At 46.0% G+C, this 114,963-nt stretch overlaps 3 protein-coding genes and 2 long non-coding RNA genes across 8 annotated transcripts; 3 read left to right on the forward strand and 2 right to left on the reverse strand.

Annotated features, from left to right (window-relative positions):
- Positions 1-1,735: 1,735 nt before the first annotated feature.
- Positions 1,736-5,931, reverse strand: CD164L2 (CD164 molecule like 2). Of its 2 annotated transcripts, XM_043574182.1 has the most exons (6): positions 5,781-5,931; positions 5,149-5,316; positions 4,977-5,048; positions 4,326-4,370; positions 2,607-2,751; positions 1,736-2,064 (listed from the first exon to the last, which is right to left on the reverse strand). In XM_043574182.1, the coding sequence occupies exons 1-6, from the start codon at positions 5,866-5,868 to the stop codon at positions 2,058-2,060; spliced, it is 525 nt and encodes a 174-aa protein (XP_043430117.1). In that variant the 5' UTR covers positions 5,869-5,931; the 3' UTR covers positions 1,736-2,057. The 2 variants fall into 2 exon arrangements, with proteins under 2 accessions (XP_043430117.1, XP_043430118.1); XM_043574183.1 differs by lacking the exon at positions 1,736-2,064 and having other exon boundaries at positions 2,603-2,751.
- A 2,602-nt stretch (positions 5,932-8,533) lies between these two features.
- LOC122480154 lies at positions 8,534-9,300 on the forward strand. Its single transcript, XR_006296519.1, has 2 exons — positions 8,534-8,646; positions 9,149-9,300. It is a non-coding gene; the product is annotated as an uncharacterized LOC122480154 (long non-coding RNA).
- A 3,607-nt stretch (positions 9,301-12,907) lies between these two features.
- Positions 12,908-15,769, forward strand: GPR3 (G protein-coupled receptor 3). Its single transcript, XM_043574187.1, has one exon. The coding sequence runs from the start codon at positions 13,643-13,645 to the stop codon at positions 14,726-14,728; it is 1,086 nt and encodes a 361-aa protein (XP_043430122.1). The 5' UTR covers positions 12,908-13,642; the 3' UTR covers positions 14,729-15,769.
- A 7,416-nt stretch (positions 15,770-23,185) lies between these two features.
- On the reverse strand, positions 23,186-96,568 carry WASF2 (WASP family member 2). 3 transcript variants are annotated; one of them, XM_043574184.1, is made up of 9 exons: positions 96,343-96,568; positions 44,792-44,964; positions 37,452-37,586; positions 36,780-36,933; positions 34,485-34,602; positions 33,331-33,461; positions 31,085-31,240; positions 28,722-29,236; positions 23,186-27,298 (listed from the first exon to the last, which is right to left on the reverse strand). In XM_043574184.1, the coding sequence occupies exons 2-9, from the start codon at positions 44,919-44,921 to the stop codon at positions 27,141-27,143; spliced, it is 1,497 nt and encodes a 498-aa protein (XP_043430119.1). In that variant the 5' UTR covers positions 44,922-44,964; positions 96,343-96,568; the 3' UTR covers positions 23,186-27,140. The 3 variants fall into 3 exon arrangements, with proteins under 3 accessions (XP_043430119.1, XP_043430120.1, XP_043430121.1); XM_043574185.1 differs by lacking the exon at positions 96,343-96,568 and adding an exon at positions 96,036-96,257; XM_043574186.1 differs by lacking the exon at positions 96,343-96,568 and adding an exon at positions 46,140-46,254.
- On the forward strand, positions 53,933-72,506 carry LOC122480157. The gene is made up of 2 exons (XR_006296520.1): positions 53,933-54,045; positions 71,278-72,506. It is a non-coding gene; the product is annotated as an uncharacterized LOC122480157 (long non-coding RNA).
- Positions 96,569-114,963: the final 18,395 nt, after the last annotated feature.

Here is a 114,963-nt window from a genome sequence, read left to right on the forward strand (position 1 = left end):
CCCGACTCAGGGCTCAAACTCAGGAACCATGAGACAGCGACCTGAGCCAAAACCGAGAGCTGGACGCTTGACTGACTGAGCCACCCAGGTTACCCCTGAAATGTGCTGTTAAGCATAATTATTTCTGGGGAGTGGGACCAGGGGGAAAGGATTTCTCACTCTTTCTATAAAAAAAATCTGTATCGTCCTTTTGTTCCTTACGGGCATTTACTACTTTGGAAAAAGCAAACATCCGAAAGAAATTTCCTTAACTGATGGTAAAATCAGAAGGAGGTGGGGGCATTTCCTCCCTCAGCTCTGGAAAGGATGGGCATTATCCCTGCCAGCACTAAGTGCTGGGTGGAGAAGCCAAGGGAGGGCGATCCAGGCAGGAGAAACTTCGTGTATAAAGGCTTGGAGAAGAGAGAAAGCCAGACAGGCTGGGAGCAAGAAGTAGATCCGAGTGTTGAGAAAGGGGCGCTCAAAGGGGAGGCTGATGTCGGAGACGGGGGCTTTGGTGGAAGTGTGGAAGGGGAGGGGCGAGGAGGTGACTGTTAGGCATGTCGATGGTGGCACGAATGGGCAGGTGAGCGCTCTGTGAGGCCGAGGAGGAGCCAGAACTGCTGCGGGCCCCAGGGTCCCTCAGTGCCCTTCCAGATGGAGTGCAGGGAGGCCGGGCCCAGGGGCAGGAAGTGGCGTGAACGCTGTAGGGTGATGGCGTCTGGAATGCGGATTGAGCTTGTGCGTCCGCTCTGAATCTTCCCCAGAGCCCACGGAGACAGACACTGCTGTTACCCCACTTTACAGATGGGGAAGCACGGCCAGGGCTGGGAAATAACTTCCTCCAGTTCACACAGAGCAGTCAGGCTCCACCCGCTGACCTCGCCACGTCACCCTCTATGGCCTCTCCACTCCACTTCCTGGGACAATCATGGGATGAAATCAGATAACACCGTCAGACTCTTAGCCACATGCCCTGTTTCCAGCAAGTGCCCCAGCAGTGGGAGATGTTATCGGTCAGGGAAGACTTCTGGGCAGGGGTGGGGTGAAGTGGGGTGGGAGAGAAGCGGAGGAGGTGGGCATGGGAGGGCAGGGGCTTTCCAAGAGGGCCTGAGTGAGGAAGGCCACGAGTACAGAAATGGCTGTTGAGTCCTAGGGGCATCTCCACCTTGGCATTGGGGCAGAGACCTAACTTTAGGAGCCCAGAGAGCCTGAAGATGCCTCTGTGGGGGAATGCCTCTGAACTTCTGTTCAGATGCCTCTGAACTTCTGCTTATTCTGGAGTCAGAAAAACCTGGATTCAAATCCCAGCTCTCCCCTGTCCTACTGCATGATCTTGAGCAAGTGTATCTACCTTTCTGAGCCTCCACAGACCATCTATAAAGGGCGGGGGAAGAGGGTTAAACACGTATAACAAATGAACATATTTAAAAAAAATTTTTTTTAATGTTTATTTTTGAGACCGAGAGAGACAGGGCATGAGCAGGGGAGGGATAGAGAGAGAGGGAGACACAGAATCCGAAGCAGGCTCCAGGCTCTGAGCTGTCAGCACAGAGCCTGATGTGGGGCTTGAACTCACGAGCAGTGAGATCATGACCTGAGTTGAAGTCAGACGCTCAACTGACTGAGCCACCCAGGCACCCTTGAAAATGTTTGAAAAAGCGACAGTAACAGTCCAAGGTTGAATTCTCATTAAGGAGAGGACAACAGCTGTACCCCAACCCCAACAAATCCACACAGCCCAAGACACAGGATGTGAAGCACAGTGCTGGAAAGAGTTCCTTTATTTGGGGGCAGTGCCAGGTGGGTGGGAAGAGGCAGGCACAGACCCCGTGCCAGGCAGGGGGCCCACAGGGATAATGGATAAGATGCGAGGTGGGTGGAGGATGCTCTCAGCTGCAGGTACCAGGCCCGGGACAGGCGGGGATGTCAGCTGCCAGGCTCTGAGCCTGCTTAATGCCCACAGGGGCCAGAAATCGGTGGCCAAAGTTTTTCCCACCCCGGCACCTACAAGGGGGCCGAGAGGGCAGCCTCTTCGTCCTCCTTCCCCTCAGTGTGGAATCCAGGCCTGAAGGGGGTCAGATTCTGCAGAGGCCAGACAGAGAGGGCACTCAGGGCAGTGGCCCTGCCTCAGCCGGGCTGAGGACCCCCACCCCCAGGAAGCAGGCAGTGGCTGGAAGAGCACACTTGAATGGAGGCTGCAGCAACCCGCCCCACCACACACACACGGCACACGGGGGCCTCAGAGCAGCCCCCCTTCTTAGAGGAAACCCAAACCGCACACACATCCCAGGCTCCTGCCTGCGGCCCCAGAGCTGCAGAACGAAGGCTTGCCTGGGTTACGTCACCTACTGGTTCTCCTCTCTGCTGGCAGCATGAGGGACAAAGACAGATGGGCTCAGTCGGGCTCTCAGACACAGGGTCCAGGCTGAGTCCTGGCCCCAGCCAGCAAGGGGCAGAGAGAACCCCACATGTTGAGAAGCGTGGCTCCCATGGGTGATGATGTGGGGAACACGCTGCCCTGCCCTTAGTGCTGCCCCATTGAGAAGACAGTGCACTGGCACTTAAAGGGCAAGAGTCAGGTGGGGGAAGTGAGCTGAGACCCTACTGGCAGGCCAGGTACTCACAGTGTCTGGTAGGTGCTGTCCTTGGCCTTGAGGAAGCGCAAGACGAAGAAGGCCGCTGCCTGCAGGCTCAGCACGAGCACGACGCCCCCAATGAAGCTGGCCCCATCAAAGCCAGGGCCGTGGGCTTCAGGGACTGGGGGGCTCCCTGCAGGGTGCAGGTCATAGCAGGCCACTGTGGACCAGGATCCTAGCCCTACCCCAATAACCAGCCCAGGGCACCTGGAGGCCCCAGTCCTCAAAATGGGAGCCTTGAACAGCAGGCTCAGAAGTTCAGCCCAATCCTGTGGGCAGTTGGGAAGCGCCTGCTGGGAGGGGCAGTGTCTGGGGCAGGGGAGGGTGAGGCCTTGGCTCCAGCCCTGGCTCTGCTCCCAGTTGCTCTGTGGCTTGAGGTCTTTCACGTCCTCTCTGGGCCTCAGGATCACATGGTCCTGATAGCAGTGAGCTCCCTTCCAGCCCCCCTATCCCACGCTGGCCCGGCAGGGTGAGGATAGACCCAGAAGTTAAGCGTCTAGAGCCCTTCAGCTGAGAGTTTCTTTTGGCCTCGGGTCTCAGGGTTCAAAGCCCAGATACAGAGGATATTGTCCCTTTTCAGGACTCCTAAGTCCCCGGACCCTGGAGTCACCCAACATCCGAGCCCTTAGAGAAGGAAGAAGGGGAGGCCCAAGTGGGTCCCTCCAAGGGTAGGGACCCTACCAAGTGGGTCCATGGAGACTAGACGATGTATGTCAGAAGGAGAAGCTGGGTTCTGAGGGTGAGATCTGTCCAGTCACCTCACAGTTAAGACAGAGCCAGTCTCACAGCATCCCCTGACCCTTTCCCCTGCCCTGTCTTAGGGCCCACGGTTGCCAGGCTGTCTGGGTGGCTCCCAGCTGTGCCATGTTAGCCATCAACTCCCACCGCGGATTCGATTTCAGGCCCTAGGCCAGGTGCCAGGGCAGGGCAGGACTGGAGGTAGAAGATCATTCTGGGGCACTGGAGAGGGGCCCAGCTAGGAGCTGGGTCCTCCTCCTGGAGGGTATAACTTGTGTAAGGGGGCCTGAGAATAGGAAGGGCAAAGGGGGTCCCAGCTACAAGCTCAGGGAGCCCCAGAGAAGGACACTGGGGGAGGAGGAGAGGGAAGAAATGGGCTGCCCAAGACCGATCTGGGGCTCAGCCGGAGGGAGCTGGGCCATCAATAATTCAGCCTCCAAGATCAAGTTTCTGGCTTTAATTAACCAAAAGCCTCTGCAGCCATCCCTACCAAGTCTGGTGACCTCCAGGCCCTGAGGGGCAGTGGGAACCAAGGGGCAGAGTTCTTGCTTCCGCTCTGCCAGGAACCTGCTTTGTGACCCTCTCTGGACCCGGGGGCTGCAGTGGGCAGGTAGTCACTGCGCTGCACCTCGTTGGCAACCTGAGCCACACACCCTTCAGCACCAAGGGCAGGTTCTGAGAGTCAGCCCGAGCTCCCAGAACTGCTGGTGTTGGGGAGAAGGGATGGCAACCATCATTTCCCGACTGTTTCTATGTGTCAGACATTGAACTAGGCGCCGTACACCTGCTCATAAAATTCTCGCAGCAACTCTGTGAGGGATTACCCAACCCATTTTACAGATGTGGAAACTTCTTCTCAGCAGAAGTCACAGGGCTGAGGTCACAGAGCACGTAGTGCCTGAGCCCGGCTCTGTCTTTGCTGGCAACTCTAGTCCTCCCACCGCTACCGTTCTCCCAGGTAGCACCTACCTGTTGTGACTGTCTTTGGTTCATAGGTGGGGTGGTGGTGGGCAGCTGGAAAGACAAGGGAATCCATACGAAGCCAGCCCTCCCATTCTCTGGCCCCCACCGAGACCCCAGCCCAGGCTAACGGCCGGACTTCTGACTCAGATCAGGCTCCCTGGTCCGGGTCCAGGTCCACCTGACATACTTTCAAGCCTTAGTTCACACAGCTCTTCCACCAGAAGTGGCCTCTCTCCATCTCTACCTTTAAGGGTCATCTCTGATGCCACCCCCTCCAACAAGCCCTCCCTCCCCATTCCCTTCTGAACTTCTGATTCTGAAGTCCTGTGTTTTAAGTTAGGCAAGATAACTCCTCCATCCCCTCTACACATCTGTCCCGGACCCTCTGGCTGTGCCAATTTTCAGATGGGAAAACAGGCCAGAAAGGGGAAGGGATTTCTCAGTGAGCTAAAGGCAGAAACGCAAGTGGACCCCACTTCGTGGGCAGTCTGCTCCCAGATACAGACGATATAGTCCCTTTTCAGGACTCCTAAGCCCCCAGAGCCTGGAGTCACTGGAGACCCTGGAAAGAGGCCGATTCCTTCCTGAAGGGCAGGCTCTAGCTTGGGGACACCGTAGTCCCCTCTCTCCAACTTAGGCCAGCGGGAGTCCTCTTACCTGGACACGACTCTGAGCGGTTGTAGACAGAGCAACCTTCCTTGACCACCTCAGCTCGGGCCACACAGTGTCCTGGTGGGAGAAGGTGTAAGGGCGGGATCTGGGGAGAGCGGCCAAGGCTCTGAGGTGCAGAACTGGGGACACTTGACTTGGGGAGGGCCCAACTCCATACCTGGCTCCTCTGGCTGACACTGCTCCCACACGCAGCCAGAGAGGTTGTGTGCTTTGTGCCCCTCCACACAATGCTCACAGAGCTTGAACTGTTTGCAGGCCCCCGGGACAGCTGGCCAGATGTTCATGCGGAGCAGGGCTCCCCGCCCAAAGCCTCGAGCTCCTTTACCTGGGAGTGGGAGCAACTCCTTGAAACTGAGCTGCAGCCGCTTCCCCACTACCGTGGCTCTCCCCGGTTTGCACACATACACTCACCTGGATCCGCTAAGCCCCACTACACACCTGGAGTTTCCACAAACACATGGCTACACACACCCACAACCTCCCCCACATTCATCCAGAGTCCCCTTCCTTTGCATACACCTGGGGTTCCCTGATCCGTGCAGAACTGCTGCCCCCAGACACACCTGAAGCCCCTAATCCCCCAACCCCTGGAGCCTATTACATACTCCTAGCTCCACACAGGGCTAGAACCCCCTTCAACTACCCCTAGAGCCCCGAACTCGTCTGGAAAGTCCCCTCCTGCCCCCCACCCCCAGGCCAGACTGCTCCAGAAGACGCGGCTGGATGAAGGGCACGCTCCCCCTGCCCCAGCCCGGGCTGGGCCCTCAACCAGATCCTGGTCCGCGTTACCAGCCACAGCGAGCTGGGCACACAGGAGGAGGCAGCAGCAGCCGCCACAGAGCGCGGCCCGTAAGGCGCGGGGTCCCGGCGCGGCCATGGGCGGGGCGGGGGTTGGGGGTCGGCGGAGAGAGCTGGTGTGATGCGTCCCTCCCGGACTCGGCTCCGCTGGGGTGTGGGGAGCGAGACCCGGGCAACCTGGGCGTGGCCAGATGGGCGTGGTCACTCTGGGGCGGAGCCATTGGCGCGGCCGGGGTGGGGCCAGGTCGTCGGGGGCGGGGCCAGGTAGGGGCGTGGTTGATGGGTGTGGCCTGGTGGAACACGGTTGGGCGATCTGGGGCGGGGCTCGGGCAAAAGGGGGCGGGATCCAACGCTAGCCTCACACCTGGTCCTGGGAGGCCCCACCAACGGCTTCACGAAAACTCTGCTCGGTAGAGAGTTATTGTCCCTACTTCACAGATGAGGAAACTAAGGCTCAGGAAAGGTGAGTGGGTAGGCGGAGGTCACAGTGGCAAAATCTGGATTCCACGCGAGGTTACATCCTCGCAGGCCGGGCCTTGTCGAGTGAACCCCACCAACCAGGCTCCACGACTGGGGGACTGGCTTCAGCGGGCCCCTAGGTTCTGGCTGCCCGCCTTGCTTCACCCCTTGCGTCGTACTCTCTTCTGCCCCTCAGCCTCCCACGTCTGCCTCCAACCCACCACACTCTCTGGTCTCATTATTAGTAGGACAGTTGGGACTTTACACAGCCTCCCCTTCAGCCTCAACTCCTGCCCTGGCACCGGCCTCTTCTGGTTCTTCCCCCTCTGCGGCTACTTCCCAGGTTCCTCGGAGGGCACCTCCTCTCTCTCTTTCCCCCCTCCTCTTTCACGTCCACTCTCCTGCCCCTTCTCTGCTGCTCCTCCTTTTCCTCTTTCCCCCTCTTCTTCCCCGGTGGCCCGGTTCCTTCCTGAGCCCTAGTCCACCTCTCCTGGGGCCATTTTGGCCATCCCACCGCCATTAGTTCCCATCTGAAAGCCATCAGGTCTCATAGCGCCATCTCCAGCCCCCTCCCCAGCTGCCACCTGTAACTAATACATACTTCACACTCTTGACCTCTTACTATTAGCAGAATATACATTCCACTAAGAGCTTTTACCTGCAGCTTCTCATCTAATGTCCACAACTGCCCTCTAGGCATGGGTTTTGTTATCCCCAATCTGTGGGCTTTGGAGGTAAAATCAGGGGCACCTGGCTGGCTCAGGCAGGAGAGCACGCGGCTCTTGATCTCGGGGTCGTGAGTTCAAGCCCCACGATGGGTGTAGCGATTACTAAAAATAAGCAAATAAACTAAAAAAAGTAAAAATCACCTGCTCAGGGGCACATAGTTGCAAAGAGGGGGGCCAGGATGTAAGCCCAGGATCCAGTGGGCCCATCTGCTTCACGGGCACCTCCACCTGAGTATGCCTCAGGTCTCTGAAACTGCCCTCTTTCTCTTCCCCACTCAGGGAAGCTCCTGAATGGAAACCAAGATCTCGTCTGCATCCCCTCTCTCTGTCTCAGCCACATCAGCTCTTTCCCTCTTCAGAGACTTCGTACTGGTGTGCCTTCTCCTTGAAACTCTTCTTTTCTTGGGGCGCCTGGGTGGCGCAGTCGGTTAAGCGTCCGACTTCAGCCAGGTCACGATCTCGCGGTCCGTGAGTTCGAGCCCCGCGTCAGGCTCTGGGCTGATGGCTCAGAGCCTGGAGCCTGTTTCCGATTCTGTGTCTCCCTCTCTCTCTGCCCCTCCCCTGTTCATGCTCTGTCTCTCTCTGTCCCAAAAATAAATAAACGTTAAAAAAAAAAAATTAAAAAAAAAAAAAAAAAGAAAGAAACTCTTCCTTTCTCTCTTCAATGGCTTGTTCCATGACCTCCCTGCTTCAAAGAGGGCCCCTGGTTATTCTCCATGCTACTTCCTTTTTCCTTCAGAATATGTATCATATGTATAACGAATTACTCTTTTGTTTCCTAGGCTATAATTCCTATGAAGGGAGGAACCCTGTTTATCTTCTTCTGTAGTTAACTCCCTATACACTTAAGGGCTAAATAGGTGTTTATTTGGTGGGGGGGGGGGTTCTTTTTTTTCTTTAATATGAAAGTTATTGTCAAATTGGTTTCCATACATCAGCCAGTGCTCATCCCAACAAAGTAGGTGTTTATTAAGTAACCATATTGTATCGTGTTGTGACTGTGTACATGTTAGTCTGTCCTTCTGGTCTGTGAGACCCTCAAGGACCCCCTAGTTAATATCATGTTAAGTGTCTACTTATAGATGGTGCATCTTTCCCCCATCAGAATGGAAGCTCTGTGAAGAAGCCAAGGATTTTTGTTCATTGCTGTATCCCCTGGGCCTAGAACCATGCCTGGAAAATAGCACAATGCTCAATAACTATTTGTTGCATGTTGAAAATGCAGGGATGTGGGGGTGCCGGTTTGGCTCAGGTGGTAGAGGATGTGTTGATGATCTCAGTGTTGTGAGTTTGAGCCCCATGTGTGGCATGGAGTTTACTTACAAAATAATTTTTTTTTTTTTTACAGAGAGAGAAATAACATGCAGGGATGTGGCCAGATCATCTCTCTGTCCATAGCACCCACTCGAAGCCCAGGGAATTTTCAGTGAATACTGGCTGAATGAACAAATGGGTCTGTGCTAAGAATGTGTGCGCTGATGATGCCCAGATTCTTGGGGCTTGGACACGGAGCTTGTGTGAATATTATCTGTGCCTCCGCCACACACCCACCGCCAATGAGAGCCTAGGCCCATGGGATTCCCCTGATTGGGGAGAGAATGGTAAAGGAAGAAGTCTTACCTGGAGGCGAGCGCTCACGGCCATCTGGTGGTCACCTGGGGGAACTGCAGGTATTGTCAGCCCTGGTTAAATTTCACTCCCCGCTGCTTCAGGGGAGACGGTGATGTTTAGGATAGAATGGAAGGCACAGTGGATTTGGCTACGCATACACTGGCTTCAGATCCCAGCTCTGCCATCTACTCTGTGATTTGGGGCAAGTCCTTCAGCTTCTTTAGACTTCAACTGTGAAATGGGGATGCAGGGTTGTTGTAAGCCCTTCGATCTAGTCTGGCACCTGGTAGCTGGGAAGGACTGGACAGGGTATCAGCGGTGGGAAGGAAGCAAGGAGGTATGGCAGAGGGCATAAGGAGGAAAGAAGAGGAGGGGACGCACGGTAGCCCTTTAGAGTAGAGAGACCCAGTTGGCAGTGTTGGCCTCCATCGTGCCATTGATATAGGGCAGTTTGGAGCGTGGAGAGAGTGCCCATGTGAAAATCCATAACTTTGCTTGAGTCTCTGGGGTTTCTCATGACTAGAAATATCACTGCCCTCTTCTCTTTCCTGGCTGCCTGAGGACCGACTTCCATCTTGAACGACACTGTAACTCTATGGATCAGGGCGTTCTAACCAACCAGCTACTTCAGTGGAAGCATGGTCACTGATGTTCTTTGCCCTGAGAAGGCAACAGTACCTAAGACAGAACTTTGAGAAAAACTAGCCAAACTGTACAAGACCACACCAGCTGTCATCTTTATATTTTGAGTCAGAACCCACTTTGGTGGTGGCACAACTGGCTTGGGCCTGATTTACAATTCCCTGGATTATGCAAAGAAAAATGAACCCAAAGAGAGCCTTGCAGAACGTGGGCCGCATGAGAAGAAAAAGACCTCAAGAAAAGAGCGAATGGCACAGGAGAACAGAATGAAGAAAGTCAGGTCTCCACACAGGCCAATGTTGGTGTAGACAAACAGAAGAAGTAAAGATTCTGCCATGACTATCTGTGGTGATTGTGCAAACTTTTCATGAGAGGATTAATAAGCTATGAACATTTTTTTTGTTTTGTTTTTTTAAATGTTTATCTTGAGAGAGCGCATGCACAAGTTGGGGAGGGGCAGGGAGGGAGGGGAGACAGAGAATCTGAGGCAGGTCCCACACTGTCAGTGCACAGCCTGATGTGGGTGGGGCTCGAACCCACAAAACGTGAGATCATGACCGGAGCCGAAATCAAGAGTTGGATGCTTAACCGACTGAGCCACCTAGGCACCTCTACTTATTGAGAGAGAGAGAGAGAGAGAGAGAGAGAGAGAGAGAGAGAGAGAGAGAATGCGTTCACGTGAGCAGGGAGGAGCAGAGAGAAAGAGGGAGAGAGAGAATCCCAAGCAGACTCTGCGATGTCAGCGCAGAGCCCAAAGCTCCATCTCATGAACCCATGAGATCATGACCTGAATCGAAATCAAGAGTTGGAAGCATAACTGACTGAGGTACCCAGCCGCCCCGTCTTTTTTTAATGTTTATTTATGAAAAAAAATTTTAATAAAGAACCATAACTGCTACTGAGAATGACAGAAGACAGTCCCTCATGCCACTCTTTCCTGCCTACCTCCCAGCCACCTTTACGCATCCCTGAGACCAGCTGGGTGGTTGTTGGGACCCAGCTCTGACGGGGGAGAGAGCAGATACCTGAGGTCTGGGGGACTGATGGCCCTGAATTCTCTCTCGATGGCGACCCCACTCTCTTGACAGTGTGCCTATCATTATTCTCCTCTCTCTCTAGATGCTGCTTTTTACTTTAACCATCCAATCAACAAGTGTTTGTTGAACGCCTACTATATAGCCAGGTTCTGTTCTCAGCCCAGAACAGAACAAAGTCTCTACCTTCATGAAGCTTACATTCTGGTGGGGGTGACCCGTAGTAAAAAAGAAGCTACGTGCATAAACAGATAATGTGAGGAGGGGTTAGTGCTCTGAAAAATAAGAAATCAAGGAAAGTGGGGGGGAGAGTGATGGGGGGAGGGGTAATCGAGGACGGATGTCAGGGAAGCCTGCTTCAGAAGAAGTGACCTGAAGGCAAAGTCCTGAAGGAAGTGAAGGGGTTCTAGGGAGAGGGAGGAAATTGGCAAGGACACACTCATCCACAGTCTGTGCCCTCAGCGGCCATGTTCCCTGGGGCTTTTTTCCTCACTCTCCGCTCCCTCCCCTGCGTGGTATCATCTACCCCTAGAACCTCAATTATTACCTGCACATCTGTGCCTCCCAGGCGTCCTCCTCCTGCCAGGTATACAATTGGCAGCCCACACAGCCAGTGCCGATATAGCACCAGGCCCTCCCAACAATCCTGAGGTAGACACTAACATTATCCCCATCTCACAGATGACAAAACAGGCACAATGGGCCTAGGAAGCTCACCCAAAGTCACACAGGAAATGGAAGAATTGGGATTTGACCATCTCCACCCCCAACTCGCCACACCCAACCTGAACCGCCTCATCTTCCCCAACTCCTACCGTCTCCTCTTCCCTCTACCCTGCCACTGGCCTGTCACCCCCTCCCCCAACAACTACAGGGGTGTCGCGTTGAGGGAAGAAGTCGGTGGGGCCTGGGATCTGAACCCCTCTCGATTCCTTAACCCCTAACCTGATCCCTGCCCTCCACCCCCACCCCACAGGCCCGGATGGTTGCACTGAGGACCAAAGCTAGAGACAGAGGAAGGAGAAGCGGCCAGTTTCTCTCCCCCTGGGCACATCTGGCACATCTGGAAAAGTCAGCTGGGGGGAGTGTATGTCCCCGGGACAAAGGACAGGCAGGGGCGGGGAAGACGGAGCCCCTTCTCCATACCCCCCCCCCCCCACCCTGCCAGGATGCCTAAGGTGGGAGGTCAAGAGGGGCCTGCTCAGGGGACTGAGCTGCCCGGTTTTCTGCTTCCAAGTTCTTCCCGGCTCCCCTTCTCCTGCTGCTTCGGGGAAGTGCCCCCCACCCCCCACCCCTGCTGGCTTTCCAGATCCCTGAATAAATAATTCAGGGTTTGAAATCTTGCCAGGCCCACCTCTCCCGTGCTGGGAGGGCGCTATTGGACTGACATGAGTGACGTCACCCAACTCCTTATCCCAGCCCCAGCATCACGAGGACCTGCCCTGAGAGCAACTCACTTGCCTGGTCACTGTCCGCCTAGACCGAGTACCCTGTCCCTCTCACCCTGGGGCTCATTCACCACAGTCACCTGGTATCTTCATTCCAGGACCTTACAACCCTCTTCTCGTTGTTTGGTCACCTCAGTACCTCAACACTTGTGACAGGGTCATGGTGACCCCAAGTCCTATCATCTGGACATTGCCCTCACCACCGCCTCTGACACCCTGGGATCCCTGAGCCCCATCATGTCAGTCACCTGACCCTGCTCTGGTTGCCCTGGGGGCTTCCCTTTCTATGGCACCGTGGCCCCATGGCCACCATCCCCAAGATCCTGTCACCATGCTCATACTGTCACCGCCACCCACTTCCCTGCTCCCTCGCGCTGCTGTCACCATCACCTCAGGGCCCCATCATCTTGGCAACCCCCGTCATCCTCGCCGAGGACGCTCATTCAGCCTCATCCCTCGGTCTCCGTCACCCGAATCCCGTCCGTCTCTACCACCTGAGGGTCCCATCACCCCACAGCCTTTCCGGGGCCCCTTTCTGCTTTTCCTACATATTCCCCGCAGCCTCCCTGCGACTGCTCCGAGGCTCTCCCACCAGCGCCCCCCGAAACCCCGGCCCGCAGAGGGCGCCGCGTCAAGGACAGCGCGGGCCGATTGGGGAGGGGGGCGGGGCCGCGGCCACGGTCGCTTTTTATGAATGGGGGAGCGGGCGGTGCGAGGCCTCATTACTATGCCGCGCGACGCGCGCTGCGCCCCAGCGCGACGCACCCATTGGCCGGCTGGGCCACTTACGTCACCGAACCGGTGGCCGGGGGCGGGTCGGGGCGGGGTGACTCACGCCGCTTCTCCCGCGGCCGCGGGGGCTTCTCCGGGTCCGCGCACACCCTGCGCCGCCCGGACCCGAGCAGAGCTTCCCCGCGGCCCGGCCACGCCGAGTCCCGAGAGGTGAGTAGGGGGTCCCGCGCGGGCACCAGGCGTCCGGAAGGGCACGCAGGATGCTGGGGCACTGGGTCCGCGGACAGGCTCCCAGCGGCTGGCCGAGGTCGGAGGTCGAGACCCGGCGCCCAGAATCTGGGGTAGCAGGCGGGGACCCAGCGTCCGGGTGCTGAGAGCCGTCAGCTGGGTGACCCCGCGCGGGGTGCGCACTCCTCCAAGGCCCCGAGGCCCTTGAAGGGACTGCTGGTCCTATGAGATTGGGCCGGTGGGACCGGCAGGAGGCATCTGGGGCAGGCACCCAGGCGTCCGAGCAGGAGGAGGTGCCTGACTTAGGGATCCAGACTTACGGACAGGATGTGGAGTCAGGTCCAAGATCCAGGTGTCCGGGCAGAAGGAGGGGTCTGACTCAGGGATCCAGGCCTCCAGCAGAGGGTGTCTGTTCCAAAGATCCTGAGATTCAGGAAGAAATAGAGGTCTGGCGGGGACAGAAGTCTGGGCCGGTGTATGTCGGAGGTGGGGCTGAGTTCCTAGGTGGTAATACCCCAGGAGTGGAGAGTGGGGGCTGGCAGGAGCTTCACGGCGCATTCCCTGGGGGCGGAGCCTGGGACTGGCAGTCCAGAGAATCGTGAGGGGTCTGGTGAGCCTCAGAAACTGAGCGTCATCCTGATCCGGAGGAAGTAGAGCTCCCCTCAGTCTAGAGATGTTTCCCTTCCCCAGTCCTGGGCCTACCTCGCATCTTCTGGATCCTATGGGCCCCCATCCACTAATGGTAGTCCTTCATCTGGTTCTTCTCTGGTCGCACACGTGGGAGAAAGAGGCCTGCAGGACCCAGGGGTTTGGAAGGGAGAGTGAAAAGACCCAGGCCTGGGGTCTGCTGGAGACCTGCTGGCCTGGGGGTGTGTATGTGGGGGAGACAAAGGTATCCTGGAAGGAGCCCTGGGGCATGACTGGGGGACAAGGCACTGGGACCCAGCCAGGTATTCTGAGATACTCTTACAATGTATCCTGAGTGGCACCTCATCCCCTCCAGACCCCTTCACCCAGCACCCGGTCCAGCCAACTTCTCACAGGGCCTTTCTCCTACAGGTACCATGATGTGGGGTGCAGGCAGCCCCCTGGCCTGGCTCTCTGCTGGCTCAGGAAATGTGAATGTGAGCAGCGTGGGCTCAGCAGAGGGGCCCACAGGCCCAGGCACACCGCTACCCTCACCCAAGGCCTGGGATGTGGTGCTGTGCATCTCAGGCACCCTGGTGTCCTGTGAGAATGCGCTGGTGGTGGCCATCATTGTGGGCACTCCCACCTTCCGCGCCCCCATGTTCCTGCTGGTGGGCAGCCTGGCTGTGGCCGACCTGCTGGCAGGCCTGGGCCTGGTCCTGCACTTTGCTGCTGTGTTCTGCATTGGCTCTGCGGAGATGAGCCTGGTGCTGGTTGGCGTGCTGGCGATGGCCTTCACCGCCAGTGTCGGCGGCCTACTCGCCATCACCGTCGATCGCTACCTTTCTCTGTACAATGCCCTCACCTACTATTCAGAGACAACGGTGACTCGGACTTATGTGATGCTGGCCCTAGTGTGGGGGGGCGCCCTGGGTCTGGGGCTGCTGCCTGTGCTGGCCTGGAACTGTCTGGATGCCCGGGCCACCTGTGGCGTGGTATATCCACTCTCCAAGAACCATCTGGTGGTCCTGGCCATTGCCTTCTTCATGGTGTTTGGCATCATGTTGCAGCTCTATGCCCAGATCTGCCGCATCGTCTGCCGCCATGCCCAGCAGATTGCCCTCCAGCGGCATCTGCTGCCCGCCTCCCACTACGTGGCCACCCGAAAAGGCATCGCCACACTGGCCGTGGTGCTTGGCGCCTTTGCTGCCTGTTGGCTGCCCTTCACTGTCTACTGCCTGCTGGGCGATGCCCATTCCCCACCCCTTTACACCTATCTCACCCTGCTCCCTGCGACCTATAACTCCATGATCAACCCCATCATCTACGCCTTCCGCAACCAGGACGTGCAGAAGGTGCTGTGGGCCATCTGCTGCTGTTGTTCCTCTTCCAAGATCCCCTTCCGATCCCGTTCCCCCAGTGATGTCTAGTCATATCTTGGTGACCCTTCAGCCCTGATCACTACAGAATTCCAGAATGTTAGGTCCTCCAGGGCTTTGTTCCAACCCCCCCCCCCCCCCAGCTCCACACCCCGAAGACCCAGCTGGTTCTGGAGTTCTAGGACATTGGGTGTTTCACAGGATTCTGTTCAGATCCCTACAGGGCCCAGCTGGCTCCATGGTTCTCGAATGTTCAGGTGGCCAGGGTTCCACTCAGAAACAGCCCAGCTGGCTTGGAGTTCCAGGATGCTGCTGGGGGTTTTACAGCGCCACTCCAAGTCCCTGATCTTCCCCCTCCCTTGACCTTAATCATGTCACTTTACTTTTGAATTTCTGAGCTAAAGAGTCAGAGAGGTTAGTCACTCAGTTGCCTAGATAGGAGAAAGAAAGATGTATCTCTATATACGTGCACATACAAAAAGAGTATCTATTTATAATTTATTTATTTACTTATTTATTTATGAATTTATTTATGGGTGGTAAGGGGAAAACAAGAGACCTACACCTTGAAATCCAGGCCATACCAGGGTATCCCCAGTCCCCAGACCCCCATTGCTGACCTCAGTTCCTAGAGGGGGAAAAGGGAGAAAGAGAAACCACGTATTTTGTTATTATTTTTGCTTATTTTTTATCAAAGAGATCATAGAAACCAGAGCCTTCTCCCCAGGCCCGCCCCTCTCGGGTTTGCTGGGAGAACACACCAGCCTCTGGTTTTTTATTTTTTTAAGAAGCCATCACCTGAGCAACCGAGAAGTCCTCTGCGCTGGGGGCCGGCTGCCCTCTGGTGGCCGTTTGGGGGAAACTGCAGCCCGGCCAGGCTGCCCGGACCGGACCGCGCGACCCCACCTCCACTCCAGCCTGGCGTCCAGCGCCACAGCCAGGACCTGGGGGCCAAGCCCCACCCTGCGGTGCCCTAGAGGAGGCAGGGTGTGAGCCAACACCTGATTCCTCTGCCAACCGGGGTATGGCCTCCAGTGCTTCCCTAATGCCATCCCTGACCCATCCCTCAATAAAGAATGATTTTGTGATAAATGTTTCTGTCTGTATGTGTGAAGAGGGTGGAGTGGGGCTGATGTGGGGTGAGCCCCGAATGGGAGGGTTAGGCCAAGCCTGGGAGCCTGTTGAGGGATCTGGGGAGCTGGAGACCCAGAGCGGCGTGTGGCTCTCAGGTGACATCCCCACCCCTTTAGAGGATCTGATGGGCCTCACTCCTCTGCTCAGACCAGGGCATTGCCAAGCAAAGACGCCCATCTTATCCTGGGGACAGGAACCAGGGTGCTAGACCCTTCCTGGGTCGAGGATGCCCAGGTTAGCTTTTGTTTGGAGCTTTAGCATGAAGTAGATGCTCAAAGCATGTCCATTTCCTTAATAACAGCTCCGAATTGTGGGTGTTTACTGTGTGCTAGGCACGGTGCCAGCACACTACATATGTTACCACATTTACGCCAAACAAGCATCCCGTGGCACAGGTAATCCCTTCTCCATTTTACAGATGAGAAAACCGAGGCTGAGGGAGGGCTGCTGACTGGCCCAAGGGAACATCCATTTCCACAATCTGTGTGCTCTATTGGCCAACAGCCTCTCATCTCCTTCCTTCCCGAGCCTGGTTTGTATTGGGGTTCATTCTCGGGGCCAGAGGCCACATTTGGGAGGAGGTTGGATGGAATACGGTCATTCTGGAGCTGAAAGAGCTTCTTTCCTTTTTTTTTTTTTTTTTTTTAATTTTTTTTTTCAACGTTTGTTTATTTTTGGGGGGACAGAGAGAGACAGAGCATGAACGGGGGAGGGGCAGAGAGAGAGGGAGACACAGAATCAGAAACAGGCTCCAGGCTCTGAGCCATCAGCCCAGAGCCTGACACGGGGCTCGAACTCACAGACCGCGAGATCGTGACCTGGCTGAAGTCGGACACCCAACCGACTGCGCCACCCAGGCGCCCCAAGAGCTTCTTTCCTATCCAAAGGAGAGTGATGGTAAATGTGCGCATGTACCCTTGTGTGCATTTGACGACCTAAGTGTGCAGGACCCTGAGCGTGGGTGTTTGGGAACCAGAAAGAGTATGTTCACCAGGCAAGGGCAGGAGCAAGTTTTTGGGAGTGTGGCTAAAGAGGAAGCTCTTGACTGGTGAAGCTTCTCAGCCTCCCAGGCCTCACAGGTAGGCAAAGCCTAGAGATGGGACCCTCGGAGCACACCCCTCCATTGTACAGATGGGGAGACTGAGGCCTGGAGAAGAACAACCACTTGCTCAAACCCACACAGCTGCTCCAGGCTAGGACTCAGGTCTTTCTCCATTTCTCTGGCCAGAGCTCTCTCGCCAAGTATTCAAGGCTCCTTCCCCATAGTGGCCACAGGACTCCAAGGGGAGTGGACATGCCAACAGGGGCTGGGTCAGAGCTGGTGGAGGGCAGACCCAGCTCCAGTGCAAATACAAAGCAGGGAGGTCCCGTCAGGTCAGGTGGAGTCTTTCCTTCCCCACCTTCCTGGAAGGTCCCCGGAAAAAGACCCCCACTGAGCAAACACCTCCCCCATGCCAAGCTTTGGTGCAAACATTTCACACATCACCATGGCCTTTTCGGTGATGGCTCTCTTCCCATCTTACAAAAGAGGTAGTTGAGGCTCCGAGAGTAGAGGCTCTCATTCGTTCACTGCTGTCCTTATGGACAACTTGAATTTCAGCTCGGGGAGATAGTAATAAGGAGACAAATTTAAGATTTGGCAATGTCAGAGAGTGAATAATCCGCCGAGAAAAATAAAGTAGGAAAGGGGGCCACAGGGAGTACAGGTACTCTGTAAACAAGGGCTCCCAAAAAAGGCCTCACTGAAGGGGACATTTGATCTGCTCAAAGTCACATAGTAAAGAGTTGAACTGGGATTTGAACCCAGGTCCATTTGACTCCAAATCTGTTTGTTTTCCTGGGTAAGGGAGTGAGTTTCAAGAGCAACTCAGAAAGGGCAAGCAAAGAAACTGCGGCAGGGAATCCTTTCCCCAGGCTGAGGAGAAGTTGGGGGTCCCCAGACTCCCCCCAGACCTCTGGAGTGGGCAATGTGTAGAAGGGCCTCCTTACTGCCTCTCCCATGTCCAAGGAGCCCCGCCAGGGGAGACCAGAAGGAGACCAGGTGCCCATACTATTCTGGGCAGACTCGGCCTTTGGCCTCCCCTTCCCAGCTTCGGTATCCGGGGCTCAGCAGAGCCTAAGCCTTTTTGTCTGGGAGGGCCTGGGGGTGCCCCGTGCCGGGGGTCCTCCTCGGTTTATCCGGGTGTGGTTGTGTGGTGGATCTGAGGCATTTCTGGGCGCCTGCAGCTGGGGTGTCTCTGCCTTGGGCTCTGGGCCCACCCTGAGGGATATCTGAATCTGCCCCTTGGGTTGCAGCCTGTGTGTGAGGTGGAACTGGCTGGCTTCTCCTTCTTCCAGGGATTCTGTAGATACAGCTGAGGTCCTCCCTGTACCTCCACCCTGTGCTTCCTCCCAGGAAGCCTCCTTGGCTAAGTCCTCCTATGGCCGTGAAGATGTGCTTTATGCAACATACCTTGCCACACTTCTCGAGTAAACATTATAGAGCTTGACCTCTTGTCAGCATGGGGGCCCCCCGAAGGCAGGGCTGTGTGTCCCCTTACAACTGAGGGTCCCTGAGAGAAGGGACATGCCTGTCCTCTCAGAATGAAGCCTTCTATGTCTCTTCCAGCCTCAATTCATCTGGTACTCAGCCTGGAGCTGCTCAGCACTGCATGCCTGGCTGTATGTGTGTATGTGTGTACCTGTTTGTTTTTTGGGGGTGTCTCCAAGCCCCTGACACTTTTCCAACCTGGTGCCTGATCCCACCCTACCACAGAGGCTTGGGAGGGTGACCTAGGCAGCAGAAGGGGGAGTCCCCAGGATTGGGGGGAGGTAAGGGCTGGGGTCTAGGGCCCTGCCTTCCTGCTTGGATAGGCCCTAAGGCCCATCTCTCCTCCTCTTCTTCCCAGGTCCTGTGTGGGGGAGGGGAGGAGCCCTGAGTGCTGAGCCCCCGCTGGGGCCATGACCGCCTCTCCCTGCAATAAGTGAGGAGACAGCAGCTATTAATATAAGATGAGTTCACGGGCTCACAGCTTCCGCGGGCTGGAAAACAGGCTCCCGGGGCTGGGGGCTGCGGCAAGTCTCATCGTCTGTCAGATTCTCTCCTGGAGCCCGGAGCCCGGAGCCCGCCAGCCTCACGTTCCCTAGCTTCCTACATGCTGAGGCCTGTTATACATGCAGACCTATGAGTACACACACATGGGCACACACAGGCACACATGGGGGGGTCCAGGCCCCTGGCCAAACACACATATGCACATACATCCAGACATGCGTGTACACCCAGATGTATTTGCACACTGGTACATACACAGTGTGCACACAGATATATCACTGCACACATGCTAATCGACTTCACGTGCACATTTGCAGGCAGATATACCTACTTCAGTGTATGTACATGCCTTCACACAGAGTATACACACAGACTTACCCCTGTATACACATGTGCACGAGGGTCCAGACATGCTTGCATACCCATCTGCACACCACTGCACACCCACATATATACAGACACAAAACTGCACATGTATATACAGATGGTATCTGGTCAGGTACACACATTTGCATATAGGACCACATTCAAGGACTTGAATGCATGCATATATGTCCTTTTGCACACAGTGTCACACAGGCTCCCCGCTGCTATCGGTGCTCAGCAATCATGAATTCACAGGCAGACCCTCAGTTTCCAGCCAGTAGGCTGGCTCTGCCTCCTCTCCTTATCTCTCCCCTCCCCCACCCCCATGACAGGCAGCAAGTGCTCCTGCCAACCCCAATGCCTGCCTTCAGCTTCCCGCCCCCCGGGGGTCCCCAGATCCCTGATTAACCCCCTCGCTAATTGGCCACCAGCCCCTTGACTTTGCTGCAGGCCTTCTCGGGAGCTGGGAGCGAGAGGCTGCAAATTGGCCAAGCAGGATGGGTCTGGGGAATAGAGTGCGGGGGTGGGGTGGGGGTGCTATGAGCCCAGTGCCTGGCTGGAGCCAGAGCTTAGGTGAACACTGACATCATATTCCCTTGGGAGGGCACCCCTATGATTCATGTGTACACAGTCACATGAAACCTTCCCTGCACACACATTTACATACACTCCCCAGTCATGTGAATGGATAGAATTCACTCTGCTTTTTTACACAAATGCATGTATTTGCATATACCCAAGTACATTCATGAACAAACCCAGTACGTGTGCAAACATGTTACACGTATATAAATGTACCTGCCAGATACACAGAAACCACTTACACATGTACATCCAAACACACCTCACCTAAGCACACAAATATAGTCACATGTATACAGACTTGCAAACATGTACACTTACATGTTACACATGCCTATTTGTAGGCATATATGAACATACGTCTACATGTGAGTGCACGCCTGTGGAGCCTAGGCACGCATGCACACCACTCACGTGTGTGTACATACCTTAGCGAATATAGCCTCCTCCAGCTCTGCAGAAGAAGCCTGAGGTTTGCAGTCTGCTGGTAGGGTGGGGGGTGGCAGAACCCACCCAGGGTGCAAGTTGCTGTTTCCCAGTCTCCATCTCAACGCCTAACTCTGGAACGTCCGCTGGGTTCCCCTCAGCCTTCAGGACTCCAGACAGAAGTGCAGAGCTTCTGGGACACCTCGCTGGCTCAGTGGAGCACGTGACTCCTTGATCTTGGGGTTGTGAGTTCAAGCCCCACATTGGGTGGAGATTACTAAAAAAATAAACTTAAAAAAAAAAAAAAAAGCAGAGCTTCTGGCTTAGTCTCTGTTGTTCCTATCTCCTGGACTCTGGGTCTGCGCCCCCAGGGTGTTCTACTCTCTTGTAGGCAGCTTGGGGCCTATAAGAAGAGGATTCTATTTCCATGCCCGCTGCCAACTTGCTGTGTGACTTTGGACAAGTTGCTGTGTCTCTCTGCGCTTTGTTTCCTCAACTGTAAAACAGCACTAAAAGGTTTTGTGTTGGTAATCCTCCCAGGACTGGCCTAAAGAATCCATGGGGTCGTGTTTATGGATGTAATGTACTCGGGCACATATGTTTGGGAGAGGTGTTATTTCCAGACATGGTGAGATGTCAGGATGGAGAGGTTTGCATATATCATGGTCAACTTAACTCTTCACTAAATAGGTGAGGAAGCTGAGGCCCAGAGAGGGAGCAGCAAGGTGGGAGCTAAAAGACCTGACCTCTGACTTCTCAGCCATGAAGTCTGCTCCTCTTTAAATATGTATCCAGCGTGAGCAGGTGTGTGCACAGTTCGCAAGGTTAAGGGCAGAGTGGCTGACTGCTGAGGTGGGAAGGGGTATCCACGCAGGACTCCTGCCACCAAGGTACTGAGAAGTCGACCATGAGGGATTCCTGAGGGTGTGAAAGCCTCTTTTTTGGTCCTCCAGCTTCAGACCTCTCTCTAGACACCTTCATCTCCTGGGGCTGAGGGGCAGTCTACGCAGAGCACCTGAAACTGCTCCCAGCCTCATTATCAAGAAGGGAACTAGCTGACAACCACCTCAGAGCAGAAGTCACAGGAAATAGTGCCAGGTTGCCCTGGTCACTGGGCGGCCAGGAGGGGGCAGTGAGGAACTGGCGGAGGCAGCGCGAAGGGAGGGGTGGCTCCTGAGGACCGTGTGAGGTTTGCTTGCCATTACGTGTTCCTGTAACCGTGTGCTGATCTGTGTCCTTGTTTGCACAAGGGCAGGGCTCTGTGTACGGCGTGCGCACGTGACCCTGGGCCTGGGTTCTCAAGTGTGCCCACTCACGTGGATACGTGTCGTCTTGTGTGTGTGTACGTCTTTGTGCAGAAATGTGTGCACCTTCGCGGGTGTGCGTGCGTGTACTGAGCGGTGTCTGTGGGAAGCCCCAGGCCACACCTAGGGAACCCACTTTGTTCCCGGGCAGCTGAGGGGGAAGGTATTTTCAACTCTTATGATCTGGGACAGTTGGGCCCTCGGCCCAGCCCACTTGATTCCAAAGAACAAAAATAGCCAACACCTGTAAAACTGGGCACCAGAGGGTGGGGCAGACCCGAACAGAAAACCTTAACGTGCCCCCAACGACACCAAAGACCACGATTCTAGATGCAGAGGTTCTGAAAGCTGCTTAGAGTTGCGTGGTGGACAGAGCACGAGCTCTGGCTTAAGAGAGACCCGTGCTTGAACTGTGACTCTGCTCCTGGCCAGCTACACGGTCTTAGGCAACTCAACCTCTGGACTTGTTTTCCTCACGTGGACAACGAGGGACCGACCCTTCCCTTATAAGGCTGAAATAAAGCGTGCGCAGTCCTGAGCAGGTAGTAGGCACTTAGCAAATGCTCGTTCTTCTCAGGATTAGCCCCAAGAGGTGAAGCATGGGGTCACAGCTCCCAAGTTGAGGAGCCGGAATTTAAGCTGGGGCCGCCCGCTTCCCAGAACCACATTCCTCCCTTCCAATTCCCCAGCAAGGGCGGCTCCCGACACCACCATTTTGTCTTCTCCCAGGGCGGGCGTCTGGCCGCCTGTCAGTCACCGGTCTCGGGAAGCCAAGTGCTGACTAAACACAGGCCTGAGCAGGAGGGTGGAGCGAGGGGCTCCGCCGGGGCGAGCTGGCTCCCGCGCCCCCTCCCCTGCACCCCCACCTCCAGCGATGAGCTCAGAGCGGCTGGCGCAGCAGTTGCTGACAATTCAAAACTTCTGCCCCCTCTCCTGGGACGCCAGTGGGTGACTCTCTCTGAACAGCAGGCGTGACCAGCAGTCACCAACCTTGCTCCCACCCCTCTCCCAGGGCCACCCCACTGCAGTCTGCGGGGCCCGGGACTGGGACTGGGTGTCTGCCCATAAATTACCTCCAGGGACAGTCACCCGCAGCAGCTGTGCTCGGAACAACCGTTGCTTCCTGGGTAGGTCATTTTTTTGGGTCAGAATATAAACCCAGCCCCTTCGCCTTCCCAGGCGGGAGAAGGGGCGTGCGGCAGCCGAAACTTTTTATCAGATTCCACTGAAAATCATTCTATTTAAGGTAAGTTGCTTGGGTCTGAGAGGCAGACAAGATGCCGGCCAGATGTTGGGAAGCAGTATCAGCATTCAGCCAGTGCTCTTCTCCTGCCTGATGAAATGGCCAACAGCCGGTCTCCCCCCCTGGCCCCACACACGCACCGCAGCCAGCTAGGAGGGCCTGGGGATCCGGCCTTCTGGGTCCCCCAACCTGGTCTCCTTCTAAACCAGAATGGTTTTCCGCCCTTCATCTCCACCTCCCACACAGGGTATACCATCCAGAACCAGAGGCCTCCTGCTCCTGGAGCCCACCCACACTAGACTTCCCTCCAGAGCTCTGGTCACCACCTGTGGCATTCAATGTTGTCCCCTTCCAATCACTTTTCCCATTAGAAACAGAGAGATGTGCACATAGACAGACACACGCACACACACCAAAGGTGGCTGAGTAGCTACAAAGGCTTTATCAAATTACTTAAAATGTCGGCATTTACATATTCGCATGTATATATAAAATTGTTACATGGAATCCTCAGGTCATAGGGGTGCTAATGTGGTCCACACATGAGCCTGGCAGGGAAACAAATGAGGCCAGGCTTGGAGCCACGGGGCTTTAAAAAAAACAGGACATCCTCCTAAGGGCCTAAGAGGAGGAGTACAGCGAAGAGGAAAGGGTCACCTCAGGGGTTTGGTTTAACCTCACCCTCACAGATCTCTAACTGAATCTCCTTTCCCACCCTCAGGGGAAAGGGACCCATTTCCAGACCATTTCCCTACAATGTTATAGGCCCATTCCCTAAAAATCGATGTGGCAAACATACCCAAGAATCCACTGGAATAGGTCCTTATAAATATATTTATATCAGAGAAAACAAGGCACTTTGGGAGCTTTACAGCTCACTCTCCTACATGTACATCATTCTAGACAGAAAGTAAAAATTGGTTAGTTTCTCAAGTGAGTTAACTGAGTTAAGTTAATACAATAACAGAATTGTTCCCTAGCCCTCACTGAGACACAATATGAGGCACAATCTCCTAGTGAAACCTGGTCCCAGGTATGCAGGACCCCAGTAGAGCTCAAAGCCTGATGCCCCCAGGGAGCCTGACACTTCTCTGGAGCAAAAGCCCCTTGCCCTGGGGCACTGGTCCCCTCCCCAGGCCCTGAGGTCAGGTGAGGGGGGCTGCAGAGGGAGGCAGGCAGAGAGCCGAGCTGGGACACGCTGGGACACGGTGGGAATGCTTAAGCAGGGTCACCAAAGCCACAGAGACCTCAATCTGTCCAAGCTGGCGCTGCAGAGCCGGAGGATCGGCGCCACGGGAAGAGATTTCACATTAGCCCTGACAACACCGCCTCGGCTCTGTGGTGACATTGGCCAGGGTCGTTTCTGAGGGCGCTTGAGCTTCCGTTGGAGGCGAGCTGGAGCTTGGGCCAGCTGCTCTGAGCCCTCCAAGGGACTGCAGAGCCTACCCCCTCCCGGTAGCTGCTCCTTTGGAATGTAGTCATCTCACAAGCATGGCAAAGCCACAAGTCACTTCTGACACTGCCGAATGGAAGCTGGGTCCCTGGGCCACAGGAATGGGGGCAGGTCCCCTGGGCTGGGCAGGCCAGGGAAGGGAGGTGGCTCCTTGGCTTCAGAGCTTAAGAGTCCTTATGAGCCATTGCTCCATACTCCTACCAGCCTTGGCCCAGTTTAAATAATCACTAAACTTTGCATTCTACAATCACAGGATTCCAAAGACACACAATTACCTGCACAGGGTCCTTTATCATCTTAAAGGGCTCTGGGTTTAAAGAAGTTGGGTTTTTTTGGGGGTGGGGGGGGGGTGGGAGGGTGCGCATATGCATAAATAGAGCCCAGAGGGCCTCTCGGCTGACTGGGTCCCCAGCCCCCAGAGCTGAGGAGGCTTCGCAAGGCCGGCTGCTACAAAGCACAGAGCTTGGCTGCATAGATTTTAATGAGAGCGTCAGGCAGAGCTGTGCTGTTGCTCTCCGGGACTTGCAGATCATTACCAAACCAGCTGTAGGATGAGAACACAGCACATCGAAACCCTAGGAGGTCACTGAGCTAATGATCTAATCCTACCTTCCGCAGGCAGTGCCCCCCCAACCCCCCCACCCCCCGCTCCTGCCCCCAGCCCTTTCCAGGGCGGATTGTGTCCATTCCAGAAGCCAGGCCAACACCGCCCCCTTCAAGGTCAGAGCAGAATGATAGCAAGTGGCGCTGGCTCCCCCTTTTCCGGAAAGGAGGGGGATGGGGGTAATTTAGTCAAAGCCATTAGGCCCAAACCCTGGCCTGGCCAGGCCCCAGGACTCCTATTTGGGAGAACCACTGCCCTCCACCTGCCTCTCCAGCCACTGCTGGGCTGCAGCCAGGGGCACCTTCAACAGCCATTTTAGGGTTCTGAAGAAAGCACCTTCAGCTTCCAAAGTGCAAGGAGGGAAGCAAGGCGGGGGCACACACAGCTTGGTATGCTCAGCACTGTAGCAGGGTACCAGACCTGTGCCGCAGACACCTGATCTGGGGAGGGCGAGGAGGGTATATTCTGGAGCGGCCCCAGCAGGAGGGCATGCTGGTCCCTACTGGCTCAGTCACCACGCCAGAGTTCAAGGAAAGAAGGCAGAGGGGGAGCATCCAGCCAGGGCACAGCGGTAGTACCCGTGATTACACACTCTCCTCAAGCCGGAGGGGTTTATGAGGGCTTTGGCAATTACTACAACCATTTGCTGTGCTGGGTAGAGACAGATCCTGTTTCTCTTTGTTTCAGGGCTCTGAAAGCTGGAGAAGCCAGGAGAAGCCGGTTTCAGCATAAGAGGCTACACAATAGTTAGGGCAGAAGAGAAGAAACCTCACTGTTGGCCAAAGCTGACCAGTTTTTTTCTGAATAATAGCACCTGTGTATTAGCTCTGGAAAGAGGGGGAGCGAGGGAGGGAACATCACTGCACGCAGTGAGGAGGGAGCTGGAAACAAGACCCAGAGCCCCTCTGCCTTTCAGCCCTCCTCACGGCTGCCAGGCCCCCCTAGGCAGCTACCTGCGGCAGCCGCCAGCCTGAGGGACTGAAGTTTCTACAGCTGGCAGAACCTATGCTTAAATTGGGGAAATAAAAAGGGGACGAGTTGCAGAGGAATTGAAAACAGCACCTGTCAAAGCTGCCTACCCCCTTCCTTCTCTCACTACCTCTGGTCCCCCAGAAGGATGGCTCCCAAGGCCATGTGGTTCTATGGTGATAGTAAAGGGGAAGCAAAGAATTGTAAGACAGGCTATAAGGGTCTGAGCAGCACTGACAGGCCTGGCACTGGCTCTGAGCCCTCCTACTGGGACCCCCACCTATGGGGTAAGGTCTGGAGTAGCACAGAGCCAAGACTGCTCTGCCTAGACTCCAGCAAGTACCCCCTACTTGGTTCCAGAAGACACAGGTGACTTGGAATGAGGAACTCTGGGCTCCAGTTCTGTCACCAATCATCTGTGTGACCTGGAGCGAGTCATTTCCCGTGTCCAGATTTCAGCATCATCAAGAGGGCAGGATTCAAGGAGTTTACCATCCTTTCAGTCCTGCAGCTCTGAGTCTCGAAGCTTGATTCCTGACAGCTAGCAGAGAGGTCCACACACCAGTGTGTTGGGGCTAGTTTGGTCATGGATATTAGAGGTCTGAGCTGGGCTGTGGTGCCTAACGCACCTGGTAGTGAGGGAGGGACATTTAAGGGACACCTGGACACCACACTCTGGAGAGGGAGCCTGGGAGGGAGGCGACAACTTCAGCCTTTAGAAAGGCACAATTTCTGGGCAGATGGGGAGATGCTCCTTAGGGCCTGATGGCTCCTAGCATAAAGGGCATCCAGACATAGAGATAACTTAGCAAAAGGTAGCTCACCCTGCTCACCAGGGCAAAAAGGTGTGGCAGGCAGTCTGGCTGCTAGGACGTGTGGCCTGCTCTGCCCTCTCAGTGCATGGGAAAAGGGGCTGGCCATGTCCATGCAGGCATTAGGACCAGAAGATGGCTCGTATTATTCAAAGGGTAAGGGTAAGGATTCTGGAAGAAGACCACAGTTGAAAATGGCTCCTAGGGGAAGGCACCAACTCCAATCTAAGCCCAATCAAAGGGATCTGCTCTGGAGTTTTTCCTTCTCTTCAATATGCAACAGTCACTTGAAGGGAAGAGGGAACATCTCAGCTACTGAACCTCAGGAGCCCCACGGGGCCTGACTATGGGGAGACGGGGAAATATATGTTGATTTGGAGGAAGCACTTGGATATATCTTTGGTTGCTTCAGAAAAGGCTTTGGCCCCTTGAAATTGTTTTTTCCTCCCTCTTTCCCCCCATTGGACTGTTGGGATAGGCATCAAAGAAGGCAGCAGCAGGAAAGAAAAAGGAGGTGGGAGAGCAGGCAGAAAGAGTTAATCCGACCAGTCGTCCTCATCAAACTCAGAGGAATCATCTTCTGAGTCACTGTACTCCACAGCAATTCGACGTGACAAGATGGTGGCCACATCGTTGCCCACAACATCCCGCTTCTCTTGTTCCTGCTGCTCCTCAACCTTTCGCAGCTGAAAGCCTGGTGAGAGAGAGAGAGAGAAAGAAGGAGAGAAAGAAGGGTTCAGAAGGTGAGTAGGTCTCAGAATCCACACAGGACTGAGGAAGGGGGAGTGGCTACTGGTGGGTGAAGTATGGGGAAAGGGGAAAGAAAAAAAATCCTCTGGAAGAGCAAAGAGAGAAAGGGGGAAGCAAGAAAAGACAATGAGGGTTTATACAATTCTGGCCCTAGTGCTGTAGGCATGTTGGGGAGGAAGGCTGCCATCCTTTCCAGTTTCCATGCTGTCAGGCTGGTGAGGACGGTACTTCTCAAGAGGCTCTGAGTGGGGAGTGGCCACCATACCGCACCAAGTGGGCACTCAGTCTGCTCAGTTCATCGATTATCACGGAGCTCAGCTGCCCCAACTTGTCTTCTCCAGACAACCCTTCAGTTCCAGGAGGCTCACACACAGAAGAAACCACTCTAACCCCTAGGGACTAGACCTGACCTCTGACAGAAAGAGAATAAATCTGACAAGGGTCAGATGATGATGAGGGAGCACAGAAAGGTGGGGAAGGAGACAAAGAGGGAGGGGATAGGAGAAAAAGGGGAGAAGGACAGGGTGAGAAAGGGGGAAAGAGAGAAGGAAAGAAGGATGTGAAAGGCACAAAAGTGGAGGAGAGGGCCATGGTGGAGTCTGGCCAGAGAAGTACCTTCTAGGGAGTAGTGATGCTTGTTTTTTTCCGGGGCACAAAATGAATGCAAACACATGCAAAGCATGTATTTTCAAGGAGTTCAAAGACCCCAAGTTAAGAACACATTACTTATTTTCACAACCCCGATATATCAAGAGTCACATGCTCTTCTAAGTCAGTCTAGGAACCCTAAGAATCCTTTAGTTTTTAATTAAAAAAAAAAAATTTTTAACGTTTATTTATTTTTGAGACAGAGAGAGAGCATGAACAGGGGAGGGGCAGAGAGAGAGAGGGAGACACAGAATCTGAAACAGGCTCCAGGCTCTGAGCTGTCAGCACAGAGCCCGATGCGGGGCTCGAACTCACGGACCGTGAGATCATGACCTGAGCCGAAGTCGGACGCTTAACCAACTAAGCCACCCAGGCGCCCCTAGTTTTTAATTTTTTAATAGGCTCCACACCCAACGTGGACTCAAACTCAACGACCCTGGGAACAAGAGTCGGATGCTCTACTGACTTGGGTAGAGTACCAGGTGCCCCAAGAGTCCTTTACTTCACACCAAGGCGGAAAGAAATCTAAATCTCTGCTACTTTCAGAGCGAAGCCTTTCTTTAGGCTGATCTAAAGCCTGAGGTCCCTCCCAATCCCTCCCCACCTAATGAAAGCTATTTCCTGGGAAGGGCACAGAACCCCTAGCCCACCCTCCAATCAGTCATCCCGGCTGCAGAAAGACAAGACTTCATGGCCCCGGACCCAGCACTGGGAATTACCTTGACGTATGGCTGAAAGTAAGTCACTGCGGGCATCGCTCACAGGAGGCAAGGAGGACTTAGGCTTGGTGGCATCGGCAAGTGGTGGGGGTGCAACAGGCTGGTCATCCACACCACTGAAAGGGAGAGGAGGGGGCCCCGGAGGAGGGGGAGGAGGGGGAGGAGGAGGTGCGCCTATCACTGGTTGGGACAAGGGAGGTGGTGGCAGAGTCGGGTAGTCAGCTGCGGGCGGTGGGGGAGGAGGCGGAGGGGCAGCAAAATTGGGGTGAGGTGGGAAAGATGGGGGTGAAGGTGGTGGTGGGGTCCCCGGAGACCCAAATCCTCCAGGCGGTGGTGGGGGTGGAACGCCCATCACTGGAGGTGGAGGTGGAGGAGCAGGTGGTGGAGCAAACCCGGGTTTGGAGCCTGGAGGAGAGCCCAGAGGAGGCGCTGGTGGTGGATGGCTTGGGCTGACCACACTGGATCTTTTGGGTCCAGCTAAACCGGACCCTCTTTGGTTGCTGTCTGCGGGGCAGCTAAAAGGACACAGAAAGAGACCCATCATCACTCTGAGCATGTGAACATCCACCTTTAATTAAGCTTATATACGAGCCTAGGTTCATTTCAGTTGACTATTATTTCATTTTAGCTCAAATAGAAAGAAAAACCTGAGAATGGTCAGAACAAACCAACACTGCAATGGGGCAGCCTGGTAATGTAATGAGCTTTCATCAACAGAGGAATATAAGCAGAAATTGAGAATAACTATTTGAAAGAAGTAGACTAGGATTCCTCTACCAGGTAAGGGTTAGCCAAGGTCATCTCTTAGGTCCTCCTCAAACCTTTCAGCTTTCCAAGGGAAGGCACCCTCCTGAACCCTCCTCTAGGAGGAAGAGTCTGTTTAATCCTAGAGCTGGGGACCAAGAAGGCATGCAAAAGAAATCTAAAACAACACCCACTCACTGGGCTCTATTCCTCAGAATACTGTCATTCACCAGATCTTGCGAGGGCAGGAAACCCAAGCCAAGCTGACCAATCTGAGCAGGGTACAGATTTAGGCAAATGTACCTCCAGCGTTCATGTGGAAAAACCTGACAGGGATGAGGATCTGAGGGTCAGCAGAGATGGGAAATGAATGTGCCACTCATTTAACTCACACTGAATTGAAGCTAAGTAAAAAAGTAAAAGATAAGTTGGTGATCTCTATCTGTTCCAGTATAGCTAAACAGTTAAGAATATAGGCTCTGCAGTCAGAATGACCTGCTTTCCAATCATGGCTCTGCTGTGCAACCTTAGGTAAGTTCACTGACCTCTTTGTGCCTTACCATTCACTCATCTGTAAAATGGGTACCTAGCTCAGGATGATTGTTGTGAGGATTAGGCAACATAGAAGGTGTTTGGCATAACGCCTGGCACCTAACAAACACTTAAAAAAATGTTAATCATTTCTATTATCTAGACAGACTTCACTGAAGTTATTTTACTGGTCCTGGCCTGGATTTGGAACACACATTTTGTACTTAAAAAAAAGAAAAGAAAAAAGTTTATTTATTCTGAGAGAGCGAGCGAGCACACATGAGCAAGAGAGGGAGGGGCAAAGAAAGAGGAGAGAAAGAATCCCAAGCAGACTCTATGCTGTCTGCACAGAGCCCAACGTGGCACTTGATCTCACAAACCGTGAGATTATGACCTAACCCGAAACCAAGAGTCAGATACTTAACTGACTGAGCCACCTAGGCATCCCTCGTCGTCTTTTTTTTTTTTTTAAGATTTTATTATTTTTTTTTCTTAAAAAAACTTTTTTTTTAACATTTATTATTATTTTTTTAATTTTTTTTAACTTTTATTTATTTTTGAGACAGAGAGAGACAGAGCATGAACGGGGGAGGGGCAGAGAGAGAGGGAGACACAGAATCGGAAACAGGCTCCAGGCTCTGAGCCATCAGCCCAGAGCCCGACGCGGGGCTCGAACTCACGGACCGTGAGATCGTGACCTGAGCTGAAGTCGGACGCTTAACCGACTGAGCCACCCAGGCGCCCCTATTTTTGAGAGACAGAGAGAGACAGAGCATGAGCACGGGAGGGGAAGAGAGAGGGGAGACACAGACTCTTAGCACAGAGTCTGACGTAGAGCTCAAACTCACAAACCATGAGATCGTGACCTGAGCCGAAGTCAGACGCTTAACTGACAGAGCTACCCGGGTGCCCCAAGATTTTATTTTTTAAAGTAATCTCTATACCCAAGATGGGGCTCGAATTCACAACCCCAAGATCAAGAGTTGCATGCTCTACAGACTGAGCCTATTCAGGCACCCTAAAGAACACATATTTTGTTCTTGAGTATGTAACCACTCAAAGTAGACAGAAGAGATAGCATCATTTACCTGAATTCTACGGGTGGGGGAGGCAAGCTGTCCTCAGAGAAGGAAGGAGAAGGTGGAGAAGTGGAATCTGACTGCGGTGGTGGTGGGTAGCTGCTTCCATCCATATTTTCAACAGAGCCAATACTGCCATTCTGGTACACCAAGGTGGGCGGATACCTGACAACGAACCCAATGCCGAAACAGCCATTTAAAAAGTGTGAGTGATACGCTCATGCTTTTTTAAGCGACTCCACCAAAATGCATTTGATACAAAAGCTATTAGGAAGAAAGAAAGAGTAAAATTCCACATAAAATTCTGAAATTTAATTTTAGGACTAAATTCTGGATTAAAATTTAGGACTAAATTCTATTGTTAAATGTCTCCCAACCCAGATAATCAAAACCATGCCGTTCCTTTCCCAGTGCTGGTTGGCTTTGGCAAACCCAGCAGTTGTTTTAAATTCTCTCCCAAATGTTAAGAGCAGCCTATACCCAAATCCCAAAGTCTGTCTTGTGGCAAAGGGCAAAGCCAAGCCCCAAGGCTAGTGAGCTATAAACACGTGACTGGCACACAGCCTCATTTGGAGGTCAGCAAGCCTCTGGAGTACTCAAAGGCCAAGGAGGCATTTGATTGCAAAACCAAGCTGAGGACAAATGCAAGTTGCTGTGTGGTAGCTAGACTCGGTCTCCCTGCCAGGTCTCTTATCCAACACAACGAGCTGCCAATTTAAGTAAGGTGCTAGGGCCTGCGCCTCATGAAAACCTGTCCCCCAGAGCACTGGGCCTTGGGTGAACAACAAACCTCCAAATGAGCATAAATACACCAACTAGCAGCTAGCAAAATATGGTTGGTTCCGCTCCACCTCCCCCTTTACTCCACCACTGTTGGGTTCTAAAGAACTCATTGCAAACAGACTCCAGGAGAAGAGAGTTGAAGAGAACTAACAAATCAAATGATGCTCTGATGCAAAAAATCCCCAAAGCCCAGACCCCTGTAGGCTTGGCACATCTCTTTATAGGTTCCCCAACAAGCATATCCAGGTAGGCCAGCCATGTGGCCTGATCCCAAACTTCTTAGACAAGAGGAAAATGGGAGGCAAAGTCCTTGTTTTCACCAGCCCCATTCCACACCCACAAAAACAACAAAAAACAAACACGTAATCGTTGGCATTCTGAACGTGCAAGATTCTGGCCTTAGAGTCCCAGAACCTGAGACAAGGCCTGACTGAACAAGATGGGACCACGGAACAAAATGGCCCCTTTTACTTGGAGTTGAAGGTAAGAAAGGTGCCCTCAGGGCTGATCTCCCTGTAGAAAGGTTCATTTTTTCCCTCACCACCTTCATCACTCTTTAAAACAAATCTCTTAATCCAGGAAGAACAAGTGTCAGAAGTGTCAAGATTTTCAAAAGTCAAGATTTTCATGGTAGAGTTATTCCTAAAAGCAAGAACAACTCAACTCTTTCCTTTTATCATTCCTAGACACCCGGCATGGGCTGGCATCGTTCTCCGACAGCCAGGATGCAATGTATTTAGAGGAAAAACCAGGGCAACATTCATGCCAAGCAGTCGTGGTAACTTGGCTTTGAATGTCACACAGGTCGGACATCAGGATAAGCATCAAACCAAGCTCTAAAACCATTTTTTTCCTTTTAAACCTCCAGTGTGATTTGGTATTGGGAAATGGGTCAGACTGACATCTACTATTTCCCCATGGAGATATATAGCCTCAATACTGGCCAAGCGACCTTTCCCACACTGTCTCTGAGGTCTGCTTTCAGTCCCTTGGCCAGCCTCTCTCCCGAGACTGACAAAGGCTGACTGAAAAGTTGCTTTGGTGATGTGCACAAATCCTCTGCCTGGCCCTCTCCGCTCCTGTGAAATGCCCAGCCCTTAGGCACGACCTTCAAATCAAAGCTGTGGAGGCAAAGGGCTCCCAAGACCACTTTTCTTCTCTTTCCAGTCTTTTCTTTGAGGCCCACAGACATACTAGTGTCTGGCAGAGCAAGGGCACTAGAAGCCATGGGCTTTCTTTTCCAGACTACTACAGTCACTTCATTTAAACTGCTGCATCTCTTGTTTATTTAGCAAATTTTAATCACCAGATGGATGCGCTTTAAGGTAGCTGATTAACAGTGGTATTGATCTATGCCACACGGCCAGACTTCAGAGGGGTGTGAAAGGTGTCACACCAGAGCTGTTAGGCTGTTGCCCCCAGGTCCCAGGCCCTTCAAAGAATGCTACCAATAGTACGAAAGCATCACATACCCAGAAGGCCCCAGCTTTTCTTTGGATTCCACAAATTCTTGTCCCATCTTCATTTTCTCCCACTCTTCCTTACGTGTCTTGATTTTACGTGGATTTACATTCCCTCGATTTGGATTATCTTTCTTTTCTTTCTATAAGGATAAGAAACAGAAAAGCCTTTGTAAAACATTTTCCAAAGTTCATTAAAATTCCACCAGGTTTCATGGATGCAAAGAGATGATTTGCCTGGACAACACACGGTAACTAGAGAATTTATAGAATTACTCGTTTGGGAATGACCTAGAGTCATCTAGTCCAAACCACCTCCCAAAGTCAAACACATTCACTCAATCCCACACTCAGACACCTCTACAGATAGGAAACTCACTACCTCTTTGGGTAGCTCATTGATGTTTCTGAGCAGCTCTAATTGTTAGGAGGTTAGTAAAAAAGCTATTTGTTACTCGCTCTGCCACAAAGGTCAGTCAACAGAGATGAGGAGTAATAACAGCCGTAAATATCTGGGACAGATATAAGGAAATAGTTAACAAAACAAAATAAAACAACCAAGGCAGAATTCCTCAGCCCGTGCAGCTGCACTAGCCCCTGGCACTCTCTTGGGCCTCCCGGCAGACATGCTAATGGGATTGTGAGGTTGCCACCGGTAGGTCATATGCTTACACGCATCACTGGAGGTCTAGGGGAAGGGAGCACCTCCCAAAACTAAGTCTATGCCTTCACCCCGCCCTACCGAACCAGTAGTGAAGGTGTTAAACTGTTCCTGTTTGTAAATCAAACACTGTAGGGCCCTGTGCTGATCTCTGAGAAATGAGCTGCAAAACTGGCGGGGAAGGGACTAGCCTAGCTTGAGTGTCCAGCAGAGTCAGGTGCAAATTGCAAGAGAAATAAATGGTGAATAGAAAAGTCAATTTCTAAAACTCAGCCTGAATATACTCAATTGTTAATAGCGCTAGGGGGAACAAACACATTTTTGGTGTGATTTATACTTTCATCTTGGTTGTGCTTGGAGTGGACACATTTTTTAAAGAGTTTCACCTGGCATCCAAGCAAGCAGCCACTTGGAATGATTACTTCATATAAGACTGGCTTCCTTTTTATCCCCCCTCCACAATCGTGCCTACTGATGTGTAGAACAGAGGCCCCTTTCCCCTCACCCTATGCTTTCTCTTCTCTTTCATGATATCCTTGGTGTCCTGCAGCATCTTCTCCTTCCAAAGATCAAAGAAGTACGAAGGGTCTGTGTAGAATTTGAGTGCCTCTTTCCCATCGTCCCTGGGATAGAAATGAAGACAAGTAGCTGTCAGTAGACAGATGAGCTCCCAACCAAATCCAATATTCCAAATACCTACCAGTTAGCAGTTTTTACACTGAGGAATCAAGAAGTCATTCAAATCGACTGCATATTTCCTCTTCCACACCAGCATTCCAATGCCCCCTGAATGGCGCCTCTTTATTTATCTGGCTTTTTAAGAAACTTAGCCTTACTTTCAATTCCTGATAGAGGAATTTGCATGGTCAGGGCAAGAATGGGCTAGAGCAGCAGGGATCCTGATTATTTCTAATGATCTGCATGGCTACAGACATCCCCCTGAGGACATCCTGATATCCTGGCACACCAGAGGGGATTTCTGCCATTGGTTCCCCTTCCCCCACCAATTCCCCAGCACTCTCTAGGAAGCATTAGTGGCTTCCCACCCACATGAAACCTATGCACATATGTGCAGGTTCACGTGTGTACATTATGTATACATATATATATATATATATATATATATATATATATACATGAAAGCATTTATGTGTGCAGCTGTTATTCCTCTGTAAAAACAGGTAACCACAGCAATCCACCTTCTTGCTCCCTTCTAGAATAGCTCAGCACCCCCCACCCAACCCCCCAACCACAAGGGGGCCCCAGTGAAAACACATGGCCAGCTGTTTTATAGGATTGAATTACCATCTTTTAGTGGCTGTGACAGAAGTAGAGAGAGAGCTACTGAGTGTCCACGTAAGGGTTACCTGCCAGACTTGATGTTCCTGGTTGGAATCCTGCACTTTGGCATGACTAAGTCTCTCTCACTTTCTAAAAAGTTATGTGCTAGGTAGGGGTGGACATTTATTTTAGCACTATTCTGAACTAAAAAGAATTAGAAAGGCAATTCCATTCCCTGGCCTCCAATCCTGTCACAACACACAGAAAGCATTTCCAAACCAAACACTAATGATTTTTATATTAAATCTTATTCTGAGTTAGCTACACCATTGCTCATTTCTGTTAGGTCAAATCTAGATAATCGAGAGGAGAATGATAACTAAGAAAATACCATTAACTGGAAAATAAACTTGTCTTAATATCATTTGTTTACCCTATCCTATCACACAAGCCCTTTGTCGTATGTCATACTCCCTTCAATATCAGCTGTACACTCCCTTCTTGCCCTGAAACCCCTCTGCCCAAATCCAACTTGATAAATGATGGAGGCTACAGAGTCAAATCTCTGCCCTGCTCTGCCAGCTAGCCCCTTTGAAAGCCAAGGTGCAAAGATAATTTTACGCAGTAATAATGCAGGATAGATGCTATGTACTTTTATCCTGTGTGAATAGCTACCATGCTCCTATTCCAGGCTCCCTGGATCAGGTGGGTGTCCTTGAGTTTCACACACACATTCTACTTTGCAGTATACCCATGTCTCACAGAAGACATCTGCCTCCAGCTATCTGTAATTACTTTTTACCTGTTCCAAAGATATTTATGGATACAAGCAAGATAAATATTCGCTTTCTGCCCTGCTCAGTGGTTTTTTGCAGGATGATCACACTACAGACCACTGGAGGGGGGAAGGGCTTTAAGCTGTCTATAAGGCTACCTTCTTTCTCAAGTTTAGCTGCAGCAGCATAGGTCTTTGCAGAGGGGAGTGTCGAAAGGATGTTCTAAACAAAGTAAAGACACTCATTTGGAAGGATGCCAATTATTCCTTAAGCTCTGAAGGACCCTCAGGGCCCAGAGCAGCCAGTCCACAAAGCTAGCCCCACTAACACACCCAAACATCTGGTAATCTAGTGGTTTCTGAGTAAGTGGGAGCCTTGCTAGAATGCTGCCCCTGGGACGCATGCTCTAGGACTGCCTTGTAACAAAGTCCTTTTGGTTCTATAATAACTAAATTCCTTGGACAGAATCCAAGGTGGACCTGGCTTACACCAAATTAAACTCTGCAGCATGCAATGTTATGGCAAACTTTCAATACATATTATATTTACTATGAATTTCAGAAACCAAACAATAATAAGTGACAAGTGTTTATATGGTAAATATTAGCTTCTGCTGCCACAAACAACTCTGGGGTAGGTAGTAAGCTTTTTGATACAATCCTCTGATGTAAACATCTTTAAATAAAAAAACACTCTAGTGCTGTTAACCACAGGTTGAAAAAGGGAGGAACTAGCCAGGTTACCTGTAAGGGGTAAGATTGTTGAGAGGTGGAGGAGTATCACAGGTGTTATATGTTTCTAAGACAGGTACTGGGAGAGAGTTTCTGTCGAAAAGCTTCTGGTCTTGAATGGTAGAGCTTCTGAAGGCCTTTCGGGTGTTGATTCCTTGCAGTGACACTGAGAGAAGATGGAAGGCGTTAGAAAATGGACGACAGGCTATTTGAGCAAACACTGAGTCACACCAGTCTGAGAGGCCTCAGCTGCTGCGTTTCTTGGCTGCGGCTGTCTGCAGCCAGGTTTTTTTTCCTCCCCCTCTGGGGAAGCCCCACAAGGCTGTCAGCAGCCCAGCCATTTCACGACTGAACAAAATGAGGCAACACAAAGGTTTACTATGTGGCCAGATCTAGCAGGCCTCTCCTTGGGAGGAATGAATCTTCCAAGTACTTTTATGGTAACAAAATACGACTGGGGGAGGGGGCATTTGAGCAAGAATTGGGGGAATGGGAGAGAGGGAGTGTGTGGGGGTGTGGTAGAGCTAAAAAGGTTTCTTTACACCACCCAGGCTTGTGTCATTTCAAAGCTGAACTCCATAGGTCTCTGTGATTTTTCCCTTTACTTTTTTATAAATCAGGAAAAAAAAAAACTCTAAGAAACTGCTCAGCAAAGCCTGCAAATGCTGAGCTCAGCTTCCTTACCTTCTTCTTCCTTGGGATCCAGCTGAGTGACTTTAACTTGTAGGCGGTCGACCCTCTCAGCAAGGGAGCTTACCCGAGAGGCAAAAGTATTTGCCTGAGTAAAGAGCTCTCCAACAATGTCCTCTGCATATTTACCTGAAAGAGCAAAGAAACCAAGTCACTAGTGCATAAAAATGACATAAATGGTTAGAAAAACTGGCTACTATAGATTTTACTCCCCACCTCCCCAACACACGCACACACCCCCTAAGATGGTTTGGGTTACATGCAGATGCTTGCTCTTCATAGATAGATAGAGAGATGCCCTCCATAGTTTGAGCAGTCTGCTTATGTTCTCTAATAGTCTTCTTGGCAAACTCTGAACAGTCACGAACTCAATGCAGGATGAATAATACCAAAAGGTGCAATACAAAAAATTAATCCTGGAAGAGCAGACAATATGTAGACATATGCCTGCAGCCCTTACCCCCTTGCTGCTTGGTAAAAGCACCTTGTAAAATGGTTCTGGGAAACAGACTGGGAGTTACAAGGACCTTGTAGGTGTCTACCATTAACATGAAAAATAAGAAATTACATCCTCAATGGAGCCTCCAAAGTACATTCAACAACCATGATGAGTTGTGGTATCTTCGAGGGGCCTTGAACTTATCAACAATTCACAGCACAGACTTATAACTTCTTCTAAGGGGTGAGAAGGTTATCTTATGTTTTATAACATACAACTTTGGAAGTCTTTGCTTTAGGTTATAATCCTTCAAATTTACATCTCAAGGAAGAAGTAAAAAGCTGAAACTTTCAAGCCCTCCCTGAAAACCAACATACCAGTGGTCTCTTTCTGCAATATCTTATTTTTTTAGAAAAAGAAAAGAGTTCGTACTTTCAACCCTGGAATGCAAGGAGAATTTGCAGCCAAAGAAACCGAACAGCAATTTGACACTACCTCCATATTGTCATTCCAAGCCACAAAGCACATTCTTGCTAGGAATGAAAAGTGGTACATATGAATAAATATATCATCTGAGTTTCTTAACTTGCAAGGTGAAGGTAGGCAGAAGTCACTGTGCCCAACCAAAAAAACTATTGAGAACTATTTTAAGTAGGCTCTGATTCTTAGCTTTGAAACTACATGTATGCTTAGTCCACACTTGAGGGGAAAAATATTAGTCAAAAGGCCAAAACTGCACCTTCAGGGTGAACTAACTACAGCTCACCTTCCCAGTGTAACCTGGAGAGTAAGGATAAGACCAATCAACAGCATATTTTGAATTGCTGGTAAATTTAGTCGATAAGGAGTTTCTAATCAAGGAAGGGACAAGTCTTTGCACACTGAACGATTTTGTGATTTAAACAACCATGGGAAGCTCCTGGGCTCAAAGAACACAAAATGGCAGAGGATCCTATCTGATCCCTGTCCATAATACAGCTAAGTCCTATAAAGACCATACTGCATCATGCTCAACCAGGTAATGGAAAACTGATTGGAAAGCTAAAGCAGAGAAACATGCAGCATTATGTGTGGAAAATAGACCAGGCTCAAAAATATCTGTTAACCAGGGCACCTGGCTGGCTTAGTTGGTAGAGTATGCGACTCTTGATCTCGGGGTCATGAGTTCAAGACCATCTTGGGCATGGAGATTAGTTCAAACAAATCAAAACCTCAATCAATCAATCAATCAATCAGTCAACCAATGAGCTATTCTGGAGGAAAAGAAAACCCCAAATCAACCCACCCTTAGGTCACCAAGAGAGTACCCAGGATTTTCTGTTCCTCAGTGAAGGGAGTAGTGGTAACGTGAGTAGTGGCTGAATGTGGCACAGTGATTTTCAAGATAAAATCTTACCCCCAACATATAAACATGCTAACGTTGAGAATGCTGTTTGAAGAGGGAGTGAGGTGGTGTGAAGGTTTCCCCACTGTCACATCATCCCCTCAGGCCCTGGGCCTACTCACAACTACAAGATGATGTATGGAAAAAGCAGCAGACTTCAATCAGAAAAGTCTGGATTTAAGTCTCAGTTCTTTCTATTTATACCTGTGTACTCTTCAGCAAGTCACAATGTCTCAGCCTCAGTTTCCTCATCTGTAAAATGGGGATAACTGTATCAACTTTACTAAACTGTCATAGGATTAAACAAGCTAAAAATGTAAGTTGTTACAACGAAATTCTCCCTTATACTGCTCAACCACATCAGATGACTTTCAAGAGTGTATCTAAATATCCTATTTTACACTTACAAGGAATTTAAGATATAATTCCAGTCAGTAATATGATAGCCCCTATTCTTCAAGTACTAAAAACTACTCCAATCTCTGAAAACAGAAGTGTGACACTTATATAGGAGAAAACCAAAGTGCCTTGTTCAGAGTTAAATTTCATTCAGATTACCAAGATACACCCACTATCACATCAGGACGTTCATAATAGTTATCGAACACATTTTGCAAAAGAATCCAGAAGCAGTCTTTAATTTTTTTTTTCCTTAGCAGAACTCTTCAAATGAAAGCCTATGTGGAAATGAACAGGTAAAACTGATTTTTAAAACTGTGAAGCTGCTCTTGTTGAAGTCTGAGTGGGAGTCTTGGAGCCCCCAGGGGCATGGCCCCAGTATGCTCAGAAAACCCAGTATCATAGCATGATTTCTTAATGACCCAAGTGGGGGTTCCATTCTACCAGGTGGTCAGGATACTAATTCAAAAGTGCAGGCTGGCTGGGCTGTGTCTATATCTCCTAAGATATGGCAACATAGTCTGTGAAATGCCAATCTCCCTGCACTGAGGGAAAATAAAAATTCTGGATATGCTATCATGCAGCAATCCAAGGCTGTGGAATTTTTAATTTTGTGCCTTATCCACACCATAATCACACTTTGCCTACTAGGCCAAGAACTTCTGGCTACAGCACACGAGGACAAGGTCATGACTATGAAGTACATATGAACTCATTCCTGTGCCGCTCTCTGCTAGATGAAATACTGGTCATCTTTGGAGGCCTGGTGTGAATCTACCCTCTTCTAAGAAGCATTCCCTAACTCTCCCTATGCCCCCACACCATGCACTGAATCCCCATACAGAGTACTACTTCCTTCCCTGTGTTCTCTGTGCACTGACAGCATGGAATGGTGGAGAGAACACAGGCATACATCATTCAACAAACATTTACTGAGCTTCTACAGGGTGCCAGATTCTACACAAGATAAAACATTGGGGTTCAAGGATAAACAAGACATGATTTCTGCCTTCAGAGAACTTTTAATTTAGTATAAGAGATACAGAAAAGTTTCAACACAATGTGGCAAGTAATGATACAGCTCAGAGGAGCACTTAGTCCAACCTAGAAGAGATCCTTGAGCTAGGCCTTGCAAGAGCAGCTGCCAGGATGGTGAGGGTACTCCAGGCAGGAAACAGCAAGGGCATCGCATGCAAGTATGAGAGTATGGTCTCTCTCACAAATACTATAAGTAAGTGATAAATCATTCTTCCTTCCTTTCCCCCCCTCTTTTCCTTCTTTCTCATTAAAAAAAAAATCTTTTAAAAAGATTATAAAATGGGAGGGGTGCCTGGGTGGCTCAGTCGGTTGGGCATGCGTCCGACTTCAGTTCAGATCATGATCTCATGGTTTGTGAGTTCAAGCCCTGCATCCTGCTCTGTGCTGACAGCTCAGAGCCTGGAGTCTGCTTCCGATTTTGTGTCTCCCTTTTTCTCTCTGCTCCTCCCCTTCTCATGCTCTCTCTTTCCTTCAAAAATAAATATTAAAAATTTTTTTAATAAAATAAAAAATAAAAGGATTATAAAATGGGAGAAGATGGATGGCAGAAAATGAGATTTGAAAGGAAGGCGGGTCTTGAAAAGTCTTGAATGCCAGGCCAAGAAACTTAAACAATTCCACAGTGAGGAACAGGGGAGATTTCTAACATCTGCACTCTTATGTACGTACATATGTACGTACGTACATATGTATGTATACATTTATTTTTTGTTCATTCATTCATTCGAGTAGGGGAGCAGGGAAGGGGATAGGGAGAGGGAGAGAGAGAATCTTAAGCAGATTCCTCAGGGCTCGATCTCAACAGCTCAGGGTTCATTATCATAATCTGTGGGATCATGACGTAGGCCGAAACCCAAGAGTTGGACGTTTAATCGACTGAGCCACCCAGGCAACCCTTGTACTCTTATTTTAAAAACACTTTTGGGGCACCTGGGTGGCTCAGATGGTTAAGCATCTGACTCTTGATTTCGTCTCAGGTCGTGATCTCATGGTCATGAGATGGAGCTCTGTGTTAGGCTTCGTGATGAGTGTGGAGCCTGTTTGGGATTCTCTTTCTCTGCTCTCTCTCAAAATAAACAGACATTAAAAAAACAAAAAACAAAAAACTTTTAAATTGCAAAAGTTAACACAGACTTAACTTTTAAAAAGTCAAATAATTTAGAATTATAAAAGTAAAAAGTGAAATTTGCATTTTGAGCAGACCACTCTGGCAGGGATACAAGTTTTAAGATTTGTAAGATCTTTAGGTTTATATATTTAAGAGGACTGATAGAGAAAGGGAGGCCAGAGGGAGGCTAAGGCAACAGTTAATTTTATTATTTTTTATTATGTTTGCTTATTTGTGAGAGAGAGAGAGACAAAGCACAAGTGGAAGAAGAGCAGAGAGAGAGACACACAAAATTCCAAGGAGGCTCCAGGCTCTGAGCTGTCAGTGCAGAGCAGGTCGCAGGGCTCGAACCCATGAGCCGTGAGATCATGACCTGAGCCAAAGTCGGATACCCAACCGACTAAGTAACCCAGGTGCCTCTATTTCTTTTTTTAACTTTATTTATTTAGAGACAGAAAGGGAGAAAGGGAGAGAGAGAGAGAGCGAGCGAGCGAGAGAGAGCGCACGCACGCACGCAGGGGTGGGGCAGAGAGAGAGAGAGGGAGACAGAATCCCAAGCAGGCTCCGCACTGTCCGCACAGAGCCTATTGTGGGGCTTGAACTTACAAACTGTGAGATCATGACCTGGGCCGAAGTCAGACACTTAACCCACTGAGCCACCCAGGCACCCCAAGGGAACAGTTTAGGTGAGAGTTAACGAAGGTCTAAACCAGGGTGGTGTTGGCAGAGACAGAGCAGAGAAATTCTTTGGAAATCTTACTTTACCTCTTACTGGCTGTTGTCTCTCTAGGCAAGTTACTTTTCTGAGCTTTCATTTCTTCACCTGAAAAATGGGAATACCACCACCTACCCTCACAGGATCACTGAATAGATTAAATGAGATCATCTATGTCAAGATCCTATTAAAACCTGGCATAAAGTGGGCAATCAACAAATGTGAGTTCCCCTCTCATCGCCCTCTCCCCTTAAAAATTATTTATTTCTGTCTCCTCTGGTAGATTATAAGCTCCTATAAAGCAGAGACCTTTTTTCTTTAATTTATTTTTTACATTTATTTTTGAGAGACAGAGAGATACAGAGCATGAGCAGGGGAGGGGCAGAGAGAGAAGGAGACACAGAATCCGAAGCAGGCTCCAGGCTCCGAGCTGTCAGCACAGAGCCCGATGTGGGGCTTGAACCCATGAACCGTGAGATCATGACCTGAGCCGAAGTCAGACGCTCAACTGACTGAGCCACCCAGGCGCCCCTGGCAGAGACCATTTCTTATTATCACTCTATTCCCTCAGCATCTGGCACATAAAATATGTTCAATACATGTTTATTGGATAAAAAAAAAAAGGGGTCAGTTAGCTCTACAATGTGAGGAAATCTTGTTTCTGTAGGTACAAACCAATCCTGGCCCTCAGATCAGCTTCCTCAAGATGGGAGTGGTCTGATCACAAGTGAGAGAGTGAGCAATGACATCCATCAACACTACCCTGGAAAAACACCTGAGAGAGAGCATAACTCCTGCTGAGTGAGAGTAAGAAGCATCATTAGCTAGATGTCCTTTGTCCTATGGAGAAGGAACCGGTGTGTGATTGACTTGCACCCATTTGGCCTTCTCAGGGTGACAGAAGCAGAAATGATGCTTTTAAGAAGCACTGAGGCTCTCTACAGCCTTCATGTGCTTCCTTGTCAGCTGCACTGCTACTGCACTGCTGTCAATGTTCCTTTGTGTAAGACGGGCACTGGCAGGGTTTCGTTTCTTCGTGACGCCCCATCCAGGTTTCCCTAAGCCCTAGATCAACAGAGACGGCCTCTGGAGCTAGGAAAAGGCTTAGGAATCTCAGACCCCATACATCATATGGTCGCAGAACTCTGTCTCCTCAGGCCCCTGTTTTAAAGGCAGGGCCTGTTACTATCTGGGGGAATGCAGGCTTTCCTGATACCCCACTGCCTTCACTAAGGGTAGTAGTGATTCAATAGAAGGGGTGAATGTCTGAAAGAATTCATACCAAGATGCCTTTGCTAAGGAAGATCACTAAAATGGCAATTTGATGAAGGTTCTTATGGGAGCTGGAGTGGCACTAAGACAAATGCAGAGCCTATCCAAGCGTCTGCCCTTCCCCTACCTCAGCTTCAAACAAAGTCAGCTTGATTCACAATGAAATCCATGTACTCCACCCTAGGCAGTCTCATTCATTCTTGGCAATTAAAACAACAACAACAACAACAACAACAACAACAACAACAACAAAAAATATCATTGAGCTGGCTTTCCCTCAACTCCAAAACAGACTGGGCTAACAACCGTCTTCTTGCTAGAGAAGAATGGCTCCAGCTACACTTTGTGTCATTGTGTGTTCATGCAGCTTGCAGAATTCCCAATACCCTAGAGACTGCAAAAGTAATTTGCACCCCGAACTTGGACCTGGGGGCTTGCAGCACAATTAAATGTGTACCGGGGTACACAAGTCAGCTAGAATCTGAGTGCATGTTTGCTTTACTCCTCTTTGGGAAGAAAAGTTGGGGGAGGGGGTGTAGGGTAGAGAAAGACTATTGGCACATTTGAGGCTTCAACAAAGTCAGCTACATTGAACAGCTCGTGCAATTATGGGCACATTCCCCAACCCAAGATACTGCTCTGTGAACCTCCCACTTTACACACAGAGAATTCTGCTCTGTCATTCCATCTGCAGTTTCTGCTGCAGCCCTTCCTGCCACCCTTCCCACAGATTTCTTTTGAAGCAGGTGGAGGGGGAGGTGGAGGGAACCTAGAGGGTGGTGGTAGATGAAGAAAAGGTTGAGGGGAAGAATTCTGTACCAAAAATGAACCTCTCTTTGGGGAGAGGGGGAGGGATACATTTTCGCATTACCTAGGGAAGGCAGATGGGGGAGAAATAGGAGCACGGGAGGAGAAGGAAACTAAATAAAGAGCACCAACGACCCCTGAGGGCAAAGCACAGGCTCTCTGCGGCACTCACTCAGGCTGCCCAGCTGTCGGATGACATTTGCCAGGGTGATGTTGGTCACGCATTCCAGCTCGCTTCTAACGCTAGGCAACGTCTGACGGCACAGGTGCCTTGGCTCGATGTTCCTCGTTACTAACGGCATGGTGGACCTGCTTCAGGCAATGTTCTGAATGATGAAAAACAACCTAAAAAAGAAATAACAGGAAAGTATTACTCAACCACAAATTCCAGGCACACTAGGGCTGTGTGAGTCTTTTTTTTCTTTTGTCTTGTTCTGATCTAAAACAGCTTTAAAAAAATCTCTCCCCCATCATTTCTTCTTTTTTAAGCTCCCCCCGCCCCAATCTTTAAGGTTTGCTATTAGAAGGCTTGCCGGATCAGTTTAGAAATTCTGAACTAGTGACTGCTGGCTGAGTTACACAGGCAGCATAAAAACCTAAAAACCTTAAAATAACAACAACGCTCCAACCAACAAGAGTCTCCAGAGGCAAGGAGGCATGGTCAGAAAACAGTCCATTCAGCAGGCTCTGGATAGTACGGACAGATCCTATCCTTGGTGTATCCATAATCAGGACAGATCAGATTCCAGATGATCAATTATAAGGATCAAAAAAGAGCTGCTGTCATCTGATCATCTCCACCATGGAAATTAAGTTGCCAATAGCAATTCCATTGATCTACATCAGGACATAACTTCTCCAGTTCTTCCCTGATGGATGACTGTTAATGTACAACTAAACGCTAGCTGCCAGTGTCTATTAACACTACTAAAGTTTAGTCTGTAAATTGACAGAATTAAAGAATATCAAGGAAAATTTTACACGTTCAATATGTCAAACATGATGCTAAAGCAAACTGTGCTATAAGATTCCCTAGTCCTTTCTCATCTACCCAAGGGCTCCCTTTCTCTCTCCTATTCGTATCCGGATCAACACACCTGGGCCAAAAGGCTCTTGAGCCGGCAGGAAGTGTCTGGAGCAGATCCGGAAACCTTCCAGTTACCGTTTCTTATCCTGTCAGCTGAGCCCCTTTCCCTAGGAAATCCCCACCACTTCAGGTTCATGCTGAGCTATTGTTTTAGAATTAGATTACCAAATTCCTAGCTTTACAAGGATAGGAGGAGGTTTTAGTCTCAACAAAATGGGTATGACTACAGCCAAGGCATACCAGGCTGTTCCTGTTTCTGTATCTCGTGAAACTAAAGAAATTTAAAACAGCCTAATGGTTTTCATGCTAGGGAAAATGCAAATTCACTTCAAATGAAAAGGTAAAGCATAAAGGTAACATACCCAAGTCCCCAGTATTCCCAATTCTTCATTTAATTAAAAAGAAAAAAAAAAGGCAAAACAGGTTTACTTACATCAAATCTTAAAACACCAGCTCATCACCAAAAAAAGTTGATTGTGAATACAAAAAGCTAAGTATCACAAATCTTAAAAGTGAACCAACATATTGTCTGACCAAAAGAAAAAGGAAAAAAAAAAGCCCTTCAGGCTCAAAGGGGGAGTAGAACCCTTTGGAACAGACTGCTCCTTGTTATGGACATTCTGATCTACTAAGAGTAAAAATAAAACAGGAAGCCAGCAGCTTGGGGAACAAGATTTCCTGTCACCAACAGCAACAGCCCAAGAACCAAGAGAATCAGCTGTTTGCTCATAACTCTGAACCTCCCTTTAATAGTCACAGTGTGGCAGCTGTGCCTATCTTTGGGGTGCAGAGGTGTTTCCTGAATATTTGTCTACTGTCTAAGGAAATAATTTTCATTCCGTTCCTCTGCTAAATTCCCCTTTGACTCAACAGGTTTTCTAATCCAAACTCTGGACTCTCCCTTCCAGTTGAACTCCTCTTCTCTCCATGGTGTAGAGGTACTAAGATGCAATCATTAGTAACTCACTGGTGAAAGAGTTTAGAACAAGAAAAGAGGCAGGAGGTTGCAAATGAAAGAACCTCACAGGGCTCTGTACACCATCCTCTGGATGCTCTTATACTCTCAAATTTCAAGCTTTCTGGAAGCATCAAGTTCGATGGTACAGCCAGAGATGATTGAAAACAGCCACTGTGGCTCCCTCTATTAGCAATCATTTCAGTACTTGTTCCAGCTTCTCAGAGGAGCTAAAGGAGCCAGATCCCCTTGAAATTGCACATCAAATGTGGCCACTGACAAGGCATTCCAGATGTTCTCTCTGGACACCTAATGGAAACTGGATTCCAGATGGCTAGGTACATGTAGAACTGGGGGCCAGGAGGAGGTTCTTGTAGCACCTTGGTACTTTAGAATTTATACTTTCCCAAGGGCCTTGAGTAAGCAGAACACAAATGGAGTCAACTCTCTGTCATATGGTGGGGGGGGGGGGGGGGGATGGGATACAAGTTTCCAATAGCAAGATGGCTTCTTATCACTAAAAAAACCAGTTCCCACAACCAGCTAGAGAGTGTAGAGGCCACTTTTAGGCAAACAGGCTTGAGCAATGGAATGCAGAAACAGGGCCACAGTGACCACCTGGTTGAATACAGACAGACCCATCAGGTAACCCCCTCAAAACATCCGTAGGCCCTAAATGACCAATGGGCTACTTGCAACTAGGCACAGCTACCAAAAATGGGAGAATTCCATATGTCCCCATACCTCCTTCACCTTCCCTCTTTAAAAACAGCCTCTATACCTCTATACCTCATTACAGACAGCCTTCCCCTGGCTGTCCTCCCCACTGTTCCCCTATGGTGTATTCAATAAACTTCTATCTCCTTTGTTCTGCCTTGGGTGAATTCTTGTCACTGCCTGCACCATCAGCTTCCACCCGATCAGTGATCATTTGGGGCCCTCATCTGATTGGGAGAGACACCCCATTTACACACCACAGACAGTACTCAAGAAATGACAATATGTCAATATCTATCAAGACAAAACAAACAGAAAAGTAAATCTGCTACTAAAAAAAACCACTTAATATGTTTCAGAACCACCAATGAGAAACAAGATTCCCTGTTATATGGAATTACCTGAATCACTGTTCATTTTCCTTTTGGATAATCAAAGTTAATTATATTCTGGGGCACCTGGGTGGCTCAGTCAGTTCGATGTCTGACTTCAGCTCATGATCTCATGGCTCGTGAGTTCGAGCCCTGAGTCGGGCTCTGTGCTGACAGCTTAGAGCCTGGATGGAGCCTGCTTCCAATTCTGTGTCTCCCTCTCTCTATGCCCCTCCCCTGCTCGTGGACTGTCTCCTTCTCTCTCTCTCTCAAAAATAAACAAGAACCTTAAAAAAATTTTTTTAAGTTAGTTATATTCACCATAAGAAGTATGGAATTATGCATGATCTGAAACACAACAGTAACTTCGTTAGGAAAAAAAAAAAAAAAAAAAAGCCTACATTCCAGTGAAGATAAACTTAGAAATGGGCAAAGACTCTCAAGGCTCTTGACTCAACTCAGCTTCAAGTTGTGCCATTCAAACATACTAGGGTTAGTACCGTGACTCTGATAACCTTGCTAGCTATGTGATCTTGGGCAATTTTCCTGGAGACATTAAGTAATGTAACATACATAAAATGTCTACTACAAGGCTAAATAAAAAGGTAGTTATTTTGTAGTCCATGGACCCTAGGAAAATCTTACTGTAAAATCAACCTTATGCATTGATAAATATTTTTAAACACCTTCAACTATAGACATATTATGTGGTAGAACGCAAAGATGAACGTAAAGATGAAACAAATGTAAAGATGAAACCCTGGACTTAAATGAAATTTACTGAGGTTTTTTTCCTCCAGAGGTTGCTCCCAGCCAGGCTTCTGGACCTCCTGAAGAACACACATTCTCTCTCTCTCCACTCTTTCACACTGAGTTCCTCATCTGATCCACAGAACAAAGAAAATGATTAGAGTGACTATTTTCTCAATTCTCCTCAAGACCGTACATAACTACTAGCACCATTCCAGATGCATTGGAGAAAAAGTTAATACATTATATACAATGGATGCCTAATGGCATTAGGGTTTAATTCTCTCATGGAAATCCAGTTGAGAAAGGCTCCTCTATCATCAGTAGTCATTTAGTGGAAAATCTGTGGAGTACTGGGTGTTGAGAAACCACCGTATTAAGGAAGTAACATGGCCAAATTTGCATTTTAGGCAAGTCATTCTAACAGAAGCAAAGAAGTTATATTTGGGCAGGAGAAGGCTGGAGATGAATAGATCGGTTGGGACTCTTCACAGGTTAAGACAATGACAATAGAAATGGAGAGGCCCACTACAGCTAGCAAATATGAATGAGGACAGGTTGTAGGGGTAAGGCTAACTCTTCAGTCCTATTTGCTACTCTCAATAGGTTTGTACAGTTATACTCACAAAGTGATAAGACGTATGTCTCTTTTTAAAAGTATCATGCAAAGGGGTAGTAAATGCTAGTGTCAGTGACAGAAAAAAAGAGAAAGTGAAGAAAACCAAGAAAGTAGTGGTTCTTAGATGCCAAAAGAAGTTTTGGAGCCATGAAAGAGTGAATGACCTGTCTTCACAGAATCAATAAAGTTCTGGGGCACCTGGGTGGCTGAGTGGGCTAAGTGTCTTACACTTTTTTTTTTTTTTTAAACGTTTTATTATTTTTTTGAGAGACACAACAGAGTGCGAACAGGGAGGGGCAGAGAGAGAGACACACACAGAATCGGAAGCAGGCTCCAGGTTCTGAGCTGTCAGCACAGAGCCCGACGTGAGGCTCGAACTCACAAACTGCGAGATCATGACCTAAGCTAAAGTCCAACACTTAACCGACTCAGCCACCCAGGCCCCCCAAGCGTCTGACACTTGATTTCAGTTCAGGTCATGATCTCAGGGTCCTGAGATCGAGCCCTGTGTTGGGCTCTGCGCTGAGTATGGAGCCTGCCTAAGACTCTCCCTCTGTCCCTTTCCATTGCTCACACACATTCCCCCTCTCTCAAAAACAACAACAGCAAAACAAACAAAAAAATAAAGTTCTTTTTCAGTTATATTTTACTTTGATTAGGGAATTATATGCTATAATGATATTTGCTAATATGGGGTTTGAGAAGGTCTTACACCTTGGGAGATGTTACACAGGAGAGGACTGACCACTGCGGAGATAAAAGTTATAGAGAAACAGACTTCAGTTTAGTTAGCTCCTTTTAATTAGAGCAGTCCTATATTAGAATGGGTTCTCTTCAGAGGTTATGAGTTCCCAGTACAGTCCTGTGGATGACCAGCTATCAGGAATGTTGCAGGAGACATTCCCAGACTGTAGGATGTTGATGTTGAGAGGTCAGATTGGATGATTTCTACAATGTCTTCTAAATCAAAGATGATAGATATAATTCTCACTCTGGGCTTCAGTTTCCTCATCTGCAAAATAAAGAGACTAAGCTGGATGATTTTTAAGAAGTTCTAAAATTTCTAGATTTGCTTCTAAGTTGCTATAACCTCCTTAGTTGGCCAACATGGACTTGCATTCTGAACACAAGGCCTGAAGCAGGTCTAAGAACTGTAGAGAGGGCTGGGTCATGGCTATGAATCAAACCCTCCTCCACATCTAGATTCATCTAGTTACCAGGACCTGCAGGATATAGAATGGTCCAAAGGACGTTTCAGACAGAGCCCCAAGGTTAAGTTATTTACATCCTGGGCGGCTCCCAGGCTGATCTGGGAGTTGGCTATCCAAGTAAGTCCAAAGGAAAAACTGGCTTTGGAACAGTTCCAGACATGCAGCCAGACTCAGTAGCAACCCTATCTTTACTCCTGGCTATTTTCAGCTTAAGGGACTTGAGAATGAGTCTGAGAACAAGTAAAAGACTTTAGGCATCCCTCCCTAGCCATGACCTGGCAGTATATGGACCAGTCTAGACTGTCAGTACCATGGCAGAATTCATGCTTTGAAATGGAGGCTGGATGAGGTATCCTCTAAGGTCCCTTCAAACAGTAAGATTCTACAGGCCTATATATTAGAAGTTATCACAAAATACTTATATATAACATGTGGTCAGTATAAAGTCAAAAGGAGACTTTGACATCTACCCTACACTCTCACAACTCTGATTCCAATACCCTGAAGCAGAATTAGGGTGAGGTGAAAAAGACAGAGGGTGGAAGAAGGTCATAAAGGAAGGCTACATGTGAGGGAGGACACATTCATCTTTACCCCACTCTGAATTCCTGTTATTACCAGGACAGAAGACAAATTACTGCTCATTCTGGTAGTAATATTTATTACTAGCTATTTATTATAAATAAATATACAATGCTTCATTTAGAGCCAAGGTCACTGACAACACCTGCAGATTTCTATGGTTCCATCCCAAAACAAGTATATCTGAGCTATAGCAATAACCATAACAACAGAAATGCTTCTCAAGGCAGTTCCTCTTTGAAACATACCCCCAAAATGCTGATCAGCAGTAGCAGGGGATGAGAACATGTGGGGATGTTATATGTGTGACAATTAGGACTTCTGCTTTCACTTCAGCATTTCCCACTGTTCTACAGTTAACAGCAATTTGGATGGGGGTCTATGAGAAGAGCTTTACTTTGTAGACCAGTTTCCTCTTTCAAGAGACAAATTTCTTGCATTCCACAGGGGTTCAAAATCCCAATTAAAAAGTCAAATAATCATTTGATTTCAAAATGATAGACAATACACAGACTTACTGTAATCTAAATCTGTCTACAAAAATGTTTAAAGAAGTATGAATTTACTGTTGCATACAGCAGTCCTCACAACTATGCAACAACCACAAGGAAGAATGCCTCATTATAGACTTAAGCATCCACCCACTTCCTGTTGAAATACTGGGTGAGGCTGAACCTACAAATATAACTAGACTCTTTCTAAACACAAAGAATTACTGACAAATCAGTTTAGGTCACTAACGTCCAAGAGAGATAGCAAGACAGAAATGAAACTCGTTTGGTTGACAGAGAAAGTATCTGACTGGGAGAACCAAAAAAGTTATCTGTGATCCAAAACCAGAAGTTTCCAATTTCCCAAAGTAATGACAAAGGTGATGAACCTACATTCAATAAACCTAAGGCTCCTTCTTGTCCTGATTTGGTTTTGGGCAAGTGGTCCAGGAAACAGGACTTCTAAACTCCAGTATTTTACTCCTTGAGCACACTATTGATCTATCAAGGACCATTCACACCTGGTAATTCCATAAATTTCTATTACACTTTGGGGGCAATACCACCTTTTGTTCTTACCTTTATTACTCTTCAGGCTCTAATCATAGCTTTGCTCTTAAAGCTAAAACTGGGGGATCACCTTCACCTCTAAAATTGTTTTTTTCTAGTATAAACTATTCCACAGACAACTGCTTCTTTATTGGTGGAAATTAGGCTCTTTTAGTGTTGTCCATCTGGTTGTCCAAAAGAAAATACATTTAAACAGTAGACCTGGAACTTAGATTCTAGTTCTTAAATTTTGTTAATGTTTTATTTATTTTTGAGAGACATAGAGTGAGAAAGAGTGCAAGCAGGGAAGGGAAGATAACAGAAGATCTGAAGTGGACTATGTGCTGAGAGCAGCAAGCCCGATGTGGGGCTTGAATTCATGAACTGTAAGATCATGACCTGAGCGGATGTCAGATGCTCAACCAACTGAGCCACCCAGGCGCCCCTGGATTCTAGTTCTTAATCTAATGATGACTGGCAAATGGGGGGAGAATTTCAATTCACCCTTCTAGTTCAGCTTTGGGCTGCCCTAAAAAAAAAAAAAACCTCAAAAGATGCTAATATAAAACTGAGATTTTGTTTGCAAACTATTCTATCTCCAAAGAAAAGATTTATTCACATAAAATATTTCTTGTATCTCCACCCTGGCCCAAGTTCCCTGTTATGTATCCACTTATAATATACAAGGTCTACAATGTTATCACTGATGACTTTCAGCTACAAACACAAAATTCATTTCACATTCCCAATCTAATGCCAATTTCTAGCAATACCCAATTCATCAAAATGGAATGGTTTGAAATACGCCAAACTATCCATCCATCTAAGTGGGCTTACTTCTACTGACTGAATACATATAAATTATGAATGATTTTACTTAGAAATGGAGAAATCTTACCCCTGGTATTTGTCGGTACTCAAGTACCAGATTCCTTTCAGCTGTAGTCATTAATTCAGCATTGAATTCATACAGGAGTCTAGCATGAAAAACAACTAAGCTCCTCTGAAAAACAAACACCAACATACAAACCAAAACAAAACAAAGCATCAAACCTCAACAAATCAGTTCACAAGATTACTAGAAATATGCCACTAACTCACACAAGCCCCAACAAAGTATTCTTCACTTGTAAGAGCTTCCTTTTTTAATTTTTCGCCAATGACAAAGTGATCTCCAGTTACTGGTGCCTAAAAACCTGAGATAAGAGGGTAGATACAAAATGCATTCCTCTCCAAATACCCAGGCTTGAGTACCTGTGAGTAAGCCAAACCTGGGCATGTGCTACATATGGGAACACACAGTTGGTTTTTATGGAAGAATGTCTAAATCCCACTTTACTATCTTACTCAAAGATAAAGTGGATAGGACTAAGTGCAACCTTTCTTTCTTGGTTCCTCCAAGTAGCAGTGAGTATTGCACTAGGTTAAGCTCCCTATAGACAGGTCACTGGCACAACCACTGGTGATTAGATACAGAGGTGGGTTTGAAAAAGAGGGAGAAAGGAGATATTCAGAGCCGAACCACACATCAGGCACTGAGTCTCATTTCATCCTGCCAGCTGTCTAACCATTCATTTTAATCCCTATGATGCCTCACTTCGTATTTCAAGCTTCTCTCTGGGATGGAAAGGCCAAAAAAGAAACTGACTTTACACAACTGAGAAAGGCCAGGGGGAAAAAGGTTGCAGAGCAACAACAAAAAAGGAGATTCAGCAAAATGTTTTGCTGACAGCTCAGGGCAACGTACAAACACACCGTGTGGTCATGGAGCAGGCAGAAGCAGCAGTCCTGGATGTGACTGTTAATATACCAACTTAAGTAAGGAGGGAGACCTAGCAATGACAACCGCATCTGAACACCAGGAAGTGGAATTATGGAGCAAACTGCAATTCCATATCAACTGTTCTATTCTGCCAGCTGTAACAAGAATTCATTCCTGAAAAAGTGTCACACACTCATCTGTCACTAATAGCCAAGCCGCCAGCAACTAAGAGTCAGCAGCAAAGGGCAGCTGTACATCTACTTCCTCTCCCAAGGTCTATTCACCACTCAAAATATGGGATTTATAAGGAAAAGTCCTTGAACAGAGGGAAAGTAAGTACCCATTCTTTTTTTTCTACCCTCAGTTTACTAAGCAGTTACCAAAGCCGTCAAAACCTAATAAGCAGTGGTGTAGAGTAGCAAGAGCATGGACAGTAAGAGGCAGGGGTGTGGGTTTCAATTCCCAACTGCCAAATTTTAGCTTTGGGACCTTGGCAAGCAGTATAATCTCTCAGTCTGTTTCCTAATCTGTTAAGTTAGTATAATGATTCCTAGTTTGTAAGGTTGTTATGACGAAAAATAAAATAATGCATGTGTAAAATGCTTAACACAGTGCCCGGCACAAAACAATTATAGTAATAGTCCTAGTGATGGGTACCTGGCTGACTCGACGAGTAGAGCATGTGACTCTTGATCTCCAGTCAATGATAACGCTGGACACAGAGCTTACTTTAAAAAAAAGAGTGATTTCTGTTGTAGTCATAGTAGTAGTAGTGGAAGTACGAGTTCCACACATATCTAGCATTTAACTATGTGCCAGGCACTGTTCTAAATGTTTTTTTTTTTTAAGATGTAGTGACTTTAAACTTTTTTTTAAAGTTTATTTTTATTTATTTTGAGAGAGAGATAAAGCACGAGTTGGGGAGAGGCAGAGAGAGGAAAAAGAGAGAGAGAGAGAGAGAGAGAGAGAGAGAATCTGAAACAGGCTCCACATTTTCAGCACAGATGTGGGGCTTGAACTCACAAACCGTGAAATCATGACCTGACCTGAAATTGAATGCTCAACCAACTGAGTACCCCTGTTCTAAATGTTTCATGGGGCACCTGGGTGGCTCAGTCACTTGAGTGTCTGACTTCAGCTCGGGTCATGCTTTCACGGTTCGTGGGTTTGAGCCCCACATTGAACTTTGCACTGAGAGCACAGAGCCTGCTTTAGACATTCTGTCCCCCTCTCTCTTTGCCCCCTATCCCCGCTCATGCGTGTGTGTGTGTGTGTGTGTGTGTGTGTGTACACACGCATGCATGCTCTCTCTCAAAAATAAACACTAAAAAAAGAAAAACATTAAAAAATGTTTTATATGTGGTTCCCTCAACCATTAAACAATACTATTAATAAGTTTCAGGTTGTATTAATACTTAACTAATTATAGTAGTACCCTTATCAATCAATGAATATCTATCAAGTAGACACTAAAAGACACAAGGAAGTATAAATTCCCTTCCTTGACTACAGGAGCTTATAATTTGAGGAGACAGATAAAACCAGTTTAGTAACAATACAGCAAATAAATAGAAGTTCAGTTATCAAATGAATGATGCAGTCAATGATAACAACAGAAAGGATGAAACAGTCACTGTGACTTGAAGGGATCAAACAGGCAGGATTTGGATATAAAGTATAAAGAGGGGTACACTTATGATGTACACTAATTAATGTATAGAATAGTTGGATCGTTATATTGTATACCTGGAACTAACATAACACTGTATGTTAACTATACTTGAATTAAATTTAAAAAAATAAAAAAATATCTAAAACATAATAATAATAATAATAAAAGAGGAAGGTTTTCCAAGTGGGGGTAATATAAGCAGAAGTCTTGAACTCTACCACTAAGAATTTATGGAAAAGTTACAATTCTAATGGGCTTTTTACCACATTTCATCAAATCTAAGATGCCATTGATTATGAGATATATCATGATTCAAGTTCAAGAGATGTTAAAATGTGGGGAGGGGCACCTGGAAGGCTCACAGGTTAAGCACCCAACTCTTGATTTTGGCTCAGGTCTCGATCTCACAGTTCATAGGATTGAGCCTTGTGTGATGGGTGGAGCCTACTTGGAATTTCTCTCTCTGCCCCTCCCCAACTTGTTCTCTAAATAAACAAACATTTAAATAAAAATAAAAATGTGGGGAAACGTGCATCTTAGAATCAATAAAATATATTTATTTTTTCTATAATATGAAAGGGTAGACAAATGACCTTTAAAATTTCTCTCCAACCCTAAAAGGCTATGATTCTAGAACTCAGACTTCTACAAGCACATTCAAATTCCACCAAATCATTAACACCATAGAAGAACAAAGATAATAAAAATGAGAGATTGGAAATTTACTCCACTAATGATTTGCAAGGCTACAATATTTATCTCCTAACCAGTATGTTCGTATTTTCCTGTATATACTTGAACATAGAGCTATTTTAATATCCTTGTTTGCTAATTCCATCATCTCTGCCATTTCTGACTGTTTCTACTGAATGATTTTTCTCCTAGATATGGGCCACATTTTCCTGGTAAATCTGGTGACTTTTTTAAAAATGTATGTTTGTGGGGCGCCTGGGTGGCGCAGTCGGTTAAGCGTCCGACTTCAGCCAGGTCACGATCTCGCGGTCCGTGGGTTCGAGCCCTGCGTCGGGCTCTGGGCTGATGGCTCGGAGCCTGGAGCCTGTTTCGGATTCTGTGTCTCCCTCTCTCTCTGCCCCTCCCCCATTCATGCTCTGTCTCTCTCTGTCCCAAAAATAAATAAACGTTGAAAAAAAAAAAATTTAAAAAATAAAATGTATGTTTGTTTGTTTAGTTTGTTTGTTTAGAGAGATGCAGGGGGGGGGGCAGGGAGAGAGAGGGGGAGAGAAAGAAACCCAAGCAGGCCCCACACCAACAGCTCAGAGCCAGAGCCAAACATGGGGCTTGATTCCATAAACTGTGAGATCATGACCTGAGCCAAAATCAAGTCAGAAGCCCAACCAACTGAGCCACCCAGGCACCCCAAACATGGTAACTTCTGACTGGATGTTAGACATTATGCTATTACAATGTTGACTATCTAGCAATGTTGGTTTCAAAAGTGTCAGACTTTATTCTGGTAGGTAGTTAAGCTACTTTTGGTTCAGTTGGGTACCTGTAAGGCTTGTTTTTAAAAAGCTTTGTTAGGATGGCTCTAGGGTAGCCTATACTCTATGGGTATTTTAACCCCAGTGCAAAGATGCGGCCCCTCTGCAATCTCTACTGGGTGCTCCCAGTGAGCACCATGGGCTCTCTATTCTGGCTGGTAGGAACTCAAACACCTCCCTGCTCATAGCTTCCTGGTCACTCTTTCCCCATTCTCCCTCAGTGTGATCCCAGTCATGTGTGTGGTCAGCAAAGATTCAAAAAGACCCTGAGATTTTTAATTTTTTTTTCAACGTTTTTTATTTATTTTTGGGACAGAGAGAGACAGAGCATGAACGGGGGAGGGGCAGAGAGAGAGGGAGACACAGAATCGGAAACAGGCTCCAGGCTCCGAGCCATCAGCCCAGAGCCCGACGCGGGGCTCAAACCCACGGACCGCGAGATCGTGACCTGGCTGAAGTCGGACGCTTAACCGACTGCGCCACCCAGGCGCCCCAAGACCCTGAGATTTCTAGAGCAGTTCTTCTTCATAGCTTCCCCCTTTCCAGAACTCAACCACACTGCTTTCAGTTGCTTCAGCTCCCCTTGAACTACAATGTCTCTTCAGTTCAGCAAGACCAGTGTGCTCTGTTTGGAATCCCCCACCCTGCTCCATAGTTAGAAGAGACATCTAGGTGCAGTGTATGCACGCACGCGCACACCCACACACACCCACACCCACACACACACACACACACACAGAGGAATACTACTTAGCCATCAAAAAGAATGAAATCTTGCCATTTGCAGTGACATGGATGGAGCTAGAGTATATTATGCTAAAGGAAGTAAGTCAGAGAAAGATAAATACCATATTATTTCACTTATATGTGGAATTTAAGAAACAAAACAGATGAACATATGGGAAGGGGGGGTAAAGAGAGGGAAACAAACCATAAAAGAGTCTTTTTAAAAAAAAAAAATTTGGGGGGCGCCTGGGTGGCGCAGTCGGTTAAGCGTCCGACTTCAGCCAGGTCACGATCTCGCGGTCTGTGAGTTCGAGCCCCGCGTCGGGCTCTGGGCTGATGGCTCAGAGCCTGGAGCCTGTTTCTGATTCTGTGTCTCCCTCTCTCTCTGCCCCTCGCCCGTTCATGCTCTGTCTCTTTCTGTCCCAAAAATAAATAAACGTTGAAAAAAAAAAAAAAATTTAAAAAAAAAAAATTTTTTTTTTAATGTTTATTTTTGCCAGAGAGAGAGACAGGGCATGAGCGGGGGAGGGGCAGAGAGAGAGAGGAAGACACAGAATCCGAAGCAGGCTCCAGGCTCTGAGCTGTCCGCACAGCCCGACGCGGGCTCGAACTCACAGACTGCGAGATCGTGACCTGAGCCGAAGTCGGACGCTCAACCGACTGAGCCACCCAGGTGCCCCAAGAGACTCTTAACAATAGAGAACAAATTGAGGGTTAGTGGAGGGGAGGTGGGTGGGGGATGGGCTAGATAGCTGATGGGTAATAAGAAGGGTACTTGTTATGATGAGCACTGGGTGTTGTATGTAAGTGATGGATCACTAAATTCGACTCCTGAAACCAATACTGCATTGTATATTAACTAACTAGAATTTAAATAAAAATTTAAAAAGAAAAGAAAAAAAAAGAAGAGACATTTAGACAGAAAGCCAGGTAATCACAGGGCTCACCTCTTTTATTTCCCTTCTCACAGGGATCACAGCCCCGTCCTCCCTGTTTAGGTCAGGGTTGATTTCCACTCTAGTTTTGCAAGGCCCTCCATAATAAAGAGGTATTACAAAGTATTATAATCTTAAAGTCTGATTAATTTCAATTTATCTTCAAGTACATACACAGAGTAATTCTAGGAATAACAAGGAAAAGTAGGTGTCCCGAAATCAAACAAACAAGAAAGCACTGCCAATAGGTATAATATCATTACCATAAGCACAGAACATATTTGGATGACATATTTAATTAATTTTTTGAATGGTCACAACTGAGGACAATGATAGAAAGTTCTTTTCTTTTCTTTCTTTTTTTTTTTAATTTTTTTTTTTAACGTTTTTATTTATTTTTGAGACAGGGAGAGACAAAGCATGAACGGGGGAGGGTCAGAGAGAGGGAGACACAGAATCTGAAACAGGCTCCAGGCTCTCAGCTGTCAGCACAGAGCCCGACGTGGGGCTCGAACTCACGGACCGCAAGATCATGACCTGAGCTGAAGTCGGCTGCTCAACCGACTGACCCACCCAGGCGCCCCCAGAAAGTTCTTTTCTTACAGCTAATACTCACATAGGTGCCTACCACCTTCAAAAATCAATACAGCTTGGTGAACTCAGAGGGATGTTCAGTCAAGAGATTCAAGGATTTCCTGAGCCACTCATTATGTGACTTTGGGCTGGTTAATCTCTCTAAGCCTCATCTGTAAAATGGGAAAAATAAAATCTACCTCATATGATGGTTCTAAGGATAAAATGAGATAACATATGTGAGCCTTCTAGAGGGATGTCTAACACCCAGTAGGTACTCAGTAACTGATAGCTCTGATTACTATTAATTCAAAGGAATGCAGAGTTTGTTTAGACTCACCTCCTGGTGGTAATGAAATAATTTAAGGACAGCAAATCAAATTAAACAGCATTGAGCACACTACACAAAAGGCTCTCCTAATTGATCCTCTTTTCTTCAGTCTCAGTGGAGGCCAAGTAGTAGGTGGGTCTCTTACCTTCTGGGACAGGCTCTTTGGGAGTGTAGAGACAAATACTGAGAAAGAAATAGATGGCCTCTGTTTATATTATGACAATTTTAAATATTAAGATAAAGAGTATCAGTCTTCCAAATCATAGTCAAAAATCAATTCAGTTTTTTCACTTTACAAACTTTGAAAGACAAATAGTCTCAAAGGGACTATTACTTGGATCATGGCATTTCTTTAAAAAAAAAAAAAATCCTTTCATCTTGAAGGCCCAAGGCAAATGTCACCACTTCTAAGAAGCCTTCCTTGACTCTTCTAGTCTGAAGTCATCTCTCCCTTTCCAAAAGTGCCGAAGAGGTATGCTGAACCTCTTTGATGGCAGTCATTACATTCTATGTTGTAGTACAGATTTTTGGAGTGTACAATTCTCTGAGTACAGGAACTGAAAAACAAAATACCTTTAAACCTAACAGAAGTAGTACTAACAACAGCAGCTAAGGGTGGGATTCTTAAAACTTCTTTGTATCCTATAGTGTCTGCTCAATAAGTGTTGAATGCCTAAAATATGGCTGGTATTTATTCACGTTTTCTTATATATCTCTACTACTCAAAACACTTCTATGAAGTAAGTTTTAGCATTCTGATTTTACAGATGACAGAACTAAAACTAAGAGCAGTTCTGTAACTTTATCAAAGTCACACAGTCAACTTTTAAACCCAGGTCTATCTATGTCAAAAGTTTATGCTTATTCCATGACTCCACACTGACTCTTCAAAAAAACACACAAACCAAGAAATTATACAAATAAGCTCCTATTTCTCATTCTCATACACAAGTGCCACGAAGCCCTAGACTAGTTTCTTCTCCCTTGAAAAAAGACTGCATGCTAACACAAGAAAGCCTTCCTGACATATTTACCCTAGAACTGAAACGGTGTTAATGAGGATAACATACTGCTTTCTCCCTCTCTACACCCAATTTTAGCCAGCTGCTCAGGGGCTTCACATCTTTCACTTTAAACAACATAAACACTGGCTCATTTAAAGTGCCAGCCTCACATAACATGCTTAGATGCTACTGCTTTTCAAACAAACTCCTGTTTTCAAACAGCCAGGCATTTGGGGTTCCATCACTTCTGATGAGTTACTTTCATCTGCAGGGTCCCTGAAAATCACTTTAAGTTTCATTCTCTGTGCACTGTTTGGCTCATCAAATCTTGTCATCAGGGGCTTTTTTTTTTTTTTTTTTTTTTAAGCACCTCATCTTTCATCTTCTTTTACAATGAACCAAAACACATTCCCATGGGTAATTCTTAAACTATATATGTTATTTTTTAAAATAATACTCTTCTGACTTTTTCCAAAGAGCATGGTTGTTTTCCCTTTTTAGCCCAAGTAAAGATAATTATATCAGAAGTGATATAATTTTCCCCCATTTCTTTCTGCATATGGGGAATACTGAAATGATAAGTCTTTTTTAATTATTAAATGTAAATACCTCATTAAATATAATCCAATTACTTTAATTGTAAAAAGGAAGTAATTACAATATGTACATGTATTCTTGCCTGGTAGATTTAATATCTTAAATTAATCTTTTCAGCATTAATATTTTAAATTAACCTTTGACATTTGAAAAATGCAAGAAACTGATGTCTCTTTTTAAAAATATATACATATAAAGCTGTACTTTATGGATCTTTGTTGTGATTTCACCTACAAACAATTTTAGTGAGAATAGCCCCACTCCCACAGAGAGGGGTAATTAAATACCACCTGCCCTAACTGAACTGGTATTTCTTGTCTGCCATAAATCATGTTAAAGAGTCTAATGCCTTCTGGGACAAAAAGCCAAGAGCTAATTCTGTCATTCTAATAATCACAAAAGCTTTACTTACAAAGACAATTCCAGGCCAAAATTTGTTAGAAGGATGGCTTTGGTATAGTACCCTAAATTTTCCATTACCTAATTTATATTCTGTGACTACCATTTTAGCTCTCTAAGACCACCCCAAGCATTCTCCTTTCTCTCTGGTCTCTAGCCCTTCAAGTTTGCTGTTACAATAGTTTCCCTCAGCAGCCATCTAGTTCTTTGGTTTCTACTCTTTTTTGGTGACCAAGGGCAAATAAATTGCAAAGCTAAATCTCTATGAACTGCTTTGAAAATGGGTTCTGCCACGGTCTGTGCTCTGAAAAACTTCCATTAAAATGGAGGGAAAAGGCTTACACAGAAGAGGAATTAAGAAGATGATACTTTGTTTTGTTTTTCTATATCTTACCAAAATCTATCAGTGAGTGTTATTTTAAGATATGAATTATGTATATAGAAAAAGTAAAACTTGATTTAGATTAACACAGAACTTTTTCTAAACTTTAAAACCATATGAATATTTATGTTGTAGAGATAACAACCAGGGCCGTATATATACAGCACTTTCCCTGCAAAAGAAAAGCTCCCTTTAAAGTACTAACAAGGGGCGCCTGGGTGGCTCAGTCGGTTAAGCGTCCGACTTCGGCTCAGGGCATGATCTCACGGTTCGTGAGTTCCAGCCCCGCGTTGGGCTCTGTGCTGACAGCTCAGAGCCTGGAGCCTGTTTCAGATTCTGTGTCTCCCTCTCTCTGACTCTCCCCCATTCATGCTCTGTCTCTCTCTGTCTCAAAAATAAATAAACGTTATAAATAAATAAATAAATAAATAAATAAATAAATAAATAAATAAATAAATAAAATAATAAAGTACTAACAAGCAGGGTGCCTGGTTGGCTCAATTGGGAGAGCATGCAACCCTTGATCTCACAGTTTTAAGTTCAAGCCCCACGGTGGGCATAGGGATTACTTAAAAATAAAATCTTAAAAAAAAATGTTTTTACTGAAATAAAATCTTAAAAAAAAGTATAAGAAGCGTTGTGTTTTCTGCAAGTCTCAAGGATTTCACTGAAATAGATTTTCCTGTTTAGACCCTATATTAATGAACCAAAGATGCAACTCTGCCTCACTAATACCACTTCCCAAAACAAATTAATGAAATGGAGGAGGGTAACTATGACTAACTCCTTCAGTCATTGATTATAGCCAGGTTGGAGCAGTTCCTGACTACATAAGGCTGGCTTCTGCTGTCATCCAGGCTAACTATGGAAAGCTATTTTATGGTTTGAAAGGATAGTCACATGGGTCATTGTGGGTTCCCTCATTCTCAAACACTGTAATGAATTCTGAACAGTTACCAAAGGTTAGCAGAAGGGAATGGAGCCTGATATCTGATGATGATCACAGTCTTCCAGGACAGCACCATTATAAGACAACAAGGAATTTCACAGGTAAAAGGTATACCAGCAGCTAAAACTTAGCCCCTTTCAGGATTTAAATGATTCAAGTTTCATCTTGATAACACTGGTATTTTTGTACAAAATATATCTTATTAGGCCAGCACTTAAAAGTTAAAAAGGTGTCTTTAAATGCCTGCTGACCTAAAATTGCCACGTTCAATGCTTTAGAGGGATTGATTTTCTGGAGAAGGACAATAAGATGCCAAATTCTGTTCAATGGAGATCAGAATATTATTTGGTGAACCTATTCTGCACCTGTGGAAGCGGAAGAATAAGACTGACTTACACACCCCAGAAGGAGGATGGTATTTATCTTGGGCTCTCCCTATGACCTCTTTGGCAGCAAATGTAAGAAAGTCCTTTTTTGAGGCTAAGGGGCGTGCCCAGGACTTTCAACTACCCATTCAAGCAGGGTTACAATTCCCCTCCTCCATAATTAAGTTCTCTTTCCTACTCTCCATGCATGCATGAATTGCAATGACATTGACATGGGGGCCTGACATTAGTCTTTGAAGGTCATTTAAATCCTCCTACTTCCAAGCTGCCTTAAAAGCAATGCGTCATCCATTCCACAATGCCTGAGTGTGGGGTCTGACTAGATGGTACTCAGAGCATAAAAAGCAAGAGGGCTCCAAACTCAAATATCATAAAAAGAAACAAATCAAAGAAATAAAACACAATAAAACTCAGTTGCTCAAGAGACAATAGTAAGAGAAACACTAAACTTTTAACACTGGATGAATGAAAACACTTCTGATAATTCCTTTTATTTAGGAGAGTAGAAAATGTCATTCACAATATGGTCTCTTTATATTGGCTTCAGTCTCATCTACTATCACAACTTCATACATACATACCCATCCCTGAAGTCCCACAGACCCTCCCATGGCTCCTGATTACATAATGTTCTCCCTTGCCTCCATACTTTTGTTCAAATCTGACCACCCACCACACCCTCACCAACTTCTAAGGTCTTCCAAGATTGAGCTCAAGTGAAATGTCTCTTGACATGCCTTGCCCCAGGGGAGCTGGACGCCCCTCTCCACACATTCTTTAAACTCCCGTAACACCCTGTGCATGCCTATCCCATCACACTGCATTAAAAGGACTGATTTTCTTACTTGCTCTCCCACTAGACTGCAAATACTTTAAGGCTAGTGATCAATCATCTCTGATCCTAGTGCCTATCACCATGCTAGGTACAGAGAATATGCTCAATAAATATTAATCAAATGAGGGGCACCCGGGTGGCTCAGCTGGTTAAGCGTCCGACTCTTGGTTTCAGCTCAAATCATGATCTCACGGTTTGTGGGACTGAGTCCCACATTGGGCTCTGTGCTGACAGTGTGGATGGAGCCTGCTTAGGTCTCTCTCCCTCTCTCTCTGCCCCTCCCTTGCTCATACTCGCTCTCTCTCAAAATAAACTAACTTGAATTGAAATAAATTTAAGTAAACAAAAAAACCAAACAAACTTCAATATTAATCAAACGAATGAAGCCACAGTTAGTGGTTCTTGTGCTCTGGCCATTATGAAGGTGAGGATAGGGAGGGTGTCTGGACATTCAGTCTTAATAGTGCTGCTTTCTGAGGGAAGAGAACTCAATCTGAATAGCCCAAGCTTGACCTTTGTTTTATTTACTTATTTTTTTAAATTTTTTAATGTTTTTATTTATTTTTGAGACAGAGAGAGACAGAGCATTGCAGGGGAGGGGCAGAGAGAGGGGGAGACACAGAATCTGAAGCAGGCTCCAGGCTCTGAGCTGTCAGCACAGAGCCCGATGAGGGCTCGAACTCACAGAGTGTGAGATCATGACCTGAGCTGAAGTCAGACGCTTAACCAACTGAGCCACCCAGGTGCCCCAACCTTTGTTTTAGAATTAAGATTCCTAGTAACTCATCAGATCACAAGACGGGATCTATACATACTCTACAAACCCTAGGAAATGATTAGAGGTCTAATCTGTATATAGCAGAGTGAGACATTAAAAATTAAAAAAAAAATTAAAAAAAAATTTTTTTAATTACAAAAAAACAACCAAGGCCATCCCAACCAACACAAGCTATCTGCCACCTCCCTTTTATTCATGCACCTCAAAGTTCTTATCTTCTAATGTAAAGAGAGAAATGATTAAGAGTTATCAGCCAAAGGAGACACATTTCTAAAAAGGCTAAGGAAGGTCAGAATAGGGTAAGTCATGAAAATCAGCACATGTTAAAAACTTGAAAGAAATCCAGGCTGTCATTAAAATCTCCAGGCACGTGGCCTAAAACATTAATAAGCCTCTGAACCTTTTCTTTCCCCACCAAATCAGCTTTTTGCCCCCCTCCCCCAGCACCAATACTTTGTCCCCACCAACTGACCCTGCCACCGGCCAACGTGCCTGCCTTTCTTTCTTTCCCTTCCTTCCTACCATTATAAATACAGATACAGATAGTGAGAATCTGGCAAACATATGACAGCTTCTAACCACATATGAGATTTGTATAAACTGATATCCACTTTTCCTTTTTCCTTTCTTCTTTCCCTTTTTTCTTTCTCTCCCTCTCTTTCAATGAGCCTTATGTACTGAGCACTTCTTTCCTTCCTTCCTCCCTCCCTTCCTTCCTCCCTCCCTCCCTCCCTCCTTCCTTCAATGAACCTTAGGTACTGAGCGCTGTGCCACACACTGGGGATAAATTCAACAATGTCCCTGCCCTCAGGAAGCTCAAAAGCTACTGAAGGGGACAAAATTACTCTTTTCATAAGTATGACTACACAAGATGTTGTGGAGGCATCCAGCTCAGACTGCGGGCAGACGTAGTTAAGAAAGGGTGTCTTAAAGGACAAAAAAAAATTAGTTAAGAGAAGTTTCAGATGAAGGGAACAGTGTGTGCAGAGGCAAACAATGTTCCAAGAGCAGCAAATAGCTTGGTGTGGCTGAAGTACAAGAAGTCATGAGCGATAAGGCTAATAAGGTAGATAGAAGCTGAGGCACAGAGATCCTTGTATGCTGCACTATAGCACTTGGAGTGTGCTGAAGGCTACTGGGAACTATTTAAGATTGAGACTAGAGAGTGACATGATGGGATTTGCATTTAGAAAGCTCTCTCTGGCAGCAGTGTGGAGAACGTACTACATGAGAGGGTGAAAGACTGAGGCAGTATTCCAAGTGGAAGCGCTTCTAATTGATGGATAGAATCTACATAATGGGAGAGTTACAACAGATGACAGAAAATACTCTGTACAGAGTTTGAGGCCAGGCTGTCACTGATAAGCTTTCCCTCTTGGACAATTAAATTATTTAGTCTCTCTGGGCCTCACTTTTTACATTCTGAAAAATGTGTTTGTAAAAGTATTACCAGGGGGGGAACACTGGACTAGATTCAGTATCATCAACCTTACCTTAATGCTTTACAATTTACAGATACAAAAACTTTTAGAAATACGTGTAAGGTAATAAAGAATCGTGAGAGGGCACCTGCCTTGCTCTTTTGGTAGAGCACGTGACTTGATCTCAAGGCCATGAATTCAAGCCCCACGCTGGATGTAGAGATTACATAAACAAACTTAAAAAAAAAAAAAAAAAGAATTGTGATTTAGCAAACATCAGTGTGCCTGCCTACCACCTAGTTTAAGAATATCACCATTAGGGGCACATGGGTAGCTCAGTGGGTTGAGCGTCTGACTCTTGATTTCGGCTCAGGTCATGATCTCACCATTCCTAAGACCAAGCACCATTTCGAGCTCTGCGAGCTCTGCGCTGACAGCTTGGGATTCTCTCTCTACCCCTCCCCCACAAGTACCTGTGCACACTCTCTCTAAAAATAAACTTAAAAAAAAATAAAAAGAATATCACCATTAGCTTTAAAGTCCCCTACATGCCTCTCCCCAAACCTATCTCCTTCCCTTTCACTCTGATGACACTATCCAGAAATGTGTTTACTATTCCCTTATTTTTCTTTACAGTTTTATCATATCTGTATCCCAAACCATTATAGTTTAGTTTCACATGTTTCTGTACTTCACATGAATCTAATGCACATTTTTCTGCAACCTTTCACTCTACTATTTGTTGGGATTCATTCATGTTGCAATGGCTGCAATTTAGTCATTTCTACTGTTACATGGTATTATATTATATGGCTATACCATGATTTATTTATTCAATCTAAAGTTGATAGATACTGGGATTTTTCCCAGTTTGGAATGCTTATGTTTTTGCTACTGCCAACGAAGTTGCTATGGACATTCTTGTACACGTCTCCTTGTACACATGTATAAGGTTGTTAAGGGTAGACACCTAGGAGTGGAACTGCTGGGTCATGGAGTATGAAAATCTTCAATCATGAGATAATGCCAAATTGTGTTCCAAAATAGGTTTACACTTCTGTTTGCTGGGTTCTGGTTGCTTCATATATCCTTGCCAACATATTTGGTCAGATTTTAATTTTTGCCAATCTGATGGACATAAAAGAATGTGTCATTGTAGTTTTGATTTGCATTGCCCTGATGACTGCTAATGAAGCTGAACATTCCCAACCCTTTTGATAGGAAGGAGCTACTTTTTATTTTTCCAAAACACCGAAATTATCTTCTCTGAAAGCCTAAAATGGCTGTAGGTCATTCAGAATGCTGCCTCCCAGTAATTAACCAGATAAAGACTGGTGTCTTTCAGCACCAGGGTAAAACTGTATGACCAAATCTCAGCCATATTGACACAGAGGCACACCTGAAATTTTTCATCTGAGAACTGAAGGTGAATTAGGGATTTTAGAAGGACTGAGACTGAGAAAATCTGAGAGTGAATGATCAGGGCAAATATGTGATACTTAAAACCCTTCAGTATCTGCCATCAATGTACTTCTTTAGTTTCCTTTCTGGCCACACCTTTCTAGTGCACTACACTTCAGCCACTGTTCACCACAGATGCCCTCCTGCACTCTCATGCCTCTGTGATCATTCAAGACATTTCCTGCTTCCGGGAATACCCACTTTTTATCTGTTTTCTTTTTTTTCCCCTATGCTTCTTGAAATTTTATTAATCCTTCCCTGCTCAGTTCAAATGAATTGCTTCCACAAAGCTATTGTGACCCTGTTCCCTAGGAAGAATTAATCAAGCCCTCTGTTTCAATAGCATTCTATTATACCACATATCCCACATTGCACTTGTAACAGGGATAGACTGTGAGCTCTTTGAGGGAAAGTTACCATCTTTTAAAACCTGAGGTGCTAATAAGCAGCACTTCTGTCACCCATCAATCCCCCATAAAATACTGGATAAGTATATAGAAAGATGAGCAGAATTTACTGAGAAAATAAGTATCTAAACAATGGAAAGACCCTTTCTGACTCTTGCTGACTATGAAGAAAAAATGAGAGAAAAGGCAAGAGAGGAGAAAGGGAGTGAGAGCTAATGAAAAATAAATTGTGTCAATTAGGTCCCAGGAAATGAAATTGTAAACCATACAGTCACCTTCTTAATGGTGGCTTCCAATAGCACGGAAAAGTGGAATTTATAGATGACTCTAAAACCTTAAGCTGGAAACACTTTTTTTTCAAAATTTATAAAATTTTTTTAAATTTTAATTTTTTAATTTATTTTTTTAAAATTTATTTATTTTTGAGAGAGGAGAGAGAGGATCCCAACGTAGGGCTCAATCTCACAAACCACGAGATTATGACATGAGCCGAAATCAAGAGTCAGATGCTTAACCAACCAAGCCACTCAGGTGCCTTATTTATTTTTATTTATTTTTTTACTTATTTATTTATTATTTTATTTATTTAGAAAGAGCATGGTAGAAGGAGAGGGTGAGAATCTTAAGCAGGCTCCATGCCCAGTAAGGAGCCCTATGCAGGGCTCGATTTCACAACCCTGAAATCATGACCTAAGCTGAAATCAAGTGTCAGACACTTAACTGACTGAGCCATCCAGGTGCCCCCAGACTCTTAACTATAGAGAATACACTGAGGATTGCTGGATGGGAGGTGGGCAGGGTGACGGGAAATGGGTTAAATGGGTACTGGGTTAAGGAGGGCACTTGTAGGGATGAGCATTGGGTGTTGTATGTTAAGTGATGAATCACTGAGACTAGTATTATACTGCATGTTAACTGACTGGAATTTAAATAAAAACATGAAAAAAAAAAACTTAGGCTGTATTTCAGAATTTCATCTGGGTGTGGTGTTTTCTGAAGATAACTATAATTTCAATTTATTTAATAGTTAAAGGTTTTCAATTTTTTCATGAGTCATCTTGTTATCTTTTCCTAGGAATTTGCCCATTTTATCTAAATTTTGAAATAAACCAAGATAGTATTCACAGTATTCCTTAAATTGAGTGGCAAATATTATTATCATTAGAACAAAATGGCTAGATGAATGGAATAATGGCAGAAATAAAGATCCATGACATAAAGATTTGAGATTCCACAATATTTCAACATTTTCGTGTATCTCTGTATTCCAAGAATAGAGCCTTCTTTTGGACACAAGGTTTGATTTCCTATATCAAATACAAAATTGATAAATCAAGTTAATATTTTAATAAGCTGATTTGGGGGGCACCTGGGTGGCTGTCAGTTAAGTGTCTGACTTCACTTCAGGTCATGATCTCGTAGTCTGTGAGTTCAAGCCCCCATGTCAGGCTCTATGCTGACAGCTCAGAGCCTGGAGCCAGCTTCTGATTCTGTGTCTCCCTCTCTCTCTGCCTCCCCCCACTCACGGTCTTTCTCTCTCTCTCTCTCTCTCTCTCTCTCTCAAAAATTAATGTCTAAAACAATTAATAAGTTGATTTTGATTAATGCATGGTTGATCAGAATGACACTTGCAGATATCTTTAAAATAAAGGCTCTTTGGAGCACCTGGATGGCTCAGTCAGTGTCCAACTCTTGGTTTCAGCTCAGGTCATGATCTCATGGTTCAGGAGATTGAGCCCTGCATCAGGCTCTGCACTGACAGTGTGCATTAAAAAAAAAAGAAAAAGAAAGCCTCTTTTAAATTAAGTAAAAGCTGGTTTCAGAGGCCACTCAATCATTAAATTAGATGCAAAAAAAAAAAAAAAAAACTATCCCTTTAAATATAGCAATTCACTGAATTTAAAGAAAAACCCATCAGAAGAAATTTAACAGCTTTGAACTTATACATCCACATTATTTTTAAAAATAAAAGTGTAATTATTATTAAGACTATTGTTACTATAAAAGCACATTTTGTGATATAAGAAAAAAAGGCACTTTAGTGGCTTAAAAAAATTATGCTAATCATTTGTTTTATCTACTCCTTCCCCAAACCTTATGCCACAGTAGCTAACTGGAAGGAAAACTATCTGATTTAAATTTCAGCATCCTTGCTCTATCTCACCCTCTCCTGTTCTAGTGGAGCTATACTTGGTTAAATACATTCTATATGAAGAAGGAGGAGCCAAAAGATACTGTGATCTTTAAAATCCAGAGCAGGGGCCCCTGGGTGGCTTAATCCATTAAGGGTCTGACTCTTGATTTCATTAAGGGTCGGATTCTTCATTTCGGCTCAGGTCATGATCTCACCATTCATAAGATGAAGCCCCAAGCTAGACTCTGTGCTGACAGTACAGAGCCTGCTTGGGATTCTCTCTCTCCCTCTCTCTCTGCCCCTCTCCCACACATGTGCTCTCTCTCTCTCTCTAAAAATAAATAAAATTTTTAAAGTTTTTTTAAAACTTTTTATTCATTTATTTTGAGAGAGACAGAGAAAGCGTGAGTGAGGTAGAGGCAGAAAGAGAGGGAGAAAAGAGAGGCAGAAAGAGAGCCCAAGCAGGCTCTGCACTGTCAGCACAGAGCCTGATGTGGGGCTCAAACTCCCGAAACTGCGAGATTATGATCTGAGTCGAAACCAAGAGTCAGATGCTCAAGTGACTGAGCCACCCAGGCATCCCTAAAAATAAATAAACTGTAAAGTAAATAAATAAAATCCAGAGCAGATCATTGTATAATAATTTTGAAAGCCTGTTTAGAGATTGACCAAAAAATACTAGTCCTGTATTAGTGAAGGTCAACGTCTTTAATTGGACAGAGCTCCAGGGCAACAAAATTGAAAATAAGTATGATTAGAAAAATGGGAATGAACACTACCTGGGCAACAGATCAATGAGACAGCATATCTGCCTTTGATTCTACACTGGTATAATCCTCCTTAACTAACATTAACACAGCCTCCAGCACCATACAATAAGGTTTTTCCAAATATCTATGGGAAGTTGACAACAGCAATACTTCTCTGCCAATCTAGCAATACAGATACATTTTACCAGCTCCTCTCCTTGTAGAAATCATGTTAATAAAGATGTTTGGAGATTTATGGATTAAATGCCAATATTTTAAAAAACTGGACAACTGTTACAGAAATTCTTGTTGGTATTTTTCAGTCTTGGAGGAAATGGGGTTTGACAAAGAATATTTCCCAAGTGGTCTGGAAGGAAGCAGAAGAATTAGCAAAATCAAGAGGAGAAAATATGAAAATGCATCAGGTGAAAGCCCGAGGTTTGTTGGCAGGAGAAAAACGTGTCTGTATTGTGTAAACTAGAATCTATGGCAAACAAAATTCAATTATAATGAAGCAATTATCATGTCTTGTCACATTTGTTAAAATTGGTATCTGCCAAGTAGTATCCTTTTAGGCTGTCCACCCTTCTTGGTTTGCATCAATTGTTCCACAGTAATTATTAATAGTATATTCCCTCATACTTTTAAAAGTGAACTGGTTTATACAATAAGTTATATGATCACCCTATCCTTGAGAAACCAGGAGGCAGGGCTGCTAAAACGGCTCAAGGTTCAGGATCCAATCATAGTCCCAACTAAAATTCAGTACAGATTTATTTCTTTCATCTAGCGCTATGAATGGAACAATACAATAGTACTGTGATTAAAAACCCAGTGGACTGGTGGGGCCCCTGGGTGGCTCAGCCGGTGGAGCACCCAACTTAGGCTCAGGTCATGATCTTGCAGTTCATGAGTTCAAGCCCTGTGTTGGGCTCTGTGCTCACAGCTCAGAGCCTGGAGCTTGCTTCAGGTTCTGGGTCTCCCTCTCTCTCTGACCCTCACACTCCTTCTCTCTCTCAAAAATAAACAAACATTTTTAAAAAATTAAAATAAAACAAAAAAACCCACAGTGGACTGGAACCAAATGGCTTGAGTTCAAATCTCAGTCCTCCTACATAAACTCTTCAGTTGTGTGACCTCATTACATTTTTTTGTTTTCCTTTTTATTTTGAAATAATTTCAATCTCGGGGGAAAGTTGCAAGAATAGTACAAAGGACTCACTTATGCACTCCACCTAGGTTCACCAATTATTAACACTTTACCACATTCATTTCCCTCTCTCTCTCTCTCTTTCTCCCTCCACACCCTCTCCCACACTCACACTCTAACTTATGACTAATTTTTAAAATCACTTGACAATAGGTTGCAGACATGGTAGCCCCTATCTCTAAATACTTCAGGGAGTCATCTAATAGCAAACTATCATACAAATATCCCATTAGGAAATTTAACAATTGAGGGGCGCTTGTCTGGCTTGGTTGGTAGAACGTGTGGCTCTTGATCTTGGAGTTGGGAGTTCAAGCCCCACGTATGGTGTAGAGATTACTTAAAGAAGTAAATCTTTATTAAAAAAAAAAAAAAAAAGACAGGGGCGCCTTAATAGCTTAGTTGGCTAAATGTCTGACTCTTGATTTCAGCTCAGGTCATGATCTCACAGTTCGTGGGATCAAGTCCCTCAACAGGTTCTGCGCTGACAGCATAGATCCTTTCTCTCTGCCCCTTCCCTGCTCACGCTCTCTAAATAAATAAAACAAAAAAAGGAAATTTAACAATGATACATTGTTATTTAACATAAAATCCATATCTAAATTTTATTTTATTTTTTTAAATATTTTTTAATGTAATCTCTACACTCAAAATGGGACTCGAACTCAAAATCCTGAGATCAAGAGTCACACATTCTATCAACTGAGCCAGCTAGGTGCTCCAATACCTAAGTTTTAGAAAATGTTGTCCCAATAATGCTCTTTATAGGAATTTTTTTCCCCTCAACCCAGGATCTCTATCCAGAATCGTGGGCAGGTTTCCTAATCTCTTTGTATATCAGTTTTCCCATATGTAAAATGGTAGATAATATGACCTACCTCATGGGAGTATTGGAAGAAATGAAGGAGTAAATATATACAAAGACTTTAAAACAGTCGCTGGCATTCAGTACAGGTGTTAGCTGCTTTTAGGGAATGACAGACTCTACATAAGGTAGAATTATGCCAGATAATAGAAATAACTCTCTCTCTCTCTCTTTTCTAATGTTTATTTACCGAGAGAGACAGCAAGAGAGCACAGGGGAGGGGCAGAGAGAGAGAGGGAGACAGAATCTGAAGCAAGCTCCAGGCTCTGAGCTGTCAGCATAGAACCTGATGTGGGGCTTGAACTCATGGACCGTGAGATCATTACCTGATTAGCTGAGGTCGCTTAATGGACTGTGCCACCCAGGTGCCCCAATAACTCTTTTTTAATGAAGATATCTTCAGATTTTAATTTATTTATTTTGAGAGAGGGGGTGGGCAGCAAGAGAGAGAGAGAACTCCAAGCAGGCTCTGCACAGTGTGGAGCCCAATGCAGGGCTCGAACCCACAAACCACAAGATCATAGCCAGAGTCAGACACTTAACCAACCAAGCCACCCAGGTGCCCTAGAAATAAAAATAACTCTTTAAACACCATACTTTCTGAAGTCATTTTAATGAAGAACTCTATAAAATATACTGTGCATATCCAGTATTTCCTAAACAGAATATACTAAATATAATTTAACCTTTTCTTGGTAACTCAGGGCCTTCACATTAGCGGTGGTACTATGCTATGAAACCATGATGCTGTCAGAGGCTCCTGAGGTGTGAGGGCTATATGCCTCAGTAGTAAAATGGCTAAAGTTCTGGACAGACATCTTGAATCTCCTCCTTCTGCTGTCATGCTTCTGATCATTAGTATGTATTAGTACCTCTATTCTATATTATTCTAATAATGCTTATGGTCATATAAAACTTCTAGCTGAAAAAGCATTTTCATATCATCTCTCATTAATTCAATAAATATCTGCTATATCAGTTAAATAGCTGATTTGAATCTCACAAGAAATCTGTAATGTAAAAAGAACACTCCCGATTTAATTACCTCATTATAGATGAATAAACTAAGGCTCAGAGAGGTCAAGTGACTTACTTTGGGCCACAGAACCAAGAGGCAACATAGCCAGCCCTCACACACCTGGATCCTCTGTCCTTCAACATACACAATTATCTCTGAGTGAGGCCCTAGGGTGATGCTACTTTTGAGGTAAAATGAACAAGCTTTCTGAAAGCTCTTTGCCACTCAAAAGCACTTTTAGCTTACTTTTAAATACAAGGAGTTATGTTCTGGTTGGCTGAAACTGCCAGATGTCTGACTTTCAGATGTTCTTCCTCTGCACTTTCTCAATATTCTTTGTAAAATTTTCTGAACTTATGGCAATCCTTTATTAATATAGACTCCACACATTTGTAACTTGAGATAAATTCACACCTGAAATAAAGTTTACCTCTGCACTCTAATAAAGAAAAGACTGGGTAAGAAAACAGTATAAATAAGATTGCAGGGAGAAATGTTTAATGAGCTGTTTTTAAGCATTTCAGGAGTCTAATTTACATACAATTAAAGTTAAATTGCACATCATTCTCAGCTATTCATTAAACCAGGTACAGGGACCTCTACCTACCAAAATAACCTGGTAACACTATTAGCCTAGTTTCAGCTACTCAAAGTAACAGCTGCACCTAAAGAAAAACAACACACAACACTCTCACTAGGATTTACTCCCAATTAGTCCAAATTAATGAGATTTGATTATACCTCCAATGATGACCCACAAAACCTATCTTCCCCTGACAACCTAGAGTAGGAGCTCAAATGCAGTTAAACCATCAGTCCTAAAAACTAGGTACAGGAAACAAGACAGGAAATGGCCATGGTATAGAGCTAAGAGCCAGCAGGCTAGGGTTCTAGGCCAGATTATGCTGCCAAACCTGTGTGACCCTGGTTCAATAACTCTACTTCTTTAGCCTTCAGTTTCCTCATTTACCAATGAAGGAGTCAATAATGTGGTCACTGAAAAGATCCACAGTTCAGGGGCACCTGGGTGGCTCAGTCGGTTAACCGTCTGACTTCAGCTCAGGTCATGATCTCACAGTCCGTGAGTTCGAGCCCCACGATGGGCTCTGTGCTGCCAGCTCAGATTCTGGGTCTCTCTCTCTCTCTCTCTGCCCCTCCCCTGTTCACGCTGTGTCTCAAAAATACATTAAAAAAAAAAAAAATCCACAGCCCCTTGGCTAAAGGGCAGGAAATGTACAAGACAAGTCTGGAACATCTTATACTAGAAAGCAAGAAACACTAATCAACAACTACTGCAGTAATGTCAAAAGAAGTCAGAAGCCAATGTGAAGAGGCACTCACTGATCCAAAATGGAACAAACTGAACATCAATAAAAATAACTACAATGGATTAAAATATATCAAATATGTTACAACATCTAATGAAATAAAAGATCTAGGTAATTATTATCCATGACCACTCACAACACAAAGTTACATCTTTACTGAACATTTGAAATGTAGCTCATCTGAATTGATATGTGCTGTAGGTGTAAAATGCACACTGAGTCACAAAGATTTAGTATAAAAAATTGTAAAATATCTTATTAATACTCCTTATACTAATTACATGTTGAAATAACAGTTTACAACTACCGGGTTAATAAAAAATATTAAAATGAATTTCACTTGTTTCTTCTCGCCTTTTTAATGTACCTATTAGAAAATTTAAATTTAGGGGCTCCTGGATTGCTCAGTCAGTTAAACATCCAACTCTTGGTTTTGGCTCAGGTCATGATCTTGCAGTTTGTGAGTCCAAGCCCTGTGTCGGGCTCTGTGCTGACAGCTCAGAGACTGAAGCCTATTTCCGATTCTGTGTCTCCCTCTCTCTCTGCCCCATTCCCAGTCTGTCTCTCTCTCTCTCAAAAATGAATAAACTTAAAAAAATAAATAAATAAGGGGCACCTAGGTGGTTCAGTCAGATAAGCGTCCAACTTCAGCTTAGGTCATGATCTCACAGTTTATGAGTTCAAGCCCTGCATTAGGCTCTGTGCTGACAGCTCAGAGCCTGCAGCCTGCTTTGGATTCTGTCTCCCTTTCTCTCTGCCCCTCCCCTGCTCATGCTCTGCCTCTGTCTCTCAAAAAATAAATTAAAAACTTTTTCTAAAAATAAGTAAACTTCAAAAAAGAGGAAAATTTAAATTTAAGGCTTGAGTATTTCTATTAGACAATGATGCTCTAGATCTCATACAAGGGATAGAGGAAGATCTATCAGAATGCATGCATCAGAAGCAGGTTCTGTGCTGATAGCAAAGAGTCCAACATGAAGCTCGAACTCAGGAACCATGAGATCATGACCTGAGCCAAAGTCAGACGTTTAACTGAGTCATCACGTGCCCCAATGGAACATAAATGGATTGTAGAAATTCAATTAGCAAAATCCAGAATGGGGGAAAAAAAAGTACGAAATAACTTGCTTTCTTCAACAACAACAAATCTATACAAGAAAAAAGATGCAAGAGGACCTATAGATTAAAAGAGATTTAGGAGCCATATAAACCAAATCAATATATGGACCTTTTTTTTGGAACCTGATTTCGAATACACCAAATGTTTAGAGAGAAAAGGGAGCAGGGAAGAAGGGAGAAAGAAACAGAAAGTAATTGTGCAAATTTGAACATTAATGGAATATCTGATGATCTACTTTTTTTTTTTTTAAGAGTACTTATCTTTTATCTCAGAGCTATATACTGAAGTGAAATGATATGATGTCTGGGATTTGCTTCAAAAGAATCCAATGAGGGGGTACCTGGGTGGCTCAGTTGTTTGAGCGTCCAACTTGATTTCAGCTCAGGTCATGATCCCAGGGTTGTGGGATCAAGCCCCACGTTGGACTCCGCTGTGCTGAGCATGGAGCCTGCTTAAGACTTTCTCTCTCTTCCTCTGCCCCTCTCCCCGGCCTGCCCTTTCTGTCCCTTAAGAAACAAAAGACTCCAATGACGATGAGAGAGTAGGCAGTGGTACAGATGAAACGAGACTGACCATGGATTGATAGTTGTTGAAGCTGAGCAACAGGTACATTATCTCATCCTCTCTAAATGTATATATGCTTGAAATTTCCCACCCTCCAAAATTTTTTTTTACTGAGAGAAAAGTTTATATGCGTTTATCTAAAAGTTTTTCAATCTATAAAAATCTATGAAAATAAATTATGAGGTTGACTAGCACCTCAAGGTCATTAAATCTAATTTTCTGCCTCTAGGAACATTATCTTCAATATTATGTCACTCAACACCTATTTACTGAGTAACTACTAAGTGAAATGGCCCTAGCATTGTAGATACACAGAGATACAAGAAATAGTTTCTATGTAAGGAGTTCATTTAGGAGAGATGAGAAAAGTACACAAAAATAAAACAAAAAATGATGAAGTTATGGTTTTACTTCTGGTTAAGTAAATCACAGAAGCACCACAGAGGAGCGTCATCTAACTGGACATTAAAAATAGGCAGGGTTTGGATATGCAGGGACAAGGAATATTATATCTGAAGTAGACAATGTAAGCAGAGTCACATAAGCAGAAAATAATGAGACATCTCTGGGGAATGAAAAGCAGTACATTATTGCAAAAGTAGTGGGAAGCAAGGCTGGAAAGACAAGTTGGGCCAGATCACAGAATCTTAAACAGGCTGAGTTTGTACTCTAGTCAATAAGTAATGAGAGTCACACAACTGGAGTTACAGATTACAGAATATTTAGGAAGATGCTATGCATCTCACTTAAGGAGAGTAGAAGATAATAGAGCTGGAGATGGAGACTGAAAGTAGGAACAACAGTCATGGAAAAGGTAACAAAGGATATGAACTTGAGTAGTGGGAGAAAAAAAAAACAGGGAGAAACCTAAGAGTCTTGGCATGAAAAGAGGGAGTTCAGGGGAGCTAATGGTAACTAAGGCCTTACATCTGGATGAATTTGGAAAATAGTGGAGCCAATGCTTGGTATGTTGGCAGACCTATAACCAGCCCTGAAATATGCTGAATAAATGACTGAGTGAATGAATAAATAGAAATATGCAAGTCAGGATAAAGGGCACCAAGTCAGGGGATATGGAGGTGAGGAATGAGCAGAAGATAAGCTTAGCCTTCTCATTTTAACCTATGAGGAAGTCAAGGTCCCGAATGAAAATGCTGCCCAGGTGTGCTAAACATCTTTCTTAGAGAAGCAAAGCTTCCATCATCAAAATCTGTATAATGGGTATAAAATCGATCCTTAAAACCTGTAAGCATGTCTCCCGAGCGAGGAGGAGACAAGCTATACCAAACTGACTACAGTTCCCAAAAGCAAACAGTCCATGAAAACCTGGAGATGCAGAAGAGATACCCTGGTGGAATGATCCAGTAGGAATTCTGGGATTGGGGTTCAGAGGTGGAAATACAGATTTGGGAGTTTTACTACATGGAGATTTGTAAATTAAAGACATGTGACAGTAGATGACCTCCCAATACTAAAGTGTAAACAGAGCGACAAGGTCAGAGGACAGCATAGATACTGGCAAAGAAGGAAACATCACGAAGGCAAAAGGAGAACCAGAACAATGCTTTCCCATAAAAGCTAAGAGAAGAGTTTCCAGAAGGAAGGTATGCTCAATCCTTCTGTTCTTCCTTGACCCACGTATCTAATCCATCAAGTCCTATCAGCTCTACCTCCAAAATATATATTAAATACGTCTACTTCTCTCCATTTCTTTTTTCTTTTACCAACCTAGTTTAAGTCTTCATTATTAGTTGGACTTCCACAATAGACTTCTATAATCCACTGCAATCAGTTTCTGCCCCCAGGTAATTCATTTTCTTTGCAGCAATTGGATTAATCTTTTAAAAATGGAAATCAGTGGTGCCCAGGTGGCTCAGTTGGTTAAGCATCCGTCTTCAGCTCAGGTCATGATCTCACCTTTCGGGCGTTCAAGACTCATATCAGGCACTCTGCTTAAAGATATTGCAGTGTGACAATGCTAATATAATTATGTTACAGGGGTACTTGGCTGTCTCAGTTGGTAGCGCGTATGACTCCTAATCTTGGGGTTAAGTTCAAGCCCCACACTGGGTATAGAGATTACTTAAAAATAAAATCTTAGGGTGCCTGGGTGGCTTAGTCGGTTAAATGTCTGATTTTGGCTCAGGTCATGGTCTCACAGTTTGTGAGTCTGAACCCCTTGTGGGGCTCTGTGCTGAGAGCTAAGAGCCTGGAGCCTGCTTCAGATACTGTCTCCCTCTCTCTCTGCCCCTCCCCCACTCACACTGTGTGTGTCTCTCTCTCAAATATAAATAAACATTAAAAAAAATTTTTTTTTTAATTTTAAAGGGGACCTGGGTGGCTCAGTTGTTTGAATGTCCACCTTCAGCTTATGTCATGACCTTGTGGTTCATGGGTTCCAGCCCTTCATGGGACTGTGTGTTGACAGCTCAGAGCCTAGAGCCTGCTTTGGATTCTGTGTCTCCCTCTCTCTCTGCACCTCCCCCACTTGCTCTCTCTCTCTCTCTCTCTCTCTCAAAACTAAATAAGCATTAAAAAAATAAAAATAAATCTTAAAATTATGTTTCAATCGGGGAATACTTGTATTTTAGAGATATATGCTGAAACATTTACAAATGATACGAAGTCTGAGATCTGCTTCAAAAGTAATAAGGACAAACACATCTGAACCTATTCTATGAGGCAAGTACTACTGATATCAAAACCAGAAAGATTTTCCCCTCTAAGATCAGGAACAAGACTATGATATCGTCTTATCACTTCTATTCAACAGTGTCCTACAGGTTCTAGCCAGGTCAATCAGACAAGAAAAAAGAAATAAAAGGCATAAAATTGTAAAGGAAAAATTGGAAATTATTTGCAGATGACATGATCTTGTATACAGAAAATGCTAAGTTACACACACACACACACACACACACAAACACACAAACTGCTAGAATCAAGGTAGCAAAATATAAGATCAATATACAAAAATGAACTCTATCTCTATACACTAGCAATGAAGAATCCAAAAATGAAATTAAGAAAATAATTTCATTTACAATAGCATCAAAAAGAATAAAATACTTAGGGGTGCCTGGGTGGCTCAGTTGGTTAAGCATCTGACTTCGGCTCAGGTCATGATCTCACGGTTCATGAGTTTGAGGCTGGCATCAAGTGAGCTCAAGCCCACTTCAGGTGAGTTTGAGCCCCGCTTTGGGCTCCGTGCTGACAGCATGGAACCTGCGTGGAATTCTCTCTCTCTCCCTCCCTCCCTCTGCCCCTCGCTCACCTGCACCCTCTCTAACTAAAATACAATATAACGCAATACAATACAATAACTTAGGAAAAATACAAATAGAAAAAATTACTTTCAGGGGTGCCTGGGTGGCTCGGTCGGTTGAGCATCCGACCTCAGCTCGGGTCACGATCTCGCAGTCTGTGGGTTCGAGCCCCGCATCTGGATCTGTGCTGACAGCTCAGAGCCTGGAGCCTGCTTCGGATTCTGTCTCTCCCTCTCTCTCTGTCCCTCCCCCACTCGTGCTCTGTCTCTCTCTCTGTCAAAAATAAACATTAAAAAAAATTTTTTTTAAGAAAAAAATACTTTCAGGTGCACTCACGTTATACTGTTTGTCACAAGAAGCAAGCTTTAAACCGTTAATTAACACTGTGTGACCAAATAACAGTGCTTGAGGATTAACCTAGAAATGCACAAATATGATGTAAACACCAAATTTTTAAAATTGTATCCTTTTCAAGAATTCTATTAAATATTAAATGCTATTAAAGGGCACCTGGGTGGCTCAGTCAGTTAGGTGTCCAACTTCGGCTCAGGTCACGGTCTCAAGTTTCATTAGTTTGAGTCCTGTATAGGGCTCAGGCTGACAGTGCGGAGCCTGATTGAGATTCTCTCTCTGCCCCTCCCCCACTCACTCTGTCTCTCTCAAAATGAATTAACTTAAAAATTTTTTCAAAAAAAAAAAAGAACTTTTGTGCTTTAAAGGGCATGAACAAAGAAAGTGAAAACAACCCACAGAAATGAGAGGAAACATTTGCAAATCATATCTGATAAGGAATTTGTATCCACAGTATACAAAAAACTGTTACAACTCAATATAAAAGAACCACCCAATTTGAGAATGGGCAAAACATTTACATAGACATTCTCCAAAGAAGATATACAAATAGCCAAAAACATTAAAAGATGCTCACCATCATTAGTCATTATGAAAAGGCAAATCAAAACACGAGATATCACTTCACACTCACCAAAATGGCTATAACCAAAAAGGTAAGTAAGAAATATTGGTGAGGATGTGGAAAAATTGGAATCATACACTGCTGGCAAAAATGTAAAATGTGCAGCCACTTTGGAAAACAATCTGGCAGTTTCTCAAACACAGAGTTATCACATGGCCCAGCAAACCCCCTCACACGTATATACTCAAGAGAACTGAAAACACATGTCCACACAAAAATTCTGTACATGAATGTTAAAACACCATTATTCATAACAGTCAAATAGACAATCCAAATGTCCACCAACTGATGAATAGATAAATAAATGTGGTCCATCCATCCATACAATGGAATACTACTCAGCCATAAAAGGAATGAAGTACTGACACATGCTACAACACAAATGAACCTTGAAAATATTATGCTAAGTGAGAGTAGCCAAACACAAAAGACTATATATTGTATGACTGAATTTAGATGAAATGTCCAAAACAAGCAAATCCACAGAGACAGAAAATAGATTAACAGTTGCCTAGGAGGGAGGAGGGAGGTATGGAGAATATCTGCTATCTCTTTGGGGTGATTAAAATGTTCTAAAATTAAATAGTGACGATGGTTCTACAACTTTGTGAAAATATTAAAAAAACACTGAACTGCACACTTTAAATTTAGGGTAAATTGTCTGGCATGTAAATTATATCTCATTTTTTTAAGTCAAAAAGAAATGTCTATACAAAGACTTATACACAAATGCTACAGCAGCTTTATTTTTAATAGCCCCAAACTGGAACAACTCAAATGTCCATCAACAGGTGAGTGGATAAACAAACTGGTATATTTACACAATCAATCATTATTTGGCAACTACTGATACTTGCAACATGGATGAATCTCAAAATAATCATCCTGAATGCAAGATGTCAAACTTCCATGTCCCAGTGAGCACATACTCCATATTTCCATTTATGTAACATTCTAAAAGATACAAACTAGGGGTGCCTAGGTGGCTCAATCAGTTGGGTGTCCAACTCGATTTCTTGATTTCAGCTCGGGTCATGATCCCAGGGTTGTGGGATCAAGAGCCAAGTCAGACTCCATGCGTGGCATGGAGCCTGCTTGGAATTGTCTCTCTCCCTCTGCCCCTCTCCCCCACTTGGCACACGTGCTCTCTCTCTCTCTCTCTCTCTCTCTCTCTCTCAAATTTAAAAAATTTTGAAAATTAAAAAAAGTAAAAGATACAAACTAATTTATAGTGATAAAAAGCAGATCAGTGGTTGCTGATGAAGGGGGTGGGAGCCAGGCAGTGGGGCAGGAGGAAGTGATCACAAAGGGGCAGAAGGAAACATGGAGGGGTGATGGAAATGTTTATTTTCTTGACTATGGTGTGGTTTCCCAGGTACATGCATGAGTCAGAACTAAAATTTTACATTTTAAATATATGTGGTTAATTGTAGGTCAATAATATTTCAATAAACTGTTGTAAAAATAAAACAAAAGCACTATTAATTCAAGTATTTAAATTGCTGGAGTTTTATACGTCAGATAATAATTTTTTTGTTGTTGTTTTATTTACTTTGAGAGACAGCACGCACAGAGAGGGAGAAAGAGAATTCCAAGCAAGTTCTGCACTGTCATCATGGAGCCCCACATGGAGCTCAAACTCACAAACTGTGAGATCATGACCTGAGCCGAAATCAAGAGTTGGAAGTTCAACCGACAGAGCCATCCAAGCGCCAATAATTTTTTTTTAATTTCTTTTATTTTTAAGTAATCTCTACAAACAATATATATTGGGCTTGAACTCACAACACTCAGATCAAGGGCTGCATACTCTACCAACTGAACCAGCAAGGCACCCCAATAATTTTTTATTTTTTTTGATTTTTTATTTAAGTAGACTCTACCCTCAACATGGGGCTCAAACTCGACCCCAAGATCAACAGTGGCATGTTCCAAAACAAAAACAAAAACAAAACCGGGGCGCCGGGGTGGCTCGTTGGTTAAGCATTTGACTCTTGATCTCAGTGTCAAATTTAAACCCCATGTTGGGCTTCGTGCAGGGTGTGAAGCCTACTTGAAAAAAACAAAACAAAACAAAACAAAACAAAAACAACAAAAAAGAGTAGCATGCTCTAGCAGCTGTCTCAGTCTATAGAGCATGTGACTCTTGATCTTGGGGTCATGAGTTCCAGTCCCAGGTTGGGTATAGAGATTACTTAACAAATTAAAAACAAACAAACAAACAAAACAACAACAAACAAACAAAACCAAAGGAGTCCCCCAGGGATTGATGCTGAAACCTATCCCAAGTAACATTTTTAGAAATTACCTAGAAAAAAACATCTAGTGAAATCTTCCCTGTTGGCAGATAAATCTACAACAGTAGCTAGAAGTATGGTGGTACAAAGTTATGTGTTAAGAAATGTGGAAAATAGCTTCCATGTAGACAAAAATAAGGTAATGCAGTAATGGAAAAATAGTCCAAACTATAATTATCAGAAGATGAGCTCTAAAGCTACCTGTTACAATATAAGAAAAGGATTTCAGAGTCTCTGGTCTTATCCTGAACACAGCTACCAAAAAAAAAAAAAAAGGCAACAAAATGCTGGCTGTTATTCTGAAAGCTTTGGAAACACAGAACACATTATCCTGCCCTTGTACAAACCGAAGTGTATCTGTACCCAGAATAGAATGTGCAGTTGTGGTCATCACTGCACAAAAAAGGTAAAACAGAGAAGGCATATAAAGGTATCCAAAAAGACCAAAGGACAGAGGAGCTTCTGTATGCTTACAGGTTTTTTATATAATATAAATAGATAGACAACACTTTTCTTTTAAAATTTTTTAAACATTTATTTATTTTTGAGAGAGACAGAGATCGAGCAAGCAGAGGAGGGGCACAGAGAGAGGGAGACACGGAATCTGAAGCAGGCTTCAGACCCTCATGCGGGGCTAGAACTCACAAACCATGAGATCATGACCTGAGCTGAAGCCGGATGCTCAACTCAGGAGCCACCAACTTGAGCCAAAGTCAAATGCTTAACCAACTCAATTAAAGTGCCCCAACAGACAACACTTTAATATTAAAAAAAGGGGGTGTGACAGGGTAAACACAGATTCACATCAAATCCTAGAAATTATAAAGCAGTTATAAGTCTAAAGAAACAATAAAGTGTATTAAATTATTTTGTAAGTCCAAATTTTAAAATCAGAAAGACAGAAGTTGAGGTGCCTGGGTGGCTCAGTTGGTTAAGCATTTGACTTTGGCTCAAGTCATGACTTCAGGGTTTGTGAGCTCAAAATCCGCATCAGGCTCTGCAATGACAGTGTGAAACCTGCCTGGGATTCTTTCTCTCTTTCTGCCCCTACCCCCATTCACATGCACAGTCTCTCTCTCTTTCAAAATAAATATGCCCTCCCCCCCCCCAAAAAAAGGCAAAAAAGGTAAAGAGGAAGGTTTTGTATTTGGGTTTTGTTTTTTTTTTTTACTTCATTGCAAAAATTTCTTTTATTTTTTAATTTTATTTTTTTAATTATATATATATATATATATTTTTTTTAATTTACATCCAAATTAGGTAGCATACAGTGCAACAATGATTTCAGGAATAGATTCCTTAGTGCCCCTTACCCATTTAGCCCATCCCCCCACCCACAACCCCTCCAGCAACCCTTAGTTTGTTCTCCATATTTATGAGTCTCTTCTGTTTTGTCCCCCTCCTTGTTTTTATATTATTTTTCCCTTCCCTTGTGTTCATCTGTTTTGTCTCTTAAAGTCCTCATATGAGTGAAGACATATGATTTGTGTCTTTCTCTGACTAATTTCACTTAGCATAATACCCTCCAGTTCCATCCACGTAGTTGCAAATGGCAAGATCTCATGCTTTTTGATTGCTAATACTCCATTGTGTGTGTGTGTGTGTGTGTGTGTGTGTGTGTATACACACATACCACATCTTCTTTATCCATTCATCCATCAATGGACATTTGGGCTCTTTCCATACTTTGGCTATTGTTGATAGTGTATCCAGAAACATGGGGATGCATGTGTCCCTTTGAAACAGCACACCTCTATCGCCTGGATTAAATGCCTAGTAGTGCAATTGCGGGGTCGTAGGGTAGTTCTATTTTTAGTTCTTTGAGGAATCTCCATGCTGTTTTCCAGAGGGGCTGCACCAGGTTGCATTCGCAAAAAAGAGGAAGGTTTTGAATACTAGTACCAGTAGGCTTACCTGTGTGACCAAGGACATAATAATTTCTTCCAACCTCACTTTTCCCATCTGTAAATAACAACTAATTTGAAGGACTGCTGTGAGGAGGAATGTGCACAATGCCTGGCACATAGTTTGTATACACTTACTACCCAGCAGCTATTTGCTTTTATTAGGACCAATAAAAAAGTAATAGTTTACTATGCAATCAAGCATATAAAGTAATAAAACTCATTACTCAGATGGGGTGGACAGGATATAAGAAAAAGTAATTCAGATAGTCTAGATACATGCATAGGTAACATTTCCATAAGAAATTTCTAAGATAGGGGTGCCTGGGTGGCTCAGTTGGTTAAGCATCCAGCTTCGGCTTGGATCACGATCTTGTAGTTCATGGGTTCAAGCCCTGCAGTGGGCTCTGTGCTGACAGCTCAGAGCCTGGAGCCTGCTTCAGATTGTGTGTCTCCCTCTCTCTGCCACTCCCCTGCTCGCACTTTGTCTCTCTCTCTCAAAAATAAACAAATGTTAAAAAAATTTTTTAAATAAACTTCTAAGAGAAATTATGAATTTGGGGCAACGTAGTCCTAAATTTTGAAACTGACATTTTCATCCCTTTCCCACAAGCAGAATTCAAGGTTAGATAGATGATGTACCCAACTAAATATGCCATTTCCTAATTTGTAACAACAACTGTTAACATTTATGGAGCATTGGACTAAGTAATGATGTCATTTAATCCTTCTAATACTCTTTGAGATATGCTCTATATTTTACAGAAAAATTAGACAGGTCTCCATTTTACACATGACAAAACTGAGGCTGAATCACTGCCCAAGACGGCATACAGAACCAGTAGGTGAAGGAGCCTACAACTGAACTCAGATGGACTGACTCCAGAATCTTCACTCACAACCATACAACTATTCTGTCTCCTACTCTGCAAGAAATGTTGGGTGTTGGATATATAAGAATGAGGTAAATGGTGGAGTGCACAGGAAATCTTAAAAAATGATGCCTGATGAGGCCAACTCAGCTGAGATCACTGCCAGCAAGATATTAAATTTAGGATGGCCAAAAACACGAACGCTGAAACAAAAAAAAACTGATTAACATGGATGTGGCAAACCTATGGAAAAAGGCAAGCCTAAATATCCCTAAACTATGGTCTTAGCTATGGTAAACAAAATGCACAGAAAGAGGAAGATACGCCAAAATGCTAACTGGTAAGATCACAGATGAGTCTTATTCTGTGCTTCATACTTTTGAATTTGGCAATTCTTTAAAATTTTTTTACAAAGAGCACTCATTCTTTTCATAATTGGAAAAAGGCAGAAATAAAAATAAATCTGACAAAACTTTCACTCTTTATTCACTTCTGATTGTGTAATTTATTGCAATGAGCATGTATTACTTTTGTAATTTCAAAGAGATCTTAAAAAGAAATAAATCTAGGATATTAGAAAAGAGAAATAAATTACATGCAAATGCTAAAGCAAAAAAACAAAAAGTCAGGAGAGGATGTGATATAAGTGTAAGCAAATTAGAAGCTGCAGTTTGTTGGAAAGAACTCTAGATATGCATCAAAAGACTTGGGTTCATACCAATATACGCATCAACATGAACGAATCTCAAAAACTCTATTGAACAAGGGTGCCTGGGTGGCTCAGTCAGTTAAGCGTCGGACTTTGGCTCAAGTCCAGATCTCATGGTTCGTGAGTTCAAGCCCTGCATTGGGCTCCTCACTGACTGTGCAGCTTGAACCCTCTCAATCTCTCTCTCTCTCTCCTTCCCTCCCTCCCTCCCTCCCTCCCTCCCTCCCCCCCTCCCTCTGCCCCCCTCAAAATAAATACATAGACTTGTAAAAAAAAAAAACAAAACCCTTTATATTGAACAGAAGAATTCAGACACAAGAGTGCACATGCTATGAGTCAAGAACAGGCAAAATTAATTTGTAAGAATAGAAATCAAAACAGTGGTTGCCTCTAAGACAGTAGGGACTGACTGAAAGGATATGTGGTTATGGAAATGTTCTATCTCTTGGTTACACATGTGTTTACATTTGTCAAAATGCATCTAATTACATACTTGGATTTCTGTCCATTTCACAGTATGTAAACTGCACCATTAAAAAACTCTCATTAAGGGGCACCTGGATGGCTTAGTCAGTTGAGCATCCAACTTGTTGTTGTTGTTGTTGTTTATTTATTTTGAGAGAGAGAATAAGCACAAGTGGAGGTAGGGCAGAGAGGGAGAGAGAGAATCCCAACGTGGGGCTCTATCTCACCAACCACGAGAGCATGACCTGAGCTGCTATCAAGAGTCCGACACTTAACCAATTGAGCCACCCAGGCGCCCCAAGTGTCCAACTCATGCTTTCAGCTTGGGTCATGATCCCAAGGTCATGGGATTGAGCTGGCATTGGGCAATGCTCTGAGCATGGAGCCTGCGTAAGAGTCTCTCTCTCCCTCTGCCCCTTCCTCACTCGCATGTACACACATGCATACTCTCTCTCTCAAAATAAATAAAAATGAAAAAAAATCTCATTAAAAAGTAAAGGACAAGGGGCTGGGAGGAGAGGCAAAATGGGTGAAGGGGAGTGGGAGGTATAGGCATCTAGTTACAGAATGATAAGTCATGGGGATGAAAGGTACAACATAAGGAAGATAGTAAATGGTATTGCAATAGCCCTGTTACAATGACAGAAGGTAAACTATACTTGTGGTGAGCACAGAATTGTCAAATCACTATGTTGTACAACTGAAACCAATGTAACATTGTGTGTCAACTATACTTCAAATAGATGGGGCTGGGATAAAGGGTAGAGTACAATGAGGGGGCAGGGAGGAGACAGTGTTCAATCTCAAATCTGCTATTTATTAGTTGAGTGACTTTAAGTTACTCTTCTGAACTTGTTTACCTGTAAAATGTAGCTATTAACATAATATAACTTACCTCAAGTGCTGGGAAGTGACTATAATGGAATATATCAAAGTGGGAATACTGTGCTTTGCAAATTATTCATTGCAAATGAATGCTGAAGGAGTTTTAAAAGTAATGAAGGGGCATGGGGCACTTGGGTGGCTCAGGAAGTTGAGCTTCGGATCTCATGGTTCGTGAGTTCGAGCCCCACACTGAGCTCTGTGCTCACTGTGCAGACTCTGCTTGGGAATCTCTCTCCTTCTCTTTCTCCTCCCCCCTCCCCCCCAAAAAATAAATAAATAAACTTTTTAAAAAAGTAAAGAAGGGGGCAAATATGTTTCTACAGAGAAGGGGTCTTATACTTCTTATAATTCCACAGATGACCTTGGTATCAGGAATACTGTTCTTTAGATACTATCAGTATTCTACAAAGGGAAATGTACTTACAGTTCTTAATTTGTGAATGAAAAGGAACATCTATGTGCATGACCTAAGGCCTCCTTCTACACAGTTAAACACAATTTCTCAAGATGTGATTTGAGAAAGCTTTTTAGACTGAGTACTTGCTAGAACAATGGCATAATCAGGGGAGACAAAGGTCTCAATTTTGAATACTTGAAAGTAAAAGGATTGTTCTTGTTATTTTACTATGTCAACTACAAAGTTTAAGGGTCACCATAAGCCACATCACATTTATGTGTGTACATATGTATGTGTGCATATACATACACATATTTACCTAAACTGGAACTAAGCTGAACCACTGCTACTTTTCAAAAGGGCTTCTATATTCTAAAAATAAGAGACTTACTTCTGTTCAACTGGAATTAATCTTACAACTAAGAGAGTATGCCTCAGACTCCCATATTTTACCAGAAAAGAAAAGCAGCTTGAAAAGTAATATCACAGGCTAAGTTTAATAGCCTCTCCCATCAATTTCAAACTATTTTTCTTTATTAGTGTGTAATCATAAAGAGCACATTTTTCTGAGATATTTCTATATCTGAACATTATTTCCTCTGCAAGCATTCAACAATTCTTGTTTCTATTCTTCTCTTTCCTAATTCAATTCTGTTTGGTTTCTAAGTTAAGAAGTGTGTTTCATTTGCATAAATGGTAACTATTCTGAGATACCATTCATAACTATACATTTGAATTCTCCAGAGTACCATTCACAACTTCAAATGGAACAGGAAAAAACACTCATTCAACATCACTTTAATGGTGACTAAGACATGAATGATTATAATGTTATATTGTAGAGGGTTGGCCAAAGGAGAGTGAAGTCCCCAAATGTTACTACTGACTTGTAATCACTTTATGAATGCCCCAAGGGACCAAGAACCATTGCCTTGACCAATCTAGCTATTACAAAAAATACTGAGCTTAGAAAAACACATCCATTAGTTAAACATGTTTTTTTAGAGTTATAAAGTAACTATGCAGGGACATCAAAAGATATCTTAGCCATAAAGCTCAAAAAGTATCAAAGAAGAATCCTAAACAAGTCCTGGAAAGTTCTCTATAAAACCAATGCTGATTTTTCTTTAGGTATTAAACTTTTCAGCTATGAGCTTTTCTGAGAAAGTCTTTTACGCAAGGTGGTAATATTCTAATAGTTCTTTACTCCATCTTATCAGTGGTAGAAACTAAATTTACATAAATCTGCATAAATAATGCAGCTATCTGTACTGCTCTAATATATTTAAACCAAATAAAATAAAATTGAACAGAAAAAAAAATAATGAGGCTATTTTAAGGTTGTCACCTGGTTTCCCTGATTTTTCTTTCTTATCCAAAAGTCATAGACAAGAGACTGTGTAACTAGAAAAAATGAATAAAAGGAGAGTGTAGACCTCTCAGAACATCTATATTTACTTCTCTCTATGATTCCACCACTTCTACCCTTGATATAGTAGTAGTTCTCAACAGGGGCAATTGTGCCCCTCAGGAGACATTTCACAATATCTGGAGACATTTTTGGTTATCAGAGCTAGTGAGAAGAGGGTGCTAATGGGTAGTGAGGAAAGACCAGGGATGCTGCTAAACATCCCACAAAGCACAGGACAGCCCTCCAAAATGACAGAATTATCCAGCCCAAAATGTCAACAGTACCCAAGGCTGAGAAACCCTACCCTAAGGCCTAAAAAAGACCTACCTCTCAGAAGACATTCAATAAATAAATATTTGCTGATCTGAACTGAAAAGACTATGAACTGGAAGAAAGTGAAGCTACAAGAATGAAATAGAAGACAGAGGCCACGGTTTAAGCATTATTAGCATCTACCACACCTTTACTGCGTATTGGGCATCAGTCTAATAAAAATGAACAATTCAGGGGCGCCTGGATGGCTCACTCAGTTAAGTGTCTGACTTCGGCTCAGGTCATGATCTCACGGTTCGTGGGTTCGAGCCCCACATCGGGCTCTGTGCTGACAGCTCAGAGCTTGGAGCCTGCTTGGGATTCTCTCTCTCTCAAATAAACATTAAGAAAAAAAAAAATCAGTCCTGTTCTTAAGGAGCTCATGGACAGGCAGGGAGAAGAGTTTTGTAATTTGTCTAATATCAGACTTGACAATCTGATAAATGTTTTGACAAAGAAGAAAACATATAAAGGAGTCACTCAATTTTTCCTGGGAAGGCTTCATGGAAGAGATGACATCTTAGCTCAGTTCAGAAGGAAGAGTAGGAAGTATCTTATTTCACAGCATATAAGCCTCTTTCCAAACAAAGAGCCATTCATTTCTTCAGTCAACAAAAAAGCTATCGAACACTAATTATGTTCCATACATTGTGTTATGTGTTGGAGACCCAGTCAAATTACAACCTTTCATTTTTTCTCTTGGCATCCCTGGTGCCCAGCAGCCCACCTCCCTTACCCAAGCCCCAAACAATTATTGCATTTTCTACCTGTCTTCAGTTTAGCAACTGTCATCTTAATCAATCATACTCAGTAAGGCCACTACCCAAGAAACAAACAAAACTTTCAGTTGCCTGTATCCCATCCTGCTTAAGTCACAAAATCAGGGTGGTGATGTGGCAGAGTAACTAGCAATGAACTGACTATGGGTCCAGATCTGCCAACTGTGTCAGTTTCTTGGAAAGCGATTTTACTCTTTAAAAAATCTGGGTCCTCTTCCACCCCATCCAATGCATGCCAGGAGCCCCAGCAAAGTAACCAACATAAATTTATTGAGCACCTACAATGTGCTGAAGTCAACGGTTCTCAACCTTGGTTGTGTTCTGACATCAGAGCTCCCAACCCAGATATGAATATGTTTTAATGGTAAATTCTAATGCAAAACAAGTTTGATGCACTACAGAATACAAAAGAAGTACAAGACACAGTTCCTGTCTTGAAGAGCTTACCCACAATCACAACAGAGTAATTTAGAATAGGATATTAGTCCACCAGTTGTAATCCTTTTACAATACTAGCAGTGCTTATGAAATAGAAAAAACTGGGGTAGTCAGGAAAAGAACTGCTCCTACTGCCTAGTCCAGTCATACACCGAATCTACCTGCAACTCCTGATACACTGTTCTGCACCCGTTCACTCTCCCAGACAGTCAAAGTACCATTCTCAGGAACTATGGAGAGACCCCAAGTAGAAAGATGAATGAGGACCACAAAACAGCAGGCTACGGGATATCCTGATGGCCAGATTCTCTCAAAAGTTTTTAAGTAGGCTTCATGCCCAGAGCAGAGCCCAAACACAGGGCCCAAACTCATGACGCTGAGATCAAGACCTGAGCTGAGATCAGGAGTGGGATGCTAAACTAACTGAGCCACCCACGCACCCCATGGAGCTTCTTTTAAAGAGAAGAAATAATTCTTTAACCTCCAACAACACCACCCCACCTCACTTTATAGCTGAAGCACCCAGGAAGAGTAAAGAATAGAGTTTTTATAATTTGTTCCTAGAGGTCCTTGGCCATTTAAAGAAATCATCCAAATTCATAAGGCTGGTAAATTCAAATTTCTCATATAGCACATGCTTAAAATAAAAATATTCTAAATTTTTAAAAATATTCTAAATTAAAAATATATTTTAGTAAACTCCTTACCAGGATGTTCAAATTGTGGAAGCTTCAAAAATAAAAAATAAGAAATACTGTTAAGTAAACTCTACTCCCAAAGTAGGGCTTGAACTCACACCCCCAAGAGTCACATGCTCTCCACTGAGGCAGCCGGACTCCCGAAAAAATAAAAAATTTTCTGTCAGTAGAGTATGTGACTCTTGATCTTGAAGTCATGAATTCAAGCCCTGTGTTGGATGCAGAACTTACTTAAAAAAAAAAAAAAAAAAAAAAAAAAAATTTTTTTTCTTAACCTAAATCCTACTCAGCATCCTACCCAGCAGTGATAACCTCATATTAAAGACTATCCTGAAGAGAGCATGAACTTTACATTCTGCAAATGTGAATGTAAATATCCTCACTTGATTAGTCTTTCTCTGAATTACACAGAAAAAAGGTACGAGTCTCTCTTTTTTTTAAGTTTATTTATGTATTTATTTTGAGAAAGAGAGAGAATGCACATGCAGGGGAGAGACAGAGAGAGAATCCCAAGCAGGCACCACACTGCCAGTGCAGAACCCAACCTGGGGCTCAAACTCACCAAACTGTGAGATCATGACCTGAGCCAAAATCTAGTTGGGACGCTCAACCAACTGAGCCACCCAGGTGCCCCAAAGGTACAATTCTCTTAACTGCTACACAAAAACTAATGAGCACAACACCCTATAGATTACGCTTCAAGTTCGGCTCAGGTCATGATCTCAGGGTTGTGACATTGAGCCCATCATCGGGCTCTGAGTTGGGCATGAAGCCTGCTTAAGATTCTCTCTCTCCCTCTGTTTTGTGCTCTCTCTCAAAAAAAAAAAAAAAAAAAAAAAAAAGAGGGTTAGGGTGTCATTCAAACATCTAAACCAGGGATCAATGAGGGTACTAAAAGGTAAATCTTGGTACTTAAGGAAAAATGTACATTGGCAAATATTAAGTAGAATAAGAATATTACATGAAAAAAGCATACAAACAAAAATTGTCTTCCATGTAGTACTGTTTTTAGGACCCATGGCTTTGAAATTAGTTTGGTTTACAATATTTTTCCTTGTAATTATCCTCCTCATCTTATAAATTTTATCCATACAGGTCCACAATCCCTTAACTTCAATTCCAAAATCTAAAAGGCTGTAAAAACAAGTTTCTCATTATCCATTTGGTGGAAAAATCTGACATGAAATGACATGAACCTATTTATACTATTTACTTATACCAGTACATTTCACTACAGAAATGGTAATGTGTTTGATTACAAAGTACTGCCCCAGACCTCTCTGGGATGTTACATAACATACAGTACATGTACCATATTCCTTTTCTAAAATCCCCCAAATTCTAAATTTAAAAAAAATCTGGCCCCAAGAATTTTTTTTCAAGTGTATTGATTTGAGAGAGAGAGAGAGAGAGAGAGAGAGAGAAAGAACATGCAAGCAGGGAAGGGACAGAGACAGAGGGAGAGAGAATCCCAAGCAGACTCCTCACTGTCAGGAGAGCCCTAAGCGGTGAGATCATGACCTGAGCCAAAATCAAGAGTAGGACACCTAGCCAAATGAGCTATCAGGCGCCCCCAGGAACTTTTTTTGGCCCCAAGATACTATGGACTGACATGCTAATTTAGGACTAAGTCTTATACAGAACATATAACTAATACAGAAAATGAAGGTAGATCTTCACGTACAATAAATTCACTGCCTTAACAACACCTATTCACACATACACAATCCTGTAAAACAAAGCATTAAAAATACTTTCAACAAACGTCAAAACTTGAACACACCATTACGTGTTTTCTCAAGTGGTGGTGATATTTACATCATCCAGTATCTAGTTCAATTCTTCTTAGACTGAAATTAAACTGCAATTAGTAATTAAGTTGGGTAAAAGAATCATCCACTGATAACGTACTCAGTAAAATGTTCTGATTTTTAAGAAATTTATCTCAGAGGGTTTCAGATTTAAAATTATTTCATTCTAGAATACAATTTCTCAACTTTGAACAAATTACAATTGACTTTTTCTGTGAGAGCAGCTCCTTGGGCAGGGACAGCAACAGGAACAGCTCTTAAGGATATCTGAACTGGAAGAAGAGTTTCACAGTTCTTTCCTTCCTTCCTCCTTCAGTTGCTGCTTTTCTGGTTTTAGAATTTCAAACAAAGAAATACATATTGGCTCCACTGCTAAGAAACGCCCTCTTTCTCAGCAACTTCCCCTTCCAATTTTCTTCCCTACCATTGACACAGAGAACAATACACACTGCCGGTCCTACCATTTTGATTAACCAAGAGCTGAAGCATGGAAAAATTAAGGGCTACAATTTATAGTATCTAACTACCAGTCTCTCACTCCAGGTCCACAGTCTTCACTCACCTAGAAGTTATCTAACAGAGAACACACAGAAAGGAAGGAACATTATGTTTCACGAGAGGCGGGCTACTGAAACTTTCATTCCAGGAATCCAAAGAAATTTGAACAAACAGGAAATTTCTCTTATCCCAAGAAAATTTAGCCTTCTTAGCTAAAAAGGAGAAAAAATTACCTGGCTGGCACTACCCTGAACCAAGAATCAAGTCTATACACCAACAGTTGGTGAACTTCTACAGGCCACCCAGTCAGGATTCAAACTGAGTTCTTTGGGATTCTGAAACACTTCAAAACGACTTTTACCATTTAGAAATTGAGTTTAGAAACTCACAGACTGAAGAAAGGGAATGTACTTATAATTAGCCATCCAGGGATCAAGACCCAGCCTGTCTCCAAGCCAGAAGTCAATTGAAGTGTCTGGGACCAGACCCCTCCCCCCTATTTGTGACAGAGCAAACTTCTTTTTAAGTAGACAATGACTTCCCCCTTGCCCAGCGATTCTCAAAGACAACACCTTATGGTTGATAAGCTCTGTACCTTACCGCGTGACCTTGGACAAGTTACTTAATTCCTCCGAAACTTAGTTTCCTATGTGTAAACTCTCAACAGTGGCTGTAAAAATTAAATAACATAAGCCTAAACAAGGGCTGGCACATAGTAGGAGCGCCATACATGCTCTCTGCCCTACTCCTAACCCTCCTGAATTCTTTTGGGCCTAAATTTCAATCATTGCCCCAAGAGGTTCCAAGGATGCCTTCCTCTCCTCTGATGCTTTGGAACACCAGTGTGTAAAACTGCACCATCTCTGAGGCTCTAGGATCCTGGAGCATCAAGACAGCCGGACTCCACCTTATCATCGTGTGGGGTCCATCCAGAGACTTCGTGGGAAGAGCCCCTTCAGTCAACTCTCCTCTCTACCGTGCAGAACCATCCCGTGCGTGTGCGTGCGTGAGCGCGCGCGCGCGCGCGCACACACACACACACACACACACACACACACACACTCTCCTCTCTTCAACTTAGGCCGGGGGTCTCAAAGAGCGCCTCAATTCTTTCATAGCCCGAAGATGGAAACCGAAGCTCCGCCCGGGGAAGAACTTGCCCAAGATATCAGACATCTGAGATCCAACTCACGTACAACTGCCTGCAAAGCCTTCGTTTTACAAATAGGTAAACTGAGGCCCAGAGAAGAAAGTGACTTGCCCAAGGTGACACAGCGAGTCGGTGGCAGCGCCAGATCAGGCTGGGGGCACTTTCGCAGCCTCACAGATTCGCGGGCCCCTCAAAGTCTCCGAGGGGATCTCCAGGACGCCTCCTCCCTGGGGAGGGGACTGAAGAGGAAGACGCTACCCGCGCTGACCGCTCGCCCGGCCACTGCCGGTCCGCGGCCAGAGGCACGCGATCCACTCCCTCAGGACCCTGCGAGGCTCGGGGCGGGGAGGTGGGGGGAGGGTGGCGGCCCGGCCCGGCGCCTCACGGCGGGGCCCGCCCGCGGGGACTTGTTGCTCACCTGGTCTCGCGCGGCCGCCCTCAGCGACAGAGGGCCCGGCCAGCCGCCCTTCTCCGCGCGGGGTCCGTTCCCGCTGGCCGCCTCCCGGGACGCCACACAACCAGACCCCCCTCAGCGCGCTACGCCCCCAGCCGCGCTCGCCCGGCCCGCGTCCGCCATTACGCGATTCCCCGCCCTGGGACGCAGCCCCACCCCGCCAACGGCCCTGATTGGCTCTCTGCCCCACCCTGCTGGGGCTTCCGGGCATTCCATTGGCCTGAGTGGAGTGCCAGTTAAATAGATACGCAAAAGACGTACTCAAGGGTACCTTCTGGGGAGCTCCACCCGAGCTACTTCCGCAATCGGAGTAAACAGCGGGGGAGCAAACCAAGTGGGGTAGGGGTGGAGATTAAACTGAATCAACTCCTAAATTCGGGGTAGGAAAACCCCACTTAAGAAAGTGTAGAAACTCGTAAAAAGTGTATTGAAAGAGGAGTTCTTCTTGTTAGAGTTCAAAGAACCAGGATTTTTGGTGGAAAGAAGGGGACAAACCCATGAACTTTCAGAGGACACCCCTCAAACTGCAGATAGTTTTGTCCCTTCCCTCCGGCTCTCAGGCCCCACCGAAAGTAGGAAGGGGAGAGTGAGTCATAGGCTCCAGCCGGTTGCTAAAAGATCCTTCCGGGGCGAGGCCTGGCGTCTTGGGACGGGCAGGTGGTTCTGAAAGGCCGGGGTCAGGTGAGCGGGACCCTGGCTCGGCCGCCGTCTCATTCTGCGACCTCAGACAACTCCCTGAACTTCTCTGGGCCTCAGTTTGTCCTTCTGCAAAATAGAAACCAGTCATGTCTGCCTCATGTCTTGGCGTTTGTTGAGGCTACATTCCTGAGTTGGGTATATGTGCGCCTTGTTGATTGTAAAAGGCTGCAGCTGGAGAGCAATGTGACAAATTCACATGTTAGCGAAGATCTCTCGTTTAGGTCTCTAGAGCAACTCTGTCAGGCAGATATTGTCCTCTGGCCTCGTTCTGCAGAAGAGAGAACCGAGAACTCCATGACTTACCCAGGGTCGGCCCCCGGGGAATTTGAAACAACCCTGGGACTCAAATCTGTATCTTTTGTCTTCCATTTCTGCACTTCTCCTTCCAGGCCTGGTGTCCCCTGAGAAAGCCTTACTTCCACCAACCCGTTAGCATAACAGAGAGGGTCAGGAGGGTGACAGGCCAGCCCCCCATCTCTCTGGTCACCATAGGCCCCAGCTGTTTCTAGCGTCCTAGGAATCAGGAGGTGAGTAGGGGATGGCAGGTGGGTCCGCAACCCAGACAGAATCCCAGACAAGGACACAGAGGGGCAATGACACCATTGTGGGCCCTCAGCAGGGCAGCTTCCACGCCAAGACTTCAATGCAGGTCTCTCTGCTCTCAGAACAGGGCTCTTTTCATTGCAGGATTGTTTTTCCCAGAAGAGCTGCCTTGGCTGCAGTTCCTAGTCCTTTTCCCTCTCTGGAAAGGAAGGAAGCCAAGATGGGAGAGGGAGGGGAAGCAGCCTAAGACTTTAGAAGGGCAGAGACCACCAAGTGCGTGCGTGGTGCTGACAGAGCCTCAGTGCTGCTGAGTCAGTGACCTCCAGGCGCAAATTGGGACTTGTGGTCTGACAACCAATGACTATTTTCTGACACCCAATGACTATTTAAATCGTGACTGTGGCCATTGGTTGCTGGGAGGCAGCAGGTGCTGTACAGAAGTCAATGGTTTGGGGGCAGCCTGACCTGAGATTGAATCCAAGATCTAGCACTTTCTAGCTCGCTGAGCCTCATCTATGTCTTCTCTAAAATGGGGACAACAAACATCACTGCTAAAAAAAAAAAAAAAAAAATTATATAAATATATCCACATCACAGTTAAAAATATAAATAAATAAATAGGGACAACAGGGCAGTTGTGAGGATTCAATGAGTTAATTGTGGAATTAATGAGTCATGTGTGTAAAGTACCTGTCTATTCATGGATTCACCTATTCAATAAAAAATTATTAAGCACCGGGGCTCCTGGCTGGCTCAGTAGGTAGAGTTTGCGACTCTTGATCTCTGGGTCAGTGAGTTCAAGCCCCATGTTGGACGTAGAGCTTACTTAAAATTACTAAGCACCGGGGCACCTGGGTGGCTCAGTCGGTTAAGCGGCCGACTTCGGCTCAGGTCATGATCTCGCAGTCCGTGGGTTCAAGCCCCGCATCGGGCTCTGTGCTGACAGCTCAGAGCCTGGAGCCTGTTTCAGATTCTGTGTCTCCCTCTTTCTCTGACCCTCCCCTGTTCATGCTCTCTCTCTCTCTCTCTCAAAAATAAATAAATGTTAAAAAAATTTTAAAAAAAATTACTAAGCACCAACCATGTATAGGCAGCCTACCAGTGATGCAGCTACAATGGTGGGCAAAACAGACAGAGCCTCATGGAGCTTAGAGTTTAGTGAGGAAGTGAGTAAGTCATTAAATGACCAGACGAGTCAAAATACAGTTAGAAACTGTGATAAGGAACAAGAAGGCAAAGTACAATGTGCTGATGAGGTAAATGTTGGGATGGGGTGGGGACAGAGGAGACTTTCTGAAGAGGTGATATCTCAGGTGAATTGATGAATGGGGGTTAACTAGGCAGCAGGTGGTTGGAAGAAGTGTTGCAGGCCAAGAGAAAGGGTGTGAAAGGCATCTAGGCCAATTGGGATAGGTGGCAACGGGGGAGGAGGGCAGAGTTCATGCAGGGTCCCGAACAAATGAAGTGTTACAGGAGAGAGAACCTGGCTTTGAAAGTGAGGCTGTTTTCCAAGGGTCTCTGTACTTTTCTGGTAGTCCCTGAATGCAAGCTTTGAGGCCAACCCACCTGGGTTTGAATCCTGGCTCTGCCATCTCACCTCGGGCTGTGCGACCTTGACCGGTCACCACACCTCTCTGTGTCTCATCTACTTTTCTAAGAAAGGGGGATAATAATAAAGGGTCAACAGGTAAGGGTGAGGATTCAATATGGAAATGTATATAGAGTGTTGTGGCATAGGGGCGCCTGGCTTGGCTCAGTTGGTTAAGCATCTGACTTCAGCTCCGATCATGATCTCACAGTTCGTGGGTTCAAGCCCCCACATCGGGCTCTGTGCTGACAGCTCAGAGCCCGGAGCCTGCTTCAGATTCTGTCTCTCCCTCTCTCTCTCTGCCCCTACCCCTGCTCTGTCTCTCAAAAATAATAAATAAAATTAAAAATTAAAAAAAAAAATAAAAAGGGCACCAGGGTGGCTCAGTTGGTTAAGTGTCCAACTCTTGGTTTCACTCAGGTCATGATCTCACAGTTCATGAGTTCAAGCCCCACATCAGGCTTCATGCTGTCAGTGTGGAGCCTGCTTGGGATTCTCTCTCTCTCTCTCTCTCTCCCTCTCTCTCTCTCTCTCAATCTCTGGCTCTCCCCTGCTTGTACTCTCTCTCTCTGGAAATAAATATATAAAAACTTAAAAAAAAATCAAAATAAAGTGTTGTGGCATATAGAAGGTACTCCATAAAAGGTGCTTGTTCTTCCCCAGAATGGAAGGAGATGAGCCCGAGGCATCAGATCCAGCAGATAAGTTTGGGAGAGAGCTGATACAAGTGTCTATACACTGGGCCAGTTCTCATCTGACCTTAACTGTTTTGGAAGACTTTGAAGCCAGGCAAGCCCGGATCAAATCATGGCTGTACCACTTCCTAGCAGTGTGACCTTGAGCAAGAGACTTCACCTCTCTGAGCCTCAGTTTCCCGATCCGTAAAACTGAGGTAACTGTTTTTATTTCCCAAAGCTGTGAAAGTTAAATGAAATAATAAATGCAAAGCACTTAGCACAGTGATTAGCACATAGTAAGCCGCTTGAATGTTAACTTTAATAGTATCGTTGACTTTAACAGTAACTTTATTAGTCATTTAATAGTAATTGTTGTTGTCGATATCAGCGTTACTACCTGCACTAGGTAAGATTCTGGAGCTTTGCTTAAGGTTGTCTGGCGACAGGAGGCATAGTTTCTCCTTTTAGACAATGGACATAGACAAGTTGCTTTCCGAGGGCATGGTGCTGAGCACTTTAATAGTAATATTAATAAGTGCTAACATTGCACATACCATTTACTATGTGTCAAACATGTGCTAAGTGGTATACACGCATTAACTCATAAATCCTCGTAGTAGTCCTATGAGTGAGGTCCTGTTATTACCATCACTTTACAAATGAGATAAAGGAAGTGTGGAGACGTTGAATGACTTGCCCAAGGCCACCCAGTCAGGAAGCAGCACAGCTGGCATTTGAACCCAGCCTCTGAGAGGGCTTAACTGCTTTTGAGGAGCAAGCGCTCCCTTTTCCACCGAGAAGTTAGAGTTATCACCCGGAGGGATGAAATTACTCACTGCCGGTAACCAAACCCGTGCCTTTCCCATCAGTTCTGAAAAGTAACCCCTGCCTGTTTGTTCCCTGCCCCCTGAGGCAGATAAGAGCAGGGAGTGGACCCTCTTACTCTGCAAGGGAAAGCAACGAGACATTTAGTGTCACTAGAACTGGACCTGAGTCCCAACTTTGCCACTTAATGGCTCTGCAGTCTTGGCCAAGTCACATCCCGTGCCCGAGTCTCAGTTTCCTTATCTACGAAGTAGGGATGATCGCAGCTCTGCTACAGGGCTATTGTGAGGAGCAGAAAAAATAAGGCCTGCATAAACTATGAAGTGCTGTCAGCACAGGAGTGCCTCTCCTTGTTGTTGCTATGGGGATGGAAGCACCCTGGGGAGCCGAAACCAGTATAGCAGGCGAAATTGCCATCTCTGGAGATAGTCCTGGGTTTGAGTCCCAGATCTGCCTTTTATGCCCCGTGTGATCTTGAGCAAGTTATAAAACCTGGCTGAGCCTCAGTTTTCTCATCTATACAATGGAGTGAATAATAGTGATTGCGTAGAGCTGGATAGAAGACACATTGAGGGAATGCATAAAAAGACATGAATCAATTCCTGGAACAGAGCCGACAGAGCACAGTGTCTCAAGGGATTCCAGGGGGGAGAAATAAAGCACAGGGACCATGAAGAATCACAGTGACCCCTTTTCACCACCCCTGTTTGAAGGGAAGAGAGTGGAGAGTACTGTGTTTAGAGCCCAGGACAGTCTCCAGCTGCTACCCTACCTCTGGCATCCTCAGCTCTCGCTGGGGCCATCTCTCTCTCCCTCTCTCTCTCTCTCTCTCTGTCTCTCTCTCTCTCTCTTCCTCTCTCTCTCTCCCTCCCTCTCTTCAAACAAGTTCCTCTCCACTGAGCAATCCCAGGGGGCCCCGAACCTCGGTTCCAGCCAAGCTAGCAGGCTTTCCCCGCCTCCACATCCTTAATCCACAGCCTTTGCATTTGCCATTCCTTCCACCTGGAATGCTCTCTCCTCCTGGAGTGCCTGCGATGGGGAAAGGGGGGTGCTGGAGGGAAAGGATCTGGACTGATGCTCCCCTACCTCCTCACTCCCCTCCCCTCCATCTCCCACGCTGCATGCCTGACCTCCCCCCTCCCAGCGTGGGGGATGAGGCAGCACCGGGAGGGGGAGGAAAAGGAGGAGGACTCAGTGAAGGGCCCTCTGTGGGGTTTTTCACCTGCTCAGAAGAGGCAGACGGAAATGAAAGCTCTAGAAAAACGCCCGCCGCTCTGCTCCGGAGGCCCCGGCTCAGTGAAGCCTCCCTGCCTTCCCACTGTGCCATCTTCTCTTCCTCCCCCTCCTCCTGCAGGCAGGTGCCACAGTCAAGGAACACGGGTGGGCGGCAGGCCAGAGAGACCTGGGTTCAAATCCCATTCCTGTCACTTACCCAGTGAATGGCCTCAGCCAGAACCTTTGGCCCCCACACACCTCCCTTCTTTGTGAAAGGCCACAACAACCCTGCCTCTCAGGCTGCTGTGAGGGCTAAGTAGAGGTGCCAGGTGAAAGTGCCTGGCACATCCGAGGTGCTCAGCAATGGAGATTACAGGTGACCGCAAACTCCCAAGTGTCCGTGTATGTCCGGCACAGCCCTCAGCACCTTGCGTGTATTAGCCCATTTTGTTCCTTTTGACAGATGAGGAAACTGAGGCACAGAGAGATAATGTAACTTGTCCAAGGTCACACGGCCAGTAAGAGGCAGAGCTTAATCCCCGTTCCTACCCACCACACTACGGTGCGCTCAGTACTGGTTGTCGGGATTATCGTCGCCGTAATTTGTTTTTATCTGCACGGACTCGATGCCCTCAGTGAGTACATGTTATTCCTCTCCTCCCACATTCGAGATCTTGCCTGAATTTTCCCTCCTTTGTGACATCTTCCAGTCTGTTCGTTTAAAGAGCATACATTGCCCTGTCCTCTGGCCAGGCCGATGCAGGGCACTAAGGACCACTGATCAATCCACCTAGTCTCTGTTTCTGCATGGCTCCCCCCGCCCCCCCCCCCCCCCCCCCCCCACCGATGAGGGAGAAAATACATACGTGGGCCGCCTGGGTGGTTCAGTCAGTTAAGCAGCCGCCCCTGGATTTCGGCTCATGTCATGATCTCAGGGTTCATGAGTTCGAGCCCCACGTAGGGCTCTGTGTCCACAGCATGGAGCCTGCTTTGGATCCTCTGCCTCCCTCTCTCTGCCACGCCCCCACTCCCCTACTCATGTGCACACACTGTCTCTCTCTCTCAAAAATAAATGTCAAAAAACATTTAACTTAGAAAGTACATAAAAAGTGCAATAAAAGAGGAAGACGCCAATTGCAACAGGAGGTGTGACCTCCGAAAAGCCTAACACGATTGAGGGATTGGGCAGGTTTATAGAAGAGAGGTCATTTGAGTGGGGTCTTGCAGGGTGAGTAGGAGTTCCTCAGACAGGGTTATAAAGTAAGAATATAGAATATGACATGTAATGCAGACCCTGCAAAGGGGATTGAATAAATAAAGGCTAGAGAGTAACATATCTGGGGTCAGTTCTATGCCAGGCCCCGTACTATATGCTGCAGGAATAGAGGTGGAAAGATATTAACTGGGCGCTCAAGATGCTTACAGACTTGGTGCTGGGGAGGAGAGAAAGCAAGTAAAGCAAAAATACCCATATTCGAGAAAAATCCAGAGGGGCTTTGAGACTACCAAAAAAAAAAAAAAAAAAGACCTAAACCTGTGGAGGGATCAATGAAGGCTTCCTGGTGGGGGAGCTGACGTCTAGGCTGAGCCTTAAAGAGCAGAGCCAAATTATATCACCTACCTCCACAGCAGCCCGTATATGAATGCAACACAAAAACAATGCAAACTATAAAATGAAGAGCAAGGAGCCCCAGTAAAGTTCTAATTTTTCTCATGAGTGCGACTCAAATGTGTTTTTTAAATTATCAAACATCAGATTCGTTTTGTAAAATAAGATTTTAAAAAATAGTATTTGTAGTGGCTCTGCTCATTGGGTAATCTGACAGGGTGGCAGGCCACAGGGAGTCATCCAGGTGAGAGGTGGAGAAGGGTGTGGAAGGCGGAGGGAATTTCACATGCAAAGGCCCAGAGGCAAGAGAAAAGATGGCACTTTGGGGAAAAAGGAAATCCTTTGATGAGAGCTGGCAAGTGGGAAGAAGTGCTGTGGAGGCACGGAAGGGTTTTAACTGCGATGTGCCATAATCAACTGTCCCTTTTGTGAGATCGCTCTGAATATTTCCAGAGACCTATTTATGCTCTGAATCCATTCATTCAAGAGACACCGTGTACCTACTATGTTTCAAGCACTGACCCAGGTGCTGGAGCTGTAACAGATCATTAAGTGTTCTGCAGACAGAGCAAGACGTGGCAGGGACATTACGTGCCACCCCCACAGTGGGATCTGGATGGATAAAGGCTCGCAGTGTGGAAGTGTGTGACCTTCACAGAAAGGGCCAAGCCCTGTGCCGGACAGAAGAGGACTAACTGGGATGGAAGATGGCGTTCAGGGCACTTGCCGTGAAGAGGCCAGTGATTCATGAGACAGAAGAAAGAGGTGAAAGCAAGAGCGGAAGCAATGGGCCAGGGGTGAAAAATCCTGATCTCGTAGCCTCCTGAGAAGGTGGGCAAGTGGGCAGCGGGGTGGAAGCCCCAGCCTACCCCGTCAGCCCCCCATGCTCTCCTAAGTCCTGCTGAACCCCGCAGCCTGTCTCCTCGGGGCTCCAGAAGTGAGACGGAACCCTGGAGGAGAACAGAGGCGGGTGAGGAGGGGGTGGGCAGGAGACAAGCCCAGGCCCCTGCCCAGCAGGGCCTTCCTTCCTAAGGGCTGGAGCCAACCCAGCTGAGGAGCCAGAGGTTACAGGGAAGGATTAAGGAGTTGGTTGCTTTTTTACCCAAGCTGTGGCTGCATTTCTCTCTCTTTCTTCGTCTTCTTCTTCTTCTTCTTTTTTTTTTTTTTTTTAAAGAAAAATGTTCCTGTACACGCACCCGGAGGCTTTTGCAGGAGGCGGCTGTTGGAGAACCGGGAAAACAAGCCAAGAAACAAGAGAGAGGAAGAAGACCACGCCTCGCCTGGCAGATTCCTAATGGCCCAGGAGACCTGAGGCTTTACTGTGGGAGGCCAGTGGGGGCTGGCTCGGGTGGGAGGGAAGGGCAGGCCGAAGGACAGCCACTTGCTGGTCGGTGACCTTGGGCGGGATGCTGCCTGCTTGCTTCCCTCTGGTGAGAATGGGGAGGAGGGGGGCAGGGGCAGGGCTGGCCGGCTGAGGTCACAGGAAGGCCCCTTCCAGCCTGAAACGCGATCTCGGGATGTGGGGCCTGCCAACCTGCAGCGACCCTGGGCCAGCAGAGATGAAAGGCTGCCTGTCCCCAGCTTCCGGACCCCCGAGGCCCCAGTGCCTGACTTGAAGGGCAGCAAAGCTGCTGCAGCTGGCTGGAGCCGGTTGCTGGACTCCCCACCCCACCTGATGTCATCCAACCCTCCCTTCCCTGTTTGGCTGGGGACACTCAGGCCCAGAGAGGGCTGGTGACCTGCCCGAGGTCACACAGCAAGTTGGAGACGGAGCCAGGGCTCACCACAAAGTCTTTGGACTCCAAGACCAGGCCTCATTCCCTTTCCCAGAAACTTGGCTGCCTGGGGGCTTACCCCAGGGAGTTGGAGAGACCTAGGGTTAGGGGAGACAGTTGGGAGTTGTGTCCTTTGAAGTCAAGACTTAATGTTGACTAAAGTGCTTTTCTTTTCTTTTTTTTTCTTTCTTTCTTTCTTTCTTTTTTTTTTTTTTTTTTGAGACGAAAGGAACGTTCCCGGCCCCTGCCATGAGCCCGGACTTGCTCTGCTGGCAGGGGAAGGAACGCAGCTCTGGCCGCCACAGCTGCTGGTGGCCAGCTGAAGCCTCAGCTCCTGCTGCTCCCACCCCAGTGGGCAAAGGGACAAAGGCCTCTTCTCAGGCCTGTCCTCTCCAGCCCCCTGGAGGGGGCAGAGCATCAACCAGGAGGCTTGGTCACTGACCAGCTAAGTCGCTGTTCCTCTCTGGGCCTTAGTGCCCTTTCCGGAACATGGGGGCAGAGTATCTGCCTGACCTGCTTCTCAGCGATGTGTTGAGGCTCCAAAGAGGTCGAGCTACAGAAATACAGACCCCTCAGCACCTCCTTCAGCCTGAGGGTCTGCCTACTCAGAGACCCCTCTGCCTCAAATGCCCCTCCCTCTTTCCCTCATGCCTCGCCTGGCCGGCCCCAGTTCACTCAGCTCTGCCCAGTGGGACCCTCCCTCGGTCTGAGGAGGCTTCCCTCACCTCCAGACTGCAAGTGCTCCTTCAGGGTATTTATCGCTGCTGTAATTTTTTTTTTTTAATTTTTTTTTTCAATGTTTATTTATTTTTTTGGGACAGAGAGAGACAGAGCATGAACAGGGGAGGGGCAGAGAGAGAGGGAGACACAGAATCGGAAACAGGCTCCAGGCTCTGAGCCATCAGCCCAGAGCCTGACGCGGGGCTCGAACTCACGGAGCGCGAGATCGTGACCTGGCTGAAGTCGGACGCTTAACCGACTGCACCACCCAGGCGCCCCTATCGCTGCTGTAATTAATGAACTGTGTGATCGGATCTGTCTCCCCACTAAAATATGAACCCGGTAGTTATAGCTGACACCGAATGCTTACCTGGTGTCAGACACTTTACCCATATTAGCCCATTTAATCCCTATGACCGGTACTGTTAGTTCCCCCATCTTACAGATGAGGAAACTGAGACAAAGAGGTTCGATGACTTACCCGAAGTCACAGCAAGGTGGAGGCTCAGCCAGGACTTGAGCACAAAGAAGTTGAGCACAAAGAACCAGGATTCAAACCCAGACCCCAGGCTGTAATGGTTACTCTACTAATAAGGCAGGTTGAGCTAATCCCCTGCTTCTCCTCGGCTCCCAGAACATCCAGCAGACAGTAGGGGCTCCACGTATACTGGGCGAGTGAATACACACACAGTGACGAATGCACAGGAGTATTTGGAGGAGAATAAAACACCTTCCAGGAGTGAATTTTGCAGGTGCCGTGGGTGAAGCTGAGTTGTTAAAGATCAATTATTGGGCTTCCCTCTGGAGCACACACTTGGGCCAGAAACCCTAGACATCATCTTTGACTCCTCCAATCATTCCTCAAGTTCTGTTTGATTTCTCCCTGGTACACCTCTTCTCCATCCCTCAACCCTCATCTCTTTCTTGGATCTTTCTTTCTTTCTTTCTTTCTTTCTTTCTAGCATGAGGTGTGGGGGAGGGGGGGAGCAGAGAGAGAGAGAGAGAGAGAGAGAGAGAATCTGAAGCAGGCTCCAGGCTCTGAGCTGTTAGCACAGAGCCCAATGTGGGGCTCGAACTCACAAACCCTCAGATCATGACCTGAGCCAAAGTCAAATGCTCAACTGACTGAGCCACCCAGGCGCCCCTTGGATTTTTTTAATGTTTATTTATTTTGGGGGCACCTGGGTGACTCAGTCGGTTAAGCGTCCGACTCTTGTTTTTGGATCAGGGCATGATCTCGCAGTTTGTGAGCTCGAGCTCCACATTGGGCTCTGCACTGACAGCATGGAGCCTGCTTGGGATTCTCTCTCTCCCTCTTTCTCTCTGCCTCTTCCCTGCTTGTTCTCTTTGTCTCTCTCACTCTCTCTCTCTCAAAATAAATAAGCTTAAAATTTTTTTTTAATAAGTGTTTATTTTTGAAGGAGAGAGCAAGCAGGGGAGGGGAAGGGAGAGGGGGACAGAGAATCCAAAGTGGGCTCTGCACTGACAGTGGAAAGCCCAATATGGGGCAGGAACTCACAACCCACAAGGTCATGACCTGAGCCAAAGTCAGATGCCCAACCAACTGAGCTACCCAGGCGCCCAGGATTTTCTTTTAAGTAAGCTCTATGCCCAACGTGGGGCTTGAACTCACAACCCAGAGATCAAGAGTTGCATCCTCTGCCAACTTAGCCAGCCAGGCGCCCCTTTCTTGGATTTTTGTAGCAACCCCTGCATAGGTTTCTCCGTCTCTAACTTCTCTTCCTCCAAAGTGGACCTCTAAATACAGAAAGCAAAGTGTGAGTGCTATCCCTCTTTATCCCCCCCCCTTCATTAATGAACCTCCCACGGCTTCCCCATTGCTCTCTGGATAAAGCCCATACTCTGCACTAAGGTTTCTGCCACCAAGCCCTGCCTCCACCCTTCCAGCCTCACCTTCAGCCCCTCTCCTCCACATGTCCTTTGCCCAAGCCACTCTATGTACTAGAAGTTAAGGGCATGGAAACAGACAGACCTGCGTTTGAGTCTTGATTCTGCCACGTACCAGCTGCGAGAGTTTGTAAACAAGTCAATTCCCCTTTCCAAGCCTCGAGTTACTGCCTCTGGAAAAGGGGCATAATCACAATACCCACGTCATAGAGTCATCGTAAGGAGTATATGAATACAGAAGGTGCTGAAGACAGTACCTGACATTCCCAATGGTCACTATCATTCTTACGCTTTCCAATGTCACAAAGAGCATTTCTTCCCGCCTGCCTTAGTTATTCTTTATGACCCAGCTCAACGATCACCTCTTGGAGGAAATTTTCCTTGATAGTCACACCCTGTTCCCCAGGTGAAGTCAGTCTCACTTTCTACACTCGTACTTTGTTGCTCTATAAAGCACATGTATATTTTGCTCTCTCTTTCCCCCATTACCCCAAGAATTCCTGGAGACCAGAAATAACGCCCTTTTACTCCAGCACCTGCCTGGTATGCAGCAGGTGCTCCGTAAATGTTGGTTGAGCGGAGTCACCACTTTCAGTGCCTTAGTGAGCCCCTTGCAGGGAGAAGGCCTAAGAGGTGAGACAGCTGGACTCCGCTGGGCCCTGGCGCTACATATGTTGGTGTGGGAGGGAGGGGGTGAAGGAAACTCCTGACCTCTGGGCTCTTCCCCCGCCAAGGGAGGAAGAGAAGGGAGAAGATGTGAGAAGGTCAGGTGCTGAGCAGGCGTGAGGTGGGGCTATAGCAAGCACCGGGGCGTGGGTGGAAGCTGGCAGACTCCGGCTCCTCTAAGACCAGGGCTGGGCCTGGCAGGACAGGGCCTCACAGCCCCAAGTCCCCACCTCCACTCCACCTCATCCTGCCACCTGGATTAAGTGACTTTTCAAGTTGCAAAGCTACATCTTGACTTGCAAGGAAGCAAAATCCAAGCTTGGCCTTGCCTGGTTGCTGAGCAGGGAGAAAAGGGGGGGTATTTCCTTTAATTCTCCCTTCTGTATAGGCAATGCCTTGCAGTCCTGGGCACATCAAAGAAAGTAATACTTGATTTTGCAACCCCGGTTAAGGTCACACTATCTCCGATTGTCGCTTCAATTGCTGCTCCTACCACCCCCCCCTACTAAGAACCCTTATCTTGGGGCTCAGGCTGGCTCACTCGGAAAAGTATGCGACCCTTGATCTCTGGGTCTTGAGTTCGAGCCCCACGTTGGGTGTAGGGATGACTTAAAAGACAAAAAAAAAACAGGGGCGCCTGGGTGGCTCAGTGGGTTGAGCATCTGACTTCGGCTCGGGTCATGATCTCATGGTTCGTGGGTTTGAGCCCCGTGTCGGACTCTATGCCGTCAGCACAGAGCCTGCCTGGGATTCTCTCTCTCTTGCCCTTCCCTCACTCTCTCTCTGTCTCAAAATAAATAAAACTTAAAAAATAAAAATAAGAAAACCAAAGCCAAACAAACAGAAAACTTAAAAACCCTTCTCTGACTGCCTAGTACCCTCAGGATAAACTCCCAGCTCCTGACCCAACCTGTAATGCCCCGACTTGTCAGCCCCGTACCTCCTCCTGGACTTTCTCACACTTCACTCTCCCCCTGCCTTCGCTCCTTCTGGCCTTTTCTCAGTTCTTCTAACATACCTTGTCCCTTTCTTCCTTTGGGCCTTCACACATAGTTTTTTTCTCTGCCTTGAATGCTTTTCCCCATCCCCTGACAATTCTGTTTTCTGTTTAGTGTTTTTGATGCCTGAGAAATTTTTGCCGATCCCAAGTTCATGGAGATATTCCCATACATCTTCTTCTAGGAGCTTTATAGTGTTAAGGTTTCACATTTAGGTTCAGGATTCATCTTGAATTATTATTGTTTTTTAAGTAAGCTCAAACTCGTGGCCCAGAGATCAAGAGTCACACGCTCTACCGACTGAGCCAGCCAGGTGCCCCATCTTGAATCAGTTTTTGTGCCGTGTAAGGTAGGGGTTGAGAATCACCCCCACTCCGTTCATTCCTTCTCATTCTTTACAGTTCAGCATATCCCCCACTTCCTTCGAGAAGCCTTCCTTGACTACTCGCAGATTAGATCAAGTTATTGTACTCCACAGCCCTTAGCAACCTCTACTTTTATTGTGGCACTTGTCACAATGGTAACTAACCAGTTATTTGTGTAATTAGTTAACATCTTCTCTCCTCTACTGTACTGTAGTTCTGTAAGCCCAGTGCTTGTGACTCTCATATATAGATAGAGATAGATAGACATAGATATATTTGTTTGTTAAATGTATTTATTTTGAGAGGGAAAGAGGGAGAGCACAAGTGGAGTTGGGGCAGAAAGAGAGAAGGAGAGAGAGAAGCCCAAGCGGGCTCTGCACTGACAGCACAGAGGCCAACCTGGGTCTCGATCCCACAAACCGGGAGATCCCGGCCTAGCTGAAATCAAGAGTTGGACGCCTAACCAACTGTGCCACCCAGGCACCCTGCCCTGGGACTGTCTTTTATTTTTTTATTATTTTTTTTTAAATGCTTATTTATTTTTGAGAGAGAGAGAGAGAGAGAGAGAGAGCTCAAGCGGGGGAGGGGCAGAGAGAGAGGGAGACACAGAATCCGAAACAGGCTCCAGGCTCTGAGCCATCAGCACAGAGCCCGACGCGGGGCTTGAACCCACGAACTGTGAGATCATGACCTGAGCCAACGTCAGATGCTTAACTGACTGAGCCACCCAGGCGCCCCGGGACTGTCTTTCAAAAAGTGTTTTAATCGAAATACACATTCAGAAAAGTGCACCTATCAAAATGTACAGCTCGATGCCCCACATTTCCTGTCCGAGGACCCCCTCCTATTCCTACCACCTGTGACTGTCTTTTTTACCCTTACGTTCTCAGCAGCCAGCATAGAGCCTGGCATTATTAGGCTCTCAAAAAAAAAAAAAATCTTTGTTGAATGAATGAATTAGTTGGTGATGCCTAATTTTTCATCAGAGAACTTGACACGGAATCCAGTCTCAGCTCTAGTCCCCGCTTGGTGTGACCTCGAGGAGGTCCCGTCTGCTTTTGGGGTCTCAGTTTGCTTGTTTAGGAAATGGGGGTATATGGAAGGAGGTTGGATGAATAATGTCTTTGGGGTTTTTTCAGATACGACATATGAGGCAGAATTAACCATCCCCTCCACCCTCGTTCTGATAATACATCATTGGGAAATATTTTGGTCTCCTGCCTGAAAATGAGGACCTGGGAGGATTATTAGAAGCTCCATCCAGGTAGTGTCAGAAACCTGCAGCTGAGCGTCACAGGACCTGGGTTGAGTACCGGCCTGGCCTTTGGGTGACGGGCAAGTTCCTTCTCCCTGCACCTTCTGGGTTTCTTCACCTAAGGGTGCTTTGCTTTCTCTTTGAGGAAGACAAAGTCAGTCACAGCTACAGCAGGGTTTTGGCTGACCCCCTCCTGCTCCTGATTCCCTGCTGCTCTCGGCGCCAAGCAACAGGTCCTTCTGGAAGCCACGCTGCAGCCATGGCTTTTAAAGACACCGGGAAGACACCCTTGGAACCAGAGGTGGCGATTCGCCGAGTTAGAATGACTCTAACCAGCCATAGCATAAAATCTTTAGAGAAGGTATTTGCTGACTTGATCACAGGCGCAAAGGAAAAGACTCTCAATGTGAAAGGACCAGTTTGGATGCCTACCAAGACTCTGAGAATCACTACAAGAAAAACTCCTTGTTGGGGTGCCTGGGTGGCTCAGTCGTTTAAGTGTCCGACTCTTGGTTTCGGCTCAGATCATGATCTCCCGGTTTTGTGAGTTCAAGCCCCGTGTCGGGCTTTGTGCAGCGGGCAGCACAGAGCCTGTGTGGGATTCTCTCTCTGTCCCTCTCTCTCTGTCCCTCCCCCACTCGTGCTGTCTCCGTCTCTCTCAAAATAAATAAATAAACTTTAAAAAAAGAAAAGGAAAACTCCTTGTGGTGAAGGTTCTGAGACTCGGGATCGTTTTCAGATGAGCATCCACAAGCGACTCATTGATTTGCACAGTCCTTCTGAGATTGTTAAGCGGATTACTTCCATCAGTATTGAGCCAGGAGTTGAGGCTGAAGTCACCAGTGCAGATACTTAAATCAACCTTTTTAATAAATTGATTATCGGTTGTTTAAAAAAATGATAAATGAAAGGCACCCTTTGCTCTCAAAAGCTTAAAGAGCAATGATGCTGACTTCAGGCCTCTGAGTACCAAGGTTCAGCTCCTGGGGCATGGGCAGCTCTGCTCTGGGCTCCTCCCTGCCTGGCACCGCGGGGGGAGAGGGAAGCACACGATGTGATAACCGCCTTGGGGAAGAAAACTCACAGTCTGGCCAGGGGGACCTAATGTTCAGCCAGGAACCAAATGGAAAATGGGCTGATGGTCCAAATGATTCTCTATGTGTGGGGCTGAAGGGAGAGGAGTTGGAGTGTTCCAAGGAGGGGTAGGAGACCTGGGGGTGCGGGTGGGGGGAGGACAGAGAAGGCTTCCTGGGGGAGAAGCCTTTGGAAATTGGCAGGGCAGCCCAGGGGCGCTTCCCAGAGATGGGAGGAGGCAGGAAGGAGGAAATTGGGTCCAGGTGACCACAGAGCAGCAACTTGGCCAGGGAGTAGGAGAGGTGGGGCTGGCGGGAGCTTGGGCAGCCGCCCCACAGCTGGGCCTTGGAGAGGAAGGCGGTGGGGGGGGGGGGGGACGCAGTCTCTGCTTATGGCCCTGAGAAAGCCCCATTTTCTCAGGCCACAGGCTGGGAGGGAGGGCATAGTCGCGTAGTCGCCAGAGGGGCCTCTCTGAGCAGCCCCCAGGGCCCTGCCCAGCTCTCCTGGGCCTGCAGGGCAGAGGGTGAGGAGTTAAGCCCCAGTCCCCCCGGCAACTGCCACATGGCCTTCCCTTCAGCTTGGATCACATTTCTGCCTCTTCGTAGCTTTACGGACTTGGGCGGGGGGTGGAGGTGGCTGGGGGGCACTTTTACTGTATCCCATTCCTCAGAGAGCTGACTGAGGCAGCGTGGGTGCTAGCCAAGTTAAGGAACTGAATGAAAACTCTGATAATGGTGATAGACAGCAAAGCCTAAAGTTAAGAGCTGGACTGCCAAGATTCAACCGCCGCTAATGAGTTGCGTGACCTTAGACGAGTCTGGTAACCGTTCTGTGCCTCGGTTTCCTCATCTGTAAAGTGGGATGCTAATGTTGCTTTGTCATAGGGTCATTGTGAGGATCAAATGAGAAGACAGACGTAAAGCACCTGGACATAAAGCACTGTGGCCTCAAAGCCAATAAAACTAACAGGCTTTGGAATCGCCCTTCTAAGTCTGAGCCTTGGTTTCTTTCTAAAATAGTGCTAAAAGGGGCACCTGGGTGGCTTAGTTGGTTAAGAATCCCACTCTCGATTTAGGCTCAGATCATGATCTCACAGTTTGTGAGATGGAGCCCCGTGGTGGGGAGGGGGGGGCAGGGTTCTGCACTGACGGCGTGGAGCCTGCTTGCGATTCTCTCCCTCTCTCTGTTCACACACACACTCTCTCTCTCAAAATAAATATTTTTAAAAATGTTCTGGGGCGCCTGGGTGGCTCAGTCGGTTGAGCGTCCGACTTCGGCTCAGGTCATGATCTCGCGGTTTGTGGGTTTGAGCCCCGCGTCGGGCTCTGTGCTGACCTCTTGCTCAGAGCCTGGAGCCTGCTTCGGATTCTGCGTCTCCTTCTCTCTCTGCCCCTCCCCACTTGTGCTCTGTCTCTCTCTGTCTCTCAAAAATAAATAAATGTAAAAAAAATTTTTTGAAATAAAAAAAATTTTTTAATGTTCTAAAAAATTAACTAAATACAATAAAATGACGCTAGTAATCCCTACCTTTTGGGGCATTTGTAAAGATTGGTAAAGGCAAGGTAGTCCCTGATGAGAGCACACCAGAGGCCCTTCTCCTCTCTCGTCCCCTCCCTGTCCTACCACCAAGATGTTCAAGGTTTATTCACCCACTCCCAGCAAGTAGCTGTCCCTCAGCCACCCCTCAGGCCTGGAAATCTACCCCAGCAGCTGAGTTTGGATTAGGCAAAGACCCTTCCAGGCGCCAGAAGCTAGCTCAAGAGATTCTGGGATCTGGACACCCAGAGGTGGTCCAGAAGGGGGTAGAGATGGGCTTCAGGTGGGCAAGGCCTCTTGGCCTCTCTGACTCCTCACTCTACGGGGATGGGCCCAGCAGAGGAGGTCTGGAGTGGGCTCTCTGAAATGCAGTGGGCTCTCCTGCCTCCTGGTTGCCTGAGCCCAAGGGTCACACTGCTCGAGAATAAACAACAAAGCCCAGCACAGCACACATAGTGGACACTTGGGAAATAGTAAGAATGGCTGCCATTCACTATCTTCATAGTAAACACTTAGAAGCAGGTACTACTGAGGGGCGCCTGGCTGGCTCGGTCGGTAGAGCATATGACTCTTGATCTTGGGGTTGTGAGTTTGGGCCCTGCGCTGGGTGTAGAGATTACTTAAAAAGGGGAGCCTGGGTGGCTCAGTCGGTTAAGTGTCCGACTGCGGCCCAGGTCATGATCTCACGTCCATGAGTTCGAGCCCCGCGTCGGGCTCTGTGCTGACAGTGCAGAGTCTGGAGCCTGTTTCAGATTCTGTGTCTCCCTCTCTCTCTCTGACCCTCCCCCATTCATGCTCTGTCTTTCTCTGTCTTTCTCTGTCTCAAAAATAAATAAACGTTAAAAAAAATTTAATAAAAAAAAATAAATAAAGTCCTAAAATAAATAAATAAATAAAAGCAGCCACTACTGAGCCCATTTTGAAGATGAAGAAACTGACACTCGAGACGTAAAGTCATTTGCTTGGTACCCCAAGCACAGCTTATAGCACAGCTATATCTAAGGGCAAAACTGAGATTCAGAGCTGAATCTGTCTGATTCTGAAGGGGCCGCTAGCTAAGGGATGGGAATCCCAAGGTCACCACCAGACCCTTGTTGGGGTTGGATCAGGAGCTAGGTGCTGGACTGGGTGT

Source organism: Prionailurus bengalensis, chromosome C1, assembly GCF_016509475.1.
Source record: "Prionailurus bengalensis isolate Pbe53 chromosome C1, Fcat_Pben_1.1_paternal_pri, whole genome shotgun sequence".
In the NCBI taxonomy this organism is placed as follows: domain Eukaryota; kingdom Metazoa; phylum Chordata; class Mammalia; order Carnivora; family Felidae; genus Prionailurus; species Prionailurus bengalensis.

Bases quoted from the DNA above. Each gene is read 5' to 3' on its own strand.
- GPR3 (XM_043574187.1), top strand. From the start codon at position 13,643: ATGTATCCTGAGTGGCACCTCATCCCCTCCAGACCCCTTCACCCAGCA.
- WASF2 (XM_043574184.1), bottom strand. From the start codon at position 44,921: ATGCCGTTAGTAACGAGGAACATCGAGCCAAGGCACCTGTGCCGTCAG. The intron at 31,241-33,330 runs GTATGTGATGCT...GTTCGTTGTCAG, and splicing joins GAAAAGCTGGGGCCTTCTGG to GTATCCGCCCACCTTGGTGT. The intron at 27,299-28,721 runs GTAATTCCCAGT...CTCTCTCACCAG, and splicing joins ACTTTCAGCCATACGTCAAG to GCTTTCAGCTGCGAAAGGTT.
- CD164L2 (XM_043574182.1), bottom strand. From the start codon at position 5,868: ATGGCCGCGCCGGGACCCCGCGCCTTACGGGCCGCGCTCTGTGGCGGC. The intron at 5,049-5,148 runs GTATGGAGTTGG...TTCTCCCACCAG, and splicing joins GTGTCAGCCAGAGGAGCCAG to GACACTGTGTGGCCCGAGCT. The intron at 2,752-4,325 runs GTAGGTGCTACC...TGCACCCTGCAG, and splicing joins ACCAAAGACAGTCACAACAG to GGAGCCCCCCAGTCCCTGAA.